This window comes from Gavia stellata, chromosome 23, assembly GCF_030936135.1.
Source record: "Gavia stellata isolate bGavSte3 chromosome 23, bGavSte3.hap2, whole genome shotgun sequence".
Lineage (NCBI taxonomy): Eukaryota > Metazoa > Chordata > Aves > Gaviiformes > Gaviidae > Gavia > Gavia stellata.
The window spans coordinates 8,168,236-8,312,414 of NC_082616.1; positions in this window are offsets into that span (position 1 = coordinate 8,168,236).

Genomic DNA, 144,179 nt, shown 5'->3' on the forward strand with positions numbered 1-144,179 from the left:
ATTGGGAGAACCTAGCAGCTGCTGCTTTGAACCTGTCTGAGACTGCTGCCATGCTCCTGGCTGCAGGAGGAAAGAAAGGCTTCTCTTTAATAACCTATAAGCTAAGATGAGCCAACAAAGTGGGGATGAGCAGACAGCCACTAACCACATCTCTTTATTTAGGCTCATAGTTATGTTTTAATTTAGGACACAGTGCACTTTTGCCAGTTCCAGGGTATTCTCATTCAACCCATTTTGGGGGCTTTTAGAAAACATTTTGTTCCAGCCATTATCAGGAGGTGTCATTACCAGATGTAAATCTTTGGTCAGGCAAACCAGTTTTGGTGCAAACAACTGGTCTGTAATAAAGCACACTTGACCTTCTTTGAATTCTTCAGATCAAACTGCTTAAACATTTTTCATTCTCCTTCCTGCCTTTTGATGGCAAGATATCAGTAACATACTGTTCTGTACAAGTTTACAAAACTCTTGGTGTCCAAATGGATGATTTTTATGGTTGATGTGATGCTGTCAGCAGTGCTGACACTGATTTCAGCAATCCAAGAGTTTACCCAGTGACAAGTCCATGATGCCTGGTGTGCAGTCAGGTCTTACAGGCAACGGTAGATAAAAGCTGACCAAGGGCTGACAGCAGTCCATGGGAAATGGAGTTCCTATCAAGGACAGCTTCCCAAAGGAAACTATGTGTCTCCCTTTATGTTGACCTGGATGCTATGCTCCATTCTAACTCCAGTGTGTGTAGCTGATGATTTCCTATTCCTCCTGTAAGGTGTCCTGTATGTTAAGCCTTGGCAGCCCATGCCATCTTTACGTGGTAAATGGATTTGGCTGGAAGACTATGGCTTACTTCTGTTCAGGTTTCTCGTACTCTAGATTTCCATAATAAATGTCTTACTATAAATTCTTGGCTGACCAAAGAAGTTTGGCTAATCCTAACTTCTGGATGCTTATCAAAACCAAAGCTTGAATTTCATCCACCGTGAATCCTAGTCTATTTTTAATGCTGCTGTTTGGAAGCATGGCTCCATGTGCTCTTAATAAAATAGTGGAAACAACATGTGGCAACTTTGTAAACAAACTTAAAAACTATTATTATTTTTTTTTTTTTTAGAGAGCCAACTTATTTGTAAATAATCTACACCAGATGTTGGCCATGACATAAATTTCCACTATTAATACCTTTTTATATGACCTTGGACAAATCATAAGTCTGTGCCTTGGTTCCCCAGCCAAAAAAAGGTGTGGTAGCTTCTGAGGACATTAATGCTTCAGGAACAAGGGTTATTTAAATAACTAAGAGACAACATTTGTGCTTAGACTGTAGTGATGAGTACTGGAACCTAGAAGCTCTTAAAAGCATATTTCTAACACTTACAAAATTGCCATGATTGTAGGACTTGTAGCAAAGGCAGAGCACAGTCTAATCTCTGTGTTTACATACTTAGTATGTATTTTGGATACTGCTACTTGTAGTTGTGTTGAAGTCACTGGCCTATTAGTTAGGGCAGAGCTGGCCTATTTATGCATACAGGCTGGCTTTTCTAGAAAAAAGCTTGAGATACATCTACTTGGAATATTTCCAAGATGTGATTTTAATTTGAGGGCAAGATTTTCCAGAGATGGAGCCTGAAGTCAAGATGCTGGCTAAGATTTGTGAAGAGACTTGGATTTATTCATCATCAAAAGGTGTTGAGCTGCCAAGCTGGTTAGAGATTACGTGCTGCTTAAGGTACTGGACCTAATTACTTCAGTGGTCAAAGACAACGCCATGGTGTTGCCCTAGCTGTCAGTCAATTAAGTCAGCAGCCATAAGTATTTTCAGCTCAAGGTCAGTGGCAAAACCCTGTTGTTTGCTTAAATGTCATCCCGGGGCTGCTGATGCTCCTGAAAAGTGACTGTGCTGGCTTTACTGCAGTTTCTGCTTTGGGCGTTGGCAGAACCAGCTCAATGATGCGTGCACCAGCAGTACAGACGTGCCCTTGGCTGCTTTCAATCTGAATTTCAGGCTTTTGAGGCAGACACGAAGACAGCTGAATTTTCTGACTTGTGTTCCCATTGAAGCAAATAAACAAAATAGCCTGCATTTTCTAAAGCGTTCGGTCCCCTTCACCAGCTCAAGAACATGGCAGAAGTTCACATTGCTTTCTGGGACAGCAGAGGGGTGTTTTTTCTCCCCACCCAAAAGCTGAATTCTTGTGATAAAGTCACTTGTTCTGGTGTCAAAGTGGGAACTGTTGGGAGTGAAGTTGTTTCAAGGACCTTTGTGTAGTGGTGATACTGAGAGCCAATGGTGGAAAGGAAATCTATATTTCTGCAGTTACAAAATGAATCATACAAGACTAGGTTTTCTTAGATCTCTGCTGTCCCCCCAGCAATGCAGGCAGAGTCGTGTCCCATCTTCTTGCTGGGTTTCAGGTCCTTCCTCCTCGAAATAACAAATAACAAATTTCCAAAATGCTCAGTGCAAGTTCTGCTCCACTCACAAATGGGATCTGTATGGCATAAAGTGAGACACCAGCTTGAATGCATGATTTAAAAAAAGTGTAAGTCCTAAATCAGTGTCTTTTTTTAGTGAAAGTGTCAGTATTTCTGCATACCTCACAGCACTTGTGCTGTTTTTGTTGCTGAGCATTCCCTTCACATAAAGGGCTTCTCTGTATTCTTGTAATAATGAAAATATCAAAACCTTATTCTAGTCTCCTTTCAGTGCTGACTTGGTTTTGATTTCAGATTAATTTGTTCTTATTTGCTTTTCCAACACCATATGCAAAGATGCATGACAACTAAAGGAGAAAAGACCAGATTTACAGATCAGCTGTAATATAAAACTTCCCAGCCCTGAAGTCAGCAGGACCAAATGTATTTGATAGAGCAGCAGCTGAGCAGCTCCCCTTCAACGTCCCTCAAGGAGAGATAAAAGAGCCTCTGGATTGTTAGGCAGAGTTTAAAACCCCCCCATGTTTTCATACATCACCACGCAAAGCAGTGGCATGGATTGCAGCTGCACACCTGCAGCTCTGTTCCAGTTTGACCTTTCTTGTTATCCCTGCCAAAAAATAGATCTTGACAATAAATCCAGAAGAAGCGGGTATGGTTTAGAAAACAATAGCGGTGTCTCATTTCTTCTTTATTATTTCCACATCTGAGGGCGAGTGTGAAAGAGGAAGCAAAGCCCATGTGCAGGTGGAAATGGAATGGGTAAGATTTAGCAGTATGCATGGTGGAGTATGCTGGATGTAACTTCCGTAATTTCTGATGACTTTTTGTGCCTGAACTAAGCATTTGTTTTAATAGGGAGGACATTTTTCCTCATAATATAGTCTGTGGCCATTTTTTCCCCTTTCAAAATTAAGTGCAGTTTACTGAAAAACTTTCAAAACTCTAATTGTTTTCATTCTTACCATGAACTTTCTTTGTTGAAGCATAAAGTGCTGACAATGGCTATTTCTATAAAAGCGTTTCCTGGGGACAAGGAAAGGAATGTTTCCTAAGCACTCCTAGGCTGCCATGCTTTTAAGCCTTTTCTAAAGTTTATTTCCAGGTGGATTTTTCCTCTTTTTGGGACAGGGGGTGGGGACCAGAACACAAACATTGCTGCAAGCTCAGGATAGGTTTTCTAGAACTGATATTCAGGAAGGCTAGCAGCAGCACATTATTTCATTATATTTAGGGATAAGTAAACAGCTCAAGAGGGGCCAGTCTGTCTCCTTTTCCCCTGGGGTCTGGGTCGGGATGCAGGGAGGTAAGTTCGGCTCTGTGCTCCCAGCACTGCAGAGCACACAGAGGTCCAGAGAGCATCGTTCGAGGCAGCTCTGTCTCCAGCAGTGCCACTGGCAGATGGCTCCTGCAACAGGCTTAGCTACCAAAGGATGCGTATTTCCCACCCTTTTGATGGTTGTCTCTGGTTACTGGATCCTCATTGCTGAGCCAATCCAGCCAAGCTGCCTGCATTATTTCTTTATCTTCTTGCAGGACCATGCCATTTTTCTTCCTCTCAGTACTCCATCCCTCAAACATCTTTCAAGGGCTCTTCCATATATGTTTGCTTGCACTTAGCCCTGTTTTTCCTGTGTCCCCTCTCCTCTCAGTATAAAGAAGAAAGAAGGGATCAGTTCTGCCCCTTTTATTTGTAGTGTGCAAAGATACACGTCTAACCTTAGTGCAAGTTTGATCCACAGCCTGCTGGATTCAATGAGTCTTTGGCTCACATTCTGAATCGCTTGAATTCCCCCTCTTCTTTTGTCCTAGCTACCACCTCTCTTTTACCTCTTATGGTTCATTATGTCCTGACCATATCTGCAGTGTCTGCTTCCCAAAACACATTCATTAGCTGTGGTGGAACATATGCAGAAAGTTTCAGGAGCCATGTAAGAAAAACATTAATAAAAAAACCTGCTGATGGAATTCTCTATTAAACATAAATGTAGTCAATCCATGAACAGGGCTAAGTCACAAGATTGATATCTGGGAACATCCAATGGTTGTCACTTGGACAGGTTCCCCCTGGATATAAAATGACAGATGAAAATTACCTCTGTGTTTTGCAAACCTGCACCAGCCCTGGTTTATGGTGAAGCATGCCCAACCTGTAATAACTTTACCTTTTCAGAAACGAGCCCCTTTTGCCCTTGTTGTATTTGTAGTACTTTATCCTTAAGTAAAAGTTGAATTCAGACTACGTCTGTTAGTTAAGTGGTGTGACCTGAACCTTTTATTCCCTTCTTTGTCCTGTATAGCACTGGAGGGGCTGGTTTTGCTCCCATTGAAGTCTGTGAGGCAGTTACTATTTGCAATAGTGGAGCTAAGTTAAGCTTCTTGCTTGTGGATTGAAAGCACTTGGTGATTCTGGTTTTACAACAGAGGCTCGGCTTGTGACTCAGGCTGCCTTCAGGGAAGGGTCATATGGATAAATATGAAATCAGTGAAGATATGCATTAGATACCATCCAGCAATGCAGCGCAGAATTAGTCTTAATTTGAGTCAGCTGGAGAATTACATCTGAGTTCAGGGAGGAGAAGAGTGGGCTGGCTCGTACCATGGACCTACCCCTTCCCTGGGGCTTCACCAAGTGTTCACCAAGTAGTAACATACTTGTGTATTATTATATTAATTTTTTTTATTATAATAATATCATTATTTAAGTTTTCAGTGTAATTTGCAGAATTTACCACACTCCTTATCTCAACATTTTAAGGAAATCCAGCCCTTTATTCTAAAACATAAATGTAGAAAAAACTTCCTGCTTGCCCTCACTTATTTCACCCCCTTCCCTCCTAGTTTGGCCAAACAAAAACATTCAGGTAAAACTTTCCCAAATGAGCTTTGTGACTAGGGGAAAAAATTTAATTACTATGTTCAGGGAAAACAGACATTTTCCTCTAATTAAAAATCCAATTTTCCATGGGGGTGGGGGGAAAGTAAAGTTCAACATCTCTAGTCACAGTAAATGCATGGAGAAAATTGCGCAGATGGCAGCTCTGTGAATGAGCAAGCGGAGACAGCTAGAAAACTCAAACTTCGTAGGCTGCGTATGCACGGACTGCTTTTTAGCATCCCTTGGAGATGTTATTATTTGGCTTTTTCCTCCTTTTATTGTGGAATTTCCCCCCTTTTTCCTTTCCTACCCCTGTTTAGATAATTTAGAAAAAATGCAGCAAAGGCAGGGAGAGGAAGTCCAAATAAAACTTAATTATTTTTGAACCAGCTTCTTATTTTATCTTGGAACTTTCAAAAAAGGCTTCTCGCACCCCCTGTGAAGGAGGTCTATATTGGCCACCTGTAACTGTGCTAATCCAGCGTCTTGCTGCCATAATAGTCTGCCTGATATGTGGTAGACTTCCAGGCGATTTAAAGGTGTGAATTTGGCTCTGAAATTTCAGAATACATATACAGAGTGTGGTGAATGAGGGAAGTGACCACAAGATCTAGCAAATAACCACAGCTTCCCTCCATCCTGCTGTGTGTTGTTCGTGGCTAAGACCTCTATTCGAAGGGAAGAGCAAAGACACAAAGAAGGTTCTGTAGCTTTCACAGTGGTTGTCCTCTTTCAGGGTGGTTTTTTGCTGCTCTGAAGGCATATTTCATGGGACACTTCACAGAATCAATGCAACTCATCAGCAAATGGGTGCTATGTGCACCAGGCCTGTAAGAGGGCAGGCGTTTGTTTTCACTGCATGTCAGGGCCTTTCAGTCCTGCACCAACACTGAACGTCTTGTCCTTCTGCAGATCAAGAGGGGTTTTTGCAAAACCTGAAATTTGTGCAGCAAATCAGAATTTACTCTATGATATAGTTGGTGCTTATCTCTGATTAAAATCCTGATTAAAATCAAATATTTTTGGATTCTGCCAACACGACAGGCCGCAACTGATGCTAAAGTTCAGAGATGAAACTCCAAACTCCATCGATACCAAGGCTTAAATTATCCTCTTTCCTATTTATTTTTTCCTATACGTCTGAATGTGTATAAAAGCCCTGGCAAATGCACCATTTTAGAGTTTGTCAATAATGTTTGTTTAAAATACTTAAACTACCAGCTCCACAGGGTAGGCTTTCCTTTGTAAAATAAACAGCCACCCATTTAATAAACACTAGTGTGTAGAAATTTAAATATTAGAAACTTGCAAAACGAGGCCAGCGCACAGGCTCAGGCAATGCACGGGTGTCTGCGCCTTGTGCTTTGGCAGGAGTTTTCCCTGTATTACGGAGTCAGCCTCGGGCTTTCCGGTATGGTGGATCAGCCCCCAGCAGCCCTGAGAGATCGCCTGGTGAAACGTGAAGATGTTCTAGAAGTAATAGTTTGGGGATACTCGCTTTTTTTGTTTCCCTCTGCCTTCTGAGCCTTTTTATGGGGGCTTGCTTTTGTGTTCTCTGTAGCCCCAATGGCCAGAGATGCATTTTTCTACTTACTGTGATTGGAAAACATTAGAAGGGACAAAAGTTCTGACCAGAGTGTATCCAGCAAGAAGAACAGTGCAAAGAATTGCACTACCGTATGATCAGGCTGCGTGTATCTCAGTGGCCAGTGATGTTACCACAGCTTGCCATCACATGGATGATCCACAAGTGGATTATTTGGTTGGGCTTTGTTACCTAAATTCCAACTAATTTTTTAATAATTATTATTATTATTATCATCTTTTATCTAGCCCCGTATCAGTAGCTGCTTTCCAGGTATATATTCTCAATGACTTAAGCATGTGATAAAGGAGGGCCAAATGTGTTGATATACATACGTATATAGCAAAATGAGTATGTCTTGTCTGTTTTAATTGTTGACTGTTTGTAGACCCTCTCAATATGTTTTATTTTGCTCTATTTCTTTTTTATGATGCCTAATTCAGTGGGAGCATGCTATCACTTAGGACCTCTAGGAACTGCTGTAATACAAATATCAGTAAACAGAAATGTGGAAAAAGAAGAAAACTGACCTACAAATGGGCCCAGGCTGGAATTTTAAGCTTCTGTGGTTCATGTGGTTTGCTGTCATCTAGGGAAGTGACTATGTTCTTCTGTTGCCCCAGCTCCTGAGTCAGATCTGCTTTAGACTTTTGCATGTGACAAATACGATGGTGCCTTTCTTAAAAATACTTTTCTAGTGCTCTAGAAAGAGCTTGCACAGACAGTGACACCAACTAAATCACACTCTCACTGGCAGTGAGAGTGATACGTTATTTTGCTGGTTAAACTTGTTTCTTCTCCAGGAGGATTTACTCCTGTTGTGTTCTTGGCACAGCTGTTTATTACTGACTTCTCCTAGATGTAGATAGTGTTGCCTAACTTTATGTTAAGGAACCCAGACCCCAGTTGATTCTAGGTAGTATATAGTCAAGGGACTATAGTCTTAATCAATGAACACATCAGTGCACACTGACTGATGGTCTGGTCTCAGCCAGGCTGAAATACTTTGTTCTAAATGGGTTATCAAAAATTAAATAACTAGGTAGTAACCGGCTAAGGAATGAAGTCTGGGTATCCCTAATCTTTAGTCCTCTGTTTTTGTGACTCAGCAAGATAGTCTGTCTTAAAAGGAGGATAATGTTGCTCTGTCTACAAAGTGAACTACCAGAGACGGGCATTTCAGACAGTGTTTTTGAATGTATCTGTGCATGGAAAGCCGGCAGGAGAAATTCTGTCCGCATTTACACATATGCAACCAAAGTTTGCAGTTAACTGAGCACAAAATGCTGCCCTGCATACACAAATGTATTAGAAAACATGTGTGTTTTATAAGGATTGTACTACTGGTTTTCAGCATGGTTTTATTTAATGAAAGTTAACATGATATATGGTAATTGTTTGTGCAGTTATGAGTCTTTGTTGACGTAAGCATGCAGTCATGAACCCACTTCTAGCACATGGTTTTAATTTTTCCTTTGTTACTTTCACGATTTGACACTCTTAGCCAAATAAAATATTTTTTGAGAATTGATTAATGAACATTCCCTGATTTATAACAAGGCTGATTTATAGAGCATTAATAAAGAATAACAAAGTTTGCCCTAAGATGACTTAGTCTTTCATTTCTGGTAGCTTACTAATGTGGCAGGTGGTAGAAGATAGCGAAAACTTTGTAATGCAAAAGGCACGGCAAAATTCCAGATTTATTCACAGGAATCCAGGAATGGGAAAACTCTTACTTTGTATGCTAATATTTGTGCAGCCCCAACTTTCAGATGACTGCAGCAGGTCTGAGTAATCTGCTATGGAAATAGTAGTTCTCATTCTTTTAATGCTATTTTCTAGTGGTGTCTAGTAACGTAGGCGACTTACATCTTGCTTGTGGTGAAGTGAACTAAACTTGGTGATCTTGTGAACTGACACCTTTGTAAACTGGCAGCGTTGATGTCTGTACCTGTGCCTTCACTGAGATGGGGAGAATTGGGCAAAATGAGACACGTCATGATCTTCAGAAAATCAATGCATACTGCATCTGGCACAGCAGCATGACAAGTACTAGTCTAATAGCTTTCTGGCATGCTCCCTCTCTAGATATGATGTTTGTGGAATTGTAATTACATTTCATAAAAGAAAAAAGAATTACAAGAGAATGGAAAAGAAATGCTAACTCAGTTGACACAAATAAAGAAAATATCTTATAAGGCTGAATAATAACCATGTATCAATTACATGATAATTCTTACTGTAGCTCTGCTATTTGAGTATCTCATCAATTTGATCCTTTTCTTCCTGCAGCAATCAAAGTTTTTCTTCAATTTTTCTGCCAGATGACTAGCTTCATTTGTTCATGTTGCAGGTTTAGCAGACTGCAATATTGTGAGCTTCTTGCACGTGCCTCTTTCTTAGCGCACTTTCATCCTGATTTGGTAAAAACATCCCAATCTCAGTCCAGCACTATGCCCAGCAGAGATGAAATTACTGTAGATGACTGAGATTTTGGAGATGTTTCTACCTGTCCACTATACTCTGGGCTGTCAATGATAGCTCATGTCACAGGAGCCAGTTGATATCTGCCAGATGACAATGCCTCTGTCCCTACCACTTGGGTTGGATTCAAACCGGTGACCTACAGCTGAAAAGCAGTGCAGGTGGCAGCCAGCTCTTTAGTTATGAAGAGTTTCTGTACTGTGGGGAGTGAGTTTACAGACTCTTATTTAAACTTTCTCACTTTTGCAGTCTCATTTTCTTGCTCTACTCTTCAGGGCAAAATTCTCAAGCAATTTGTGCTCTGTCTCATATCACCAGACTGAAAATACCATTAAAGTTTTCTGCTAGGATGGCACTTCTCTGATTTGCTATTTTGCTGCTTCTCCATTTCAAACCATACAGATGCTTTCATTTATTTATTTACTGTAAAAAAAATCAGGGTTTCAACCCTCAGCAGATGCTCTGGACAAGTTTGAGACCAATAATTTCAGCTGCAAATCAATTCTCTGTATTGGCCCAGTTACAGGGGGAAAAAGTATTTGAGTATAGTATATAAACATTATCTTATACTGGAGTGAGTTATAGAGCTGTGCTACCAACTAGCTTCAGATATCTGCTGGTTGTGATGCCCAACAGCCGTTTCCCCCAGCTCAGGTTCTCCCCCAGCTTTCTCGTGGCCACAGTGAAGATCCAGCCATGAGATGCCCTTCAGGGCGGCAGGTCGTTTCTCCAAGCAAACCCTGGACCTTACACAGCCCATCTGTGGGGACAGGGATTCATTATAATGCTCAGTGCTCAGGTGCCAGCAGAATATCCAATTCCAGGCTGAAGTGTATTCCATGACACCGGTTTCCAAGCATCTCTCTTGAGGAGGGATTATGCCACTAAGGCTGCAGGTGTAGTCTGGCCTCTCTGTAGTGGTGTAACTTTCAGGTGTTAGCCTGGTTCTGTGCCATCAGAAATAGGTTTTCATCTTGGGTTGCTGTGATTTCTGGCGTTTCAATATAAACCTTCCAAGGTGGGAAATCAAATGTCAGGGAGAAATGGAGAGATGAAAGAGAATACATGTTTGGGTCTTTGCTGGAGGGCTTATATCTAAATACAGGTGCAAATCAAAGCCACAAAGCCCCTATGCAGGTTCTGAATGCTCAAAAGGGTTAATAGCAATGCATGGAAGGGCTGATCCTGAAATGGCTTTTCGTTGATATTCATTAGACAGCAGCTATGCTTTTCCAGAGCCCTGATACCTCAGGGAAGTAGCTTAGGTCAGCTGTTAACCAAAGAGCCACAACAGATTCGGCTGAGATGCAGCCCTGTCTGCCAATTTGTGTGCCCAAAACCAAAATTACCAAATGGAAAGATCAGTGTTGCCTCACATAATGCAGCCTAAGCAAGGCAGTAATCCTAAAAAAAAAAAAAGGTAATAAAAAAGTAAAAAACCACTAAACTCATGCTGTACCACAGGCAGCATGTATTTACTCACTCAACAGTCCATGTATTTACTTGCTCAGGGCCTCAGTTTCTCATCTGTGACATTATTAGAGTAAGACCTCTATTGCCTTGTCTGCTTAGATTTTGAGTGCTTCTGAGTGAGCTGTGCCTTGTATGAGACTGTGCAGATGCTGGAAGAGAAGGGCCAGGCTCTTTTTGGGTACACGGTGCTGCAGGTAGTTGTACTTTTAAAACAGATGCAGATGAGACCTGTGGTTGTGTTAACCAGTTTGCTGGTTATGGGCAAGCTCAATGCGAACACCGAACCATGCAGCGCTGTACTTGGCATACACCAGTGTAGCCCAGTGCTGGTGTCGAGAAGTGATTCGTAGTACTGCTTGTTGTAACAAGGATTACAGTTATCAGCATAGCAGAACACCTACTTTTCATCTGGAATTACAAAACTTTGCTATAAGGAGCTATTGTCCCTTTACACATGTTGCATTGCTCTCTCTGGCATTAAATTCTCTGAGCAGCAGAGGAATAATAAACTTCTGTGTATGTATTCTGCATTAGTCCCTATTCAATGTTTAAGATGTAGCCTGGAAATAAGCCAAAAAGAAATGTGAATTTGTGGATCTGGGTGACGGTGTTTTGGGTTTTTTTTCTTTTTATTCCTTTCTTTTTTTTTTAAATAGCTTCCCCAAACAGCTACTTGCTCAAATTTGGGATTCATCTCTCATGTCTGAGTTCGTCTGTTTGGCATAATTGGCATGTGAATGCATGCTTAGAGAGCTGGTAAACAGTGCAGTGCTAAGAGAAGAATAGAGATACAAGGTGCTAACAGATTTCAAGAATAATGCTTGGGAAAACAGGATTCAGCTTGACCTACTTTTCGTTAGCTTTATTCTTTAAAAGCAAAGCGAAACAAAAGACTCAACTATTATTTAATTTTCTGGGGCGCTTAAAGCGCCTGAAACATTCCATCTGAAATGGAAACCAGGAGAAAATGCCTGAAAGCCTGACAGTGTGATACAGAAAGCAAGCATAAGATGATGATCATTAGTCAGAAAAAGTGAAATAATTAAAGAAAAACAATAAATAAAATGAAGAGATACTGTATCATCAATTTTACTAATAGTTGCAGTCCATGTTAAGGAGTATCACACTGAAGTCACTTTCACTTGCTGTTTGATAATGGGAGCAATAATACACTAAATAACATGATTCTGTTATTAACAAATATGATTCCAGACTTAAAATACCATGTGGTTGGCCTCTAGAGAAGTTACCATAGAGCGGTCACTGGAAATATCAGACTTTGCTTACTTTTTGGATGAGAAAATTTTCAAAGGTGGTTGGTATTCCTACCTGAAGACATTGCCCTGAGCACTGTATCTGCTGCCCTCAGCTACTTTAGAAATTAAAATAGTGCATCTGCTAGCCAGTGACAGGCTTACCACTGCACTAAAAGTGCAAAAATTGATTAGGCTGCTCACTGTAGAAAAGTGTCTGAGTTGCTCAATTAATTTGTTGCACTAAGAAAACAATCACGGTAACTTACATACAATGGTATGGGAAAGATTAGAAATGTAATGGGGACTTTGCTGTTGCTATCATTCCTGACTGAATGCAATTGAGATATCAAGGGAGTCAATAACAACAGAAAACCTTAAGCAGGTTGGTTTTAATGCTGTAGGAGTTTACATCTCCTGCAAAGGCAGAGTTGATCCAAGGGATAGTAGAATTGCCAAGAAAGTTCTGAGTCAGCAGGGCTTTGAATGTCTGCGATATCAGACATAGACCCAACCATATGAAAGCACTTAAACAAATATGCAGTTGTTAGCACATGAATAGTTTTTATAAGAAAGATAAATTTCTCATAATGCAACGCTGAGGCCTCGTGAAATCTCAAAAATATGTTTTACTGAAATTGTGTGTCACTTTAGTTTTAGTATTTGGGATACATCTCTTGAGCCTTTCTTACCTGAGTGTGTCCCTAGCAAACCTGCCTGGTATAGGATTGGAAAAGGCATTTCCAGATCTGCCTCAGCCAAGTACTGGCAGCACATGTTCTGGGAATGAAGACAGTAAAGCTGGGGAGCAGAGCATGCTGGACCACAGTCTGTAGTAGCAGCTTCCAGTGAACTGTTTTGAAGCATCTCCAGCCCAGCCCTGGCAATAATGACTGGAAGTGTAAAGCTGTCGTGGAAGCAGGTGTTGATAAGGATGAGCAGCCAGCTGAGAGAAACTCTCTCTCCTGTTTCACGTAGAGGTCAGGATGCACAGAGGAATTTTTAGGGGCTGTGTGCCCAGCACTGCTCCCATCCTGAGAAACGGTGACAGTCTAAGATAAGGAGTGTGTGTGTGTTCCAGAATTACAAACATTAGTAAGAAGGAGGAAGAGCAAGAAAGAGGAGTGACAAGCAAAAACATGGGAAGTGGGATTACTAGGAGAGAAAAAGAAGAAATAAAGAGAAATTAATCATCTGACAAACACGCTCCAGCGGTCTGAAGGGAGACAGCAAGTGCTGTCTTTCTGCTCTGCATGTTCACAGTGCTGCTGTCCAGCTCAGTGCTAGCCTCTGCCTGCCACCATGTTACAGCTATTGCTTATAGTGGCTGTCTATCTGTATGTATGTGTATGTATACATACAAGCGAAGCCGACTTCATTTTTCTCCCTTTTTTCTTCTGAAGTTGGATGCAGATGCGCAGAGCTGGGTGAGAACCAGCTCTCAAGGGTGGACAGTGCTCCCTTGTAGTGGTTGTGGTGCTGTGTACTCAACTGGCAGGGGGCCGGCAGGCACAGGCAAGGCAAGTGCTTGACAGGGATTACTGCAGTTCTGGAGCAGGGACCTCGCATTGCAAAATGCTCTCTGGACATTGTGCTGTTCTCTTGACACTTGCACAAGTGGGGGTTATCCGGCATTCCAGTTTGCTCATGGAGAAACTCAGACAACCTATCTCGTAAGTGAAGGTCCAAGAGACAGTCAGCGCTGTGTTGAACAAAAACCTGTTCTTCAAGCTAATGTTCTAACCACTGCACATCGCTTCCTACTAAAGCACAGATGTGATGCTTAAGTGAGCTGAGCTGTTGTCTTCCAGGTGTCATTTTGAGTATTGCCATCCTTAAGAGAACTAATTTTCTACTCATGGAGAAATGCTTTTCCATGGGTATTGGCATGGAGCAATGAAGACATCCGGTGGCTGGTTCTGTTAATGGCAGGTGAGTGCTTGTTTCTCGCAGGGAGCCTCGCTGAGGTTTTATATAGCCAAAGGTGCTGTGCCAAATCTAGTTGAAGTTTCATGTTGCAGCCACCCACCAAGGCTGGAAGCACACACCTCCCACGTACAGCACTGTGTCCTACCCCAGGGGGGCTGAGTGACCAAGCTGCCTCTCTCTCCCTCATTCCTGTATTCCTGAATCTACTCATATACAAAGGGGGTTGGGGAAGAGATTTCAAGGTTATTATGTTTTTAACCCCCGCTCCCACTTTAAGCAACAGCTCATGAGGATGTCTCCTTGAATGCTGGTAACCAGTGAACCAGATGCTCTGGTCTTTTCCTCTGGGACTTGCAGCTACAAGTGCTAGCAGTGACCTTTGAGGACTCCATAAAAAAAACCCCAAACAGCGCAGTGTTTTCCCATAGACCGTCACTGTGGAAACTACAGTCTTTCTTTGTGCTTCATTCATTTTCAATTTGGCCAGCCCTGCCACTGATATATGGACAAATGAGGAAGCGGCAGAAGAGAAAAGAATACTTGACAGAGGAGACCAGCAAATAAAAACTGTTATGTTATGCTGTCAAGCTCAAGTGTGAATAGTGCTGCACCTGGAGAGCGCTGACAAAGAGGCTGCATTCATGCCCAGTCCCTCGTGTGTGGGAAGCCAGCAGACGTAAAGGAGTTGCCGTGTCAAGAGCGTGATTCAGGAGACCTTCCTTGTTTGGGATTAATCATATAAAAGGGAGGCATGAGTAAAAATATCCTGTTCACAAAAATATCCTGTCGGCTGGATGTATGTATTGATATTAGCTGAGCAGAGCTGCGGAGAGGTCCGAGACATCTGGGAGATGAATCATTCCCATCCAGAACTGGAGCAATTAGCTACATTTAGACCAGCAAAAGGCCTTGAAAGGTGTCTAATTGAGTGGCTTGCAACTGCGCCAGGAAACAATGTGGATTTGACAAGAATCCCACAATTAATTTCTGTATTGACCTAGTGGGACACCATTTGCTAATGTGGAGAGATTATCCTAGATAACTAATTCAATTCTTACAGCATCCACTGCAGACATAAGTGTTTTGTTAACTAGGAGGAAACTAAAGGAGGTAGTTAACGGCAAGCCTTTCTTCCAGCCCGTTGTTAAATCTGTGACCATTTAAACATAAAACAGAGTTTTTGGCAAGGTCAAGGCCACACAATTCTTGGGAGCATAAAGTTCAAAATTCTGCCCTGGCAGCCCCAATGGTTTTGAACCACTGTGTTAAACTACTTTAAACAAGCGCACATTTACTCGAGGACAAATTTAGAAGCTTAATAAAGGAAGACATGTCAAATCCAATTTATAGGTATTAAAAAAATAGAAGCAAATTATGCTCTAGGTAGGTGTGCAAACTTAATCTCCCAAGAAAAACAGCAATAATTTCCTTTATAAATACTAAAAATAAAAGCTTTTGAGCTTACTTTAAATATTTTTTTAACAGTGACAATATTTTTTAAACATCAGTCTTTATTATATGGAATTGCAATACAAGTATTAAAATTCCTGCTTTTAGTTGGACCAAAAATGTGATGGTTAGACCTGAGAACTTGTTGGCAGATTGTGATTGGCAAGATTAAGCCAACATTAATTTGTGAAATCCAGAGCTTCGCAATTTATTCGTAATTATCTCTGTGTGTGTATGTATGTGCAGTGCTCCCCAAGAGGGATAGCTTTTATAAAACAAGTTGAGAAAATAAATAGTGTTCTGGGGAGAACAGTCTAACTCAATAAGTGGGAAGGCAGAAATAGGTTCCTTTTAATGATGGTGACTTTTGCTTTTTACTTGGTGGTCGTGTTAGAGGAACTCTCTAGCTTAACTAATCACGTTGGACCTGTGGCTTTGCTATCAAAACCTTTTTCTGAACAAAAGAAGTTTGTATAAAATTGGCCCTTATGAAGCAAAGAGGCTTATAGCTGCTCCTTCACAGTGGCCAGAGGCAGAGCTGGGCTGCAAAGCAGTGCGAGTTACCTTTGGATAAGTAGATGTAGACAGGCCAAAACTCATTGCCTGAGCCAAATTGTGAGTAGATGAGCTGGAAAGGACTACCCTTGTGATAACTTCCAAGGGAGGAGCCTATTAATACAAGGGATGGCTTGTTTTATTATTTTAGTAAATGCCAAGAAGCCCTAAGGGATCTCTCCCCTCCCACCCCCATCGGCATGAATGTAAACTCTCCTGAACCCCATCAGACTCAGCCCTGAGTCTGGCTCCACTTTTGCCAGCTCAGGAAACTCCGTCTCTTGCTCAAGGTTTGTGGCAGTAGTAATGATTCAAAATAGCTCCATGTTTTACTTCAGGGAGTAGGATTAGGGAGAAAGGTTAGTCTGATGACAGAAGAAGGATTAACAGGTTTATTAATCTACGGGTTATTCTTGAAGCAATTACAGATGAATATGTGGCAGATGCTTCAAGCCTTGCTTCACACCTTGCAATCAGCTCAGAGTCAGTCTCGCTGAGTGCCCAAGCCGCTCTTTGCACTGCAGCACTTGGAGGATGATGAAGGTCTCTGCTCTCTCTGGTGCAGCTGTGTCAGATGTCGCTGCTGCGGGGCAGTTTCAGCCCTGAAGAACTTGCATTCTCAGGAGGCAGCACAGAGAATTGAGGGGGAGGCAAAGGGGCACGCTGGAAAGCAGAGCTCTGCCCAGCGGCAGAGCCCATCCCTGCTCACCCCTGGGTCTGTCTGGGGAACGGTTTTTCAGTTAGGTCTGAATCTTCCCCCGCTTTGCTGCAGAGGGTAATAAGGAAGGAAACATGAACTCCAGAAAAATTTTTTTAAGAGAAAACCCATGTTTGATTTTGACAGGAGTCAAAATCTTCGAGGAAGAAATCAAATTTTGGAGCATCTTGTATGCAGTAGGTCACTAGGAATAGCAATTTGGAGTGTTTTGCAGAAATTTCGGTATGAAGTGGCAAGGCCAGTCCAGACAGCAGGAAAGGCTGGAACACTGCTGCATTACGTCGCGTTTGCCAAGGACTCCTGACTCTAGATAAAATCTACTCTTGACTGAATAAATGCTGAATTTTGGTGACAAGAGCTGCGTAAGTAGATAGGCTATAATTTTTTCCTCCAGAAGTTCTTTTAAAGTAACACAGCTTTCTGACAAAGGAGATGTTTCCGCAAAAAATGTTCATTCCCCCTTCTCCTCCCCCCACCCACCCAAAAATGAAAGCCTTCAACACTCAAGAACAAACAAACAAGAGCAAGTTCTTGGGTCTTGCGTTGCCTTTCATTTATTTGTTTAGCTTTCATTTTAAAATAAATAATTTCATCTACCAAGGTCAAAACAACAGAGCTGCTCTAGAGGGGAATAATCCCTTTTCCTGACCTAAGTGACTCCATTAAAAGGTTATCCAGTGGACCAGAACGCAGCTCATAAGTGACCAGATTGCTTTTATGACATGCCTAATATATAATCTTATAAAAGGAAATCAGGCTGACTCCTGTGATGGTTGGTTGAGCCCCAGGGAAAGGGATGGCAGCTCGTTCCTGCTGAGGAGTGGCTGACAGCGGGAGCATTTTGGGGCCAGGAGCGGTGGTGGTATTTTGGTATCAATAATGTGTTGGGGGATTATGTATGCAATACAATGGTGAAGTTGCTGTTGACTCTAAGTAGTTTCTGTCAGCAGCAACAAGAGGAGAAATTAAGAATGAAGTAGCCTTAGCTGGTTGAGTCCACTGAGGAGCTGAGGCACTTGGCCCTAAAGCCAAATTTCAGCCTTAGCATAAGTGTCCTCCTGTAATACACTACGCTAACGTGATGTCAGAAAAGTGTTTACAATTTATTTCCAGTTATTTATTTTAATTATTAAAGTGGGAGTTCGGAGGTTTTGCTTGCTTGTTTTTTAAGCAAGCAGTTGTAAGCTGAAGTTTAGTGGAGCCAAGTGAGGGCAGCCAATAGAGCAGCTGTTACTGCCATACACAGCAGGGAAGTTTCATTTCATCAGGCTCTGGTAATGTGGTGGAAGAGCGTTGGCAGAAATAGGCAGGATTTCTCTTATACCTAAGCAGGTTCGGAATTACTTGGATACTTCGAGGAGAAAAAAAAAAAAGAACCAGGAACTCATGCGTGCAGTTGGTGAGTTTCTACTTAATACAGTGGCGGATATAACATAAAGGGTCTGGCAGGTTTTACTCCATTAGATTGGAGAAGGATCTTCCCCATGACTGCTGTGGACTCTGGATGTGGTCCCCAGCTCTGTGGTTAGCTGTGCTGAGGACGCAAAATGAGTAAGAGGAAGAGATTGTGCAAGATCTTCTCCATGCTTCTCCCCATGAGGAGAGAAGGGACATCAGCTTGTTTGACTTGGGTAGACGAGTAACCCACTTATTTTGCTGTGAGGACAAAGGCTGAACTTCTCTTGGGCCCAGAAATGACACAACAGTTCTCCTGGAAATCCTGATGAAAGAATTAATTCATAGGCTCCCAGTTCTTCAAGACATCTCTGCTGGGCTGGGCTGCTCTACAAGCTGTGTGTTAATGGATCCAGGAAAACTTTGTTGTCCTTCCTGCTTCCCAGCAGGAGTTATGGGAAAACACTGGAGAATTAGCAGTACGCATCTAGTCACTACTCAAATGTCTTGTCTGTGGGCCAGCCAAGGCAAGCTAACAAGCCCACCCATTTAAGTTAAGAATTCCTCTTCTGTGTGAGGTGGTAACTCAAGTTACAGCATGAGCTAACTTCGCAGTGAAAAAGTCTTTAAAAGGAATTTTCCTAAGGCCTTTCAAATTTTGGAGGAAACATTAGAAATAGGTCACTTCTTCCTTTCACAATGAAATTATGTCTTTCAATAATATTACTAACCGAGCTTGTTTAGATGAAATAGGAAACATAAAACAATCACATTTTGATCATTCATACTAACAGCTGTGGAAATGATTGTAAAGCTGTGGGCTTGGACCATTCTTGTGTGAATAGACTTTGTGATGATTTCTGTTCGTCCTTCATGTACAGGAAGAAATGTCCAGGAGCGTGTTTTGTAATACTCCTGAACTCTTGGTAATGTGAGACCTCCTTAAAGCAATCTATTAAATCTTAGCAGAGAAGGGGGAAGAGACCGCTGCTTTCTGTGTGTGAATTATGAGGTGTGTGGATTAGCGATGGGAATATTAACGAGGCTTTACTGTACTACTTCACACAGTGTATTAGTTACCCTGTCAATCTTACTGCTGCAGGAGGTCACCAAGTTAAATGTGTGAGCAGACTGGGAAATGGGATGGGTGACTCTTCTACTACAAGGGTTGAAATGTCCTTAAACTTTGCTTCTGAATTGCTTGATCCAGGGCATCAATGAATAGCTTTGATTTAAAAGAAAAAAAAAAAAAATCCTCACCCGCCCTGCCCCCAGTCAAGCACCTGAATCAAGGTGCTTCAGTGGAACTGTCATTTTATCTGACAGTTATTGCAAACTTGACAAACAGCTTGGAAAAAAAGCAGTGTTGGTTTTCGAGTCCTATGTGATGCTCTTTACTATCTTCTTAAGGGCAGAGCTCCTGGAAGTTCTCACTGAAGTTAGAAGTGATAGAGCTGAAGGGTGTCACTTTGTGGATTTAGGAGACCAATTCAAGCTGCATGTCTCTGAAGAATCTTCCTGGAGGTCACTTGGTCTGAATGTCTGAGAATACTCCCACAGACTGAGGCAAGCTGGTGAATCCCAAGAGCTGTGCTCCAGAGGCTGAGCTCACGTTATCACCAGGAGCACAGATCTTGCTCAACCCATAGGTACACTTGCCTGACCTATTTTGAGCCAGCTTAATGGGAATCTGTATCAAATAACTAGTAATGATGGCTGTGGGGGCAAACAAAATTATTTTCCTGACAATTGAGTCATCTTTGTTTCATCTTGCCACAGTTATTAATTTGCCTAAATTCCCCGCATCCTTTGTGTGACAGTTGTCCTCCCGCCTCTGCTATTAATTCCCATATGTTTTACCTCTGGACTGGAAGTCCACTTGTATGCAGCTGAATTCTTTCTTTTTTCCTTGCTGCCAGGAAAATGATGTTGTTCTTGTAGTTAATTTATTGTTCCTTTTCACCACATGATATCATCTACTTCCAGATGTCTTTTTGAGTAGATGTCAGTGACTCAGTCCTATCTGAAACTGGCATCTGAGTCTTCCACACACGAAAAGGACCATGCATTGGAAGGTATCATCATCTGTTCATAAGACTCAAGTAATCTTTCATGTGCTTGGCATTTGTTGTCCTACAATTAGACTCCTTTCTTAAAGATAATAACCTAATTATAGGCTTTGCTTCAGCAGTTCGGTGGAATATGTTGGTGAATCATGGGTGAAAGGGGCAGAGGAAAATTCTGCAGCTATACAGGCAAAAGGTTGGGATATGGCAATCAAATACCACTCTTACCTTTTCTCCGTGATTGTAGTGCTGAGCCTGCTCGTTGTGTCCCTGGAAAGAGATTAGTGTAATCTTCCTCAAAGATTAAAAATGCATTTAATGCATTGTTTCCCTTCACTGTTTATATAAATTGCCGTGTCTAATTGCAGAAATATCTATAACATGCATCTTATAAAAAAGAGTTGTGCATATTCTGTCTCTGTGGAGAATGTAAAAAGCAAACACAATTTACCAATGATTTATTTTGTATTTGCTTTGGGATTTTATTGCTACATTGCTGTTCTGATTTGTCATGGGTAAATGCTTTAAGTAATTTCTTTAGCCTTAGTCAAAGGACAGCTATCATAGTAGTACTAATGGTATGCTAGATCCTATAGGCAGCTGTATTTAATGCACAGCCCTAGAATCTTCTTGAAAAAGTGACCCTGCTACTTATATATTTCCAGTTAGCATCAACCATCTGCATTTGGACAGCTCTGTCCCACCCTAAAGACAGACAAGTGTGAGAAAAGAAAGGGAGGAACAGAAATAAAAGGGATTTTCTCAGGGTCACCCAGCAGGGCCGGGAAGAGAACTAACCTATCTGGTTATTTCTCCTGGAGTTACAGATACAACTCCAGATCTGTGGGCTGAGGAAGAGTGCAGTTGTACACATTCATCTGTCAGGCTTTAGGGCTCACAAGTGAAATACTGATGGAAAGCACCCTGCAATGACTGCAAAGTGAGACCTAGGTGGGGCTGGTAGGTGTGACTTCAGGTGCTAAACTTCACTAACAGATTCAGAAAACAGGCATTTCTAGGGCTGCACATCTGCTGGGCACTTCAATTTCTTTTGTGCCTGCATGTTGGATCTCATGCTTCCCCAGGTATGTAGTATTAGCAGTCTGAAGCTCAGAAATGCTTCTTTCTGACTTTTATGCCCAGGTCTGTCTTCAGCCAGCACTAGCTTATCTTTGCTCTGGATTGCTCTGAGGTGCCAAGCGTTCACCTGTGTACCTCTCCCTTCAGGGGCTTCCTCCCCTGGCTACAAAAGTGAGCCAGAGACCTGATTTTTGTCTCCTTTAACTGTCCTGATAGATCTGGGCACTTGTTACTTAGGCAACAACAAATTGCCTAAATTCAGGCCTCAAGTGACAGCTCTTGGCAATCTCTAACCACCCCTGCTTGAAAACATCCAAACTTTTCCAGCTATTGTGCCCAGTACACGCTACAGCCAAGATCACATTTCTGAGAAGGTATATCCTACATGCACTCTGTAATGCAATGTTTATCACTGAAGATAAAACATATTTGGGCTTTGTCTTCTGTTAACACACTCTTAAGCAGGCTAGATCCTCACCTGATATAAATTAAAGTAGCTCTGTGCAAATCGATGGAGAAGTGCCAGTTTATACTGGTTAGGTAATATCTGTGCATTATTAATCAGGGCTTAGATAATGTTTGTAGAAACTTCATTCCTCAGCCAGAAGATAAACAGCTAAATAAGATATAAACCAGTAATGAGTGTAGTAGGCCAGAAATATGTAGTGATGTGGAAATGTCTGAGATCTAATTGTTGGCTGTGATAGTTTCCTAAAGGCCAGGTGGTACCTCCAGGCACAGGAGGTTAGCGCTGGGATTTGGGGTCAGCAACCCTTTGTAGGCAGCATCAGGAGGTTAAATCTTAAGGTTTGTCTATGCCTGGAAGTTAACCAAAACAGCTATTCCAGATACCCGGGAATAGCTATTTTGGTGTGTTTCCAAGTGCAGGCTGCTTTGAAATGCTAATGCTTGAAGCTGTTTAGCTTTTATTTACACTAAGAAATAAAGATAACAGCCCTCTAGAAACCTGAAGGAATGGGGGGATGTTGGAATTAAAAAAAGATGGGGTGGCTTTTATTTTATTACAAACAGTGACTGATCATTGCTGGTTCACACAAAGGGATAAGATGACACTGTGCCAGTGAGTTTTCTGGTTGTGCTCTGGAGGTTAATGACATTGCGTAACGAGGATCTTCTACCAATAGAAGGCTTCTGCAGAAGGGGAGAAAATTCTGTTCTTGTAGCAGGTCGGACAATTAGCGATGAGATTAAATTGCATCCAAAAAGACTCAGGCTAAGTAGCAGGATGAACTTCCTGGCATTAAGAGCAGTACACTGACAGGTTGTCTGCCAGGGAGGCTCTATATTTAAGAGCTGCACATATTTAAGAACAAGACAGAAAATAACTTTTTAGAACAACACAGGAAGCAATGATTCTGCCTCGGGATAGCGGATGGGTGAGAAGATGTGCTAGCACTACTTTCTGGGATCTGTCAGGTGTCTGGGCTATGGATGTCCCCTGCAAACACAACATAGGATGTGTTGCAGTATCCTCGCTCTCTGATTACATCTGTCCTGGTCCACCTGTGCATTTGCAGTAGATGCCAGCTGAAGAGGCTGCCCTGGCCCTCAGGGGCTATGGGGATGGGGAGAGGTCTCTACCAGCGGAAGATGCACTTTTGAGTGCAAGACGAGATGCTCTACAGAGAACTTGTGTGGCCATCAGGACATCTCATGAAGCTGCTGAAATAAAGGCTCTAGGAATAACTGAATTATTCTGCAAAGGCCCCGTAGGAAGGCAGCAGGGTCCCACCTGTTTGTGTGCTGCTGACGAGGGGCCACAGCTGATCCCCGTTGTCCAGCTCTGCATTAGCAGCAGTCTGCACCGGGGCCGACCCGCCAGAGCATTGTGCAGGCCAGTCTGCAGGGACTGAGGGCTATTTATCTTTTGGAAAACTGGAATGCACCGTTTCAAATGGATGGATCTATCATCTGGAGGTATTTCGTGACAGTTTCTTTGAAACTTGAATTTGATTTGGCATAAGAGACTTAAATTTCCAGCAAAATGCTCACTTCAGCCTGAAGGAGGGCTCTGAAGCGCTCGGTCTGTCTTTCCCTTGGCATGGGGGCTTTTATGTTTGTCAAACTGGGTGTATTTACAGCTCTCTGAGTGGAACACACATGGCAAAATGGATACTGCCATTCCTGTAGCTTGGCTGTGAGGGGTGGCCCGGGCTTGAACTACCTGCTTCACCCAGGAAACCTGTCGCAGGGTGCCTGGAGTGGAGGTCAGGCTGGCGAGGGGTTGTTTCATAGTCAGTCCGTGCAGGATGCCCCGTGGCTCTGTCACTGCCTGTGAAGGCTTTTTCACCGTCCTGGGTGGGAAGGAGGAGGGCGGGCAGGCACGAACCCCGCAGCATCCTCACACCCTCTCTGGAAGGGCACGCAGCGGCTCCGTCCTGCCTCGGCTGCGGATACCCAGCCTTTGGGGAGAAGGAGAGCAAGTGTTAAAAGGACTACCAGTTAAGGTAAGTGTTGACTGTAGCAGGTACCATAATGATGAATGGCATGAATGGACAATCACTCCTGCCACAGCAAATAAACCCTGGCACATGGAATCCGGTGTTTTCCAGGGAAATCGGCTTTCACTGCAGGCTGCCAGAGCCAAACGAGCTTCATAAAGCACCTGCAGATCTGAGCGTCAAGCAATTATTCCACTATCTTGCCTAAAAACAAAAAGGGCCCTGCTCTTCGGTCACCTCCGACCTTTTCCAGCTAACATAAACTAATTATATTTGCGGTGGGAGGAGGAAGGGGGGGTAAAACCCGCCACCCCAAACCTTTCTGCGGGTCTTGCGGGGGGCTGGCAGCAGCGCTGCCAGGTTTGCGGGGTGTCTGGCGGCTCCTTCATCAGCTCATAGCGCCGGGGAGCTCCTTCGCTCAAGTGCTTAAAGAGATCCGGGGGGCCGAGCCCCGTCCCGGGAGGAGCGGGGCTGAACCCGGCCGCCCCGGGACAAGAGCGCCTTTGTTCGGCATCACTTAGCAGCAATTACCGCCCGTCAAAACAGTTTTTGTTTTACGACAACGTGTTAATGGGCCCACGGTTGGGTGTGAGAAGTAACCCAAGCCGCATGCACTGAAGCAGGGTTAGAGGTTAATTGAGACTTTCTAACACAGCGCATGAGATTTTTGCAACCTTTTGCAGCGAGGGAAGTGGGGAACAAAAAGGAGATAATGTGATACAATTAGTTGGAAAGCAGGAGGGTCAAAATTCCCAGATGGAAAGGAAAACTGGCCAAGTGAATCAGGCCAGATGGGCCACCTGGACCATAACGAATGCCAAAAATATCTTCAGTTCTTAGTCTGGTGGACGAGGCAGTAGGTGGTATGTCTGTCCTTCACAGTGGATTTTAAAAAAAAAAAAGCAAGGTCAATGTTATAAACAGCAGTAGCCTGTTGCAATTTGTATTCCAGATCTATGATCATTAGTGTGGCTCATATTTTCGTATTTATTTTCTTTATTTCAAAGTCATCTTTTAACCCAGCAGCCCCCTTCAGACATGCTCATGGTAGTGGTCTACTGGTAAACTTTGAGCTGTCAACCATTTGTGTTACTTTCCCCTGGGTAAACCTCCAGAGCGTTATTAACTAAAGCATTAACACTTGAAGACAGGTTTGGCGGCAGGGGTTCCCTGCGGTCAGCGTGAGGGCATTTCGGTGTACCCAAGGTAACCACCTGCTCCTTGCTCACCTCCCTCTGCAGCCAGTGACTGCGTGGCCCCTGCGCCTGGGGCTGATACTGGTTACGGTGCCCAGAGATGTGGCTCTGTGTCTGCCTTCCTTGGGAGATCACTAGGGCTAACGCACTCCTCCCCTTACTCGGTGCTATTTCCCTCCTCCTCCGTACTTTGTCATTTTTCAAGACCTCTGCAGGGTGACACGTGTAAAACAGGAAAAAAAACTTCTTGTATTTTCCTCCAGCTTGCACTGGAAATGCACTGCAAGGTGACTGGAAGTGCCAAGTCATTTTTGGCACCTGTTCAGCACTTATTTGTTTTCCTAGAGCCAGTGTGATTAGTTTTCTTCACTACCTCGAGACCATATAAGCTTCCTCTATTGAAGCTGAATCATCTGCTGCCGGTGCCTGTAACTCCTCTTCTGTGTCACGTCCTAATGTTGGGGAAACCACGCATAACGAGCGTGACATGCGGGAAATTGTGCCACCCGTGTGTCCGTTGCATATAGCTGCCTTTTCCTTGCCTCAGCAGCTTGCACATGCCGGACTTGACAGCCCTCGGTTGCTGCTTTCACCCTCCAGTGGGCTGAATGAGGCTGATGTCTAACGAGGAGCCACTGCCAGCCCTGGGGTACCTGGTACAAGGTCAGCGAAGCCCAGCTGGGCTTCATTAATGAGGACTGGCCTGGTGGAGGAAAAGCATTGGCAGAGGGACAAGGGCACTGTGCAGCCTTCAGAGCCCGAACCACCAGCTCGGCAGCAAGGGAAAAGCAACAAGTTAGTAGGGCAGTGAATTGCCAAGGCTGAGCCCAACTTTGCTGACCCTGCCTTTCTGGTTTTCCATCCCTCCTTCCCCCTTCATACACCTAAAAGCAAATGTGGGGAGAAGAAGGGGTAGGAGGAGAAATGGAGATGTAGAAAAACTCAGGCAAAAGTGAAAGGGGATAACAGAAGTGGAAGAAAACAGACTGCATTTCATATCTGTGGATTACCTAATGTGCTCAGTCTAATTCTGAAATTCAAAGTGGCCTGGTGACTGCACAGAGAGAAAGAGGAAAAATAGAGGAGGCTTGAAATAAAAGCAGAGACCAGCCATTTGGAAGGTGTAAATGAGAGAAGTGACTGAGATTTGGACAAGCCTGGCTGTTCTCTAGCAGGATCTCGCTGTGTAACCAGAACACTGCTAGGTGTTAAAAGTTGCATGCAACAACCAGACAGTTCTAGGAATTGGAATCATCAACAGGAAACATAATAAACCCCCAAGCTTTCATGAAGGACCTCTAGCAGGCAAAGCTTGTAGCTCTATGTTCATTGAGGATCCTTTCCTGTGCTGTAAATATGCCCAAAGTGAGTGCTCTTCAGAAGATGCTGCAGTGAACTCATTGCAAGGGTGTTTATCGTACATAATGAGTTAGAGCCTGTGCTCGCCATAATTACTTTTCTACACAGGTGTGAATCTCAAATGAACACTCTCCCTGACTCTTCCTCTGCTCCAGCCTGCACTAGTAGTGGTTTGTAGGGATGCACCTACCTAGTGGCTGGGGAAGCCAGAACAGAATAAAGTAAAGGGAGCTAAAAAAAGACAGCTTTGAATACATTACAAGACAAACTTGATTGCTACTCAGGACAGCTCTTCTTGTCATTGAGTATCTCTAAAGAGGGAGTGGGAAAAAATGGGAGAGGGATGTGCAGGGAAAGAGCCAGTCACAGCTCCTTGCACACTGCACATGCTGTATACTGTGCACTTGGGAGCACCGGCTGGGATGGTCTGCCTTCACCTGGGTCACGACACAGGGCAGCGGAGATGTACCTTTCCCCTTCAGCTCTGCTCCACTGCTAACAGCAATGTTTTTATCTCAGGTGCTATGTGAGATCTCATGACACTGCTTCAAAAGATACTCAGAGGGTAGAAGTCACCTATGTGATTTTTAATTCTATTAATCCAGTCCTAAGATTGTCAGTGTAGCTCAGAGGAACCAGGGGGAATTTATTTTCCTTTCATTTGAACAACATGGCTTCTGTTTACTGTTCTTGCTGTTGTTGATGATGATTCGTTTGTTGGTTTATTTGTGGGTGGGGTTTTTTCCTTCTCTTTGAAGCATCACAGATTGGCTCCAGCTGAAGGTAGGACGCTGGGTGACTGACATGTGCTGGTGTTCTTGCTGCTCCTAAGCAAACTTCCCAGAATCTGTCTTTGGCATTTCTCACTCTCCTTTGGCAGTACTTAGTACTATTCTTGGTTTTGTGGTAGTTTGTACTGAAAGCCTTAGATTTTTCTCCATTATGCTAGGAGGGTTCTATGTCTTCTGGCATGTGGGACAAACCTTTGGGGGATTCCTCTCGACTCAAGTCCACACTTGGCTGCAGTGTTGGAGGTCTGGAGGAGATTGTCCTCTCCAGTCTTTTGTTCCTTTCACCTGCTAATTTTACAAATCTAGTAAAAAGCAGTCCAGCCCAAAACACTTTTGAGCAAATATTTTGGGGACTTGAATTCTCTGCTGATCCTGGCTATTATCACAGATCACTTCAACTTTCTCTTCTCTAAATCTCTCTTTTCCAAGGTCAACTGCTTTTACATTGTGATTTGTTGTTCTTCACTGCATTAAAGATCTCATCAGTGTTTCAACTACAAGTGTAAAAAAGAACCAGTGCCTCATGCTCTGCCAATCTATCTGAGTAGATAAGAAGATCATGTCTGTATTGAACATCAAATTGAATTAACTTAACATTGTGAAACGCAGCAGCTATATCTTCACGTCGTGTAACAGCTGGAGGTCTGGCTCCTAGTAAAAGCATTGCTTGGTTTAAGCTAGTTCCTCCCATGATTTCTGGCTGGTACAAATTGGCTAAAATATTATGATATAGAAAAAGAAAACGTCTCTGAGACTGTTGTGTTTCAAGCATAGTCTGGCACTATAAATGACGTTAGTTTAAGGTACAGCTACTGCAAGATGTGGTATAGCTTTGACTTTGTTGGCTGGCTGTTGTAGTTGGAAGAAACTGTGTTTAAACATGCTTGTGTGAATAGGTTCCAAGTGCTTTAAAAACAGGCTTGCAACAGCTATGATGTGGATTTCCTGAGCGTCCCATCAGAAAGTATATCCACTCATCACGAAGGTCATGCCTGTTGATTGCAACGGGCGTGCCTCGGGAGAGGACCGTAAATAGCTGGTCTCTGTACGTGTGTGTACAAGATGGGAAATACTCCTACTACTGATTCTCTTGGTTTTGCACTCAGGAAGGGAGCCGTCATAACCTGGTACTGCAAATGGGTAACTCAGCCGCAATTCCTTATCTTTTGGGTACAAGAAATGTGTATGTTAGTTTTCTTTTGAATAGCTCTTTAGGTATTAAAGCCATATGATTTAGTTCATTTGTCATCAGGAAAGGTTAAGAACGTTGCTTGAATGATAAGCCAGTTAAGACAGTAACTTTTGAATTTGGAACAGAGTGGTGAAGTAGGATTAATGGTCAGCTCATTTCTCTGCTATGCACGTTTAATAGTAGTTGAAGATTTCCAACAATAAATACCTGGTTTTAAAGTTTAGGAAAAGCACAATAGGGAATAAAAATAAGGTTACTTAACCAATGAAACACAGTTTAGTCAGAACAAAATACTGCTTTAAAGTACAGGAACTATGGGAATACTTCTATTGTCCTTGAGTTGTCTGCTTCTGGAATGAAGGTTCAACTCAACTTGATGAGAGTTATTGCTACCCAGTGCTTATGCTATCTTTTACCTGAACATCTTTTTGAAACATTGCTTGATTGCCAGTATCAAAAATAAGGTGAAATTTAGAAAAGTTTGATCAGGTCTAACAGGATAAATATAGAAAGGGAAGGAAATCTCCAAACAAAAGAAGAGTGCCATGGACTTTTTTTGTTTGGTGGTTGTTTGTTAGTCTGTTTGGTTTTTTAAATGTTGTTTTTTGTTAATTTGGGGGTTTGATGGCCTTTTTTTCCCCCAAGATGATGATCTGGCCGATTTTAACAGAGCTCTTCCATGCTGATGGTGCTGCAAATGAGGGGAGAGGCAGGCATACCGCTGTAAAAAAAAAAAAAAAAAAAAAAAAGGCAAAAAGGCAAAGCACTTCTGCTATCCAGCACTGTACAGTGGTGCTCCTCCAAGCAGCAAGTGGGGATGTTGCACCTACAGCATTGATCATGCATTCAGCATAGTGATATTCTGTGGAAACTCTTGCTTGAACCCCTGAAAGCTGAGTGTAGAATAAAGAGCAAGGCAAGTACATTTTCTGAGAGCTAGGGGTTTTAAGTTTGCCACCTCAGTGAAGTCACTGACAGCTGCACTGTTAAAATCCCCAGGCAGACCTGACAGCCCCAGCACTTTAGTTTGAGGTGTTTCCAAATACACCATTCCCTGCCTGTTGCCTCAGAGGGAACAGATGGAAAGTGTTACCAGTAAAGCACGTTTTCATAGGCTTTCTGGTTCTCTTTAGTAAAAGCTTTACAAAAGTCTTCAGACAAATTAGTGCCTGAAGGTAGAGGAAGTCTTTAGTAGCCCTGGAGAACTGCTGACTCAGCCTGTTCTCAGAGCTGTATCCAAGGGGACCTGCCTTCTGCCTTCAGCGTTTCCACCGTGGATGGTGATTCCTTCAGAATCAATTACATTACTCTCAAATGTCTTCCTAAGTTTAATGAGTCCAGTTAAATCCTAAGAGTTACTCATGAGCCATAGTTCAACGAATGGCAGGCACAGCCAACAAAAGTCAATATATGACCCAAGGAAAGATCATGTTGGATAAGCCTGATCTCAGCTGGGATGTGCACTCCTGCTTTTTTCTTCCTCTTAATCTCACGCCTTCCTGCCCCGCACATTGCTGAGCCAGGCCATATGTGTGCGTGTGAGGGGCATGTGCGTGTAGGACGGGGACAGGTTTTAGTTTGGCCATGTGTTGGCCTGTTCCCATTCCTGGTTCAGCAGCACATCTTCCCCGGCCACAGCTCTGTGTGACCACACTGCCACAGAAGAGGAGTGAAGGGCTTAACGGGGGGTTAAATGTATACACCTGTCTATATGTGTGACCATATGCACACTATTAGCTGTAAAAGTTCAACAGAATAATGTACATACTTCTAAAATACACAGTCATTTAAAATACAATAATTCAGTCTATTTTGCATTGTTTTGGGCTAGATATTCAATGAGCAGAGTTAGCATAGTGTAGCTAGTCTGATGGATTTGTTCTTAGATGATTTATTTTCACCTGGGCTGTGCTGAACATCATCTTCCTCCATCCCCTGGGAGAGCAGGTCTTCTCTCAAGTTTGGTCATCCCTGTTTGGAGCAACTCCACTGGTGCTCTGGGCTGTGTGTTTGTCATGGCAAACACAAATATGTGGATATATAATAAGGCAATGATGACAGCATCTCTGTTACAACCTGCTCCTTGCTTTGATTCTATCAAAAGCCCAGAGATGCCTAAGGATGATCTCTGTGGGTTTGTTTGGGCTTTGGAACAAAGCAAAGGGTAAAATTTCTGACTCCTATGTGGAGTTACTGTGACACTGACATCACTGCAACAGGAATATTGCAAGGCGATAATGTAATATGATGTGAAAGAAGGTGTGGTAGAGGACAGGGATGCTCAGGATCATGACTGTCTTGGAGAGGCCATACAGGGACTGATTGTTCACCGTCTCATCCAGCACTATAATGGAGTGATATGGCATCTGCAGTGAGTTCATGGAGTCCTTGCCTGGGCCATCTGGGACAGAAATATTTCACCTTGGGGCTAAAAGGCTTTCACATCTCCTGTTTGATTCTGCATACAAATTTTAGCTTGCAGCTGCAATATGCGGCATCCAAAGGATTCAAACCCATGCTTTGCGTGCCCAGAGCATCATTTTAAAACAACAACAATAATTATTTTAAAAAGGGGTTTTGTGGTTGGTTTTTTTTTAGGGTTTTATTTCAAACTGCGAAAATACTTAGTCTTCTATTAGTCACTTGGCAAATTCAGGTTTGAAGAAACAAAGCTGTTTTTAAATCACATGAGAACCAAAAGAAGAAAACGTCTGGAAACTCCTAATTGATTCTTTGTATGTTCTATAAAAGTCAAATATAGCTGAACTAAATTTTTCAAAATATGTTAAAAAATTTGTTTTCAGGCTTGAATTGTCTCTGCCAAATTTCATCTCAGAATGAATTTTCATCCTGATGTTGATTTAGAAAAACATTTAAGCAGATGTACTAATTTAAGCATTTACGTCATGGGGACTATGCATATGCTGAAAATCAAGCATGTTTTTAAGTCTTCTGCTATGATAAGGAGGGAAATGTTTCATGCTGACAAGATTTTTTTTTTTTTTTGAGAACTAAATATCCTGAATTTCCATACTTTCATGTTGGAGGGGTCTGTTTCTCTGAGAAAATAAAATATGATTGAATTAAATCTCTTTGCACAGTGGAATAGTGCTACTAATAATTAGAGAAATAACTGGTCAGGATCTTGTGCTCTCTGATTTATAGCCAAAAGAGTACAGCTAAAGGGAACTGTGCCTGGAGGTATACATCTCAGGCTATGATTTCGTGAGGTACTTAGAATATGCTTAAATTTCTTTGTGTAAATAGTTTGATTCAGTGGATGGCTTCAGAAAGGTTATCCTTGCCTTGAAAGTTTAGCACCTACTTGAGTACCAGGCTGATTTGAAGCCATAGTCTCCAGAGTAAGGAGACAACCCATTTTTTCACATAAACTCACTACAGCCAAATCAGATCAGCACAAAGGTTAGAGGTGGCCGTTTTATGGAAAATAGGGGCCCATGTAAATGGGAAGAATGAAATCTTGGAAGACTGTTCAGTAGCATGTGACTAATCAGGGCAGATTTTAAAGGTAGATGTTTGAAATTAGTCTAATTCAAAGCCCACTGAATTCTCTTTGGCTTAAAAAAGCTTTTGATGGAGCCCGTAGTGAGCACACATCTGAGCTGTGGAGCCTGGGTGCTCATAGTGCAGAATCTGCAACTTCTCATCTCAGAAAATGTGGTCCCACGCTCCAGGCACAGAGCTGGTGCTTCTGGGAACACCTTGGGCCAACCGCTGCGGTACCAGAGTCTTGTGGTACCTTGCCAACAGCCACTACTGTCGTAACTGGATCAGGCTTCGTTTATTTGTCCAGGCTGATGGAACGCTGCATCAAATGAACAGTCTATCTGGTTTTCCTGCTCATCTCTATGACTTCTGTTAAATTTTCTGAAACCATTTACGAATAAAGCAGTACAATATTCTGTGGTTTGCAATAGCTTAAGCTAGGTAGGGTGCTTACCAAAGGGAAAGGAAATAATACATATTTCCCCTTTGCTGATGGATTTTTCTTATGTTGAGGGAAAGAGAACTTGGTGTTGCAAATGCACTGTGTCTGCTTAGGTGATTCTGATATTCCCGTTTCCGTATGGAGGATGGTATCACATGCCATTTTTTCTTTTGTCGTTCTGTAACTTTTCAAAATTTACCAAGATTTGCAAAAGTGAAAGAGGCAACTACAAAACACAAAAGAAATTTTGTAGTTTTAAGTACTGTCAGACTTTCAAAAACCCCAGAGCTGTTTGAAATAGTTAAAGGAAAAATCCCTGAAGAATATAGCTGAAAAAGCAGGGAAGGACAAGAACAGTATTTGCCTTAGCTGAGAAAAGGAAAAGAAGTGGGGAAAATAAAAATGAAGCATACATACTTTCAGAAACTGGGATTTATTTCTGGTTTTAACCTTTAAGGAATAGAAACAGCTTCAACATTTTCTTCCCGTAATTTTTTTTTTGCCTCCCTCGTGCACTTTGAATCTTAGGGAGGCAAGAAGAGAGGGGCTGACTCTGACCTGCACAACAGGGCTGGAGAGTAGAGCCAGTCTTGTAATATTGATACCAGGTAGTGCAAACTTAGTTTACTGACTCTTTTAGTCTGCGTCTATTTATTTCAGCTGGACTGACGGTCTTTAAAACAAGATAGGCTGTATTTCTAAAGGTCTTCTGTGGCTCAGCTGTCTGGCACGGGTTTGATGCAGGAATGGTGGGGCGAGCTCCTCTGTTTTGCAGGATATCAGATTGACCCCTCCTAACCTCAAAACCTTTTTAGCTCTACCAGCCACTGAAAAGTCTCCAGATAATGCTGACTTTGAGCGGTACCATCTGGACTTCATTTGAATCAGAAGTCAGGATGGAAAATCCTCGGTAACTCTCAGAACCAAAGGCCGAGGCTGGAAAAACAGAACCCACCACACTTGCAAGAGGGCAACTATTCCCATGCCTGTGAGCACTGACGTCTCTCCGTCACTGGTGAGAAACCACCCACAGATTCAGAAGTGTTTCTTTTTTTTTTTTTTTTTTTTTCTCTCCAGGGTAACCAGAAAGGCATGTGTGGATTATCTTTATAATAGGCCAGTTGGCAGAAACAGAGTTGTATGTGTTCAGCAAACAATGTATTTTGAAATTAAACATACTGTATTTTTAAAACTCACGCTTGGATTTTTTGCTAAAATCAGCAATAAGAGCACATACTAATTTTCATGGTCAGAAAAGAAGTTTAAACTATTGACTTTCTGTACTCTTCTATTTGGAGGTACAGGTAGCTGGTGTTTATATTTTAGCTTTGTTAGTTAAGATAAAATAAAATAAAAGGGTGCAATTGGAACCTGAACAACAATATTACGGAACTGCATGAATTAATTATTCCAAAGAGGAGACCTTTTCCTGAATACCAGTCACTGTGGGTTTCCTCGGTGGCTAAGAAAGGAAGCTTTAACCAATGTTTGCAGCAAGTCAAGTCCTGTGTGCTCGCTGCTAACGTTGGCAGGTTTCTACGTGCTGTTTATATATGGTTATGTGTAGAGATGGGTGAACCTCAAAAGGTTTTGGAGGTTCAATTCTAATTATTATAAGCACCTGAAAGGCTGAATGCTTATCTGAAGCACAGCAAAACCTCAAAGCCAGCTGGGAGGCTCCCAGGCAGAGCCTCCTGCTTGCCCTCCAGCTCGTACCGATGTGCAGTGCTCTCCAGACCTCCCGGGAGCAGCAGAATGTCTTTTGGGAAGGCTCTGTGGAGCATGGCAGGAGCAGGATGTCTTTGATGTGGGTCTTCGTGGTGTGGCTTGTTGACGGAGACCGCTAAATGAGGTCTCACAGCTGCATAGCTGAGTTAGAGCAGGTGACAGGTCCAAAGGGACAGAAATGGATCTCCTTAACTATTTGTTAAAGGAAGTGTTGCAGCTAAGGGTAGTTATTAGGGAAAGGAAAGGGTTTCCTGGCCCTTCCCCTCCACCCCTAGTGATGGCCTGAATTTGGATTATGCTGGGCTACAGCGTCATATTGTTATGCTGCCGTACCACCGATGGCTCATTTCAGTCTGCCTGTACCTCCGGCTTCGGCCAGGCTGAGGAACAGCACAAGACAAGTTGTAGTCAGTGCATGAAATGAAGGTGTTGAGTAAGCAAGCATGGCTAATCTTTACAAAGGTGTCTTTGGTGAATAATTGGCTATGTTTCTCTTCCTTAGTGTTAGCAGATCATTTTGGAAAGATACTTAATTCTGTGAGCTCTTTTCATGTTACAAACTTGACTACGCCACCCTTGTTGCTGCTTTCAAACAAAGAACAGATATTGCTGTCCTGGTATTTAGAAATGAAGCTGGACTTGTGTTGCCACATGCTTGGGAATTTGGGATGTCTCTAATGTTTTACTTTGATGCTTGCTGTTTGTGATCATTATGACTCATTTTCCAGCAGGAGTCAGAGGTTTTGTCTGAAAATGAGGATCCCATAGTGTACTCTCAGTGGCATCCAGACCCACTTCACAAACATGCAGTCAAAATAGATCATATAGAGAGAACAGGAGCATTAGTCAGAGCCTTGGGATGGGAGCGGAGCTGGGAGTACAGTCCATGTCTGGCACAGGGATGCTGCTGCCGAGTTGGGAAATAAAGTCACATTTCGCAAGACTCTCTTTCTTGTTGACATTCCAAGTATTATAGAAAAATATCAATGTAGTAAGTGTCAGTGCTGGCATCCCTTTGTCCAGCACACAAATAATCTTGGCTGATCCTTGCAGAAAAGGCAGAAAAAGTCCAAGTCAAGTATCTTTATCTTGTTTCCTTTTTATCTCATAGTAGAAAAAAATCTTCAGCATCTTTTGTCTGCATGATGTAGGTTAAAATAACACCACCATAGCCAGGAAGTTTTCTGTTAATGTGTGAGAGTTATTTCAGGAGTATTACATTATTTAAACATAACCAAAATGTGCCTGCTTATTTTTTTCTGAGCCCATTGTTTCTATGCACTGCTCTGCGGAGTAAATACTATCCAAGAATTTAAACATTAGTCCCTTTCCAAGAGAGAGAATTTAGACAACTTTCCTGGTCATTTCATTCACTTTTTCATCTAACGCTTTTCCCACCAACCTTTTCTTAATCTGCAGTAATTTTAGCTGTATCTAACGTTCTGATGTAGTTTTATGGCATCCAGCTAACATTTGATCTCTGTTCTGGCCAAGGCCATTTCTGCTGCACTTCTAGTTGAGTTAGGGAGGTCAAGTCAGAATCTAATCTCAACCACAGCCACAAAATCTGAAGTAACCCCATAGATTCGGTTGTTTTGGGCCAGCTGCATATTGGACTGAGCAGATTCTGATTGGGAGTCTCTGCTGCAGATGAATTTTTGTTGTGGAGTTCCTGAAGAGTCCTATGTACTGTCTGTGGGTCTGTTCGCAGAATTGCATGAAATCTGTCTCAAGTGATTTTTTTTTTTAATAGATTTTTTTTTTCCCCCCCCTACAACAGATGTTCGTTTCTCGCAGCAGGGTTTGTGTGGAGCTTGTTTTCCTACGCTTTAGTACGCTGGGAAGATAAAACACCTGGGGACTATGTTGCGTGTTCTTGGTTGCTTGGTGTATTGAGTGACATCGGACACGTACCAGGGGAGGCAGCTCTTTAAGTAAGATGTTCTGGCATTTGCATGACCCAGTGCGATAGCATGCAGGACGACAGTGGCAGAGGAAGTGAGTCAGCATCCTGGGGAACGATGACCCAGACGGTGGTTCAGCACCATGGGAACAGTGCACTTTAGGATGTCATCTGCAAAAGCACCTCATTAAGTAGACCACCAGAGAATGATGACAGCAGAAGCAGTGTTTTCAATTCCCTAGAGGAAACACAGCTCCCACAGAAAACCTCCTAGCACTCATTTATGGAAAAATAATATCTTGATCAAGATTTTGCTTTAGCACAGGATTTCTGATCAGTTCTCTTGTCTTCCAAGCCTAAAATACCCTCTTGCTCTGGCATCCCAGCGACTCTGTGCCCCTGGAATAAATGCCATCTAGGAAGATTGTGCTTCCTGCTCTGGATTTGCGGCAGCACCGCTGTGAATGAGGATCACAAATCCAAGAGCAGCTGTTGCTCAATGCTGCAGAGCAAGACAAGGCATTGGGTTTGGTCCAGGCCTGATGTAAGCCAGTCTTGCAGGGCTTGCAGTATTGTTGAATTTGGCCTATTCTTCTTGTTCAGGAACGGACTGTGCTGCCTACTTGGCTGTCCCAGTCCTTCATCCTGAGCCAAAGGAGGCTAAGATTATTTGTGGAATCCGAAAGTGAAATCCTGGCCCTTTTCGACTCAATGGGCATTTTGGTGTTGGCTTCAGCAGGGCGGGAATTTCACCCTGAGTATCCCAGATGTCAGGAATACTTTCTGGTTTTGTGATTTTTTTTTTTTTTTTTTTTTTTTTTTTTTTGGTGGAAGATGTTAGATGCTGTTTTCCTTAGCTCTGCTTCTCTGCTCAGGCATAAGGGACCTGCTTGGATTATTTTAATTGGCAAATACATTTTTCCAGCGGCTGTGGCAGAAATAGCTCTGTGCTATTTCTAAGTGCCAGGCTAAGTAGCTCCTGCTAAGTAGCCCCTCTGCAATCCTGCAGTTAACACCAGTTGTTACTGCCAGACCCCTCTCCATGGGTTGTGTAATGTCCAAGTTTTTGGTGGCTGCTGCTGTTCTACTGTTGTTTTTGGTTTTGGGTTTTTTTTAATTCCTGGAGGTATAGCCTTTGTTTTGGGGGTAAAACAGGAACAGTGAAATCCTGGTGCCAACACAGGTGAAGTCAAAGCTTCTGTGGGTTGAGGCAGGATAATAAGAATTTTATCTGAGAAGTCTGAAGGGAGCAAACAGACCATATTACAGTCCTGATGTGTGCTAACACTTGCTGTTGCCTCTGCTGGTGTTGAACCAGGAAGCATCAGGTGTGGGGGGTTTCCAGCAGGGAGCCGCAAAGAGCTCCAGAGCTTTGAAGTGTTTCCATGCTGAAGTCAGGGTAGGAAGGAGGACATAGTCTTTAGGAGTAGGTAAACTAGTTTTAGGTATTATGCTGGGGTTTGGGAGAGCTGGATTAATTCCTGGTTCTCACATGGATTCCTGGTATGTGGGCAATCACCCCAGACCAGAGTTTTTGTAAAGCGTATGTGACTCTGTGGACACCTCAGAGGTGATTTAGAGTCCCAACTCTCATACAAATCTGAAAGATTTAGAAACCTAAGCGCTTCTGGAAACCCTTGAAGAAGTCTTATTTCCTTCTTACAGCATTTAAATACCTTTATGTGCTTAATGTATCTACAGACCTGTCTTCTTATCACTTCATTCCACGCATCTGAATGGGAGATAATCTTATGCTTCTCTCATCCCATGCTTGCCAGGTCCACGCTAGAAAATAAAATGGGCCAAGGACTTTCATCTGGCTTTGAAGGCAAGTGGTCCCTCAGCAGCTCGTGTCTGTGTAATTAACTCTCTTCCCCGTCAAAAAACCCAAACCAGCTCTGGTCCATAATGCTTATTGAAAGTGGCCAATGGCCCATGGTGTTGGCGTTGTCCAGAAGACTGCAAAGCATCATGAGCCAGGACCTGCCCCCAAGGACACTAGCCGTAGATGTGTAGGCAGCGCCTGGAGTGGCCCTCTTGGCTTCCTAACGGTGGCGTACTCTTTGTAAACCCTCTGGGGAAGGGCTGTGTGTACGTGCGGAGGGGTAGGGAGAGCCACTGTCTCAGCAGGAAAAGGGCCATCAGCTTCCACGGTAGAGTTTTACTGATATTCTTAGCATAAGAGAATGTGGGCACAATATGGAAATACTTGGAAGTGAGAATTTTCCAAAATACTCCTGGTTTTCTCTGGAGCACAAATCTCATTGTTCCTAAAATTTCCCAGAATATATGTACTGTAGAAAAAGTGATAGTAGGAATACTGATTTGTTGATGGTGTGGTTTAATTGTAAAGTCCTTTTCCTGACCCGAATATGCAATCCGTTTATCAGCCTTTTGGTACTTCTGGCTGGGCATCAGGGTGGTCTCTTAAAGAGCTTTAAGAGTCCCTGTGCTGCAGTTATTGCATCCTATTCTATAAATGTTCACCTGGAACCATAGAATAACAATAATTATTATTATTATTTTAATTATTAAGTCACGGTACTCATTCCACAAGGTTTTTTGTGCCCAGTTTCCAGATGAATTAAAGGTTTCTTTTCTATTTGGTAACAGTTTGTAGCAATTAATCTTATTTTTTTAAACATCAGCACCTGTTCCATGACAACTTCCTTGCTCCCTTCCCTATTTCTGACACAAGTAATTTATTTATCAAGGTTTTATTGTATTTCATAGCTGAACTTACCTTTGAAAATTTGTTGGAGAGGACCTAAATAAATCAATAGTTCACTCAGCAACACCATTAATGTGGTTAATAAAACAAATTTTATAAATTTGTCACAGACCTTGAAAGTGGTGCCAAAACCTTTTAAATCCAAAGCACAACTTTTCTTCCACACACCCCTCCCGCCATGCTGGTCACGTTTTCTGTTTCTGCAGCAGGGTGGCTACAACATTGAGGCAGATTTTAATTCTTCATAATATGGTAAATATACAAAGCCGTAGGTCTGTTGCCCAGATGGCAACATCCTGTAAAACCTGCCAAGTTCACTTCTTTAAAACAATTTATAGTCTTTAATTGAAGGACTGAAATGAACTAAGTAATTTTTTTTTTTTTTTAAAATGACCTCTTTGCTTGTTTTCAACAAAAAAGAAAGTTAAATTTTAGGTCTTATTCATACACAAATATTGTACTCTTTTTATGCTACAACAACAGACACCCTCCTCCATCCAGGCTCAGTTATTCCCTTTGAAAGTATTTTTGCAGAAATAGCTGTTTCCTGTGAGGGAGGGCAGATCCCTTTGACAAGAGAGTTGTGTCCATGCTGCAGACTATACTAGTATAGTGATGCTGATTAAAAATCAGAGGCCACAACCCTAAATAAACCAGCGGCAGCATTATAAGAAGTGTATGTGCTGTGGAAGGCCCTTGTAGAAAATAATTGATCAGAAAATACCTTTGCAATCAAAACTGACTGAAGATCAGAAATCAGACTCGGGCATGTTGACATTTCTTTTTTGCCTTACTTGTAAGACAAGCATCATCTGTTTGTGCTAAAGTCTCCTTAGCACAGGAAGACTCTGTGGGATTGACACCAGTCTGTAGAAATGCATGTAAAGGCTGCTAGGGACTTCAGCTCGAGTAGGGAGAGGTTTTCACGAGCAGTTAGTATCTTCTGTATCCGACCCAAGCAACCTGGTTTAGAGCAGAGCCCTAACTGGCAATTGAAGATCAGGAAGATTAAATTCTGTATTTCGGGGCAATAATGCAACCTCTGTGTGGCTGCTCTTCCTTGCCATGCAGAAGTGTTGTCCGTTGACAGTCCATACTCTCTCTGTGGCTCATTTTCAGCTTCTCCTCCAGTCAATGATGAAGGCTGTTCTGCAGCTGGCAGGTCCCTTTGCAAAGCCCCGGGTGTGATGAGGAGGCTGAAGCTGTTCCTTGCTCCTCCAGTCTTGGCATCCATGTTGGAAGTGCTTCCATGCATATCTTTGCAGAGCTTTGTGTGCTGTTGCAGAATGTCTTTCCACCAGTTTCGGTGGGAACCGTACTGTGTTCACGGATGGCAGAAGCAGGTCAATAAAGTCTATGGCAAAAGCTCAGGTGCAGACAGTCAAAGCCATTAATAAGAGGCAACTTGAACTGTAGCTACAGAGGGGCCTGGGGCAGTCTGCAGAGCTCCCCTTAAGGCTGTTAGTATCTGAATGGCTCTAGTGTTATCTCTTTCCAGTGCTCCATGCCTGCCCCATTAAGACTTTTATGTCTTTCCACTGAACAGCCAGCTGATCATAACCAACAGGATTTTATTTTAATTTCCCAATAGGGTTTTTGTTTTTCTTGAGAAAATGACTGAGACCAGAAGGATTTTCCAGCTGGAAAATCCGACCTGTCAGTTGGAAATTCTGACTAGATCTAAGTAGACACCTGTATAATACTTTGGAAGTATTATGTGGCTGGAAAGGAGTGTGAGGGTGCAAGAAAAATGGAGGGGGCAGGAGAAGAACTTAAGGAGCCTGTTATGTTCATAGCTGTTCTGCATTTTCCCCTTCCTAAATGAAACTTACCTTTAGAGGCAGGGGAAAAAAAGTCAAAGGAAAGTAATATTGAACACAATAAATTGGGATGTTGAGTGACAACAGAATGTATGCTGGCCCATAGCATGTGCTGATGCTGTGCTGAAACTAGGGGCATCCGTGTGGTGCTGTCACTATGGCAGAGGGAGATTTCAGGAAAAGCCTCTGGGACGTGGTTTTTCCTTTAAGTCAGTGGACTTCCATGTTATAGGGCATTGCCATTAACTGACAGCCAGCATCAGCTCATCTGTTTTGGCTAGTTGGGGAGTGGAAAAGTATGTATGGAGGAAAACTGCAGTTAACTTGCCTCTTCATCTACCTCCCCTTTTCTCACTTTCCTCCAGTGGGTCTTCTTATCTCTCCTGGTACACAGTCGTTCGTGGAGGCCAATGTTTTCATATAAGAAAAACACAGATATGAAAATGTGTGGGTTTTTTCTCCATGATAACATTTTTTTGAATGTAGGTAGCCCATAGTTTTGGTACACTTTTTTTTTTTTAATTGAATATGAAATAGAACTGTATTTTAAAAGTCTGTTGGCATCTCACTAGAAGTACTTCAGATCTAGTTGAGTTCTTCTCTTCAAGTTTGATGAAAAAAATAACAAAAGAATTATGTAAAAATTATCATAGTGGAATCCAAACTATGTAAAACCTGCCCAAATACTCATGTAGGTCCTGAACATTAAACTGACCAAATGTGTTGCCTGCTCTATTAAGGTTCCCAGAGGTCTTTAGGTGAACCTGGGGCTTTCCTTTAGTGGCAGTGCAGGTAAATGATGCAAAATTTGGCTTTGCTAGTTTTACTTCTGTGTGATTGAGGGCTTTTTATTAGTTTCAGTATTTTTTTGAATCTGAAGTGTGAAGAGAATTTGGGGATTCAAAAGCACTGTGGACTGAAACTGAAGGAAATATTTGTACAGCCTGCTGTGCCCCAAACTCCCTAAGCTTTGCGCAGCTGTAGAAAGAAATCCATTTTGAAGTCTATTATGTTCGGGCATGAATATAAAACACAACCTCTCAAGTCCATGCCCCAGGAATAAAGAATTAGGCATTTAGGGAATGCATTCCCAGAAAATATTATTTATACCTTAATTCATCAAGCAAGAGAAACTAAATTAAAAGTTTGGGCTGAGATTTTTTTTTTTCCCCAGTTTGTACTTGGGTAATAATTTTATGATGTTTTAGAAACGCAGCATGAAGGGGCAGAGAGGCAATTTCCCCAAGTCCCTGCACTGGTGCTGGAGGAAGGGTTGTATTTTATCCTGTGCCTGGTACCCCAAGTCTCTGGCTGCAGCTGGGGCCTCTCACTGAAGGTTGTCCTCATCCACACCCAGGACAAAGCTAAAAATAATTGTACCTGGGTAATGGATTATGAAATAATTATAAAACATTTTGCATTACAGCAAAATCAACATGGGTCTAGAGATTAGCTGCGATGCCAAGACCTAAAACAACCGGAATAATCTAGAACGAAAAGCCTACTTTAACTTGTTATTTCCATGGTTTAAAAATACACCTTCTCACCGTTGAGTCTTTTGTGTTGGTGGTCGTGTTGCGTCCTGTTGTTAGCACCTGGAGCCAAGCTGAGAAAATCCAGTTCTTGGCATGTAGAAGCTAATGCTTCGCATCGACGTGTCGTTGCCAAATGACATGGAAAGCGTTCTCTTGCCAGGTCACTAGAAATTAGATTAATTGTAACACAGAAGCCACAGGGAGGGAGAAAAAAGCAGTGTTATGCCTCTGTATATCACTGTACACCTTGATTGTACAACAGCAAAGTTAGCCTGAAACAGAAACACCGGGCAGCATGCACAGAAGTATTTCTACTGTGTTCACAGCTCCTTGGTGGTGGGATTCAGTATGGAAGTGATGAATATGCTGGTACCAGTAACCACAGGGGCCATCGAGCAGGATGGTGAAAAGGGGTATGATTGACATAAGTAGATATGAATCAAATTTCCCACTATTCGTTTATTGTTCACTCACAATGTAGATTGCATCTGAGCTGCACTCACTGAGACTAAACATGCGAAAATAAGCATTGCCATGTCTGACAGCATCACTTTGAATTATGTTTTTCTTTTTCTGAAACAATTTTTGCTTACAGAGCACAGGCCAGAAAGGCTCCAGCTACAGCCTCTTAGAGGAGGTCAAAGATGTAGCCAGGCCAAGGTCTTTGCGAAAGTACAGGGCTGTGTTGTGCCTAGCCCTTGTTGGGGGGCACAGCTGTGGAAATGTCCTTGCACCTTTTGTTTTCCACGGTGCCATGTTGCACAGCTCTGCAGGAGATGGACATCATTTTCCAGCAGGTCTGACGTTCTCTGTGTGGCCTGTCCAAACACCCTGAGTCTCAGCTGCCCTACGCGGGGTAGAGTGCAAGGGCGTTCAGCTTGGCTGCCTAAGCAAACCTTCACCGCTGAGGTACAGAAACCAGGGTATAGAATAGTCATCTTTTTTTCCTCTCTGCTTTCATGTGTGAAAATGTAAAATCTCCTTTTGGGCTATAGCTGCTAGGCAATTCTTACCAGAGGTAGTTAGTGCAGTTGAACAGATGAACTTCTCTGTTGCAGAATATCTTCTCAAGTGGAGGAGAAGCCATGTGTGGATTTTTTACCAACATCAACCATTTCTTATGTGCTAAGAGTGGGCATTTTCAGGTGTGTTCAGCTTTACTGCCCTGAGCTTTGCCACTGATTTTACCAGGAGTAAGTTAGAGTTAGGTTAAGTCTGAGTACTGCCCTGTGGGCTTTTCACCAAGACAGGCCGGAGAGGTAGTGACAGACGTGTACCTTACTGAGCCTGCTGAGCTGGGAGGCAGGAGGCTGTTCTCCACCCTGTCATTCACCTGCTTGAATACACAGGCAAGTCTTGAAGACACAGGGCAGCCCCTGTGACTTGGTTTGCTGACTCTGAAATGTTGCAAAGACTGACTTGGCTGTTGGATAGTGTTTTGAAATAGAATGTGTAATACATAGCACGTGGCATGTTTTCCAATTTTATTGCATGGCGGTATTTCCACCCATGCAACATCAAATTTAAGCATCTGACATAGAAGGAACAGTGAACAATAAATGGTGAATAACCAGTAATTGTTTTATATACACATACCTTATCTGTAGTCACATATGGCATGGAAACAGGTTTTTTGCATGTATTCCCACAAATAAAACATCCTGAGGAGTAATGCCAGCTCACAGCAAACAAAAGAAGGGTATTAAGAGTATTGAGGGAAAGAAGTGCTTGGAACACAAATAAGTGTTCATAAATATATGGGTCCCTTCTGTGTGATGTCTGGCCATACTCTGATATGCCTCCACATTGGGAAGTTAGCTTGAGTAAGAACTTGAACATTTAGATTACACAAGTCTTACCTCAAATAATGAAATAAAAACAGTCTTTAGTCAAATTGAACAAAGAACAATTTTGGAGAAGTCTTCATCCATTGTGGCAGACTAGTGTAATTGTTTTGAGGGCACAAAGGAGCAAAACTTTGGATGAAAGCTCTGGTCCCAAGCCCACAAGAGCAAGTCAGTCACTACCTGTGCTTTCTATGTGGAAGCTAATCGAATAAAGTAGTTCAAATAGAATTTATTTATTAGATGTGCTTACAGTGTGGACTGCTTGAGAACACAGGCTTCATTTTACCTATGTGTATCTTGAAAGGAATCAAACTACTTTCTGTTGACTTTGGCCACAAGCAGTATCTGTGGAGCAATCTCTCTAAGTCATGCCTCCGTGCAGCTGTGGAAAATCCCTCAAGGTTAGCAGCTTTCAGATGCAGAGTTACTTAAATGCTGTAGGATGCCTTTGAAAAAACAAATGGTTGTCCAAAAGCAGTCAGCATATGGGTATAATATTAGAGCAGAGATGGGAAGAGAGGAGGATCCTTCAAAGAGGACCATTATATTCTTCCCTATTTTCTGCAGAAAATATTTCCTGTGCTATAAAAAGACAGAATGACTAGTGTGTAACGTAAACCCATAATAGAACAAATACTTCAAAGACACCTTGGAACTGCTAGTAAATTCATGCTACCCCCTGTCCATGACAGTAGCTGAGAACGTTGTTCAGCAGTTTACATCAGCACATGCTTATCCTTTTTTGACATCAGTCTCTGGTTCAGGAAGCTATTGAAGCACATGCCTGATTCCCAGTATATGAAAAGTCCCATTGATTTCAGCCTGCAGTATAAAACTAGTAACTATCATAATGATTATGATGCATTCCTGAGTCCTAGACGTTCAGTGATTGATCATCTAATGTGCCCAACTGTATTTTATCACATAAGCAGCTTCCTTCTTGCAAAGGAAGCACAATAGCTGATTTGTTGCCTAGAATTATAACTCTAGTTTGTTATTCAAAACTTTTCTTATGTCTAGTTATTTAAATGTCTAGTTATTTAAATGCCTAGTTATTTAAAGGTCTAGCTGATCACCTCTTGCATCCTATTAAAAGCAGTCTACAAAATGCCAGCTGTGTGGATAAAATCACATGCCTTTTCCGCTTCCCGTAGGTTTCCTCTAAGTCTTCAGTGCAAGTACTAACATGGGATTAAATTTGGTCCTTGTTTTCTTATGAGGATAGAAGCACTCCAATGCCTCCTGCATAACAGATGATGCTTCTGTGTTGTTGGAGGATGTGAATAATTAAAGCGTGCATCATGTCTTAACTGTTGCAGTTTTAGAAAAGGGGTATATTTGTGGCTCAATATTTTTTCTTAGCTGCAACACAGAAAATGCATGCACAGTAGACTTTGGCACATAAGTTCAAAACTTCGTAATTAACAGGCTGTCAAAAATTTGGAAGCAAAACACAGGAGGTGGTTAGGAAATCAAAGTATGATGTGTTTTTAATCACAAAACACAAGGAAATTTAAAAAATTTACGAGTAATAAATCTATATTGTTGGTACCAAATGGCTCCCTTTGCAGTCCTTTAATGTAACACCTGCGCTTCCTCTCTGTGAATAACGACCCATTTTTTGACTGCCCGAGGAGCAGTGCAAGAGTAGGTTTGCAGGCTCAGGAGAACAAAGCCAGGTTCCCAGACTGAGCTCTGACTGCACTTTAGGATTCCATTTACAGTCTGTTTGGTTTGTAATTCAAATCGCTCCAGACCAGAGTTAATGTTTAGACCACAGCCACCTGAAATTTGCTTCAGGGCTGAAGCCCAGCCAGACTGCAAATGGAGGAAACACTTGAGGTTTGCTAAATACGGTTAATAGGGGATTAGAGGCTGTGTTTTTTATGGTAGCACAGGGAGGTCTGTAATAGAAAAAATATTAAAATGCAAATATACAACTTCAGCCATGCTGAGCAGGATGCAACTGATTGTGCTCTAGCCATCAGGTAGCTATTCTTCCTTTCATTAAGCCAGGGGGAAATGAGAGGTAGACAATAACAGGGCTCTGATACAATTTTTGATGAGGGATGGTTTATTACAGCCAGCAGATGGGAAACGACCCAGTGGGTGGGTGACTGGACTGTGAGTTATAAGATTTCAGAGATAATACCTGTCTTTCTGCTGCTAATTTGTTATATGTGAAAAGACTTGACCAAGTCTTCATTTTTGTTTTCCATTTGCTTTTTTAACAGCCACGTCCATCTAGCTCCTTGGGGCTCCTTTGCAATATGTGTGTGTGTGTCCAATGCCTCATGAAGTGAGGTGCAGGTGTACCCATCGTATGAATATTTATTGCTGGCCTATAAATCATACAGTCGCAGAAATGGAGAGCTGGAAGGAACCTTGGAGGTCGTTGAGCTAGATGAAACAGGATCAAGGGTAGCTAAGCCATACCTACCAGACGTTTGTCTTAACATTTTCTTTAAAACTCCGGCGAAGGAAATTCCACATTTCTGGGTTGCCTGTTCAAGTGGTATTTATCTAAACTTTGTCTGCATAATTTCAGTGAAGGAGATTCCACACTCCTAGGTTGCCTGTTCCAGTATTTCACCGCTGTAGCTGAAATGTTTTTCTAATATCTGACCTAAGTTGTCTTTGCTAGAGATTATGCTGATTCGTCTTCTTTCCTCTCCCACTGACTATGAACAACAATCAATCATTCCTGTCTTCTTAAAATTCCCTACACATTGGAAGACTCATTGTCACATTGATTCCTCAGTTTCCTCTCCTCCAGACTAAACAACACCCAAGTCTTTACCCTCGCCTCAAATGGCCGTTTCAGAACTGCAGCTGGCCGTTAGAGTGATTTCTGTATTGCCAAAAATGTGTGTAGCCCTTAGCTGTTTCTCCAGAGCCAAGAGGATTTGCCGTTCTGGAACTCTTTGCAGATTTAGTCCTGAGATCAAGAGGTTCAAAGACTGTTGTGAATGTGGAAGAGACCTCACAGTTGATATGGTTAGAAAAGGAACTTCAGAGGACTCTGGGCAATTCCACTGGTTTTAGGGCTTGTATGTGAGTGAGAAAGCATGTGTGTGTGTGTGCAAGCAGTTTTTAATGTGACAAAACTAGATTTTAAAGGATGAGTTTCACTTAAAAAAAAAAAAAAAAAAGTGCTTTCCTGAAAGGAGGAACATGGACAGGGAAAAGTTGGCCACTTGGGTTGGGGAGGGAAGCCAAGGGCTGGCAGGGATCAGAGGGGATACAGGTGGGGTGGAGCTGTGGGGACCACCTTGGAGATGTGCACTTGCTCTGAAAAGCCCTTGTCTGATGCAATTCCCAGCAACCAGAACTGGAGGAGTTTGAAAGCCTTTATTGGCTTTTTTGCTCCCTTCCTCTCTCCTCCTTGCCTTGCCACTCAATTTGTTATTTTCTGGTCCAGTGTGCAATTTCAAAAAACCAGAAACTCCAAAAAGAACCAAAACTTCCAAAATTCAAAACTCCAAGGACATTTGTTTTCACCTTTTTGCTCTTAGGGAAAAGAAGGACTGTAAATCTTAGATATGATTCTCACAGTCCCAGTCTGACTTTCTGTGGTCCCTACTAGAAAAAGGGAAGACGTTTAATTGAAAAAAAAGCTAAACAAAAAAACCCTCAAATTTTAAAGGACTCCCCCAAAATCTAGACCAGACTGGCAAAGATGAAGTGCTGGTTTGGTTTTTTCTCTCTGATGAAAGTCATGCTGCCTGATGAAACTCATCCTGTCTTACCAGGCACCACGTTTTAGCTTTAGGAGAGAGATTTGGTCAGAAAATTTTTACTCAGAAAAGACCATAGAGAGTTTCTGAGCCACTTTCTTTGGAGACCGTGGGCAGGTAGCACATAGCATTGGACGAGACATGGGGCAGGAGCTTGGCTTTGCCAACCTGTCCTGCAGGGACAGACTGTCATCATGATATATCCCTGTTTCTGCCAGAAGCAGAAAGCAGGGGAGGCTTTTCTGCAGCTGACTTGGCATATCTCCTGCTAAGTGCAGCAGCTCTTGTGGCCAACAAATTTTATAGGGCAATGGCTTGGCTAGGATTTTATTCTTTCTTTAGATCCAAGACAGGAAATATGCAAAGCAAGACACATGTATGCATCTTCTTTGTTATCCACAGGGAACGCTCTTGCCTTCTGCCTGGTGCTAGGGATGTTGGCACGAGAGAGAAGATGATATTGCAAAGCCTGTCTTCTCAATCAGTTTTTGAAGAAATCTAGATGATAGGCATGATTTTGTATGCAGTTTTAGCATGATCCCACTCATTCACACTGCCTTCCACAGAGGAGGTAGGCAATGTGCTACTTACGTGTTGCCAGATTAAAACACTGGATCCGTAGGATCTTGTGACTGACTCACTTTGTCCATGAAACCGTGGGAAAAACAAAATCAGTCTAAGGAAGAAGACAAGATTAAGCACCTATCACCCCACTACTCTACCCACTGTTTGAAAATCTTCATTCTCTCTAGAGGAGGATAGCAATAAATCATGGCCAACGCCTTACTCATCCTGGTACTAAACAACAAGCTCCTTCAGTGGTTAAAGCAAACCTGTAAGTGTAGTTATTCTCAAGCTAATGTCAGTCGAGGTGATTCATCCACCTGGAACAGTGTTGTGAACTGGTTTGGTGCAGCACAAGTTTATAGATCTGTCTTCCAGCAAGGTTAACAAGCCAACTTTCAGGACCGCCCTGATACAGTTGTATTATTTAGCTGAACTGATTACTTCTTGTACCCCTTATATTGGGGACCTCTGCCCTGTGCTTTAGTTCACAGTGGAGAACTGGCTGGGATTGTATGTTGTTAGAAACATCCACCTATGGAAGCTTCACCTTTGTGCCTGCCTCTGATATCCCTACCCTTCATAGACCTGTTAGATGGATGATCTTCGTTCTTTCAAAGACTTCTGGATATCTGAACCTAACCTGGCAGATATAACAGAAAAAAGATGTCTCCCCTGGTGTGTGTAAAATACATGGTAGATCCCTGACATCTATTTAAAGAGAAACTCTTACCTGCATTACTGACACTGAAGTTGATTGCTTTGCATCACAGTAAAGGACCGCAGCCTGGAGAATTCCTAAAATCTTGCTTGTGAAGTGACTTAGGATTCAAACAGCTGGTTGTTTTGATGATATTCATGCCCTCCTTCGCTTCTTGCAAACAGGATTTAAATCAAAGAATACAGGCACATGTTAATTATTACTGTTGTTGATGATGGCAGTGAATTTAAAATTCCTCGGGGACCAATACAATTGTGCACTTTGACCTGCGGTGTAAAACAAGCCAAAGAATTTGACCTTACTGTTTTTATATTATTCCCTACCAAGTACATGAACTATCAATGACATTAATCTGTGACTGAGCCATAAGCGCATCTTTTGGAGAGGCATCCAATCTTGATTTCAGATTCCAAGTGATGATAGAATTACAACACCCAGGAGAAGTTACTCTCATTTGTTTAAAAAAAAAAGAAGTATTTCCTACTTTAACAAGATGAACTTCGGCTTCCAGTCAGGAGTTCTGCATGTCCTGTCTGCTAGATTACACATCCCGCTAACAACATTCCTCTTCTCTGATCTAGATTTTATAGAATGTGAAAGAAAATGATGAACATTTTTCTTAGGAAAAATCGTAATGAACTCTAAATGTTTCAGAAAAAGTCACTGTTGGTATTGGAATTTTTTAAAAATTGTCTTTCAAAATACTTTTTTTTTTTTACTAAGCGTGATAAAAAATGCATGGCATTTCAAAGAAAAGGTACATAGCCTCAAATGTTTTCATTTGAGAAAGCTGTACTGAGAAATTACAAAAGAGGAATTGTGTCCATTATCAACACTCTGCAACAAAAAATACCTTTGATGTCTTTTAGCTGTGCTGAAATCCTTCCAGTTTTAAGAACATTCAAACTGCCTGGTTATCCATCACAACTTTAGATTCTGAAGTCCTTGTACAAAAGGAATACCTTTTTAAGCCAATGCTTAAATGTGTACTTTCCTCTACATAAAAAAGATGGGAGATAATTTCTTTGTACAATATGAATACTGGTGATTTGCACAGGTTTAAAAGATGTAGAAAAGCACTAGAACAATGAACAAGTTGCCATTTCCCTTAATAGTGATTTTATTTGGAGCTTTTGTACTAACTTAGAGCATCCTTGTCATACTTCTCTATCTGTAAACAACCTCAAGATTTTTCTTCCTGAAAGCAGCCACTGAAACCTGAAAGGTTTAATATCAGTGTGATGAAGTAAAGCCCAAAATTCATATGGTGAGAAAGCAGGCAGTTGACTAGAAGGTGGGTGTTTGTAAAATACAGATGCAAAACCCAGACATTTTCCTGTTTTGTTCCGCTGTTGGATTTTCAGAAACTACTTTTCTAGCCATTTCCTTGCCCATTATTCTTAATAAAGATTTTACTGGGTTATGGACTATTTTCTTTGGGCCAGGCAAAAGGTGCTAAGATGTTTCCTCTGGAATTTAAAGATTCTTTTTTTCGTGAGGGTAGGTATGTTATTCCACACCGAGTGGGAAGTCTGACGGGGAAAAGCTTACAAATAATTAATTTGAGGAAAGGTAAAATATTGTTTACTTCTTGATTGACTCTGGGGAGAGGGGAGGCAAAAATAAATCAAAACATTCCACTCTGTGAGTTCCAACTTTTATGGATTTCCCATTGGTAATGTTTCACTTACTATGGTTAAGGACTTTGTGTAATGAAGTAGGTTAATATATATAGGAAAGCATTTAGGCTGACAAGGTTTGCTTGATCCTGGACCAGTAAACACAAGGTTTTCTGTTTAAGTCATCTGTGCCAGCCACCCCTTTTAGACTGTCTATTTCACTTCCACTGCAACAGCCTCATTTAAGCTGTACCTGCCAACTTGCGACTAAAAAAAAAAAAGTATATTTTTAATTTGCCCGAGATCACACGCTTTAGCATTAAACCACAGAAAGGAGAAATTTCATGGCTGCTGCTGCTCTTTACTTCTCCCATGTTACTGAAAAGGAGAAAGGGGAAGGGGGAATGGGAAAGAAGCCATGCAGGGTGTGCACGTGTGCAAGAGGGATAGGAGCATGGAGTGGGGCTGTCCTGCTTCCCAAAGCTGGGGCCAAGCCTCCTGCTAGATGTTTCTCTACTACCATCCGCTACACTGTTGATGCATAGTACCTCTTACCTGACTTAAGGTGGTCAGAGCAGAGGAATATTTATCTGATGGACTGTTTTTCTTTCACAAGTGCAGGAATGAAGGAAAAAAAGAGCAGAGATAGCCTCCTGAACTGCCAGTTCTTCCTGGCAGGTGTATAACCCCCTGTCCAGAATCCCTCTAGCATTGGTGTCTGCTGAATTCCTCGTGTTCATGTCCCAAAGCAAACCACTGCAATCATGTTCAGCTGTTGCCTCTGTTGAAGGTCCTCGTAGAGAAGCCAAGGGCTGGGATGAATAAAGTTTTGTAGTTGAGAAATACATTGGGATTTTTGGGCTCTTCTCCTGTCTGTGCCATTAAATCCCTACGTGCATTATATTCATAAAATATATAAGAACAGAAATGTAAATACATTTGTGTAAATAAAAGCACATGTAAATAATATAGGTGTATTATAAAAAGTATAGAGTGGAAAGAGCTCAGGACATCTTCCTCCTGAGCTAACACTGAGGAGTACACACTTCATTTGAGGTTCATCGGGAAAACTGGAGGAAGGCACAAGTCAGTCAGTCCATGTTATGAAATGTCGAGGATGCCATGGCCACGTTTTCTAAAGGGGGAAGGTGACTAATAATGGTGAGGATCCAAATCCAAACACTCTTTGTTGCTGAAGTTGCTAATGTCTTAGCCAGTTGCTAATGCTGATGTTGCCAGCGTCTTAACTCAGCACAATTGGGTACGGAGGGATCTCTTTCCCTGTCAGGTCAGGTTCCCTTTGAGTCCTTCCTTTTATCTCTCCCTCAACTGTATTTTTGTGATGAAAGCATTTTTCTGGGAATTACTAGCAGGCACACTTCCTTGTGATCTTCCAAGGCTTGCTTACCTGTATTATTTTGTAAGCATTATGCAAAGTTTCAAATATGTTAAATTATCTCTAGGTTGTCGATGTAAATCCTTTTGGAGAAGGGTTTCACAACCAACAGGGAAGTGTTTTCCCTTCACCTCTTTCTGCTGGGTCCCTTAATGCAAAATTGCTTATGGGAAAATAGGCCTCAGTATTTCCTTCTAATTTAGCTAGCTTTGTCAATATTCTCTTCCGGATTACTCATATTTGAGGACTGATGGATACAGTGTAGGTCCCTGACATCTCTTCTAGCATGATGAAATATGGTGCATGTCAGCAGACAGACCAGAGGACTGTAAGATTCTCGAGGTAGGCACTGCAGTTTTATTTTGTATTTATTTGGTGGCTAGCACAATGGATATCTGGTCTGTGAAAGGGGCTCCAAGATGTCACTTCTCTATATATCGTGCTTAAAATATAAGAACCTTTGTTTAACCTGAAGCTTTTCAGAGGCAGCACTTTCTTCAAAAACAAAAATACAGATTTTCCCAGAAGCAGTTTACAGAACTTTTTTCTTAAACAGCGCATTCTCCAGTGTTAATTCTACACTGTGGTGCTGTCAGATCACTTTGTATTTTTTCTAGGAGACTTTTAATCTTTTCCCAGTACTGAGAGCCATATAATATTATTTTACGTGCTCTTCTTTGAACCTACAGCACAGAAAATTAAAGTGTAAATATGCATGCGAACCACCCAAAAGTCATAATAAGATTATATGAATGCCTGCAACCACACAGCAGGAACAATGGGGTTGCACAATTCCTCTGCTCCAGCGCTGCTGAATTTTAATGAGGGATAGTCGGTACATGCTGATACTCCTATAGCTACCCTGGAGCCAGAACAGTGATTTAAGATGCCAGCGACAGAGTGTGTAGGTGAGTCTTAGCTGTAGCGTGCCTTGAAGAGTAGAGCATGATATAGCAGGCTGAAAAAATGGCAGGGAAATAAACTGATGAAATTAGAGTGAGAAATGGGACTGGAAGCAGAAAGGATTGCTTAAAATTGCCAATCACCTGTGCTGCTTTCATCAGCTGTTGGGCTCCTGTTGGGGAGAATATGGCACTGTACACTGATAGGAATAATAGGAATAACGCAAATAAAGAACATATGCTGTCACGAATCAAAAATCTCATGCTGCAGGGTTTAAAGCAATCTCTTAAATATCAGGGATTAAGAGGGGAATTTAGTGGTGTTACCCCTCTCCCATGCCAGGGTTTGTTTTCACCTTCTCTCTAATACCACTGCTAACCTAGGTACACCTGGGAGCCGCTTGGGAAAGCATTCACAAGAGGTGTACCTCTCAAAATATGTACGTTTCAGATATGAAGATATCCCTCTTGTTTGTAGCTAATCTAAGAATAAGCACTGCTTAGGGCACATTGCTTTTCAAGCGGGCTGGCTGTGTTCCTGTGGCACGCCATGGGGTCTGCATCTCCTCTGGGTCCCTCTAGGCTCTGACACGCATTTGTAAGAATGCGCATGTGTTCCTCAGTGCAAAACATTCAAAATAATGTGGAAGGTGTGTTGGGGCCTGTGGGGGTGTAGCATGGTACCAAGGAGAAGTACAATACAGTCTGGGATGTGGGAGGACGGTGTCCCGGGACATGGAGGACAGCGGGTCAGACCTGCCCTGCTTGTGCCTTAGAGAGAGATCCTGAGCGTGAACTATCATGAGAGCCACAGGAGAGATTCATCTTCTGGGGAACCTGTTGATTTATTACAAATGAGGGTTTCGGCCATTGAGTAATATAGATAATTATGTGTTGTAATTTTTGTTATTATTGGAAACTTTCTTACTGCGACTCTGTGTTTGGGCTTACAGTCTGTGTTGTAGTGCAGATGAAGGAAATCTTTTCACCAGTAGCCAAATATTTTCTTCTTCCATCTTAGAAAGCCCCTTGTGAGCAGATCTGAGGCAGAGATATGGCCACAGTACAGGCTCCTGTAAAAGTCTTTCAATTACAGGATAGTTTCTCACAGAATTATTGTTACTATACATATTTTCCTTGGAATAATAGCCCAGTTTTACATGGGAATTTTATTTTGGTGATACCAGGTTATGACATCTCACTGAAGCCGTGTACTCTTCCTTGATTGCATCCTTTCCAGAAGACAAAAGCTTTAACTTTTTGAGGCAAGGTGGTTGGGTTTTTTTAATATCAGGTCCTGTGTACTGCAGCTCATCAGGTCTCATCACGTTGTTCTCATAATATCGTGACAGAATATGTTTTTTGTAGCCCGCGATATGGATAGTCATACTCACCTGTCCTTTCCCATTTGTTTTAACTGAAACAACAAAAATATGTAGGAATCACCCTTGTCAGTTGTCTGAAGCCAAGTAAAGCACAGGAAATTGGAGTGAAAGCTCCTGCCCTAAACCTCTACCCAGCAGTTAGAGAAGGTCATATATCCACAGCCTGGTCTGCCTTGTACTGTAGTGTTTAATAGTCTTGACCAGGAATTGCTGTGCTGTTAAAAAGGTGTGGAAAAGATATTTCTCATCCCAAAGGTGCTGCTCATTATAGGATTTATAGAACGTGTTACGTTTTGAAGAGATGTCCTCTCTTGATACTGATACCAGCCCAATCTGTACACTGTGTGAACATTTTTCAAAGATGAAGCAATTGAGTAAACTTCTCTTGGGTTTCTCATGAATTAGATGGGACAAACAACTCCTCAATTAATTTAGCCCAAGTTTGCCGTTTCTTTTTTTTTTCCACTAACTAAGAAAATGTCAGCCCTTTTCTAGATACCAAAGACAGATTTAAACCTATAGCATGGTTGACTTGAAGTTTTAAAACTACTTGATTCTTTCTTAAAGACTATTAGATTATATTATGACGTTGTGTGAGGGTGATTTCTTTTAATTGATCTTGAATGGGAAAACATTTTTTTGACTTGGTTTTTTGTGCACAGGAGCAACAAAACAAAAGCTCTGCTAATCACAGTCAGTACGTGCATCTGGCTTTTCTTGGGGTTAGAAGCTGCCTTTCTGAAATGCATCTTACTATTGAGAAAGGAAGGAAAAATTCTGGTATAAGTACAGCCACACCTCTAAATTGATTATTCTTGTAGGATTTGCTCATCCTATTTTGGCTATGTTATAAAACACAATGGGAGCAATTCCAGCACAAGCACATCACTCCAGCGTCAAGCAGCCCATGATGTCACGAGGAATTCCTTGTCGTAAGGGACGTCCCCCGAGGAGAGCATTTGCTCTGCTGGAAACCAGCCATCCACCCACACGCCCCGTCTCCACCCAGCTACTCCATCCAAATAACCAAACCAAAGGGAGTGCTTTGACTAATCGGAGTGAGTAGGAGTGATGCCATGACAATACAATAGTGCGTCTGCTGTAGACTGTTCTTGATTTGCATTTGATTGTTTGCAGTCCTACCCATCTGTAGCCAAAGGCAAGAAGTGATAACCTGTCATGTTATATAAAAACACGTTTGGAAAAAAGTGGAGTAATGCAAGATAAATAGCGTATGCTCTCTGGGTCTGTTCTTCCCAAGCAGTCCTGAACTTATTCCACAAGTTGCTGGTGTCTCTTCTTACTGGAGGGTTTCGTTCCAGATAGTTTCCATCTGAAAAAAAAAAGAAAGAAAAAAAAGGCAACTTGAGCAAATAAAAGCACAGCTTTTTGCAATTTGAAAAAAAATACTAAACAACGTGGAGCATTAACACAGAGTCAAGCCCTTAGCAAATGACCAGGAAAACAAAAGGGTAAGTGCCATCAGTCACTCAGCAGTTGGACAGAAATACTTCTGCTCAGTTGAGGCACTAATGCTACCTTAGCTCCTATGTCACATGGACCATCTCTGTCTTCTCCTGTGTTTCTGTGGTGGTATGGCACTGAAAGTTTGAGCTGGAAACAGTGGAGAAACATGTTGTATGACTCAAAAAGTTCCCCTCTTTTGTTCAGCACATCCTTTGTTCTTCTATAGGTGATTGTCAATCATTTAAGTTACACCATATAATTAACCTACAGATAAAGCTTATAGTGAAATCTTGTTGGCTCTGTTTAAGCACCTTGAAATTACCACCAAGAATCACGCCACACTCTCTTAGGTGAGGTGAATAGTAAGAGGGTCAGTCAAAGTGGAAAGCATGGGAAGTCTTGACTTCAGTCATGGGAATGGGAGTCAAGCCTCGCTTAAAGGTAAATAGTTGTAGATCCAACTTACTACTGAGCTGTCCATCTGTTTTGGACTGAGCCCACTTTACCAACAAGCCTAAAAATGTGAATTCTTTTCCTCTCTATTCAGAGAGGATGGTGTAGTGTGACAGCCTGAGGACCTCATTCTCCATGAAGATATCCTGCGTGGGCCTTGTCACATTTGTCCCACTGGGTTGAGAGATTTTCTCTAGTGAATCTTTTGCAGCGTGAGTTCCTTTACTCGTCCTTCCCACACTCCACGAGATGCCTCATTACCGCTGTCCCAGCAGAGCAGTGATGAAAGTGGAGACACGCAAACCTGCACTGCTGATGGTCCTGTTTCTTCATATGTAGTTGTATCCTCCCCAGGTTATTTCATGATGGCTGGCTGTACTGTAAAGCTGCCTGGTAAGCCTTCATCTCTTTGGTGTCAGACCTGTAAAATACTAATTAATTTTGATAGGAAGGCATGGCTACATAAATTGATGCTGGCAGATGCGAATGAGCTCAATCCATTGTTTGAACTTGTTCCAGTCTTATTTGTACATGGTATCACCCTGTTAATGCCGCCTGCAATCTAAGCAAATCCCTGCTGAGAGACAAGACATTTTAGTTTAAGCACGGCACTGCATGGACATGACTTGCCGGCTCCCAGATTAGACCTAGCTTGCATCTAGCCAATGCAGAGTGCAAAGCTGAAGAGTTGTAATTATAGACAAAATGGGGGCCTGCATGCTCATACACATGTGCATGACATGTTGAGGTTTAGGATCCCCTGAACTGGGCTCTGGTGCCAGCTCATGGAAGCCTGGGAGACATCAGCTCATTCCTCTTTGTTTTGAAGTAGCAGGTTTCTAATCCTTAGGTCTGAGAAGAGGGTAAAAATGCAAGATACCTTTAACTGCTATGGTGATACCCAGGCAATTCTCACCTGATTTGGTGAACTGTGCGGTTGTGACGGCATAACTCTCTGTGTGGCCATTCTAGCTCTAAAATTCACATAGGGACGCTTGCTTTAGCTTACCCTCCTCCAAAGGGGCTGAGCTAAATCAAAACCCAATCCTTCCGATGCAGTAAGAATTTCATTAGATCTCCATCAAGATAGTTGTAAGTCTAAATTTACACCTCAAGTTGTTCTAATACAACTGAGTTCTGCAGATGCCTCGTGTGTGTTTAGATAGTTTGAAAGCATAGCCATAGGTGTGGGATTGTCCTCTGCATGAGAAATGGGTGTTGGCTTCAAAATCCACTGTTCTTGGGGCTGTGCCAAGTCAATCCTAATGGAGTACCAGGTGTATGGGTGTGTGTATGAGCAAATGTATGTGCGTGCGTGTGTAGAGACTTAAAGCTGAAAATAGGGATGGGCAAAGAATGCAAATAACCGTTGAAAAAGAATTTTGCTTTTACTTTGTTCAGAGTGAAACCTCACAAATTGGTTAATTTCCACCAAGTAATTCTCTGAGAATAGAAACGTGATCAATCAGGAGGTATTTTGCTTTTTCCTTTTAAAAATTGTGACCATTTTTTAGTCTAGAAATGTAATGCAAAGCTATTTTCAAATTCATAGGTATCCCCACCGTCCTTCCTTATACACCTCAATGAAATGTATGTGACAGCAAAACTGTATTTTCTGGTGCGCCTCCTACTCTTTGATTGCAACTGTTTTCTGGAGGGAGAAAAGGGTCCCCTGACCCTTCATCCCATGAGGGGAAAGGGAGAACAAGAGGCCAGCTTCGGTCCCAGGAAGGGCGATGGGGCTGCACGTGTCCTACCTGCACCAGCTAAGGCAGAGCAGTGAATAACACACTGGATGGCACTTTGCTTCTCCTACCTGTGGAAGAGGCCTCTTCCCAACAGAGGGAGGCAAAAGATAGACAGCGGGGAGCTATTGCTTCAGAGGGAAAGAAGATGTGTGTGGGTGTATAATGAGGGGGCTTTACAAATAATTCCTAGGTGATTATTCATTTTAAAGGGACGTTCGGTTGCCCTAGAGATATCCCGTGGAGTACTTAATTTCTACAGAAGTTTGGAGAATACAGGGTTTTGATTCCAGTGCTTTTTTGTTTCCTGCCCAATGGCAAAAATCATTTTCATAATCTGCCCTGGGGATTGCACTGTGTGTAATACACTGGTTGTGTGCACAGCCCATTTTGAAATACAACTTTTTGTTTTGAAACTGAAATTGTTCCAAGTAATAATACCTTCCCTTCAGATTTTCATTTTTCAGAAGTGACCCACCCACTATTGAATAATAAGGTTTGATAACCATAGTTTCTCAGATAACATGCAATGAGCTGCCAATATTGCTTTGGGACTAAATCAGGAAACCACTGGCTGGTGTTATGAAGGAGTTAGTTATCCAAATGGGATCATCTACCCTTGAAATCTTTTCAATAGGAATGTGGGTTAGAGATCACCTTTTTTGAAGATGTCCTGGATTCATAACAAAATGAGCATACAGATTTAAAGAACAGAACAAAACTCATCCATTTCCAGGTCAAGAAAAGCTGTGTTTCAGTCCAGAGTAAATTAAAATCACACACTTATGTGAAATCTGCAATAAAGAAGGTTTATAGTGGAAACATTGACTGACCTTTAACAATAGCAGTGAGGCCAGCTCTGCTGTAACAACAATTGGAAATAACAGGCAGTAGCATTACAAGGCTATATAGAGTAGGGCAAGGTCTTTTCCTTAACCTAGCCTGAACATTCAAAGAGAAAATCCCAGAGCAGTTGACTGCATCTCATCTTTTTTCCATTAATTGGCCACAGCATAGTACTCTGAAGTTGACAGAAATAACTGCTGTGATATTAGACCAAGTCTAAGCATTGCCAAAAGACTTTTTATTTCAAACCTCTCTGAATCACAGTATAATTTCCTATATCGCTTACCTAAGAGACCAGGAAGTTGGCCATTCATCTGCTTAGTGAAAGACTCCTAGCTTTATACAACATAAAACTCTGTTTCTCCTATCCGTGGGAAAATGAAGTCAGGGCACTTCCAACTAGGATGAGGATATGGGATGGTAGGTTGAGTTTAGAAAGATTACAGTGATCCAGTTTTCAAATTCAGGGCCCTGGCTGCCACTGCGAGCATCTCCTAGAGACTGCACAGCTGGAAACAAAAAGATCCAGCTCCTGGATCTTCTTACTCCACACCACTTCTCCCCTTGCAGGTAGGCTCTTCCTTTCTTTTCTCAGCAACATGTGGATGGTGTGAGGACCCAGAGACAAGCTATGGGGAAAACAGTGTGGTGACATGTATCTCCCACATGGTAGGATAATTTGAACCTTATACAGGGGCCACAGTTCAGATCTTTGTTGTATTCCTGGCTCTGGAGTTTGTGATGCTGCAGGAGATATATTAACAGTCCCGCTCCTGTACAAGACACAAGCTCTTGAAAACGAGGTTGTCTCCTGCTCAGTGGCTGCTGCTCCCTCGCAAAATGGATCTCAGAGCTGCAGCTGACAGACAATTAGTAATAACACTGATGTTCCCTGATTATAACGGAACTTCAGCTTTTTGGGATGATCTAGATTAGTATTCCTTGCGGTAATTTAAAGGCAATACATATGTTTCCATAGTAGAGCTTGCTCATTTTCTGGGAATCTGTTAGGCTGTTCCACTCATCCAGATGTTTAATATTGTTGGTGACCTGCAGCTAAGCCTCTCAGACAATTCTAGTAGGACTCGTTCATCCTGTTCTCCCAAGAATATGAAACACTATGTAGTAGGTGCCATTCCAAGGGCCAAACTCAGAGGTTGAATGTAAGTGAGTCTAAGCAAGTTGAAATTCAGAGGCCATCTAGATTACTGCAATCTACTGCTTTACTTGAAGAGTTTTCAATTATATGTTCAACACGTATACTCCCTGAAGTCCTAGACTTATTGAGTTAGACGCTTTTGGATTCACTCGGCCAAATTAAAAGATGTTGTATCCATTATATTAATTTGTTGCATTCGTTTCCACTTCCCACAGATATTTCTGTACCAAAAGCTTCAAAGAATGAGAGGTAGTATCCTCTTCCCTAAAATAATTTATACTTTTTGGTTTTATGCAACAATTTAAATTCCCTTAGATGCTGGGATAGTGCTTAGCTATAAAGGAGTTCAAGTTAAACGTTATCTGAAAGTGATAATGCTAGTGCAATGTGAAGCTTACTATTGTATTGATGTAGTCTATTCCTTATTACTTTAGCAAGGAATCCTTGAAGTAAGAGATGCCTTGATCAAATAGATTAAATGCTACATCTCAGCCACCTGTCCTCAAACACTGTCTCCTTCCATCAAGAAAAAGTTAAACCCCTGCAACTAAACTGAGCGTAGGAGTCAAATATTACGAGGGTCTTGTAAAAGGCAAAAATTAGAGAAGTCTGGACTGCATGTATTGCAAAATACTTGAATGTTACATCCAACACTTGGTTCTTAAGTGTTCTTTTGAGAGAAAATTAATTGAGAATCTATTGGTTTGAAATTTATGTTAAATAAGAAAAACAACTGCTTAAATTTTCAAAATTGCATCCTGATTTTGCATGTCTTCATTGCTGCTTAGCCATTCTGATGGATGTTACATGTGATGCTCAGTAGCAGCTGGCCCCTATGACTCAGGACTCTTTAGTTTGGATTCACAGGGCACCACAACAATTATGACTAGGAATGCTGTATTTTTAAGAAGTAGAATGCTGTGTTTAATAACATATGTTACTTCAAATATTTCTCTCTAAAGTGGATATTCTTCTGTTGTGCATAGAAATTGAGAAGCACATCAAATTTTATGTGAGAATTAACCCTTGATAGAATGGTAATGTTTCTAATCTCATTTAATAATGTTAAATATCTGTACATCTTAAGACTTATTATTAAGATAGCTTCTTTTTCCTACTTATGCACATTACATTTACCTTACTTTGTATACCTCATTTTTTACATCAAGAATGTCAGCTCACCTTGAGAAAGAAATCAGGAACATCAATGGATAAATATAGTGTGATACAGACTATAATGCATGAGACTTTATGTCAAAAAAATAATTATTGCAGGAAACTGGATTATGTTCTTAATACAGTTTTAGAAATTACTACTCAATCACCGTATTAGTAACACTGAACACCAGTAATGAAGTTTTAAGTTTTTTGAAAAACTGTGTGCATGTACTTGTTCAGCTGTAGATGTAATTTTTAGACTGAGCAATGAGTTTAAATCAAATCAGAATAAAATAAACTGAGAATTGACTATTAAACTTCATACACTGATATTCTATCTTCAGTATTCATTGCAATATTTTCCAGGTCTTTTTTCTAACAATCTAGACGTAGTATCAACTTTTTTTCTTGTGGGTGCTTGAGTTATCTTTAAATAGGACACCATTTCCAAAGGACCAATGCATTATATAGGTTTAATATACTACCATAGGACACACAGTAGGTAGTAGTATGGTAGAGAAAAACAGTCTTGGTTGTATATTGGGATTATATACACACACACACACACACATATATGCAAACATATATGTAAAAAAGAATATTCTCTGAGTAAAGTCTTCCAAAATCACAAAATAAATGCCATGTTTTTCAGATCAACACCTGTTGCACAAGCATCTACAATTTATCCCGTAGGCTTTCACTAGTAAGACATAAGAGTAGATGGAAATGATTTGCCTGATTCCAGTCTTTCTAGCTACCTTGCTTGAAGGCAACCCAGAAATTAGAGTTATTCTGGACATGTCAACTTCTTGCCAGAGTCAAGAAGGTGAATAGGTATAGGAATTTGAAATAATAGCAAGACAATTTTAATTCTTCTGACCATTCAGTTCTGTTCCAAGTTTAGGGCACAGATTTAAAATATTCAATTGCCTGAACTCTTATGCCCCAGTCTCTGGAAGGCAGCTGTTCTCTGCATTGTAGTCTAAAAAAATAATAATAAAAAGAATTGAACTGGCAGTAGTTTACTCATTCAGATCTTTTGCTATCCTAGTCACTTTGGTAGTATGACTGTAGCACCTGTCATTCAGGTGCTATATGGGTGCTGAGTCTTTTTACATACAAGAAAAGTAATAGCTGGAAGGAATTCACACAGCTCTAAACATATTTGATGTTGAAATCTCTCAGCTCTGTCCAACTGGGTTAAATACAGAAGAGAAATCTGAAATGGGATCCAGTGTTCCCCCTTAAAAGGTGCAAAATAAAACTTCTGGTCCAAGAGAATGTATACAAAGATAATATAGTCTTTCTGTGCTTTGCTGCACTTCTAATCCTGGATTGTGCATAAAAGTCATCAGTGGCCCAGATCTCTGTATCTGCCTATGCAGCTGGAAAAGTGGGTGAATTAGCTTGAATAAAATCAGGGGTAATCCAAACCAAAATCAAAACTGATCTGAGATTAAAGAAGAGTGGGCAATTCATTGTTAGTGGTTTTGAGCACTTCTTAACTTTTTAACCTGGACATGATTCCACTATTTCTTCAAAAAGCAAGAAGTGCATGAAAACCTCTTCCTCTGCGATTTCTAACCTAATTTTGTTGACAAAACCTATGTATGCATTCTGACTTGGAAATGACAAAATGTGTATTTTTCAGTCAAAATGTTTCAACACTTCAGACTAAGAAAAATGTTCTGAACTTGTGATTCTGTGGGCGAAAAGGTCTGGCCATTTAATCTCAATTTGAAATGAAAATCATAATTTCTGTAGGTGGACATCTTGATTTTTATTTTTTCTTACCAGTTCTATTTGATGCTTTATTGCACTACTGGCTCTCAGATGTGCGCTCTCAAATTTCTGCCAGCCTTTCAGCTTAGGGATCTGCTTAGTGTTGTGCAAATGCAGGTTAGACATGTCGTGTCGGGTAACTACTCAGTTGTGTGAATAGTCGCATAAATAATAGGCAGCTGAAAGGCTGGATTCAGGCTGACTGAGCATCTAACCAGTAACTGAGGTTTAAAAGATGCCAAAGAGTCTTAAAAACTTTCATCTGTTTAAGCTGAATCAGATCTAATTTATACATGTTTATAAAAGCTTTAACTCCAGTTATATTTATTCAGTTATTCTAGATTTACATTACCATAAATGAGACAAGGATTTGGCCTATAATTTTTTTTCCTTCTTTAAACAGAAACTGTTCTCTCTCCCTTCTGGATGGGACAGGTCACATTCTGACTTGATTAAACTGGTTGTGTTTGGATTGAGGGGAAGTCGACGTTTCCACTGGGTACTTGGGGTATTTTTAGCAGTCCAACCAACAGAAGCAACCCTTTTGAGCAGTAGGCTGAAGTCTGGGATAATTAGACAGTGCTGAGGGTCCTTCCTTCGGGATCGCTCTGGCTAGCTGAACGTCAGCATGGGTGATCAGGGTAACGGCCACAGAGATGTGTTAATTAGGGCCTGCAGATCTAATCTTTCTGGAAGGACATCCTTTTCTTTGTAAAAACCCTTTCTGTACATGACCTGGGTTTCGCATCTTGAATTCATCATTTGTGGCTGACTTCAAAGTGGAGGAGACGGCACTGTGCATTTAATAATACGATCTACAGGGCACAGGCTGGACGGGGAATACTGAGATGGCAGGAGAGGAAAGGCCTTTGCTACGGTGCACTCGCAACAGGGACGATTTTCGGCAAGCGAACACTGCTCTAAACATTTCGGAAGGAATGGGTGACGTGCCAGCAGCGTTTGTGAGTGATATACAAGGTGCACACTCAGCTTTTGGCTTTGATTAATGTGTGCAAGAGATAGAGGTAATCGATTGCTGTCATGTTAATGTTAATTAACGAGCAGCAGTGCCTAGCTCCCAGTGTCCGATAGTGGAGACCTGTTAATTCACTTACTCCCAAGGTTTGCTTTAGCAGATGGAAAAGGATTATTTTACCATATTTTCAATGGCAATTCAAGTCTATTTTTATCTCTCTTTTGGCTTGCATGAAAGGAGACTGCCACCTGTTTTTTGCAGGTTGTTTTCAGCACTGCAAGCCAGATTAAAAATTGGCCTAGTCAGTGCTTTATGGAAAACGAATTTGTTGCTCTAGAACAGAATAGTGAAAGTACCCAGGGCCAGTGCTGGCGCCTGGTCCTCTGTAGTTGTGTGAACTCTGGCTCCGGCGAGCTCTTCTGGGTCATCAGGATCCCCACCGCTGATAGCATTGTCTGCTCCGTAGGCTGCTCCTGCCTCCTGGTTTTGACATGAAGTGCAAGAGCATGGAGGGGTTGGGTTACTGTTTGCATGGCTCTATTCAGTACTGACTTAAATGTCTGGGAGCATAGGGATGTTTTAGCAGAAGGTCTAGAGAGTCTTAATGACTTTTGGAAACATGAAACTTTTTAGGAGGACAGCCTTTAACAGGGAGTTACTTTCGATCTTACTGGGGTTCAGCAGTGTCTGGTTTTAGAGTTTACCATTCTCCACCCTTTATTTTACCGTGGACTGTATCTTTCTGATATGAATAGCCCTTAGTTTTCCTTGCCTACCATGGCCCTGACCTGGACATCTCTGAAACATCATCACCAAGGCAGTCCAGTGGAAGGCCGTGTTTTGACTCAGTTTGTGTAAGTCAGAGAGGCCCAAGTTCATATCCCCTTCCACAGCCTCAGGTAGGTGCCTTCTCCAGCTGCTTGTAAAGCTCCTCAATATGCCACTTGAGAAATGTAAGAGCAACTAGCCTTCAAGGACACTTGTGGTGGTCTTACCTGAATCAGGAGCTCTTATAGTCAGATGAGAAGTTCACAGCCTCTCTAAGATGTATTTAAATCCTTTTCCCTCTTTCAACTTTCTTTCTCACTGGTTTGGTAGGTGTTACATATGACTCTATTTACAAGCACCTGACTCAGAGCTGCTTTTATTCATCACCAGGAACTCCACCAGAAGAGCTACATCAGAGCTCGGCAGTGATGTTATTTATTCTGGCTTCTCTCATGGTGACTTTCTGGGTGGGTTTTTTTGTTTGTTTTTGATTTTTTACTGTTCAATTGTTAGGCTCTTTTCTCAAGTTGTACTTCTGGATCTACTGGAGAAGTATGAACTCTCATACATTATGGGGTTTAGGCCCTCTTGAACTAATTAACTTATAACTTCATCTCCAATTTTGCTAAATTTGGTACTTATTTCACTGTAAACACCCATTTGTTCCACTGGGTAGCACAGGTCTCTGAACATCTGGGAATCATCATGTGTCATGAATGACATGATGTATCCTCACTGTTAGCCCAGCACAATGCTAGATCTGATGGATGGAAGAAATGTGTCAGGGTGAAGATTAATATACACTTTGGTTTGTGACTTGTGACTCACAGGGTAAACTTTGTTCTCTCTTTGATGGTATGAATCCAAGATCTGCTTTTATCCTCTCCCATTTTGGTCCTGGTTTATAACACTGAAGCTTGCAGTAATGAGACTAGAGCTTTTGCTAGCTGGATCAGAACCCTTCACTTCTGTCTGGACCAACATGTCTAAATAAATCCTCTCTTTGTATGCCACAGCTGTGCACAAGGCTCTCTTCTGGAGATGGTTTGCTACCCTTAGGCTAGGTAACTGATGAGAATTTGGTAATATTTGCTCCTTGCTGTGCCTTTGGAAGTGCACATGGTACGTGATCCTCTTTGAGTGCCCTCTGGCTGGAGGACTAAAGAACAACCTCTTCTAACAAAACAGGACAAAACAAAGGCATGAACATTTGATTTTCCCATTGATGTTTCATACTGATATCTCTTTAAAATACCCGTTTGTTCATCATCCCTGCACACCCATGCTTCAGCAACGTCGTGAAAAGGCCCCTTGGGAAGTACCAGGATGGTATCTTAAAGAGAGGGTTGTAACTTAGCTTCCTAACACGTCTATAGAAACAGGTGATGTTGTAAGAAGTGTATTTTTACAAACATAATTGATACTGTAGGAAACAAAATATACAATTTCTGGGTGCAGAAGCACTTCTTCAGGCACACTAGATCTAGGCAGGGTTTTTTGCTGCAGTCACTGGTTCCTTGTCAATTGTACTGTTAAGCAGATTCATGGCAGCTCCTTCAAGAGCTATTGATATATACTGCCTTGGGAGAAGAACAACCTGGAATACGAATCAAAGCCACTCATGGGAGCAGTGGCCACTCATGCATGCACATGTGGTCTGTCCTCTGCCCAGGACACCACAGGTCCAAGTAGAAAAGGGATGTTTTTTGTTTTTGGTTTTGGTTTTTTTCTGGTTAGTGAAAAGACATTTAGCTCCAAGTACATCTCATGGAGAAGGCAGTCAGGGAGAGCCTACAGGCAGGGCTAGAGCTCAAAGAAAGACTGGAGTTTCAGCAGTTTGTCCCCAGGCTGGCTTGAGCAAGGGCTCCAGTCTGGCCAGTGGCAGCACAAGCAGCAATAAGGAAAGTTAATGCTGGGTCCCTTTTACATTTCACACAGAACAGAAGTTAGGGACTGAGACACAATATAAGGGCTGTGCAAAGCTGAAAGCTGCAGAGTGCAGAAACAGGTGCAGAAACATTCATAAATTTCTAGATAGAAGCTCTGGGAATGTGAAAAGGTCACTGTCTTCAGTTATACTCTTGGTGGATTTTTTTCTTTTTTTCTTCCCCCCCCCCCCCCTTTAATATCTTTTACTTGGAGTCCTGGACTTTTCTGATTTGATTTAACTTTTTAAAGCAGATTTCCCTTTCTAGGAACTGCATTAACTCTACTTTGAGCCTGCTGTATCTCTATTCATTATTGCATATTTGGTGAGCACTGAGCAGGAAAAAAAAATGAGAATTTATTAGAGGCTGTTCAGAGTTGGAACTGTTGTGATGGTCATTAGAAGGGAAATGTGGCATTTTGTCTGTGAAGTTTGTCAGAATGAGGCCAGAGACAAGTGAGCAATAATGAGGCTCTTGAAACTGGTCTGCAGGTGCGTAGTGGTAAAATAATAGGCAGGTGCAGAGAGCTGGTCTTTAATCAGAGTCTTGGCAGGGATCTTGTTCAGGGTCTGCCCTGTTTGGCTTCTGTGCAAAGGAGAAAATTCAGTGGCATAGGACTCAAATGCAAACTGCAACTTATGCTTGTGCACTACAGAAGATTCAGAGTTTTTTCTATGTTCTTTTCAATGCACTACCATCTTAGAAAGCTGAAGGCTTGTTGCTTGTAGCAGGAGTAAGTGAGTGCGGCTCCTTGTCCTTCTGAGGATAGCTGGCTCTAATCTAGAGGTGAATGCATATGGTAACATTTTCCATAAATACTGCAACTTAAAAAAACACCATGTTTTCAGAGAAATTTGCTTTAGCAACAGTTGTTATTTATTTTGGGTTCCTTACCAGTAAGTATTTGATCAGGTGAAGTAACCTTTGTGCCTCATTCAAGGACTATGCAAGGTCCTAGACAGTCTTGGAAATGAGTGGAAAAAAGGTAATTTTAACATCACAAAATTGCAGTGTTTTGTTTAACAAGTGTGTACCAAATTAGGACAAAGAGTAAAAGTATTGATCTCTTCTGTGTTCTGGGAAAAGGGACAGGGAAATAAGTATGCAGCAAGAAAAGATCGTGTCATATCATGGGAGATACAGGGGAACAAAGCGTACAACTGATCCAGAACTGCATTTTCTACAAAGCACCTTTGTGGCTGAGGATGCACCTCTGATTCCTGAGCCGAAGGAAGCAGCACTTCTTCCTGACCTCCCTAGCAGAGCTGTCCCACCACTTCCAATCTTTCCCCTGAAAAATGTTAACCCTCTCTCTTTCCCCTCTCAACTGCCTCCTTTCACCCTAGATAAAATTCCAGTTCCAAACAAGGAAAAGTTTTGTTTGAAACCAGGGCAATGAGGAAATGAAGATTAGCTCAAACCATAAGCTCTTGTGCCAAAAGTTCAGAACATACTGAAAAAAACCTATACAGCCAAAACTAACCGTCCCAGCTCTATGGCTGAATTTCAGTGACCACAGCCCAGACATACTGGCTGTGGTGAACTTTCAGAAAATAACTACTTCTAGCTACTACTAATCGCAAAAATTTAATTAGTGACTGCTGATTTTAGGACAACGGCAGGTCACCTGTTGACAATTTGCAAAGAGAAGAATGATGAATTGCCCTATTCATTTATTCAGCCCAATCTCCATAGCATGTCACAGTCTGCTGCCTTCAAGCACCAAACCTGGAGCCTCTGATGCAGCAGCAACTTATCTTTGTTGACCTGAAGGTTCAGAAGCAGGACATACGAAGGATGACATGCAAAAATTTGTCATGTATATACCACTGTCACAAAGCTCCTCTTTAAATGCTCTTCATTTTTATCAGTTTTTTCCATGAGTCCACAAGTTTTTGTTAGTGAAGCTCCGTAGTTCAACTGTTCACAGCTCCCTAGATCTTGACTCCACTACACTGCTTGGTGACCTGACAACACTAGGGCTTTTAAACCAGACATTTTCCCTTCCTCGCTCACTTGTGGGCATCTTCTAAAGATGGATGTCATGATGGTTTGTGTGTCCTAGTATATTCAGTCATCCAAGGGGTGATAGATTTTCTTGCCGTGGGCAATGACTAGGGTTGAACCCCCCTAGCTTGCTGGGAAGCAGCACCCAGGACCCAAGACTTTCACAGTGGCTAAGAGACTGCCTTAACTGGCAACCTGTCAGGTACTCGGGTGTGAACTTTCTCTCTGCTACGTTTAGCTTTGAGGAGGGCATGCTGCAAGCTGGGGCAAAACTAATGTGGCTATCTGATCGACAGAGCAGATCTACAGCTCTACACCCATCCATATGGGCACAAAACTCACCGCATGCCTCGCACGGGGGATTCTTGGAGCTGCTGTGAATCGGTCTAAGCGGCAGGTAGTTCAGACCCCCTACATCTTTAAGCCCAAAGGGCACTGCAGGAATCTTCTGTGTGGTCTAGCCTCTACGACATTATTAGTAGGGGTTATACTTGTCCTGCTGGCTTGTTTGCAGTAAGAGCTGTGTGGTCTTCGAAGTGCTCTTTGAAGTTAAAGCGGAGTCACGAGGACACAATTAAGATGAGCTCGGAAAGGCTGATTTCAGGTGAAGCTAGAACATTCGGGAGTATAACTGGTCTCAGTGCTTGCTGCACGTATCATGCACAAAAGACAGAAAACACATGATAAATTACAGCCATGCCTGAAAAGTAGTGTGTGAAAATATTTTAATTGAGATTAAATTTCTGTTAGCAAGCACCTCTCCGAGGCAGAGAAGTAAAAGCTTGGAGCACCTACACCTGAACTATACCAGGCTAGTGTGTGCTTGCTGTGCTTTTGGGGGAAGCAAAGGAGTGTGAATATCCAGCAAAGCTGGAATCTAAAATCTTTTACTAGTTTTAATTTCTTCATGTTCAGCTGGTTAGGGTGTAATATACATTTTGAGATCCCTACCCTGCTCCAGAATTTCTGGCCTCTCCTGGGAAAGTCATTCATCTTTCCCCCATCTCAGTATTTTGTATTAGATGAGGATGTTAGTGCCACAGTGGACCAAAAACTCTGAGGTGCTCACACTAAGGTTATGGGAGCTACAGAAATGTTAAATACTTTGGTTTGTATTATTTTTCTGTTGCTAAAGTGAATGTAATCACCAGTCACACCAGTCCCCAATTTAAGCATATAGTAAATGATAACCACTCTTCAAAAGAACACTTCTGGTAGGGCCAACTTGTGATGGGCTCTCAATTATCTCTACTGCTCTACCCTGATACTCTATCATGGCTCATAGACCCCATTGGATCAAAGTAGTTCTTTGGCAAACTTAAGGGAAGGGAAATTGGGTTGTCTGAAGAAAGGTAAAACGTGTGTGTGCAGCAGCGGGAGAAGCAGAAGCTATTTGCTAATAGGGTTTGATCATAGCAGAAGAAAGGAAGCCACTTTATTCCAAGAATAGTATTGTAAAGATGCTGGTCCTGCAGTTTCACGCAGAGAAACATTTGAGGGGATTAAGATAAAATGGGATTATTCGGCCTACTTTCTACAGACAAGCAAAAGGAAAGAGAAAAGTTAGTGGTGGCTCTTGAACTTTGCCAGTGCACAACTTAGGAACAAACAAGGGAAAAAACACTTCTGTAGCTATCCCATGCGGATTTAGGAGAGCTGGTCAAAAATATACAACTTGGACTCCGTGAAGTTTCTGATCAGTGTTTATGAGGATAAATTAAAGAGTCTACAGAAAATGGCCTTTCCTATGAAAGTGAACATACAACATTCTCCTCCATTGCTACTCTTCTCTAGTCTGTCTGATAACCCTTTCTCTAAAGGCTGCCTTTCCTACCATGCTGTACAGAGCGTATGAATGTGGAAAGTCTTTTTTTTCTTCCTAAGTGCAAAGTGAAAGCTTCTATTATAGATTGCTTTTTAAGGTAACTTCAAGAAATGACAGCAAGTATTAATAAACCCTGCTTAATTGATATTAGCATAAATGCAAGCCAAGTAATATTATCAGTATCAATGCTGGAACAGTTCCATCACGTGCTCTTCACATCTCTGTTTATCTCTTTCAGGTGATCTCAAAGGAGAATGCTCAGGGGGAATTCAGGGACCAGAGATTTAATGGTTGCAGTTTTACAGTCTTTATCAGACCATCAAGGCTGTAATCGAAAGATGGGAGTTATCACCTCCAAGAGTTCTGTCATCTCAATCAACCTTTGAGGGAAAATCATCGTAAGAGAGCCTCTGGTAAGTCTATGAATTAATCCAGATTTGGAGAATGTTGTATAATTTGTGTTATATTAACACCTGCAAGCTCTAGTCATGGATCAGGAATTTTCTGTGATAAATAGTCTAAGAAAGCAAAACAAAAATAAAGTCCTTTTCCCAAAAACAAACCAACCAACCCAAAAGGGTGGTGTGTTATCTAGCCCATTTCTCATAGGTGTTTGTTGCATAGCATGATTACGGTAAGCTCATATGATGTGTAGAGTCAACCTCATCTTTGCAGGGAGCTAGAAATCCCAGGATTTTCCTGTGAAGGAGAGGACTTGGAGAATGTACAATGTCTGCATGTATCTAGGTGGTTTGATTAAGAGGGAAGCAGTCATTGGGACTAGAGATGATTGGTCATTAGGAATGTCTGTCTTTAACCTCCTTTCCTGACATGTACTAAGCGCTGTTACGTGATGAATACACATTGTGGACCCTAGTACAATCTGTAGATTTAATTCATTTCCATGTATTTATCTAATTTAGTGGGAATAGGTTGAAAAGATATTGGAAAGAGGAGCAGCACAGCTGGGTGTCTGTGGCCTTTGCAACCGTGGCCATTAATGCTGTACTGAGCACTTCTGGAAATCCAGCCTTTCCTCAGCTGCAGAGTTCAGAGCTGAGTTGCCACGACTCTATCCCTGACTGTCTAAAATAGAACATGAGCTAGTTCAAGTTGTGGCCAGCAACAGCAGGGAGAGAAAAGGCAGTTCAAAGGATCAGTCCTGCTCAAGCGTTATCTGTGATTGTGTACTACATCCCCTGTATTAGCCATCCGAAACAGATGTCTGCTCCTACCGGAACTGTCCACGTTGATAGAGAGGTTGCTGTGGGAGCATGCTTACTGTGCGCTCGGCTGGGTATTGCACATCTGGTCAAGGTCTTGAGCTTTCTTTCTCTTTTGCCTGATTTGGGACTTTAGAAGCATAAACTCAGTATTAAGCCAAAGGCTGTCTTTGTTCCATGAGGCTGCCCCAGCTGGAACCTGTTGCTGGTTGACACAGTCAGATCTTATACTGAGACTATTATATTCTTTGGCATATTACACTGCGTTTACATCTTTTAATTCACCCCAGTAAACAGATGGGTTGTTTTAAGAACCATGTGTAAGAGCTTTCATCAAAACCATTACAGGACACCAGATGGGGATGCCGAATAGACAGCAACAGGGCTGCTTGCTACCATGTTGGACTTCTTGCGACATGTTCAGAAGTGCACAGCTCTACTTGCCACTCAACATGTCTGCTTTCCTGCATCGTGGCGAGCCAAACATTTCTGGGTTTGAGATAGATTTCTATGTGTCGGTTGCCAGTTTTTGCCAAGCAGGGTGAAATGCATCTGGGTGTCTTCATCTGAGTTTTCCAGATGATTTCCGAATTACGCTTGCTATGGCAAATATGATTTCGGAAAGGGTGTTTTACGACAAAGAAATGTCAAATGAAATGAAAATGAAAGTTTTTTCCCAAAAGGTTCACTCTTAAGTTTTGCTTTTAAGTAAACAAAAAAGAAAGGAATGGGCTGAGGATTTTCAGTGCCAGAGTAACTTAAGATTCATCAAAGAAACGGTGTCACTGAGGTGTTCTCAAGTATACTAGAATCTGAAGTTCACTAGTGTCTAGAGAGTATGCCGATGGTCTTAAAAAAGAGAGTGGTATATTGCAACAAGGAAGTAGATTAGTGGATCTAGTAAATCTTGACCTGTTGGGTTTGATGTTTAACTGAAACAGATTTAAAAAAATCTCTGATCTGTAGGTTCCTCCTGCCACAACAGGTCCTGAAAGAGTGCCAACACCTTTGTGACAGTGTGACAGTAGTTGGATTTTTAAAAAAATAATGAATCTGATATCTGCCGGAGTGAATGCAATAATTAATTAATAGTATTTGTTATAATACCTGTGCTGAATAACAGAATTCATAAAAAATTGAGGCTCAGGGCCACAGGGGCTATATCTGAATTCAGATCACTTTTCACAAATAGAGATTTAGGGGACATTTAGAAATATCAAAACAGTTCATTTCTGTCAGATGTCAGTCTTTCCTTTAGGTTAAAACACAGTATTTTGCTTCAATATTATCAAAAGATCATATGTATCTTTTGTTTTGAAATTATTTTTACCTGAAAAATGACATCAACTTTAAGAGGTTTTCAGAAGGGTTAAGTAACCTGGAAGGAAACTAAATAAAACAATCGAGGCTCTGAACATGACTTTATTTTACATTTTTTCTGAGTGGAAAGAATACTATGTTTTGGTTCAGCAGCAAACCCCAGAAATCTGTTCTAGCCCAAGGATAGCATGACTATAGTTTCTATATCTACAAATATTTGCTTCAGATTTTTTTATAACTTCATAATAAAGTGCTGTATTGTATCTTATTTTAAATTATCCATCTAATTGATGGATAATACAACCACTTGTTTATGTTGAATTTTGCAGATTCTGTAAATTAAACCTTTTATATCTGAGAAGAGAAAAATTAAGAATTTATATTTAACATCCCTATCACAAATAAAATTTGAGTAGTTCAGTGTTCAGTGGAACTGCAGTTCTGTAATTTTTTTAGCTGAAATTCTGCTCTTAGGATAGGGATGAAATACTGAGATTCTTAAAATCAAAATATCCTAGTTTTGTTTGTTGATATGACTGAAAAGCGATTCATTTTCAATCCTGTGAACATTAAACTGTATTTAGCCTTATGTATTTAGGGGCATGCCATGCCTTAAGGCAGCTCGAGAGTCTGATTAACTAATTCTTTCCTATAAGTGTGGTTCACTGGCTGGTCTTTCTCTTATGTACCTGCACCCAACTGATTCATGTGACACCTAGCATCAGAGTTAACCATCCCTGTGTAGCCTCACGGGAGGCAAAGTGCTCTGTGGATTCCAGTCTGGTAGGAAGAGAAACATTTAATACCTGTTCATTATAGGTCGGCAATTTAATAAATCAATGGACTTTTAGGTTTTAGCTTTAAATGAAAATCTGTAGTGCATTTCAGAAGCTTACAATACGGAACTGTGTGACTTTTCCTAAAGATAAAACCTCAGCTCTAGCAGTCACCTGTTTTCCCCGTCAGACTGTTTTAACTGTTTTTATAACTCTAGATGCTCTCTCCTTGCTACATTATCTGAAATTCCTGTCTTCAGACTAGTCCTGGCAGTGTGAGCCCAGAGAGTCCCAGCTGCTCTGTCCCCAGGAGCACGTCAGTGGAGACCTGCAACCACGGGAGCAGGCGCGTAAACACGAAGGCTAGCACGCAAACCTTACCTCCCGGTGAACTTGGCCATTTGCTAATTTATCCCTGTTCTAAGTTTTCTCTTGTGTTTGCCTTTTTCTATGATTTCTTCCTGTAAAGCCTGTGTGGGCTGGCTTCTAGTCCCTGTTCAGCGCAATCGTCTAATACAGCAGTTTCACCTTCAGCTTTGAGCATAAATCAGCAGAAAAGTCCCACAGGTTCCTTGCATTCTGTCAGGGGAAGGAAGGAGGAATAGTGCAGATATTGAGCTAATGCTATCAAGCTGCCTACAGCAAGAGAAGAGATTGATAAGAGAAAGCATTGTATTTATGGTTTCTGGCATATAGCATAGCACAAGTCCTATTTGAATTCTTCAGAAATTAGTATCAGATGACTTAGGAACTTCTGGTGTATTTGAATCTTAAGTGGTTACAGATATTTTGCTCAGACTTCCCTTCAGTTGTTATATGTGCTACTTCTTCCTATTTGTTTGAAGGCAGGTTGGGAGAGTCTACAAATTCTCAGGAGAGTGGAAAAAAATCCTGCTCTTACTGAGGCTGAATGGCAACGGGGAGGCAGATCTACCTGAGATCTGAGGTAGCCTCCCTTCCATGCATGCGTGTGCGTCTGCGTAAGCTCGTGCAGAGAGATTTAATTTGCCTGTGTGACTGTTCAGTCTGATGTTGCCTTTACTTTCCAAATATGTGAGCCTGACCTTGCTGCCACCATGATGTGTACATGGTAGACAACTGGTCAGGAAAAGGGTCAACTTCAAATTAACACAGTTATTGTCTTTGGAAATGGCTTATTGTATGAAGCACCTGAATGGATACTTTAGAAAGAGTAAAGAAAATTAAATACGTGAAATGAAAATTACTTTTAGAAAATTCAAGACATTGTTGTCATCAGAGCACCATGAAAAGCGTGGTGCAAAGGGTGCCCCAAGATGACTGTCAATGGGTGAGTCAGTGCCTAGGCACAGAGTGCAGGACAGTGGGTGCCAGTGCATTTCCCATGAGGACAGGAAAAGTGTTTTTCTTCTTAGACCTGACCACGTACTGCCATGAATGTGACTTGGTGGTTGGGCACACTCACTCCACCAAAAGAAGAACACCTCAGAGAGTGTTTCCTGCCTTCTATTTTTTTGTTCGAATTGCTTGCGTGTGGACTGGGAGCTAAGCCTGCACCCTGATGGGCAGATGCCCGCTCAGCCGGGTGTTCTGGACACGAAACCTGTTCCCCTTCTGCTCTGCTCCCACCCAGCAGCAGCTGAGGGCTGCTGCAGCAGAGGTCTGCTCAACCTGCCTTCCCAGGGGCTTGCAGAGCAGTCCAACGCACCCTGCCAGCCCCCTGCACTGCCAAAGCAGCTCTTGTAAAGCACGAGGATGCGTAGCAGCCCTGGTCGGCCAGACCTGCTACAGGTTGGCACGCTAACTTGGCTGTCTGCTGGGCGTCCAGCCACTGCCCTGCCTGTGCTATGGAATAGCCTGCGTTTTTCTTTTCCAAGCACCTACGTGTGTGTGCAGGAGCAGCCTGGCTCAGACCAATGTTTCGCCGGGCTTCCTGGCAAACCTCCACCACGCTCCAGATGCAGTTGGCGCAGCAGCTCATCCTGCAGCCTGCCAGCAAGCGGGCAGACCAAATGGCCGGGAGCGCTCCGAGAGCCAGGGAGAAAGTGAGCTGCGATCATGCACAGCTGTGCAAGTACTGCAGCAGGGACCACCTGACTCCAGCCTTCCCCGCCACCCACTCCGTGGCCTCACCGGGCTCCCACAGTTTCCAATCCCAGCTTTGGCAGAGGATGCTCCTCTGCCTGTTTGTTGCGGTTATGGGTTGGGTCATCTGTAGAAGGAGCAGAGCTTTTCAAACTCCCTGAGGTCTCTTGAGTCCTAAGGGAATAATAACTCATTGGGATGGTTGAAGCTTGACAGGGACCTGGAGGTTTATTGCTGTAATTCCCTGGCAGTATCTTTCACCCTTGGGGCAGGACAAGTAGGAGTTTCTTCCACAACAGGAGTCAGAAATCTTCTCCTACAGGAAACACCCAGGCCAAGAGGCCTCTATCCAAGCTTGTTCTTTTGGAGCAACACACTTCTCATTATTTTTTTAAGGGAATCTCTAAGCTAAGTAAGAAAGAGAAGAGTTAAATGGATTTCTCACTTGCAGGCTCTCATGGCTGTATCATCAGCATTGCCACTAATCAAAAGATGAGATGCAAATGCAAATAAAAGTAAACAAGTGAATAGATCTTTGTGTTTAGAAATAACGACGGTTGGGGAAATCCCCCTCTATTCTTAATCATCAAGCCTAAAAGATTTTGAGGCCAATTCTCCTTGACATTGAGTCAGTGTTATCTTGACACAAAGGCAGAGAGAATAGAAAGTTGCTTTGTGAGAGTATTTTATATCCATTCTGGGCTGTTATGACTGATGATGGGTAACTACAGAATCAGGGTGTCTTACTCTATTTTATGGAAATGCTTATCTCATTCTCTTAAAAATTAACGGTTATCATACATAATTTTACCATATTACTCAACTCCTTTCACTATAAGTGCAGGTTTTATGTTATGGTAAAAATAGCTATAAATATATTGTATTATCCCTAAATATTGCATCTTAGAGTTTCAGAGAAAGCTCTAATGTCCTGATGGAAACCAACTCTGTCCTCAGCAAGGCTTCTGTTAGATGCACAGTATCTTTTTCATTATTATCTCACTCAAGGATATTTTCTCATGCGACTAAGAAAACGTTTTGTGTGAAATAGTGTGTAGGGAAAGAGGAAGCCTTTTCTCAGGTGCTAAAGTGCAGGCTTTACGCAGGTGCAGGCAAGTACACAGTGTACTGAAGATTGTCAGAACTGTAGCATGAAGTTCTGCATATCGTAACAAATACTATAGTTCAGATTACCAGTTCAGACTTAATTTTGGAATATTCTGATATCTGGTTGCTTACTTTTGTGCATTCAGGTATTCTTTTGAAGTTGTCTGTTGAGTCAATATATGCTACAGGTAATGCTATCAAGGGACTTAAGTCATGCAGGGACCTGCACCAGAAGCCACTTTAGGACTAAATCCTATTGTTGTTCTTGGTGACTTAAACTGTGACAAGCCATATCCTTAATGCTCTGGTGTGTAATCCCTGTTGGAAGTTGTGGGGCACAGTGCCTAGATCATGCTCAGTTGATACCTTAAAAAGTTCCTAAATACCTTATGGACATCTGAAGAAATCTCTGTTCAACACATTCCTTCAGTTTCTCTTAATAAGAATATTAATATAACCCATGTTAGAGTTCAGTGAAAGTTATTTGGCTTGCTCATCAGCATGTGTGCATAAACGTGTATGTAATTTGCAGCAGAAGCATAGATTGTTTGCAATAGACGTTAAAATACATGTAACTAGTAGCTTTTTTGCATTTACAAACTGTCATGCAAAAAATATGTGGGGTTATTTATATATATATAGTGTGTGTGTGTGCGTGTGTATGTGCATTTTTACTAGGAAATTATCCCTCAATGTTTCTATGCGTTCAGCGGGTTGAATGAAACACCCATGGAAGCTTGCCAGCTATGCTGACGCAAGCTCCAGGCTCATCCTATAAACATTTACGCTTCTGAGTAACTTCAGTCATGTACAAACACTGGGACGAAAGAGACCTCATGGGTCACTGATTCCAGTCCTGTGGTATGACAGGCAAGGCTCATAACTCTTCTCATAAAATGGCCAAGCTTTATTGTAAAGCTTTCTGAGTTTTCACCGGCCACCCTTCCTGCTGGAAAGCTATTCCATTACCTTGCTCAGTTGATGGTTAAAAACTCTTCCCTCGTTTTCAGCCTCAGGTTGGTCATGGACAGTTTCTACCAATTTGTTCTTATGTCAATATTGTAAGTACCTCTTCTTCCTCCCTGATGTTTACCCAATGAGCCAAATCACACAGCTGAAGTTATTTATGTGCATTTGCAGCTTTGGGTCCTTGAGGGTGGATGTCCACATGTATTTTACGTACGCACAGATAAACAAGAATGACTTTACAAGCCAACCCTGTCAGAGTGATTAAAACAAAGCAGGATCCTGAAGTAAATGAGTCTCAGGTCGATAAGGACTGTCTTTGAAACAAGCGTCCTTCAGTGTGCAGCTATTTCTGAACAAACACAGCCGGTTAGCTTTGGTGTTCTGTGATTTATATCAGGACAAGTCTCTTGCTCGCATAAAACTTAAGGTGCCACAGTCCGGTATAGATCTGTTCATCATGAAAGATGATAGCTGAGTCTGTCTCTTATTTTTCTAGCAATAAATTTTATGTAAGCTGGCAGAGCTGTTCATTTCCACTTCGGGTCTGAACTGAAGGGATGGTTTGCACTTTGGTATTATTCACTCCGGTGCTGCACCAAACATGCCACGTTGGTATTTATCCTCGGCTAATTAACCTTTCAAAGATGTTTTTTCTTTCTTTTATGGCTCTGCAATTTCTGTATCTTCTAGAACTGAGACAGGTAGGATTTGGAAAGTTAGCTTAAGGTCAAATTTGTTTACTCGGAGTGAGGCAGAATGGGCTACGGGAGAAATGGACCCCCTTTCCCCTCCTTCCCCTGCCCGGTCACTCACCGGCAGCACCCCAGACAGGCAGGCTGCTGCGACTTGTGGCACTCTCTGAACAAGGAGGGGAGGAAGGCAGACACTGTATTTCATACAAATTGGCTGCCCAACTTCTCTATCCCTTCTCTGAGAGTTACAGTAACGTGAGAACATGCGGGACGAGAGCTGATGAAGCAGGGAGTGACATGGGAGGGAGAAAGGTGTCTGAAGTGTGACAGGCAGGGGAGTAAAAGCTGCCATGGGAGATCATATACATGTTGAAATCACATCAGCTAACAGACTTAGCAAGGAAACCAAAGACTGAATGGGACACATCTTTTTGAGGATGCTCTTCATAAAGCAGGCTTGACTTGCCATCTTCTAGCATGTGCTTAACACCTGGATATGCTAGGTCTTATTCTAAAAAAACTGATGCACTAGCACATTTAGTTGGCATTAAATAACTCAATATTAAAAAAGAAGGAATTCCTAACAAACCAAATAATTTTAAATTACTGGAAACTGAGCTGAAAAAAACATGGACAGAAAGCTGTTTTGCAGTAAGAGGATTGAGGAAAGAAAATTCCTAATAGCTTGCTGTACTTTCTGCTGATTGCCCAGATTCAATCGTGAGAAGAACTCAGAAGCAGAAAGTTGCTGGTAGTACAGAAGTACTGAAGGTGGCATTTTGGACAGCACTGCAGTACACTTGGAATAACCCCATAATAAACGAAATAAGATTTTTGTAAGAACGCTGGCATTGCAAACCTGCTCTCTGTAGCTCTAGTAGAAAGTTGTTGGCAGCCTCATCCTGCAGTGCCAGGTGACTTGTGCAGCAACTTCTAACAGCAGTTAAGCAATGAAATCAGGTGCCCTTCCCCGAGGCTACAGATGAATCACCGAATTACAGGGAGGGAACTGAGATTGGGAGTAGAGTAGATACACACTAGTGAAGAAGCAGATGGGAGAAGCTGAGGTGGACAGTCATCATTGAGCCCGAGAATGTGTCTCAATATTTTTAAGTAAAATGTAACTGGCAGTAACTGGAGGATAAAGATCAGGATCCCACATCATAAATTGTTTGGGCAGCTGTCAGTTGAGAGTAGCTTAGCGGATGGATATCAGTGGAGTTGCACTGATGTAACATTTTGTGTGGTCAGAAGGAGGCCCCAGAACTATTCCCTCCTGGTTACCTGGTCTCTACATGGAGATTCCTTTGTCAGTCACCCATAGCTTCCCAATATTCATAGTTTAAGTCACCTGAATAAAATTCAATTATGTCACTACAAGTTTTGGTAGAATTCACAAGGGTTTATTATAACCTATTCTTACACACAGATAGATAACATAGAAAACATCCACTGTATTTTTCCTCCACATGCTTACACAGTCTGGGTTTTCCCGGCAGATCATGCAGAGGTTTTCAAGTGAAATGTGACCTGTTTCACCTTCACAGCATAAGATTTACAGAATGGGATATTTTAAACCTTTTTGCAGTCATACTGCATTGTTGAATGGCTGGTTGTGACACACTTCATAAATCCAGCCCCACTGACACTCTGACAATGATCCTTGATGTGATAAAACAACCAATACAACCTCCGGCAATGAAGTAGGAGGACGGAGGCTGGAGCTGAACATGGGCCTGAATTTTCTAGTTGGATGCCTACAGTAACGCCTCCAAGCGCGTCTTTGCACACCTTCGTTTAGTTGAGGCTTCAGAGAGTGAAGTGTCTGTATTCCCTGTTTGGGGAAAGTGCATGAGAATTGTTTCACTTTAAATTAAAATGCAGCCACCGATGGCAATAGAAGCATTGAACAGAAGAATAAAATATGGGATGATTGCCTAGACTGGGATTTTCTCAGAAAAATAGCAAACAATTTTATTTTGTCCAACCTTGCACCGATGTGCCTTCCCACCACGAGCAGGTGATTTGTTACGTGTTTCTGCTGATAGAGTACAAATCCAGAGCCTGGTGCTGTAAATGTTTTACCCAGGCATTCGGTCAGGTTTGATGTACTCGGGAAGGACAGCGTCTGCTGGACAGTCTGCCTCCTGCCTACAATCTGCCAGGCAGTTACATGGGCATTTCACTAAGCCTCCTGTCCTTGCTGGGTTGGTAAGATCTGGTTACATCAAAGGTGGAGATCCTCTGGTGCATCAGTATTTGTAATGAATAGATGTACAATCTTTGAAGTGTAAATCATTGTAGAAACATACTGATGTGCTTTTTTATGCCTACTGTAGTTGTTATTTAGGTGAACTTCATACTTAAGGCCTTCTAGTTTGTCGTGGAAAAAATAATGATTGCTTTTTGCTTTCGGTAGCACTTGCAAATTTGTCCATCATATCTGATACCATTTCTTACTGAAATGAGAAATCCCTATAAGGCATGGATGATAAACGTTTTTAAAAATTAAATGGCTAACACTTATGCCCTTGAGTCCATGTTCTGCATTTAGGCTCTAACTCTGAGTCAGCTTCCCATTGATTTGAATGTTGAATTGGATACCAAAATATGCACCCAAAACCTTAATATTAAGCACTCAACGCTTCTTGAAAGCTCAGCAAAATTGCAGGCTTTCTATAAAAATAAGTTATGGTATCAGTTAGAAAAAAAGTGTTTGAGAGAAAATGATGAAGTCTTCTTAATACCCTTACAACTAGGCCTGCAAAGTAGCATGCCTTTTAGCTAAACATTGTCAAACAGATCTTCCTTAACCAAGGTTTTGCTCTTTGATATGAGTTAAAAGTTTGTCCAGTGGTTTCAAAAGTGACTGTCTTTATCTTTGTGTTCTTTGTACCAGTTTCACATCCCAGCCCTATGTTCTCCTTTAAACATCTTCAGACATTAGGCCCCAATTCAGGAGATGCTCACTCAAGTTAAGCACTAAGAGGCAAGGACTAGAATCCAAACTGCTGATCTGATGGGTAGATATATGGAAAACTATTAATGGGGTGGTGGTACCTTTAAAAATAAGGGGAACAGTATTCTTTTTAATCAAAATTTACAGAATAGGTCTTTAGGTTAAAAGAAAAAATACTGTAGCCTACAGATCCTGGCAATATATTACTCTCTTGTCTCTGCAAAAGATACTTATTATAAATAAATAACCTGCTTTGCAATGCTGTGACTTCATTCGAATCTTATTCTTTAGCATAGCTAAAAATCAAATGCCTTATACAGCAGTTACAGAGTCGCCTCTTTTTTTTATTTAACAGTATTTTGATCTGTAGGTATTACGTAGGTATATTATATGTATGAGCTGAAATGTTTGTAAGAGCCTACATGCTCTGATTCAAACCAGCTAGCACCAGTTCAGTACTCCTCAGAGCAGAAAGGCTCTTGCAGCTATTGTAACAGCCGTCCCTCTGCAGATTGCCCATCCAAAACAAGATTCTGTACTTTCCTTTTTCATTGATAAGATATTTTTGAGAAAGGTTTCACATCCAAAGTGTCTTTGCAACTCATTCTTGGAAAGTTCTAAAATAAATATATTTCTTTATATCTTTAGCTCTAAATTAATCCAGCTTTGGGTTTTTTTCTAAATACTTACCATGATCTAATACTGAAACAACTGAGCCATTGGCAAGTGATCCAAATCTGCACATCAGTGGCAATTCTGAATGGGGTCTGCATTATTCATGCTATAATTAAATGAATAAGAAAAACCTTTGCTGATGAGTATCCCTCACCGAGAACAGGGATTTCATAACTGGGCACTCTGTGGCTTTAAGGTAGGTCAGAGTAACTTCACAGTGGACAAAGCTACAGATCATCATAGGAAATGTAATTAGTGGCAAGGCTAGTTCATTTAATTAACTCCAGTTCACCAAGCCCCATCAAAAGAAAATGTAAATCTCATTTCCTTTGCTAAAATACAACAGGAAGTAATTTTTGAATATTTTCTAAAATATGTCTAAGAGTTAGAGTGTGATGCTATGTGGATCGAGCTAAGCAAAAGGGATACAGCTGGCTTTCTGTACCTTACAGTGGACTGAAAACTGAGTTGCTACCATGGAGAGGTCACTCTGGTGCTCTGAAAGTGGGTTGGGATTTAACATCAGCTACCCAGATGTATCTGTAATATTCAATATATCATCCATAATTTTATGCAACAAAATGAACATATTGAAGTAGACATCATGTGAAATTAGAGCTATTGGGAGACTTTTCCAAAGAACAATAGGAGTTTTGCTTTTATTTCAACAGGACTGAAATATATCCCATTTCTTATAAGAAAGAGCAGCAAATAATATTTATTATCCTTTTGATATGGAGCCATTACTGGAAGCCATTATCATCACATTTCAGGTTACTTAATCAGCTATGTGAACTGATAACCCACATAAATAATTGCCTCACTGCTGCCAATAGTGCTCTTGGCACACTATGAAAATAACATTATTCCTTACGAATTAAACCACAATAAGATTTTAAATGACAGATTAAAGGCTTTCTTTAGGTAGCTTGAATACTTCCAAACTGAGCAAACAAGAAGAGACCTACCATTTTGCAGGTATGTGATATAGGTGAACTACGGTTGAGCTCCCTGATGGCACAGAAATGAGGTGCATGTGTCCAAACATGCCAAGCAAATGCAGATGATGAAAAAGAAAGATTAACTGCTGAAGAGCCACCTGCTCTTCAGAGCATTCCAGCTATCAGGCACACCCCAGCCGATACTGTAATGCTCGGCAGTGTATCCACAGGACTTCAGGCAGGGGCTCCATTATCTGTTTGGCACTTCTCCGTTCCTGCACGGAGCAGCTTACATCTATGGCGTTGTGCAAGATGTTCGTGTTTCACTAGTATCCCTCACTTTTGTAGTTGTTTCTTTTAGTCTGAGCCTTCTCCCCTCATCTCCTTGTTGTTGGAAACGTCCAAAATAGCCATAGCTCAAGCAAAATGATTGGTCCCATTATTTTTTGATATTGCGTTTTCTAGTTATCCTTGGCTGGATATGTGCTCGTAGCCTGCCTTTCACTGCTAGAGGTGAGAGAAAACGTCTGTCCTGAAAGAAGTTCTGATACATCAGTATTTCTTCCATCCTAAATTATGACAAGAAATCAGGAGACGCCAGCCTTCCTGGTACTACCAAAACCTGTGCATGGGCAGGAGCTGTAAGACACTTAAGGTATATATACACAAGGTAGCCAAGGGAAGGCTTGGGGACAAGGTCTTGCCAGGAGAGGCAGCTGCTCTATTTTTGAACAGCCTGGTCTGAGTGTTGCTGAGGGGTGGCCCAGCAATATCACCTGGAGAAGCTCAGCTTCACACGTTTGCTCTCGTAGCAGAAGGCTCAGGTTTCCCATAGGTGGGAGCACGGGCATGAAGCTGCCTTGAAACCCTGCCTGCACCACTTGGGTCCCAAAAGCCACGAGGGTGAGGAGTTCCTGAAAATTTCAAATTGGAGGTGGCATAGTATTTTTGACCACATTTTTCACTAAAACAAAATCAAAAGATGGAACTTGTGACTAGATTTAAGTCCTTTTTATATTATACCATACTCTCATATCAGATCTCACTATCTTTTGTGAGTTGTAGTCCAGGTGTTTCAACCCTCCTTCCTAGCCTGTATTTATGTGGCTTTTCTGATATATTGTGTGGGAAAGAGAAGAGACACTTGGTAGTTTGGGGCATGAGATCTGGCCAGGGATCTCAGACCCGCAGAAGGGAATGAGCAGAGAGACACCTGATTCTGTTTTGCAGCACTGGGTGGGAGGTTCTACAGAAAATCATTTCTCTCTGAAAACTTTCTGGCCTGACCTACCTGTTAAAACCTGTGTTGCTGTATTCCATTCAGCTCTTACGGTGTGTACAAGCGCTACCTATGCTGGCAAGTGAGATGTCAGCTCTATAGGGCAGGTACCTGAGCCTCAGCAGGCAGTGGCCCCAGTCATCTTAAGGAATTACCTCTAGATGTCACTCATGAACCCTTCTCTTATTTGAGGGATTTAAATAAGTAGTTAGGACACCTCTGACAAAGAAACCCTTCGATCACTCCGCTTGGTTACAGAAATATTTGTATTCTGCGCTCCTTTTCTGCACTGCTAGTGTCAGATAAAGGCTGAAGGCAGAGAAGGCACTTCTTCAGCAGTGCAGAGATGCCTTAGCTCACACAGAAAATGAATTTAAAGTATTGATTAAAATAGAGGAAAAACTTAACCGTAGTCAAAATAAATAAAGACTTCTGTGGTCTTTGATGCTGATTGAACACGTTGGGAGTGCTCAGTTATGAAGTCGATAGTCTGTTGATTTATTTAGATAACTATGTCTTGTTAGTACTTGCTTAGCAATGGGTTCAGGTGCTTGGTATAACATTTTCTAGCCCACGATTAAAATCACTTAAGTGGCTATTTCCACACTTGGTAAGGCTCAATAGAGCAGATCCTCTCCAAAAAGTAAGTAATTGTTTAGACGTTTTCAAGGGATTCTCATTTTTTTCTTAAAGCCTGAAAATTCTTTGCTTGCTTTTTTTTAGTAATTAAAAAAATCCATTCAAACAGATCTATGCTATACCTTCAGGTGGAAAAGTGCTCATATGGAAAAGCCATTTCTATATAAAAGAAAGAAAAATTTCAATGAGAAAATTTTGGGCATCTTTAGCAGTAAGTATGGTTTCTGAAGTTTTGACGACCTTACCTATAGTAAGTTGAATTTTACCCTGCAAATAGTTGAGCTGAAACCAGAGAGTCTCCTAATGGAGTACAATGCTATTAGTGTGTGTAAGAGTATATGAATTCTCGTGCGAGCTGCGGCTGATAACTGTTCCAATTGATCTCATGTTTGGAAAAAGTTTGGCCTTGCATTGTTCCAGTTCAAATGTTAATTGAGTGATGTGGTTTCCCACAAAACCGTCATTAAAGCTTTTGGGGGTTCACTTAGTCCCGAACTACTTAAAGGACTTTTTCTTCAATGTTATCATATCATTAATATCCACCTTCCATTGAAATCAAAATTAATATGTCTGATGTCTGCATTGCAGCCAGGACTTCCAGAGGGCTGGCAGTCAGAATGGACAAGATGCTAAAAAGATTCCTATCACATAGTAAACAAAGCTTTTAAAAATAAATAGGGGTTAATGAGTGTCTGGCAGCATAAAGCAAACACATTTGCAGATCATATAACATTAAAGACAATTCAAGTTTATCGCATAATTAACCTCTTCATGCATGTAAGTGGGTATGTATACATTTATATATATATAAAAAAAAAGTGTTGATTGTTGCCCCTTTTATTTCCATTTTGCTTTGAAAGACAAGGTGCTGCATGAAGAGCTCAACAGCGTAATATTTTGGTTTAAATCTACTTTTGTTACTGGAAGTGCAAGGGACAATAAAGCACTTTCAAATGGACTTGAGTTGCTTACGGCCAACAGGTTTTACAAGTGCAATTTGAAAGTAATGGAAGCTGCACTTTGATGTCATCGAAATTTCAAAGTTATTTAGGTTTTATCTGTAAGGCAGAAAAAAATATTACATTGGGTTGAGAGCATCTATATAAATCTTCAAAATATTTCTAAAGAGTTAATCTTACCATGTTTATATGTATGTGCCAATGTAACCAGACTTTTCTAACAATACTCGTGGAGAAGAACAGCAGCATCTCTCAAGTGCTAAAAAGTGGCACAGTGTGTCTGTGCCACAGGAAAAAATTGAGACCTGTTTAGGGATTGAGACAAGCCTCTTCTCTACCTGTGTCGATGCCCCCCGAACAGTTTGTTGTTGTGCTGATGTGGTAACTATGAGGTTATCCATAATAATTTTAAGACACTTAAGTTCAATTTGACCTTTGTTCTTGTTTGATTATTATACACACAGGTAGGCATTTGCTGTTATGTTGATATTCCCAAATGAGTTTGTAGGCACCTCTGTGGCAATGGCAGGATGTTGCTTATGGCCAAACAAGGATTTTTGGAGATATAACAGTCTGGCAGAAGGCTTCTTTGGAATTTGAAGACACTCGCTCATGGCAGCCCAACAGCAGCTATCTGCTTTCCTAGGGTCCACAGGGAGATTGTAAGAGTTTTTGTTGCTGCTGGGGAGAAGGATAGAGTGGTACGAGCTTCATATAGCTGCACCTGCAAGAGAAGAAGCTCTTGTGGCTGTTTTCTCAAGCACAGAGACAGAGGGAGAAATATCACTTACAGTGGGCAGATCCATAGGGGTTTTTTGCTGCAACTTCACCTCTTCCATGTCTGTTTTTTTCCTGCTGTTGTATCGCAAACGTTGGCTCTGGTCCCTAAAGATGCATGGCTGCTTTGCTCACGGTGGTCTGGGTTAGGCACCCAGAATACCTCTGGGTCTTAGTCATTAAGTGATCACAAATCAGCTATGGCAGCATAAAAAACAGGGGAGTCCTTCACCTATGTGCCTGAAGACATGCAACTGTTAGAGAGACATTCAGCATGTCAATACACAAGTACCCGTCTTGTAAATGATACTGCTATCTCTCTACTTCAAAAAAACATAGGTGCAAAGCGAAATTAGGCAGGGATTAAAAGTCAGATTGTTAAAATATCACACATTAGTTAAAATAACAGGAAAGTAGAGGAAGTGGAAGATCTTGGAGGTACAGACCTGGTCTGGCAATCAGAAAAAAAATCAGTTTGTATCTACGCTGTAGGATGCCAGGGTGATGTGAAAGAATTTATCTTCTCCATCTGGAAGAGTGGCCCCGCTGCTGAAATGGTTCCTGCTTCTAGAAATTGGTTGCTCTGTCTGGGTTTGGCGCAAGGAGGTGGAGGCTTGAGCATTCACAGGGCAATTGTGAGGTCTTGGGGATGCAGTGAGGAAAGTTAGTTCATTTTACTTTCAAAAATCTGGAAGTTTAAATATACAAACAAACCCCATGCTGGAAAAATATTTCATTTGCAAAGTTTATTGCTGCAGACTTAAGATGTTTCTGAACTCCACAGGATTCATCCTCTCTACTATGACTGAAAAATGGCCAAAGGGTGTGTGAAGAATGTGCTAAGGAGGATGAAACTAACCAAATTAAAACCCAAAAACCCTGACAACAAAACTATCTGCTCATTCCTGTACCACAGAAATTATTAGAAACTATTTCCAGGCTCCTGGCATGATTTCTTTTTGCAAGAAAAAGCTGGAAATAGTACAAATCAGGTTCATTATCTTATCATAATTATGCAGTTACTCAAATGATGAAAACCGTTTCTGAAATGATCTGTTGATGCAGCAATCTTCAAGGCTTTTGCTGCTGTGCAGGGATGCCGGCTTGTTTTTAGCACAGCAGGCTGAAGATGGCAATCAGACACCCCAGGAAAAACCTACTTAAAGAAAAATGATTGTGCAATTAGAGATTATATCATAATGAATGTGCACAGAGGGGACAAAATTAACCTTTGTGCCATTGCATGGACTTGAGCCACTTGACTGTCTGAAGTGTAGCAGCAGCAGGTCACTGGGGAGATAAGCAGCAGTGAGCAGCAAAGCGCTTGGCATGGGAGGGGGATCTGCAGGTCTCTGCTGAGCCGAGAACAGTGGGATGCAAGGTCTCAAGCCGCTGGGAACGTGCGGGAGGGGACACTTTCGCTTATTCTTTTAAGATTGATACTTCTGTGCTCCTCCCTCCTTTTTAGCCTGTTTCACCCTTGCCTGTCCCACCACTGGTGCCCCTTCCCAGTCTTCTCCGTTCCCAGCCTTCCCTTATTATGCTGACATTTAACAGCACTTGGCTGTTATCACTAATGCGATGGAGAAATGCTTCACTGGTACATAGCCAGGTCATACAGGGGTGGAAAGGGGGAAGGGAGGTGAATTTTGTATTCCTGTGTGACCAAGAACTGTGGTTACTTGTATGCAAGTTCTCAGCGGGGACACGGAGGTTCCAGCGGTGGAGGAGATGCTGGACATGCTCTTGCTGGGGTGCTGGCAGTGGTGGCATGTGGAACCCAAGTTGGTTGTGCTCCCGTAGAAAGCGTTGACGGTAAGCACGGCCAACAGCAGGAAGCGCCTGGCCGCACGCCCCAGGCGTGTGCTGGGGATGGCACTTTAACCCATGTTCCTCCAGCCCTCCCCGCCTGCCAGCCACACCACATCCCCTCTCCGCCCTGTGATCTTGCGAATGAGGGGGTGGGTGTGTGAGACGCAGGGCACGGGCCTTCTGCTCGGCATGTGTGACTACACCCAGCGCTCCAGCTTTCGGGAATACACACTAGCAGCATGCGCTGTGCAATGCCACTTCAAAGCAGGCTCTGGCAGCGAGGCAGGGAATTGTCTGGTGGGATTAAACCACATTGGAACCATTTTGGAAAGGGTTCGAGTCTTTGATTCTTTCGTATACAAATCTGACATCAAAGCGAAGTCCTGGTGTCTGTCAGATATGTCCTTCATCTCTAGATAGAGATAAAACAGCCTCCTGTCAGTCAGATAACACGATAATTAGACAGTGTGATAATGCATTTATCCTGGTGCTTACAATCCTTGATCATATATTGCAATTATGTATACAGGCCACAGCAGCCAGTGTCTTTAATTATAACCTTGATGGCAAAATGATAGGAAGAAGGAATCTTCCTAAGGGTAGAAAAATGAGTCTTTTAATTCATTTTTATAGATCCTCACTGAATATAATAGCAGGGATTAATATGAAAGTCTTTGCTGGAGTGTTTGTGTGAACTGACAAACGTGTGCTTATAAAGAAGCAGCGGTGTGTGGATATTACATTAATATAGGCCAGATATTAGAGCAATATGAAATAGGTACCAACCTAGATAATAACAGCAGATAGCACAGCATTTAATTTTTATGTTAATCTGCTGCCCAGAAAATTCATTTGTAAGTGCATATAATAATATTATTATTGAGATTTATTAAGGGTAGGTTTTTAAAGATAAATAGGAGACTTAAACAAAGATTTCTCATTCATTTAATCAGTAACTCCTAGGTTGCTTTGCAAATCTCAGCTAGAGAAAAACAAGTAGATGATATTATCCCTGCTGCAATAAAGTGCCTCTGTACCTGAGTGGATGAGGTTCCTGATCAGGAACCTGATGGCTTACACCTAGTCTAAGAGTGTGTTTTTTCTTGCATATCATTTAACTGCAATTATATTTTTTGAGTTATTCATGCATTATGAAGCCCTTGATTGAAATAAATGAAGCATGGGAAGGCAGTGGATGTTGGAAAGCAGGAATTGGTTGTAAAATGTGTCAGTCTTAGAGTTCATAATTCTGTGCTTGAGGTTTATCAAATTTCCACTGCTCAGTGTTTGGTGACATGAAAAACGCACTGACTGGTGCATGTCTGGCTGCTGGTCCAGCCCGGATTCTCCTCAAAGTCCATTTCTGCTCTCATACAGAAAAGTGATCATGTAACCACATCCTGTATGTAGGGTCCTGGTGACCACGTCTGGGAAAGCACCAGGACTGGAGGTGCCACAGCCTGGACATCTGCTTGGCTCTTAGGAATGAGGGACAGAAACACAGAGGAAAGGGAGAAATGTAAAGTGAGGATTTTCTGGAGGGACCAGTGGAAGAGCCGCTCCTGGTTCTTTTGGATACTGAGAAGCTGAGAAAGTCTCTGCTGTTAGGAAGTGCTGAAAGGTTACACAGTGAAGATCAGGCCACTTAAAATAAGATACTCCAAAACTGAAAGACCTGGGAAAAATGGTCCCTTTGGGAAAACTTAAGTGTAGATATAATCAGCTGGTTACAGAAGGCAACTAAACCACATCTAGATGTGTTAAAACATGGACTTACCTATGTCAGGGCAGGAACTGTGTCTGAAGCTATAGGCCCTTCATGAGCATCTTCACTCTTGTAACTCTCCCGGGGCAACTGGTGTGTCCAGCCGCTCTCTAAAATTACCTGAAAGGAGGTTGCAGAGAGGTGGGTGTTGGTCTCTTCTCCCAGGTGACTAGTGACAGGACAAGAGGAAATGGCCTCAAGTTGCGCCAGGGGAGGTTCAGGCTGGATATTAGGAAAAAGTTCTTTACTGAGAGAGTGGTGAAGCATTGGAAGAGGCTGCCCAGGGAGGTGGTGGAGTCACCATTACTAGAGGTGTTCAAGGAACGTGTGGACATGGCATTGTGGGACACGGTTTAGTGGGCATGGTGGTGTTGGGTTGACGGTTGGACTTGATGATCTTACAGGTCTTTTCCAACCTCAGTGATTCTGTGATAAACGCAGTGCGAGGACAGTGTTAAGTAAGCAGGGCGAGACTAAACCTGCTTGGCTGTGACTGTGCATTTGCTTAGTAATGACCAGCACCATGACTTCTATTGGCGTTGTTTGTTTCTTGTTCTTCAGAACAGACCTATATGTTTATCAGACTAAAATGGCCCCTCAACCCCGCCATCAGGGGTTGGGGGTCCTTCTCTGCATCTCTTATTCTTGTAGGGCCTCTCCTCTCCCTCCTTACGCCACCGCAGGGCTTTCCTCTGTAGTTTCCCCTTAGGTCCTTCCCAGCAATAGTGTCCTCCAGCTTATCCTCTGTGCCTGCTTAGTGCCTAAATTATGTAATTCCTCATCGTCAGCAAACCAAGACACATGGTACATTTGGGAAATCAGGCTTGCTGTGCAGCTGAGCCTCTACTGCCCATGTTCTGAATCCAGACTACTGGCAGGTGACTGCTTAAGTAATTTGCTATGGCTCCTTGAATGAGCAGCAGATCTGAGGAGCTCGGGTTGCTGGGCATGCACAGTCGGAAAAGACAAAGGAAATACAGTGTGTATTTGCGAAACAACTGTGCCAACATGGTTAATAAGGCTTGTGCATAGGAAAACCCCTTTCAGATTGAAGGGCCAGGATTTGAACCCTAGGGACATTTAGATGACACCATTGATGGTCTTGTGGTTCTTCGGCAGCAATCCTTTCTTGCTCCCATCTTTCCACCCTTACAGCACCAGCCAACGTGTTTGCAGAACCTCAGAGGAGATAGATTCCCATGGCAAATCCCCATGGAAATTGCCCCTCCAAAATTAGGGGATTAGTCTCTGTACTGGAGAGCCACATACATGCATGGGAAGAAGCTGTAAGGCTTTTCTTACTGTCTTACTCCTTTGGTGTGTTGTGTGAAGCATTTTCTCCTAGAGTTTAATCTTACTGTTATAATGCACTATCTGAAAGATACGGGTCACATTATTTATTCACATAAAATTTCCATTTTTAATAGAGAATAATTACTTATGTAAAAAAGAAAAGAAAAGCTTTTCAACCTCAGTGGTTCCTTTCTAGAAGTTTCTATCACAAAACCCAAACCATGTCTTCCTGCTACTGGGAATCTAGATTAAAATTTAAAATTCAGCTGAAGTGGACCACTTTTCAGCGGTCAAAAAGCCAAATGAAAACAGAAAAATCAGAAAATCTTTGGGGCAAGGGACGTTTATTTTGGGGGAGAGAACGTGAAGCAGACATTACAAATTTCTCTTCTATGAAAAATAGTGATGGGAATTGCTTAACCAGCTACATGTTTTGGTACATTATTATTGACTCCTTATTGCAATATTCAAGTGTCAAGTGGATTCAGCCAACTAATGTAACTTTGTATGCCATACCTAAGTGTGTGTATATGTAAATACATATATGTGTAAATATATATATGTAAATATACATACATATACATAAAAGCAACTGGTAAATGCAGTATTTCATGTTATAAATCATTCTTTCAACCCTTCATTCCAATAACACCCAATGCTGCAGATCTTTTAGAATATTCTTACTTGGCTGTGGGTGTTGCCTTGTGGTCATGGCCCTGTGGGGATGGATTAGCCTTCAAATCCATGGGCTGAGGAGCTGCAGGGAGAAGAACGCAGTCTTCAGCTCTTGCAGTGAGGCAAGGGGATATTTATCAGTAGCTTCCATGAGGTTAGGAATTGCCTCATGAATATTTACATGTGAAAAGAGATAAACTGTGCAAATGTATGCAGGACACCAATTTACCTCTCTGGCATCTCTCTTGGTTTGAGATAAACAGGAAGCTCCCAGAGAGGTGAGCACTGTTCCCGGTGGAGGACAAAAGAGTGAGAAAACTAGCACGTGAGCATGCTGGAAGGAGGCTGGAGTAGGTGTTAAGCAGGGGACGCATTTCCATTGCTCCTGGAAGAACGGGAAGAGGAAGAGGTAGCAGCCATTGCGAAGGCAACAGCAAATGTAGTCATAGCATGTAGCATGAAGCAGCTGCAGGGGGTACAGGGCATAGCTACAAAATGCTGCTCTCTATATAATATAAAAATAGTGATGATACTAACAGAGTAAAGTTAGGGAAATGTTGAATCATGGGGCTGTAATTCCAGCAAGGGCTTCTGGGTGACTTAACAGACCGTAAGAGTCCCCAGACAGTGGAGTTGTGGTTCTGTAGTTCACAGTTGCCGGTGTGAGTTTTTAATATATAACTCTGCTTTTTTGCTTGTTGATCACTTAGTAAAGATGACCTACCATTATACAATTGACTACAAGCTGCACAGCACCACCTAAGAAAAGGTTCCTCTATTTTACTTGCACCTAAAACCAGCAAGACATACCTTGCATCTTGTGGGCCTGTGCAGGACTATAAGCTTCATTCCAAGAGCACTACACTGTGGCTCCATGCCTACCCTCATTAGGAATAATTAGCTCAAGCGCTGGTGCAGCTGTACAGCTTTTTATGTTGCAGCTACACTGCATACCTTCTTTACCTCTGTTTTTGCACTGATGCTCCGTGGTCTCCCCTTGTGCAATGTGGATTCTTCCATGCACAGCTGGGTGGTTTGCCCACCAAAGCCTTTTCGCATTTCTTTGCATTCCTGGGAGGAGAGTGCACAACTCTCAGGCTTTTCAGTCACAGCTTCCCTGTCCTCTGCCTGGGGCTGGAGAGGCTGGAAGGGGCCAATTCCACATCAGAGCCATCTGGTGAATCCTGATAAACCATCAGACTATTTACCTTTATTGTTCCTCCAAGCTGGATTGCATGTGTTCTTGGAAGTCACCATATTTATATTTCACTGGAGATGAGAGGGATTAAATAAATAGCGGTGGTGGATTTTTAGCCCTGGTAAGAGGATCTGTAGGGCTAGAAGCTTTCCTCCATCTGAGATCACATGGCTTTCTCAATTAGGCGTACGTCTTGAGTAATAACCATAAATCATTTGAAAACAGGATCTGTCCCTCGGTACGCTACTGCTTTCAGTTACTTTTTGCAGAGTTCAGTCTATCTTTTACATCAACCAAACAAGCCACAGTTGTCCTGAAAAGCTCCAGGTTTTGCTCAGCACCGTGTGAGCATGTTCCACCAGCCCTGGGGGCCCCTGAAAGTGGAAACGCTTTGGTTCCAGCGGCTGTTTTCCCAGAAATACTTTAGGTATTTCCTCTTCTCTAAGCAGCCTTAGACTCCAGATCCTTTCCTTTTTTAACTGCAGTATTATAGAGCTTCTCTACTCTCCTTGCCTTTCTCCTTCCCACTTGTTGCTACAGGCTCTCCAAAGCCTGCTGTGTTTAAGGAGGCTCTTTCTGTTTAGATCCCCTCTTCAGCAGCCTTTCTGCCATTGCTTTTTAAAACATGTTTACTGAAGTTGATCCAAGACTAAAGAGAAGGACATGAAGAAGAACAAAGTCCGTCCCCACCAGCAAAAACATCATAGGTTAGGTTTCCAAGTCCTGAGATGCGTACACTTGGATTTCGTTGTGTGCAGAGCTTGAACAAGTTGTGAATCATCAGGGAAAGCTCTGCAGGTGCCATGCAGCCCCAGGAACGTGCAAGGGAACATCACGTGGCTTCACCACTTGACAGCAGATGCTTCCAGAGGGGCATTCAGAGAGGCCAGGAGAAGGAAGTGGGTCAGCTCCTCATTGCGTATCGGGGCCTTAGCTGGAAGTGAGGGCAACTAGCAGGGAGTCGCTCTGTGAAACGAGAGTTGGTAATGTCCGTCAGCTTCCATGGGGATGTTCAGCACTTTCAGCAGATCCTCAGGGGCAGCATTTCAGAATGGGAAAGGACTCCTGTTCAGAACTCTCCAACCTCTCAGACATTTTTTTAAACTTTTTTTTGTTTTAAAAAGCTTAGGTGACTAAAAAAATCCAGATCTATTTCAAGAAGCAACACTAATTAAAAATAGGCCATATTTAGATTTCGGTTTTGATGTGATCCTTACCGGTGCAGATGTTTCACATTTCACAGGGGAAGAACTTTGGTACAGGCTATTTTGTTAGGCATGCTACAGAAATATGAAAGAAAGGTTTGTCTAGGTGAGAAAAAGTGTTTTTTGAAGTCAGCTAGCTTGCATCTCTTGAACATCATTTGGCAGACTTCTAAACAAATAGGAAACCGTCTGTTTGAACTTCACATTAACGGGTCACGTTGCTTCGTGATGCTCTTTAATGTAGCACAAGTCAGAGAATCAGGGCTTACAGCAACACCAACATGACAAATTGGGGCCTTCAGCATTTCTACAATCGCCTTTTCCATTATTTCTGGTTATTAAAACAAAATTTGTATCTGGAGCCCAAGCAAACATGACAGCATCACTTAATCACCTTTCCAATCATTCCCTTTAAAAAATTATTCCTTTCATTTTGTCCTCCAGCCAGGAGAATTGAGTTACAAAACAGCTTAACGCTAATTCTTCTTACTTTGACGAGGGCTAATTAAATTCATACCTCTTTGAGTAAGCTGTTAAAAGCCACAGTTAATCAATGTTTTGGCCGATACGTCCTCATTAAGAAATGTTTTATTTTTTTACCGAGAAATAAACCACGCTCCTTAAAACCAAGCACATAAAGTGAGCAGACACCGATTTGCTTTTGTGATCTGCACCAGGGCCAGGGTACTTACACAGCACATAGTTCACCTGGAGTTGTGTGAAGTGGTTTATTCTGCTGAAAACGTACTTTGCCTACAACTTTTCTAAGAGGAGGATTATTGCCCATGGGGCATTGTATTAGCGGGGCTGAGACATCCTGATTCCAAACAGTCATTAAGCAAATCGGAGGTAATTTATACTGTGGTGAAGAAACTAATGCAAAGCCTGCCAGCTGTCTGGCCCTTCCAGTATGCCTTCAGACAAAACTTTGAAGGTCGGTTCGGGAGCAGTTTCTTTTACATTGCGTTGCTGTGACTAGGGACGACAGTCAAGTTCGGAGGCAGGCCTCGATCCAGCAGAAGTTTAAACATCTGCATAGTTTTGAGTGTGTGAGCAATCCCATAGGAGTCAATGCGGCTACTTTAAATACTTAGAATTAGGCATGTGCTTAAGAGCTTTGCTGGATGGGAGCCACGGTAAGAACCAGCCCCAACTGTGACCTAAAATTAAAACTGGAACACTTTAAAGATTAATTAAGACCTTGTCTACATGGGAAAAATTGTTCATCATGGCATGAGAAACTTTATTCTCATGGTGTTTGTGGCCCAACTGGATTCAGACCATTTACAGTGGAGTCGGTTCTTATGAGATTTCCCAACCGCATTCAGGAGGTGTGGAGAGTTTGGGAACACACTCAGTGTTTGGAAGTGAATCTTTCATTCGCCAGCACACATGAAATTTGTATGCCTTCGTAGTCATCTTTATAATAATATCATCCTTTCAACTCTTGGGAAAATGGCAGAACCATTCAAGTAGCCAGAAAGCAAACAAACAGGCACATTACACACCTCCCTTCTTCACCACAACTATTGAAAACCCTAAATACCGCAAGCCAGAACTACTCTCCTTTTAAATCTTAAGGATTTGAGGACTTGGAAATCTGTGGATCTCATTCTCTTTCCCAGAAGACACCTGCTTTGGCACTCCAGAGGGGCTGTAGAGTAGGCATGAATTACACCTGCCTCAATTTGTTGCCCCTTTTGACTGCCAGAAGAGAAGGAAGGGGAACTGGAGTGTATGACCAAGGCATTATGGATTAATAAACACCATGTCCCAGCAAAGGAGAAAATCACTTCATGCCTGTGCCATAGCTGCAAATCCATTCAGCAAGGGAACGGTGGGGAGACAGAGACACCTGTACCTGTGAGGAATCATGAAGTATGACGAAAAGGTTGTTCTTTTGGTCTTGGATATGAAGGACCTCAACAATTCTGAATGGGAACAGAGAGTTTTGTACGTGCTGTTTTCAGCCCTCCTGCTGGTTTCTTCCATGAGAGGACTAGGCCTGGTTTTGAGTGTCTTTACCGTAAAAACTGAAGTCAGCTGCTTTGTTGTGGCACAGCCATGGAGCCTTCTACCTTCCCCAGGGTGAAGGAGCACTGTGTCAGTGCTTTTTGGGGAGCGATATGCATGTATCACTTTAACATTCTAAGAAAGGCAGAAAGTTTTTAGCGACTCAGTGTCCCTTCTGATTAGGCTACATTGAAGCTTTGTTTCTTGGAGTCAGGGCTCTTTCACCTGTACCACAGCAGAGCTGGACCCATCTGCTGTGGTGGCCGATGGCCACCCTTCACCTTTAGAGACCAAACATTTGCTCGCAGACAGGGCGAGTCATCCTTCAGCTGAAGAAAATGATCAACCTGAATTAGCAATTCAGCTCTGCTCTGGTCTGAGACAGCATACGATAGAAAAGTGGTCTCTGGATAGCTGAAACTATATGAGTCTGTATTTCCAATATTTTTATATTGGTTTCTTTACAGTGGTTTGGCTATTAGCTGGTATGAAAAAGCCAGCTAGTGGGTAAATAGAGAGAAATAATGATACTTGGTGCTCATGTGCTGCCTTGCATTTGTAAAGCGCTTTGCAGACCTAAGGAGTAATTCGTCTCTGCTGGCTTCCATGTGTGCGTAAATCTCGAATCACTTTGTACAACTCATGTACAATTTTCTCCACTAAATAAATGGGTCTCAATTGTGCCATTTAGGCAGTGCTTCCTAGAGGGGGTTGGAGGTGGCAAATGGAGCAGTTTGCTGTGAGGTTATAGAAGGACTGGGTTTGTCTTTCTGCTCTGTATCCTGATAGACAGAGGGTCACACTCCCAGCTTTTACTGCAGACCTCACGGGACCTTTTTCTGTCCCTAAATTTCCTACAGTAAAGGCTGGCTGAGAGTTACGTGAGCTGTTAAATGCCCTTGTAAGGAGGCAGAAGGCTTCTTACGGCTTCCTATTCACTGTGCGCCCACAGCTCTGCTACCTGCTCCGATTTCGGATCAAGCCATTACACCACCTCCTACATTTTCTGTCTCACCGCTAGCTAAGACACCTGAAATCACTCAAAAAAAAAGGATGGCAAGATTTTCTTGGCTTTCATCCCCTACCCCTCCTATAGTTTGCTTGTATAAAAGCTAGGGAGAACCTGAACCCAGGGAGACTGAATTTATGGGAATTCAAAAAACAGCCAGCCTGGTTTGATTTCTTTGTTTTCTGTCTTAACAAATGTGTTCCTTAATGCAATCAGGGACTCTTAGCGCAGTTATGAGGATCGCTGGACCATATTCCCGGCATAAGGCAACAGAGATATTCCAATAGACAGCCAGCTAGTGATTTTTTTCTCTTGTATTTCTAGCCCATGATTGATGGGCTAAAGCTGTATACAAAATACAGCAGGTTGGAAAATGAGGTATTTGTTGTAATTGCCATTGCTGTTGGGCTTTTCCTGTGGAAAATGACAATGTTTCATTAAAAAGTGCAAAGTAAAAATTGGTGAAAAACCCACAAAACTCAAGTACTCTCAGCTTGAAAGCTAGATTGAATTGTCCATTTGGGCTGAAATATTGGAGATTTTAGTTTTTTTGACGAAATAAAAAATATGGGGACAGATTGATGAAAGTAGTCATGTTTTGCAGATGTTTTCATCTGGTTAAAAAGAAGTGGTTTTAATCTAAACGTGGCTCAACTTTTCAGCTGCCTCTAACACTAAAAGCCCAGGTTGTCGTGCAGGACCGCTGTTTTCTACATGCTCTGATTGATTAATCAGTTGTTAAATGGACATTCAGGTGACTGATGGATATTCGAGAACAGAGTTACCAGCACATGTAGTAAAGTCCCATCACACATGGGGCTAAAAGTAATGGAAATCAACATCAAAAGGAGAAAACTGAGTTAGGCAGATTTGTTTATATAAATGGTTACACCCAGCATTTTGAAAAATAAATATCCTGCTCAGACCCAAAAATGAATTAAAAGTTAATTGCAAACAAACAAACAAACAAACTAGCATAAATAACTTCACAGGTATTGAGGATTAAAATCTAAGACTGTCAGAAAAGGAAAGGCGGATAAACTGGCTTGGGTGAAATAAAAAACCATGTGAACCTCTGTCTAAAATTCAAATTCAGTCAAACTCAAATCTTTTAAGGTTCAAAAAGATCTTTTTACTTTAATTATCACATGTGTCTCCATTCCCTGGCTCAAGGTATGACTAAAAGCCATGAGAAGGCTAGTCATGAAAATTTTCAACTCTTTGTTTGCTGTTAATGCAACACTGGTGTCTTTCATCAACTGCTTATTTTCGCATCCCTGGCACTGGCCAGGCAAGTTTCCCTAAAGAGAAACATCTTCTTAGTGGTGCAGACGCCCAATGCTACCTCTGCAGTGGGATTCAGCCCCCGGCCATCTCAACAGAGACCAACTCTAGGTACAGAGCGACTGTGACTGTCAGCCTTTGGCAATGCTGAAACAGGAATTTTTTTGTCACATGGCATATGTAAGTGGCACCCAGGTGACATGCTGCAGAGTCTCACTGACTGTTCAGGTTAGCTGTGTATTTATTTTAGCAGGTGTTGATTCACTGCAAACCATAGTCCAGATGTAGATGCTGCAGGGTCCACCATAAATGGGTGGGAATATTTTGCAAACCACGAAAGACTTAGGGATCTCTGGCACTGACCTACTTAGCAGAAAAAGTCAGCATTAAAATGGAATAAAATGGCTGTACCTTGACCAGAAATAAGCGATACGTTTAACTACCTATGTCCGAATCTGCCTTTTTAATGGGGATTACGTGTTCTCAGTGAGTGGCACTCGCTAGAGCACAAACGGGTCTTCATTTGTGAGGGGAGACAGGTATCCATTGAATGGAAGAAACAGTTGCAGGAGGGTGTAATATGGCCTTACCTTGTTTTCACTTTGCTGTTCTTCCATAGGGACAAGCAAAACACAATGCAGCAGAGAGCATATTGGCTAGAAATACTTCATCAAGTTATTTAGCCTTCTTGTTTCAGAATTGTTTTTGACTAGACTTTCTTTTTGCCATTTTTTGGCGTTACCTTGAAATTATTGGATCATTTTAAATGAGAGGGGAAAAAAGTGGTTTACTCCATGTATCCCTTTTTTTTTCTTTTGACTTTCTGGTGTTGGTGGTATATTTTGAGTTGTTTGGGTCGCTGGGTGTTGCTTCTATTTCTTGGTTGAATCACTGCAACTGGTAAGTGTCAGAATGAAAGAAATCAAAGGGATTTAAAATATCAACACAAACTTTCAGGAAGGATTTGCCTGACTCTTCAAGTGAAAAACATGGCACTCTGGTCATGAAAAATGAGAAATAAATTCACAGGTATGAGTCATCTTGGAAAGAAAAATTGTAAATTGAGCCTTGAGTATTGCTGAGGCAAACCTGTGAGTGTGGGGTCCCTGTGGCTGTTGCTCGGTATCCATTAAGGAGATTCAGTTAGATTTTCAGTAGATATCAAAACCACTAAGCAAATTTACATCAGATGAGGATCTGCCCCCATATATGCTGGAAGGAGGAGTGTGGATAAACTTAAGTGGAGGTGCAGGAGATTAGGGACAGGGTAGCATGAAGCAGATTATTTGCTTTCTACAAAAAAAAAAAAAAAGGAAAACAAAAAGGACCAGGTAGAAGTGATAACATTGGCAAGTCTGAAACCATATCACACAAACATTAATTCAAGATTTACCGTAGATTTTGTGTGTTACGATAAAGTTATGTTTTCCAACCATGTATTTGTACTTACAGGTGAGTTTCCAAGACCAACATTTTTAGAGGTGCAAGGACATATGCAGTGAAGCCTGGGTAGCTTTAAAAACATCTCTGCTTATCAAAAGGTTTTGGGCATGGGGGCTCTGACACAAGCTTTTCAATATTTCATAATTCTGGAAAAAATTGAACCCTTCACCTTTGCATAAAAAGCTCCATTCAGTTTACATTCCTGTTTGGTTACCTTACTGGTTCACTTTTTTCCTTGACCTATTTGCACATCACTGGAACACTCTCCTATAGCTAATGCTACACATCAGTTTTGCAAAAATGACTGCATTTGAGGCACTCAGTAAATCTTCCAAGCAGCTCAAAGGTCAAATTGTAAGAAATATCTGAAATAGCTCTCCAGAAAAATGAGCAGACAAGAACTCAGAACGTGAGAGCCATAACATTTATTTCTGGCAGCCCACGCTGTTTTGTTACTTTTTGCAAGGTGTGTCAAAATAGACCATATAAGTATCTTTGAAATGAAGATGTAAATTACCATCCCTCTGCTTTTCCCCCTGCCCTCCAGTTGTTTTTTGCTTTGTTCTTCTTTTTCTTCTTCTTCTTTTTGTTTTTAATTCCCTCCCTCCCCCCCTTCTCCTTTAACTCTCCCTGCCAAGGAGAAGGCTGCTAAAATTGCCAATCCATACTCTGTGTGCAGCTTTTCCTACTGCGCTCCCCTTGCTTTTGCACAGAACCCTGGTCCAAAGCCCATCACAACTCCGGGGGATTCTTTCCATGCGCTTCCATGGGCTTGAGATCAAGTCGAGTAAGGAGAATTTTTTCCAGTGTGCATCTTTCAGTTTTCTGCCCCACCTGTTTCCCACCAGACCCCGTCATGGGTATTAATGTAATTCATGTCTAATTATGGGTATTTACACCTCGACCTCAAAGCCATCCGCTTCCACCTGCACCCTGGCTGCCATGGGCTCGGGGAGCAGGCGAGCAGCGAGCCGGCTGGCGGCAGGAGTGACACGGGAGCAGCTGTGTTTGTTTGATCTCCTCGCTGCCAGGTCTCCGCTTGGGGCTGGAAGAGCGGACGGAAGCTACTAATAGAGGCAGAACTAGAGAAACATACAGAGCAGCTCCAGTGTTACCAAGTACACGTCCACCGTTTGAAAGAAAAGAGTGAGAACAAGAGGGAGAGAGCATGAGGAAAAAGCCCGAGGAGGCTCTGGTAACTACAGCGTAAATACAAACAGACCTCGTGTTGCTATGTGTTCCCTTTGGTTTCCAAAATGTTGAGAGAGCTTGGCTGTAGGCTTTCGCTTCCTCCGGAGACAGGGGAATGGCACCACCGGAGGGCTAAGGTGTTTCTGCAAAGACCGAGGCTTTCTGTGTGAGGAAGGGAACACCATGGGGGCCTCCCACGGTTTTGGTTAGGATGGTTTGAGACAGCAAACAAGTGCAAAACAAATATTAACAGATTATGTGGGGGATGTTTAGTGGGTCTGGAGTCAAGAGATTCATTTTCAGGTGTGAGACACGGTGGCTTTGGGGATCGCTTTGAGCAACCCGAAAGGGCTAGGAGATGAAGTATGGAAATAGTTAGGTTTTTTCACAGGGAAGCAGCAGCTGGGCTTCACGTACAGTCAGAGAGAGGTGTATGGACTCAGTACTAAATACTGGGTGCCACTGCAGAGCGTACCAAGCAATGCTGGCTGTGACTTTCCACCTCTTTCAGTACCTGTAGGCACCTGGGGCTGCTCAAACCCGGCTGTTGTGAAAGTCAGAGACAATGGATAAATAAATTCCTGGGAATTTGGGGACCATATTTTCAAACCTAGCTTCCTTAAACTGGTTTCTTAATCATTGCATTTATAAACTTAATTTTAGAAGTCTTCTATTTTGGGATGAGACTTTTGAGAGTGCTCTGCTGTCCAGGCATTTGGGCTGAGCATGGAGGGACAAAAGAGCATGGGAGTGATCATACTGGACCACACCGAAGGTCCAACGGGAGCTGACTGTGGATGCTCAGAGAACCAACAAAAAAATATTGTTTGGTTTAGGTAGTCTTGAAGTTGACTATATCACTTTTAAGTCAAGTTGGGGAAAACCTTTGGTTACATACATGTAAACCCAGTGTTGTCACTGGAATATTGTCCATTGATTTACACTACAATCCAAGTCGTAACAAAATCCAGAAGTGAGTTCTTCCAATGAAATTTTTTATCTGTCAGTCACCAAATGTCACCAAAATGTAGCAGGAGTTGCCCTTAGAGTGTTGCTGCTGTCACAGATGCGTATTCCTCACAAAGTATCTCAGCTACCAGTTCACATTTAAATATTCCTAGCAAGCTGAGAAAAAAGCTGGTAATTTAAAAAGCAAAAGAAAGTTATGAAATACATTGTTGGTCACACAAAATTTTGGTGTGTCTTTCCATTAAAGTGAACATTTTTGATGATTTAGAAACATGGACTTTTTTTTCCTTTTGTTTCCAATTTTCATAACCCTCAAAAATATCAAGAGAAATGCAGAGGGAAAACGAATATTTCCCTACATTTTTGCATGGAGAAATGTATCTAATCAAAGCATGACCGTTGTAGTTCAGTATCTCGGCAGGATCTCAACAGAAGTGTTGTTACCCCCCATATTTTACAGAAAGGGGAGGGAAGTGCAAAGCACTCAAAGCCTTGCAAATCAGGAGCTTGTGGGAAAACCCTTCTGTGCCCAACTGCCTGTCCATGCTGGCAGAATGATGCACCTCCATTCCTGAAATGAGAGGCACTTTTGGGACCTCTCTTTTGGTGAAGGACAAGAGGGAGGCAAGTGTCTCCCAGGCTTTATCCAGCAGGGAATGATGGACTCATGATCTAGAGGGCACATCCAAAGAATCTTGTCACTCATTCTAGAGCGGGATGGGACGAAGGCTCGGAAAAACTCAGTTTATCCTTTCCACTTATAAATCTCTGATCAGATTATATGATGGTCCTAGTCCTACCTAGCTTGGTGGGGGAAAAGGTATGATGAGCCAGAAGGAGCTGAAATCCAGCTGCAACCATTGCAGCAAATACCTCTTTTCTTCATCACTCTTTCTGTAGCATGGTTTCTACAGCCATGTGTTTCTACAGTGCTTTAGTGGTGTCCTTTTCTCTCTGTGACTGAGAGGAGGGAAGGGAATAACAACAAAACTCAACTGAGCAAGGGGTTTCTTGCAGGGATACAGGTGCTGTTAGCATGACCTGAGATAGACTCCGGCAAGCTGCTAGCCCGAAAACCAGATCCAAGTAAAAATGCTGGGAAATACAAATGTACGGCCTGTTTTTTGGCAACCTCACACCACACCAGCTAGCACCTCTGCAGCCGACACTATCGATACAGAGCTGGAGACACATCCACACAGGTCAGCAAGGTCGGAAATAAGCAACCCTTTACTGTGAATGGTTTTTAATAGGAGAGCAAAATTCGAGTAGCAAGTTGTCGAGGGATTTCAAGGGATCACAGCTAACTTTCCAGAAGCAAAATTTAACTTGCGGCTCTTTTCTTCTTCTATTTTTTTAATAGTGTTTTCTCATTGATTGATTATGATCTTTCCAAAAGGGGAAAAAAGGGGCCCTGCAGCATGCTTGGTCTGAAGGGCTCGAATTAGGAGTTATCAAGAATCTCCCTGTAGCCAACCAGCTAATTTCAGTGGCAGAACAAGAGAGCTTCTGTTAACATGCTGTGCTGAACTCCCGCTGCTCTTTCCATGGCAGGTGTGGGCCCAATACCTGTTTATCAAGAGCCTTACTTATATAAAAGTAAAAAGTTCAGGAAACTAAAAAATCTGAGTCACTGTCTGCTAAACTCCCAAATAAAATAGTTTTATTTTCCAACCAACTCAGTTTTCCTTATTTAAGCCCAAGGAAAAGAAAGAAAGAAAAAAAACTTGCTGTGAACCCTGACCTTTGGAGGTGTATTCCCCCCTGGGTGATTCATCTGTTTACCTTAGGACAATTAAATGTGAGTCAGTTTAAATAAACTTTAAAACCAAAGGAAAAATATGCTAAAAACAGACCTGACCCCACCCCTTCTCCTACTAGGGACTAACCAAGACGTATGAAAAAATGCAACACAGATCACATTTTCAGGAAAATCCTAAGGAATCCAGAGTAAGGCGGCAAGTCACACCGGCTCCTGTCCCCAGCCAGGAGCTGGAAGGTGGAGCTGCTCCAGGATGGACCATGCAAAGGCTGTCCCCACGCTGCCACCAGCAGCAACTGGCCACCGCTAATAAGCTAATGCAGGGGCCATCAGAGTCGTTAACCCCAATGCAATATAGTTTAATGCTTCACCTTTAGGCTACCAGTGGCTTCAAGGAATTTTGGTTCAGTAATGTCCTGACAGCTTGAAATATTTGGCCCTGATAGCAGCGCTGCTAGCTGGGGAAATACAGCAAGCACCCAGAGGTTTGCAGCAGATAAAAATGGAGATAAAATCACCAGAGAATTATTAACTGAGGCCGATGGGGAAGAGCAAGAACAAACCCCCCTTAAATAAAGCAGTGCTAAATGCTAAATGTCAGGGTTTATGCCTGCAAGAAATGTGGCAGCTGCAGGGTGTAGCTCTTAAGAGGCCATTAATGGAAAGAATCAAAGCTGCTCTCAAACGCTTCAAGCAGGATTGCCAATGCTGTTAACAGGCATGTGTCAGCTCTGAGACTGCCCTAAAAGTGGTGGGATTAAACAAAAATAACCCTGTATTTGGGGAAGTTTTTCACTGACTTTTGGGTTCCAAGTTGTTAAACTACCTTGAAATCACACTAAGACTAGGGAAAAAACAGTGAGTGCGAGAAAAAGCAGCAATATTCTGGAGGACCTCATCCTATGGGTCTTGAAGGAAAACACCAACCACTCTGCAATTCATAGTACACCTTAAGAACTGGGGACATTGCTAAGAAGAAATGTGGCCTACCCTTCTCTCAACACAAACAGGCAAAGCCTCCAGCAATTCCTCGCTGTTGCTCTGAGGGCGGGCATCCCACGGTGCCTCTGCATGGAGAGGGACACATCGCTCCTCCGCTCCAAGGCATCCAGAGGTGGCAGCAGGGAAATGCCACGCAGGCGGGATGCAGGCGGGAAAGAGAGAGATCCAGAGAACATTCACCTTGGTCAAAACCGCTCTTCTTTTGGAAAGAGATCAGGCTGTTTTCTGCCAGGAGAGTTTAAAACAATCCAAGGGTTTATTCCCATATTATTGACAAAGTGGTCTTTAATGACATGTCAGTTGACTTAGGGATTGTATCTGCTGGGCGGTTCAGTCCTGACATTGCTTCTGACATCGTGATGAACGTTGTGCTTTCTGTTGAACTTGGGGCGTAGGGACTCTTCAGGCTGTGGCCACCAGAAGCTGCTAGCGGAAACTTTTGCCATGTGCATGAAGCGGAGAAGCAATGAGGACCCACCAGTGCTGGCCAAGGCTCTTCCAAAATGCTTATTCCTCACCTCCCCACCATCACTTCATGCTAGAGAGGAGCTGTGGGAAAGTAAGTTGAGAGGGAGGTGCTGGTAAAGAAACTACATGAAAAACAGGGATGGCTCCTCTTTTCATCAGCAGTCAGGGATGTGACTGTCAGTGTCTGTGGCGGCTCCTTCCCCTGCCCGGGTGTGAGCGGCCGTTCACCATCTGTTTTGGCACCTGTGTACAAAGAGCACAACAGTAGCCAACATTTAGAAATCGGCACCCAACATTAAGGGTCTTCATCCACTGCTTAGAGCATTTCATTTCAAGGAGGGCAACCAGACGTTCCTCACAGTGAACAGGTATGCTCCCGGGGACCTGGGAACAAGGAAATTCTGGGAATATAAATTTCACTGGGAGGAGGCTGTGCAAAGGCAAGTCTCATTCCCAACCAAGGCGCTGTAGGTCTAGCTGTGTGACCACAGGTTTGTGAGTGCCAGGGCTCAGCGCAAAGCTGCCAGGCTGTATTCTGAGCCTTTCCTGGGAGCTGCTGTTGGTTTCCTTTTAAACAGGGCAGTGTACATCACACAACACAAGCCGTGGGACCCTGAGAGGTAGAAATGCAGCCCTCCTGCCTGGTTCTTCACAGGCAGAGAATATTTTTGGGGTTATAGAGAAAGCAGGGCTGTCTCGTGTGGAGTTGTGGAAGTGGGAACAAACCTTTCAAATTAATTTGGTGCCATTGAAATAGAACTGCCTGCACATTGTTGAAAAGAAAAAATCTTTTTTGTGCAGACTGCCCGCTGCAGAAGGCTTGTATGTCACTTAACTGAGCATCCAGAGCCCTGGTAGGGAGGGCGCTGGGTTGGCTTGCTGCTAATGGGCACGTATGTATGCAGCTGTGCTAGCTGGTCCAGAACTAAATGCTCTGTCACAATGTTGTACCAAAAAAGATGTTCTGCTAACAAAGTTACTGTCATCGGAACAAACAGAAATGACGTAGTAGTCTAAACTGTAGGTAAGATCAAGTAATTCATTATTTAATGCCTTTAAGAACAGGGAGCAAAATCACCTGCATGTCCGTTAAAATTGCTTACATATAGAGTACTGCTCACGAGCTGCACACAAGCCAACGGCAGTCTGCACAGACTGATGGGCTTTGGGAGCCAGATCTGTCTTTTTGTTTTGCTGTTTGTCCAGTTACTTAGGAAAGCGGGACCCTAATTTGCACCTCGGCTTGCTAAATGTTCCAATGACCCAACACACAAAGACCGTGGGGGTATTTTCAAACCACGACAAATCTAAGAAAATGGCAATCTGCTGGTGGAAGATTTATGCATAGAGAAAGGAGTAGGTTTGCAAGTAGGATTCTGGTGCTCTCTTGCAGGGATCTTGCCACACTAACACACGTTGTTCAGGCTCAGGAGTGGGTGTAAATGCACTATAACATTTATGCTCCCGCCCTCTCATCCCAGAATATGAAGATGTGGGTTGTGATGGCATTTCACATGTCACAGTCACAATAACCTCATTGACTCTCTAGAAGGCCACATATTCCTGCTTGTCAGTAGATGGCACTATTTCTATTGCCTGTCCATAAATACGGCCACGGCTCTTTTCTAGAGCTCCCTGCAAGGCTGAGGATGAGAGGGGAAATGAGGCTCTCCCAGGGAACAGCATTTCAGGGACCTGTGGCCAGGGCTGCTGGGGTTAGGAAGGTGGAGGGACCAAGTGCAAATGGAAATCCCCTTTCCCGGAGAGCAGCGCTCTCGTTTCAGTTCGTTCCTGTAGCTGGCAGCCTGTGGGCTGTGTGGATGAGGTGCCACTTTTGGGACAGCACCCATACTCCTGGGGTCTGTCATCCTCTCTCTTCTCCTGGAGTCTGATCTTGCCTCCAGTGCAGTCAAATGAGAGCATTATGGTTTCCATCTGGAGCAAAGCGGGACCTCGGGAGCTTAAGCAGAGGAACGATGGCTCCCTGTAGTCAAGCCAAAGGTGCCAACCCTGCTCTGTGCCCATCCAGCCACACCGTGCTGGGCTGCTGTGATTTCACCTGAAGGAAAGACCACTAGATACCAGGAGGCTTCGAGGTCCCCAAAAAGGTCTCTGCTCAGCATCTGCCTGTGGTAGGATCTCCTTGCACTTGTGCTTAGGCCTCCTTCCTCACCATGCTGGCCCAAGGATGTGAACTGAGCCAGACTTGTGGGCCCACACACACCCATCCTGCAGATGTCAAAGTGATCCCATGAGGCTTATGTTTGGATAGTGTCAAAGTGCCAGGTATCATCAGCGAGGCTATAAAATAAGATACTTGGTCTATCCCTCTGTGCGAATGAGCTCAAATTCATCCCTCGGCATTTTCTCCTCGGAGCTCCTTTATGCTATTCTAAAACTATATAATTTGCTGTCAACAGCTCCTCGATTTGTTTAGGCTCCACAGCAGCATTACGTTTGAAAATTATTTCAGGCTATTTGGTCACCGTCACTTACGCAACGTGGATCCCAGCTCCTCACCTACAGGACTTTGAATTATGCAGGCTGTATGGCTTGCTGCTTCTGAGCACATAGCCCAATTTGCGTAGGGGGAAGGCGTGAGTGTGCGCAAGTGGATAAAATAGAGCCCTGCATTTTGGATTGCTTCCGTGCCCTGTGAATTTATGATGCACAACTAGCAGAGTGACTCCCAGATGGGTCTATGGACTGCATTGTAACATGTTCCCTTAGCATTCAGATTTACTGCTCCGCATTAAAATAGTCAGCCTCTTAATTGGAGATAGCATCCTGGGATTAAAGCCCAAAACAATTATTGGACTGTTATAAAACTCCTTTAAATAGCCCTGCCCAGCCATTTCTTCGTTAGGTAATGACTAGCTAGAATGTTCCTGCCTTCGTTTTCAGACCTCATAGTTAATGACCTCAAAACAGGTGAGACTGCAGCTTCATGAGATACGGGAGTTTTAACGTAATCGCTTTGCACTCAGCAGCCATTAGGTCAACAGAGCTTTACTAGCACGCTGTGTGTTTACACAGCTTCCAACAGTTCAAAAAGCCAAAGGAGGATCACAAGTCTATCTTCAAGCCAAAGGGGAAAAAGATTGACACAGGGTTGTAATCATCAGTGTCTGAAAAAAGCCTTCTCATCTGTTTTTAAGCATGTTCAAACAAGACGTGACTCTTTGTACAACAGGGGCGCAGGGAAGGTGGGCAAATGCCATTCTTGTGGTTTAATTAAGGACCTCAATGAGGCTCTAACAAATGCAATGCGAGCTGTGCCTAGTGGGTCTCACACGTGTGTCAGGAGGGAGGGAGGGAAGGAGGGGGGATACCGAGGAGGGTGGAAAGGGTGTGGGATGTGAAGGACGGTGTGTGGCAGCTGTTCACAGCAAATACTATTCTAGCTCATGGCTATGTGTTCCAGCCCTGTTGGAAAATTACATCTAAATAACAGATCACGAAAGAGCAACCCTGACAAGGCCTGTAATTTAGTCCCAAGAGGAAATTCTTCATTCATCAACTGTACAAGAGACTAAATTAGTTCTCTGCTGGACGAGGCTTTGCTGGCAGTTTGCTCTGCGGGTCAGCCCTACCTTCAGAGCAGGTCCCGCTGGGGAGCCACTCCTGCCAGGGACAAACCCGCTCCCAGCCCATCAAGAGGGACACCACCACTCACCAACCCCAGGGCAAAAGCTTTGTTCTCACATGTGTTTTGGGGGAGCAACTGGCCCTGTCTGAGGTTGTTGGACAAGAGGGTTGCAGCGAGGGTGACAGTGGCTTGCCCAAGGTGGAGCATCACCTGAAGGCAGCTCTTCCCACCCAGAGCTCCTTGCGGTGGACTCTGTTGCTCAGTTTAGAAGGACGAGGAAGGATGCTCTCCTGCTATAGCAGGTCTGTCACTGGAAAGCTCCTACGCATCTCACTGCATGTGCTGGTGTAAGATGTCCCTGCTTTCTCGTGCTGTCTGGATAGGGAGCGGGCACCCAAAGGACTTCCTGGCCAGAATAGCTGGTGCAACACAGACCTCTATAATCTGTGGAGCTCCATTCCTGTATGTATGGATAGGCATACAGATATGGGTATATGGGTGCGTTTCTTTTTCTTATTGCAATAGCAAGTTTTTAAAAATGACGACTCAGTAGGTATCCCATTAACACTTCCCTTGCACATGAAAGCAAGGTTTGTTAAGTTTAGTTTCTTCCTGTACAGCAGTTGCTATTTTTTCAGATGCAGGTAGCAACTCTCCCTTTTCCAGAGGCCTGGTGTGTAGGTGTGGGAGAATAAATCAAAGACATCCAGATCTGTAAGAGGTGTACTGGCCAGTTAAAAGTACATCAAGTGTACTTTTTTTCTCTTTGTGCTTTGAATCTGGTTCTGCCACTTTTCACTCACGTTAAGAAGTATCGTTCTCCGAGAGACATCCTATTTGTATTTGGAACTCATGAAAGCACCATGGAAAGTCAGGATGTCTCCAGAATCAGTCCCAAATTGTAACCATGTTAGAAAAGGACAAGAGTACATGAGTGCAAGAGGACTAGCTGTATCTGCTCAGATACCTCTGAAATGCTGTCCCTGTACCTTAATTTCCCTGTGTTTAGAGACATTCTGCTACTCTAATGCAAGTCACAGGCTAGTTTGCATGTTCAAAAGTTTATTCTCAATAATACTTTCTTCATCATCATCTATAATGTCCAGTACTTCCACCCAGTATCTTCTTTAACCTATTGATCAGTTCCAGGTGTTTTCAGGATAGTACCAAAAAGCCTTATAGATAATTATGGATTATTTCTGCCAGCCTATGTTTTGTTTATGTCTGGAAATATGGGGACTTCTATCTGCTTAGAAACAAGTTGGTCATCTGCATGCCCTTATTCTTATAGCTATTGAATCCTGTTTTGATGGTCTCTTGGTATCTGGTCAGAGTGATTTTCTGTAGCAATGCATCTTCCAGGTTAGTTATACATGAAGGCACTGCCTTTTTTTTTGTTTTCTTTTTTTCTTTCTTTTTAGTTTCACTGAATGTTTTTTTTTCCTTGTGTTAAGGGATGCAAAATATGTATGAGGTGCTCCCCACCCCCTTCCACTCGTTAGAGGAATACTCCTGCCACATCCCCACTTATTTGCTGTACTTACAAATGAAACACCCTTACATTTTTCAGACTCTCTGCAGAAACTTCTCGTTTGCTTGTCATTTCATTTTTCCTTCCTGAACCCCTCACCCTCTTCGGAATCTATTACTTGCTGTTCTTCAGAGATAGGGGTATTTTAGCAAATACAGTGAACAGTTTCCCCTTTGATCGGAGAGGTAAATCAATATTTAAGGCCTTGTAGGATTTTTTCCTTTAGGAGGAGAAACAGATGACAGAAGCCAGATATGCACCTTGACACAACCTGTTTATTTGCAAAGAATGCTCATGACTGCTTGAGCCCCAAACACAACAGGAGCAAACAGTGGAAAGTCCTGTTGCTCGCAACTTCTGAGTCTGTTCTGCCAATCATTTCTGAGCCGCAGGGAGCTCTGCTGCTCTGCAGCCCCTCATCTGTTGGGTTTGCTCCTTTCTCTGCCACACACTCCCTTCCAGATCTTGCCAAGCAGTGCTCGCGCCCATTCAATTGCCGTCGGGGTAACCACCTCTGCCCAAAGACTTGTCTTCAGATCAGACCTTGTCAGGGATGGTGGCTCCTATTATTTCCAGCTACCTCCCTGAATAAATGACTTTCTTCTTTCACACACAAAAAAAGAGACACCCGACACCCGCTGGCTTTGTGCAAAGCTGTTATTTGCTATAGACCAATGACCCAGTTGAAGGCAGCCATTAACTCCTCTCACATTAAAGAAACCCCATTACTAGAATATGTTCAGTCTGGTTTTCCGTCACATCCTTCATACTTCTTAGTACTTTATTTACTTATTTGGCTCACTGTACCAGGTATGGAGATTTTTCTTTCAGCTGTTTAAGCTTAGTTCTCCCTGGCCACAGGCAATGACAGGTGATGTATATGCCAAATGCAAGTATGAGTAATTTTCCATTGTACTTTGTAGTAAGCATTACCTACATTTGTCATCAGTGAATTTTGTCTTCTCATTCACCTGCTTGTCCCAGGCTGTTCTCAGTTTCCCTGTACTCCTCACCAGTGTTGATGATACTAAAACACTGGTTCCCATCTGCAAATGTTGCTATCTCAGGGTTGACCCATTTTCTGGAGAAGGTATGACTGTGTGAAACTACACTAGCTTTGCCTGGAAGTCCATTTCTGGGCAAAAGTCATTTATAGGACTGTCCTCTCTAGGACTGAGGCTAAGCCCAGGGCTCTTCTGATGTGTAATGAGCTGTGTAATGGGACCTTTTCCATGCTCAGATAGCAGAGGAAAGCTGTTTTGTCAGTGTAGTGCAAGAGAACAGCAGCAAAGTCTCGGGAGGCAGGAGGTGTCCAGCTCAGCTCCGCAGCCCAGTGGCTCTGCGGGACTTTGCAAAGCCCCGCCGCAGTTTCTCAGCCCGTTCCCACCTCTCCCCTGTCTCGTGGGATTGTCCTGAGGGTTAACCATCAGAGAGACATCATCTTTCTTTTGTACTAAAAGAAAGACTCTTCATTATGTCTACATGAAAGAGCCCTAAATGGAACAAAAGTGACCTATATGGAGCTGTACAGTAGCATTGCAGCACTGAGGATAAGTTACAGTGTCTGTTCAATGCCTGACAGGTATTATAATGCTTGCTAAATGCAAAGCATCATTATTATTACCAACAGAAATGGCAACAAACCTTCCTGTGTCCTCAAAGTTACATTGTTTTTGTATTGTCTCATACCTGGCAAATCTAACTGTGGTACCTTATGTTGCTTTCTTTTTTTCCGAAAGTATTGGTTGGACTATGAAAAATGTAGTGGTTTCAGCTGAAGGTCAGGCAGCCCACAAAGCACTGAGAGAGTGCTTCTCAAATTCAGTTCTTCACCGCATTTATTGCACTGAACTCACTTTCACTTTTGCATTGGCCATTCAGGAGAAAACGAATATCGCGTTTCATAAAACAGCAATCAAGGGCACAATTTTCACTTCCCTCTTAGAGTTACTCGATAGAGTAATAGGGTGCAACAGCATCTTCATGGGGTATTGAAGTAAAACGGTAATGGCATGCTTTACTTTTTAATCGAGAGGGAGGAACTGAGTCCTGGGATGCTGAGACTCGTGCTGAAGGTCACATACCTTCTTGTCATGGGGCTGAGACCAGATCTCCTAAGTACTGACCTCTGCTCCCGCTGTAAGAGCACTCTTCCTTTCAAGACAGGAGCTGGTGAAAGCTGATCTTACACGTCCAGGTGAAATTGTTACCTAGCAGCTCCTTGGAAATACAAGTTATTGCTTTTGCTGGGAACAACTGAGGGTAATACCTGGATTTCATGCTATTCTTTTGGTTTTAAAGTAAAAAAAAAACAGAGAAACTGTTTAAGCTGCTGACTCATAACCATACCCGTTACATGGCTAGCAGCTTTCATCTCAGATTGCTTTACAGTGTGGACCAGCGGTTGTCCTCAAACTGAGGCCTGAAAAGTAAGCACCGCTTGCTCATGGATAGAGCAACACCAATAACACCAGCAACCCCAGCACTTTCAGAGTGTGTCTCGTCGGTCTGTGTGTTGCCAGTGGCCGCAGGAGCAGCAGCCGGGCGTCTGCCATCCAAAGCCCGGAGCTGAGCTCTGCACCGTTGCCTCAGTGACTATCTCTGCGCTTTCACATTGTTTCGTCGTATGGCTTCATCTCAGGTTTTCCTCATTTGTGCAAAGAGTGACAGCCTCCTGGAGTGTAATTTACTTTATAAAGGCTGAAAAGTGCTCAGCTGGTGTCAGCTCTGGGCGCTGGCCAAGAGGGAGTTCATGAACTGGTGAGCTCGTAACTGGCCCCAAAGCCTTTAAAAATGCTGTGCAAATACACGGTCTGTGAGCTCCTAGCAGTGCAACCACATTTCACCATTAGGCGACTGAAATTTCTTTTCCCTTCTTCCTCTTCTCTTCATCCCAGGACACTGCTATGCTTTTAATTGAGTGCTTAAAAAAGGGGGCAGGTCAAATCTCTGAGGTGTCATTTCTGGCTCCAAGTTAAAAGGCCATCGGCTGGGACGTGCACAACACTTCAGGGACTTGCAGAGATCTATTTGTATTTGGTTATTGATGTCTGGAGGACTGGACTGTCTCATAAGGAGTTCTCCAAAGGCTTGCAGAAGAAGGGATGCTACTGAGGAGCTTATAGTCCATGCATACCAGGTGGACTGCAGCACAGCCGTGTTGCTTAAAATGTGGTGGAATGGGCAAAAGTGAAAGTCTGTGACAGTGGGAACTTGGAGAAAGATTTTCTGTCCTTGCATGTGATGATGTGACCAGAGCCTTTTCTTCTAAAACTCTCAACATATGCAATAGTTGCAAAAGATAAAAGGGTATCTGTTGCCTTCCAGCTTAGACTGAAAGTTTCTCTGGGCAGCACGTACAGCATCTAAATCCATGAGAGCTCACTTCAGCTTCTGGGTGGTAAAACAGCACATACGTGATTTCCTGAAGGGGATCTGAATGGCTTATGGAGAATCGGGTGGGGAGGGACTAGAGGAACTCCAGTGTTTTACTCAACTGGGATTCCCATGCTCTCCTCCCTCCCCCTTTTGCCACACCACTGCAAATGTATGTAGTAAAAATAATAGTGATGACCGAGGTCATGTCTAGAATAGAAACGCTTTACAACGTGTGCTATAATGGTAAAACGCTCCTCGCCTGAACGCAGCTATACAAGGAAAGCTGTACTTTGTAGCCGCACACAGCGAAACCACCCTGCCACACACCCTCAAGCACAACAGGCTGCAGACCGGCTAACGTGCCACAGCCATAGCTGTCGTTTGCGTAGGGGACGGGGCCGCCCAGCCCAGCCAGGGTGCTGCCCTCCCTGCCCAGAGCAGGGTGCTGCTGGGATTCGGGAGTACAGCTGTGGCAGAGACAGCCAAGCCAGGTTGCTCACGTCCTGGTCAATTGAATGATCACTGTGGCAAACAAATTCCCTGAGCAGCTTGAAAAAAATCTCAAGTAACTCATTCATTTTTTCAGGAGTTGCTATGACACGAATGCTGCCTTTAACTGTTGGGAAGAAAGGAGGTAACCATATCTGCTTCCATATGAAAGGCATAGACACTGTGGACTTATAATTGCATGCACTCATGTTTGGCATCATTATCTTCTCTCATTTAATCTTTTTTTCCATGAGAGCTTGCCTCACAGAGCCTTTCCACTGCCAAATCCGTAGCATTTGCATTAGAGCACTTTAACAAGACAGAAGTATGTGTCAGTATCTGCAGTCTGGATTGCAGTGACAGCTCCGAATGGATTGTGCTCTCCTATCTCCTTTTGTGATGCTGTATGGAAAAGGGTTATATATATATAATACATGGCATGAATCAGCCGCGGCTCTTGCTCAGCCAGCTCTCTGTTTCCTTCGCACCTGAGGACTAGATCCCTGGGCCAGGGTGTCTGTCTCTGCAGTCACTCCGTGACTTAGAGCATCTGGGGTATTTAGGCTCCCATCTCGCTTTGATTTCAGGGGAGGAGGAGCCTCGTTGTTTTGGAAGGACTTGCACTGTGTCTTTCTCGTGAGCACGCTTTGGAAAGTTTATGTTCCACATGAGCATGTGGAGATGCTGATATTTGTCAGAGTGCAGAGATAAGTCAGCTTTATTGCTGATTATCTCACATTCACATTTTAGAGGATGGATTACAGCCGTAAGATAGGGCAATATTACTGCTGGTTGTTAAAACAAGAAGGGAAAGGACTGTTGCTCTTTTGGGGAACAAGATAAGTTTCTTCTAGTGATGACAATGATTCAAGCAGACTTCCCTATGCACGCTCTACTCATATGCTTTTCCATGACCATAAAGCAAAAAAGCTTTTTACGTACAAAGAGGCAAAGGGCAAGGTAAAAGTTTTGCCAGCTGTCATTTTTCACTTGATTCCCCTATTTCCAACATTATTGTGTAAAGCCTGGCTAGATAAGCCTGTAATAAACATGCCTGCATTTGCATATATGTCTACATATATGCACAATTCGTATATTGATCCCCAGAGGCTTTGCTAAAATATTGAAGGTTTACCACCAGATTGCTTGTTTTTGAAAGAAGGAACTGGTGTACAAACTGGACTCTGCTCTTCATCCCAAAGCCATCACTCATTGTGTAAGCAGGTAAGAGGATAAGAGGAGATGGTGCCTGGATGCCAGTGCTATATGGCCTCATAGTCTGGGAATCAGGAAAGCCACCAAGTGTAATTTTTCTCCCTAATCAGGCTAAAAATCAATGTTGAGATAACAGAAATTTCCAGTGTCTGGCGAGTATTTAAAGCCTCTTAGAAAACAAATTTGGGTCTCATGTCTGTCCTTGCAACCCAATCCCTCTAGCAGGGTAAATGAAATGAATTTGAGAACAAAATTTGGTCTCACTTCAAATGAGTCCTTTGACCTACCTTAGTGGCAAAGCCCATGACAATGAAGGTGAAGATTTGGGTATTTTTCAAATTTGGGTACCTTCCAATTATTATTCTTTTCGTCATTGTCATTAATGAGCTTATTAGTGCAACTTGGGGGAGGAAACCTGACTGTACAGTTTGAGATTGCATCCATTTCTTTGCAGTGCCTACAGAGAATCGGCTGCGTGGCTCAGCCAGGGATGCGGCTGGCCAGGAGCCGCCCCTGGCAGCAGCCAAGAGAAACCGTTTTTGGGGAGGAAAGTGTGCAACAGGCACATAAAAGTTAACCCATCCCCAAAGCAGTAAAATATAGATTTTATGCCCTGAAGATTCACAGGATTTATGCACTCAAAAGCTTTTATTTACTTTAAAAATATTTACTATTTGTAGCTATTTTATTTCTATAATATTACCCTTTGTATCTATTGTGTGTATTATTTTCCTATAGATAGAGTTTATTTTTTTTTTATTTTCGCTGCATTCATGATGGCAATGTAATCTTGTGGAGAAGAGGGGCACTAACTAGATTTGTGTTCTGTGGAAGAGTATTCCTTTCAAGTTGAAAGCCCATTGTTCATGCTATACAAAAAAGGATAAATAGGGGTTCCAGGTTACTTGCCCTGTACTGCTCCTTATTTTATGAGCTTATATTGTTGCCTCTTATTCATATTGTCTCCACCTAGGAAGTTACAGGTATTTGACATTGCTAGTATATGAAGAGCTACGCAGCCCTCTTACAGTAGATGCAGGATGCATTCCAGGACCTCTTTTTTGCTCCATCTGGAATAGGTTATCCCAATATAATGCAATTAAATATTTTTAGGAGTTAAGCTTTAAAGTGTGACTCAGTTTTAAGAGAAATGATATCAAATCTCTTTAGGTTTTCTTGATGTTATCTTCATAAGCTATAGAATTAGGAAGCCTCCTTTTAACCAACAGAAATAGGAATATCTATTCCTGCTACCAGAACTGCAGGACAATGCTATCATTTAGGATGCAAAAGAGAGATATACATGAATCTCAGACCAAGCTGGTGAAAATATAAATGGTATAAATGAATTTGAGTTAATTGGGGTTTAGAAATTTGTTATTTTTAGTAAAACTTTTGTTTGCGCTTGGGCTCACAGGTAGTGTTTCATTAGTTTTAATTGTAATAATAAACAACATATGTACGCTTATGTCTATGCATGGGTTGCACACATACACGTGCCTCAGAAGTGTGCAGTTTGAAGGTTTTTTAAAGACTTTCTACATAGAGAAACCAGCAGAATAAATCTGAAAGATGCATGAAAGCAGCAATCATTAATAAGCACTATCGCCAATGAACATGCTTCTTCATGAGCTCTGCAGTGTCCGCAGCTTAGAGGAGCTACTAATGAACCTTATCTTTGCAAGAGATAATGGTTAGGACCAAACAGGGGAGGTGGAGGGGAATTTGACCACCCACAGAACAAATACCATTATCAAAGTGCAACTTATGCCCCAAAGCGAACTTACTTGCTGGAGTGACATTTCTTCTTGGCATTTCATCTGCTTTGCTAGGTGAGGATCGGGGGGGAGGAGGGGAAGGGAGAGGGAGAGAGGGCGAGAAAAATAGTCTGGCTGACATTTCAAGCAAGTAAATAACCTCTGTGGGAAGCCAGCTCGCGTGGTGTTTCCACTCGTAACGTGTAATTCACATGCCACTTAATGCAGGTCGCGCGGAGTGGGGTGCGGAGGAAGGCGAGCAGGGCACCATCCCCATCCCTGGCATGGGCTGGGAAGGCTCTCGGCAGAGCCGGAAATCAGGGATCAGCCTTGTCAGGTTGTATCTCATCAATAGCAAGGAATTGCAAGAACAGGGATTTCATTCCCACTGAAGATGCCATTGATTCCTGCGCCCCTTGGAACATGTGATGAGCTCAATTGAGTGAAAAAGGCAACACATCCTTGTGCTGCAAAAGGCTGGGATTCAATCACCCATGACTACTTGCATAATCAGAGAAGTCAGTGTTGAGAACTGCTAGCTGCTTCGGGGGGGAAAAAATGAACACTTCAATCTCTCTTGGAGGTCCTGTAGGATTATGAGAGCATTTGGTTTCCCTGTGCACGTTCAAAAGGAACGTCTGCTTGTTTGTACCAGCCTAGGAATCCGCCTCTATCTTACAGTATCTCTTGAGAGGATACGTGCTCTTACGAAGCAAAATATTTAAGTTGTGATCAGCTACCCGTAACAGTGCAAAAGATGGAGATAAAACAAGGTATGGTTCCTCAAGGCACTGAAAAGAACATCCCGCTTCTGTCTCAGAAACGGATATCTAGACATAGCACTGTCATCTTCTCCATGAGACCCAGGCAGCTCCCAGGTCCATTGGACTTGGGATTTTGCTGCCCTCACTCCCATGGAATGGCAAAAAAATGACGACAGCAAACACACGCCAGTAGAAAACACAGTATCATTTTTCTGTGCTAACAGACAAGAAGCAAAATGAGGCTTAAGCTCTCAAAACACCATCAAAACAAATGTGAAATTAGGGTTATGCACAAGATTACTTGGAGGTATGTTTTGTCTTAAACATATGAGTATTAATTGCTGTATGAGCAGCAATTAGGCTCAGCACAGGTGAATCTGAGGATATTCTGCAGGAAATGTGCCCGGTGGCGCTACAGTACTGTTGCCGCTCACATTATTTCTGCTACAATAGTGCCCTGTCAACTGCAGCTTCACAGAAGAGTGGTGGCAATGCAGCACTGAAGAAAGGAAAACAATAATATATTGTTCCAAAAAAGAAAGTGGACCAGGAATAGCCAGTTTATGTGCTCGGTACCACATCTGGCTTCTGCCTCTGGTTGCTCCGTGCTGCTTGTGGACAGGTAGGCGTTTGCCCGCTCCCTTATTACAGATTTCAATAATATGTGAATATCAAATTGAACTGAAATTTCTAGTGCATCTCATTACCTTTGGACTCTAAAACTCTGCCATCATTCAGTTGCTTATAATGTTACGCTAATGTTAAAGTAAAGAGCTGCAGCAGTATTTTAGTGGGGTGTAATTCTGTTCTTTACCTTTGTGAGTTTATCTGGACCGCAGTGGTGTGCTGCCATGGCAGTCAGCTCATGGATTTGGACCTCAGTGATCAATATTACTTCAAAACAAAATGTAGTCCGTATCCCGGAGGTCTTCCACTGGGCCATGCCATGCCCAGTGGTCTGTGAAATGTTGTGACACGTGGTACAGTGTCGTAGGAAGTCACTCACCAGTGGGGCTCACTGAAGTACTCGTTGTGGAGGTTACTGCAAACTGAGTCCCCTTCATGGAGTCATGCAGTTGTCGTGAATCATTCTTTACTTGAGTAAATGTTCGTGATATTCAAAGGTCAGGAATTATCTTCTCAATCTTGTTTAAAGTCCTCTTCTGTGACAGTTTTAGAGGTGCTCGAAATAACTTTTCGTAGAAAATAGTTTTAAAAACTGGTAGCTTTCAATGTTTGCTTTCTCTTTCTATAAAGCAAAAATGTGCTTATAAAATACTTTCAAGCTTTGCTAAACATTCTGGTTTCCATTCATTCTTTCACAAATTATGTTTGTTGTCCACAGTAATGGTCAAATTGTTTTCCACTGGGAATATATTGACCCACATGGCTTTGAGAGAACTAAAGATTACTCTTCATCTCAGTGCAAAAATCTTACTTTTATCAAATAAAACAACCACCATTAGTGTTATGTCACAGCTATTACTCAGAAATAGCCTGTAAATAAGCGTACCAATTAACGTATAAAATGTTTTTAATGAGGATAAGAATAATCATCAAGAAATCTGCTGAAGTAAGTAATGCCAACAAAGACTGTATCCTGCTGCTAATTTTTTTGAAAATGTGATTGAACAAGTTATCACTTGGGAGAAATAAACTTCATTTGTTACGTCTGTTAGATATTTTACAGCCTCCCCTATCCCAGTAGCTGCAAGTATGTTATAGTTCAAGAAAAAATATACTTTCACTGGACAGAATTCAAATTAATCTTGACTGCAAGGAAATTGGGCTTGTTGCATTTCTGCAATTCTTCAGCCTTGAAAGGCAGCAATGAGAATATAATGAAACTCTCTTCATCTCTCTAATTAAACATCTTGTGACCAAACAAGAGAGGGGTAGGAGTGGAAATACCCAACCCAGTTAGGTAATTGCTGATAATCACAAACCTGCTCTCGGTGCTTGAAAAACTGCAGGCTGAGGGCTTAATACCTGCGCGGCCGCCTGGGGCTGCCCGGGACCAGTTATCTCATCCGCATTCTGCAGCCTTGCGCGAGGGTGAAGGGGAACCACCACCCTGCGTGCAGAAACACGGCCCTGCAGGGAGATAACGAGGCATCCGCCTGACGCAGAAAAGCCTTTGTACGAGAGCTGTGGGAGCGACGGAAGGCTGGGACATGTTTGTGTTGCCCACTCCGCTGTTGACCACCCATGGGGCTGCGGAGGGGCTCTGAGGGCTGCACTGCATATTAGGGACGGGGGGCTCAGCGGTAACAGTCTCTACTTTTTAGGTTCAGAGGTACGTTTTGTGAACGGGCTGAAAAGCTATGGTTACAAATGAACACATCTGCAGGAATTTGAGTGGCTGGGGATCTCTGACACACCTTAGTGGTTTCCCAAGAAAGGTGAATGCATTTGCGTGTGTGTTTGTGGCCTGTGATGTTGCAATGTGCCACCTGGCTCTCCGGAATGGCAGGGAAGCGGAGAGGATTATAGAACTGTTTGTGCCTCGCAGCCAGCAGAGCCGCTGCACCAGGTACCAGATAAAGAGTGAAACAGGAGTGTCCCCTATATATCATCAGAGCGAAGAAGCAAATAAGTGGGACTACCTTAAGGAACTCATCAGGAGAGTGCCTTGCTGAAGAAACGACTGAGGACATTTGACCAATCAAAGTAATTTGTAGTTTTACCCAAACCGTTAAGATATTCAGACTGGGGACAGTAGGCTCACCTAAGGTGACAGTAACTCAGTAGGAGTTATTTACAGACATTCTGTAAGTAACCCAGAAAATTACTCTAGATTTATATCTTCCTTTTCACAAGCATCTTCCCATTTTCCATACCTCTGTAGCAGTCACATTAGGAGGACACCCAGCTGTCCAGGATACTTCTGCAGTGCCCTTAAACATCTTTGTGAATCCTGAAGCAGAGCTGCTAAACTACCCAGGGCTGAGTGCCAAAAATATTCTAGTTTTGCACATTTAATTAAGAAACTGGGAGAAGGTGCCATTGGCGGGTCCTTCAGGCCCTGCCAATGCCATTCCCTGTTAAATATCCTTTAGTTGAGCACAGAAGCAATAGTACTTGGTGTTAGAGAGGATGAGAAAGTATGAAAAGTAATAGTGAGTGGGTTTTTTTGTTTTCCAGCATAGATCATTTTCATTGCACAATTGGCGCTGAATATTCTGTACGTCTCCGACACATTTCATTGACTCCTTTATCTGCAGAATTCCTTTAAAGTTTAACAATGCAGAACTAATTTTGATGACTCAGTAGCACGAAAATTGTTATTTTAAGTGCTGAAAAGGTATTTTCCCTGTCGATTTTCTAGCACTGAGGCAACATTCTGAATGTTTTGACTGCTACTTTGTCTGACAATGTAAACAGTCAGGAATAATTTAATGATTAACTCGTTATCCTTGATGCATGCCCTGATGTCTCATCTTGTTATTAACAGTTTGCCTGTGTTTTGAAATATATATAATATGAAGCAGAGCTAATTTTGCTCTGGAATGCCCTTTAATGCCATTCCACAATTTTTTCCACCCACCGGCTGAGCTTGGTCAGCGAGGATGCTCTCTATTAACATCCCAGCAACTCACTCCAGCACTTTCAGCTGTATAAAATTAAACCCGCTAATAAGAAACTGTTCATCAAAGAACTTGAATAGGTGCATAAGTCCGCCCTTATTCAGCCTACTATTTAAGCATATGCTTAACTTAGTAGACATTTGCAAATTTTGCTTAAAGCAGCCGGACTCTATTTTGCTGGTTGGGTCTTTGAAAAACTTCCTGGCACCATATCCTGTTTCTGTCATCTTTAATAGTTACCTGTCTATCATTGCCACTTCCACACACATTCCTCCTCAAAAAGCCTTTTGCAGGAGATGGCAGCCTGATATAAGATCTTGGAAAAATCATGTTTGTCTTTGAGCATGAGTGCCTTCTTGTTTTCCGTGCAAACTGGAATGTCAAAAAATAACAGAACGCTTTCACCATCAGGGAGAATTTTTAATGCATTTTCACCCAAACTTTCAGTGTGATAATATCATTATGTGCTGGTTGTGGGTTTTTTCACATCACATTTATGAGATGATGTGTGTGCTGCCTGTGAAGCACTGAGCCCATTTTAAATAATATTAATTCACCACATTAGCATCCAAACAGCTAACTGGATAGGCAGTGTTAACAGAGCCTACACTGTGAGTGACCCCAAAGAGCAGGAAAATCCTAAGAATCTCTTTTCCTGGTCCTTGGAAAAACATTTAAAAAATGCATCCTCTGCTAGTATTGTATGAATTGATGCACCTGAAAGCAATCAGCATGTGAAAAATGGAAACTCTGGCATTAAAACAAGCAGTAAAATAATCATAAAAGCCATAATAGGCAAAGCCCTAACATACATATCCGTTTCCAGCAGATGGTGGCGTTAGCAATTCCTGCGTGCGCTGCGTTATCCTCCAGCGCAGAATTGCCCTGGTCCTGATGTCAGCTTTTTCACTTTACGCGAATTCAAATTGGTGAAACAAATAATAGTAGCACGGTTATTAGCACATTTCCTCCAGAAGCCGCTAATAAAAAAATGTTTCCCCTGACGTTTCCATTCTACACCAACCAACTTCACAACTGTTACAGTAAGTCAGGCAAGCAAAAAGAAAAAGAAATGACCCAGCTTGATTTAATTTCTCCTATGTGGCAACTGCCAGGCAATAACTAAAAAAAAAATTAAGAAGGTAGAAAGATAAACACTGCTGAACAGTTAAGAACATGCAGCATCTTCTCTCCAAACACACTGTGATATCAGTATCAGTTGTCAAAGCAGCGCCTGCTCTTATTTTGTGACATTTTAGTCCTTTCCTTATACTATGAGGATTTCCTCTCTACTTTGGATTCCTAATAATTCAGGTTGGTAAGAATGTGTCCCTTGTGCATCTGCTAATTACCTTAACAGAGAAGACGAGGAGCTGGAGTTCCTTCCTGTGTGCAGAGAGTAGCACTGCACCTTGGGGGTGGGATGTGGGTCTGACAGAGGGAAATCAGTCTGTCTAGGGAGGGTGCAGAATTCATTACTTTTATTTTCTCTTGTCTGCATTACAGAAAACTCAAAGTAAAAGAGAAAACTACACAGGCCATAAGCACCAGCCCCTCCATCCACAGGTATCATTATCTGTAGTTGAAATAAATGCATGAGTATGAATATGCGTATATTTACGTTTGCAAAGTTTGCCCAAACACCCTCGATTGGGAAGTAGGAGTCTCGTATTCCTAAAGCACTTTTCCATGGCAGATATCAACATCTGCTGCAGAAACGTGGAATCAACAAAAACTATCTTGATTTAAGATGAAACGTGAAGTCTTGGCTACCTTTTGGCAAGAAACCATCAGAGACCTAGTATCTTTTGACGGGCTTTAAAGGCACTTCAGCTTTGCGGGAACTTTAAAGGAATGTAAACTGTGCAGGAACTGTGGAAAACCACATTTGGTGCGTCTTCTTCAGACAGGCGCTGTCTTCTCCAGCATCAGGCTTGCGCCCATCGGTACACGTAGTATCTCTGATGGCTCTCCTCATCCTTCTTGCCTGGCTCAGAAAGTCCCCTGCTCTGCCTGGGAGAGGAAGCTGGGGCGACGGCTGGGCACAAAGCCCCTCTCTCGGCCCGAAGGGCTGGGCACAGGAGCAGAGGTGCAAAATATGAGCCGGTGCCAGATTAACTCCGACTGAACTGCTCCCCTCTCCGCAGGTGGGAAGACGGTCTGTCACAGACAAAGCCTGATGAAAATGCATCTGGGGTAGCTGAGTGTTTGTATTGCATTAGCTTCTGGCACGACCTCTACTGTATTTATTCTTCCGCCCACCTACCTTCCACAGAATAGGGATGTATGCAGTCACCGATCTTATCACTGCCACGCTTTGATCCAGCTGGGATGTTAGGGCCTTCGGGAATTCCCCATGTTTGATAATTCCTGATAGTTACTTTTAAGAAAATACCAGCTGAAGGATGGGGAGGGATTCTTCAAATTCCAGAAAGTGAGTGAATGGTGGAATTTATCAGGCGTCCGAGCCAGATTTCCTTGGAAAGAACACATTTATTTTGAAATGTCACATTTTCATTGTATTCAGCAAGCAGTATCACTTAAGGCCAAAGAAACCCACTCGAACAGGACATTACTAGCATTTTTAATAAGCACAGGAGCCGGCCCTGATAAAAACATTATGACACATATCTAAACTGCGAATAGCTAAGGACCTGGTTTATCCCAAGTGGTAATTCATTACCCCTTTATGTTTAGCTTTCGAAATACCACCTCGAGAGAAACTTGACCCCAAGGAAATCTATTTCAGGAATGTGTGTGGCCCCCATCCCAGCAGGCTGTGACTGTCTTACCACCTTTATTGTATTTTTCTCACAACCCCCCTGCGCAGTAGGGCCCAGCCGTTACCCCTACTTTACAAAGAGCAAATTGAAAAATGCTCGTGTGTCTTGCTCCCATTAATATCTAAATTGTGGTGGTAAAGCGACTTTCCCAAGGTTGAGGAGGAAGTTTGTGGCAGAGCAGCTCATGAGAGCGGGTACCCGGTGCGCTCCGCGCCTGCCCAAAGCCAGGGGTAATTTTCTGCTCGCAGGGTGCGGCTTCCCACCCCCCGGTAGTAGCCGGGTTACGGGGCTGTCAGAAGGTGTGTGTGTTTGTTTGTTTTTCCATGGGTAGCATCAGGAGAAAATATCCATCATCTCCCGAGACCAGAGGCATTCCTGAGTGAAAGTGTGGGCGGCTGCAATGTCACGCCGCGGCTCTGGGGAGGTGTTTGCTGTGGGTTGCGCCGAGGCTGTGTCCAGCTGGGCCCATGGCAGGTTTGGGCTTGCAGATGTGGAGGATCTCGCTGTGGCTTTGTCTGGCTTTTTGGGGGGAAAAAAAAGGAAAAAAAAATCAGCTCTACCGCCGCTTGTAGCTGGTGTGTTGATTTTGTTGGATAGACACTTAAGCCCCAGATGAACTAATTCAGAAGATTTAAGACCCGAGAGGATCGTTAGGAAATCTGTTCTGACCTCCCACGAAACACAGGGCTCTCTGCCCTGTAATTCCTGGGTGAAGTCTCTGGTGGCAGGGGTGGCTTTGGGTTTGTGTCCCCACACCTGCCTTCGTGCTCCTGGCTGCTTTGCAGACTTTCCTATATCCTGGAATGTGGGAACTGGGCATGAGGGTAGGAAAACTTGATTTATTCTGATAAAGGCAATGTGCTATGGGGAAATAAGAGAATTGGAAGAGTTGATTAATTACCACATACAAGGAAAAAAAAGAAAAAAAGAAAAACATACTGTGAATTTTAAAGGGCTCTTTTTCATGTCTGTCTTAGTTACTGTAGGGCAGCATGTTCAGGAGCATTTAGTGCTGGTCTAAAGGCTTCCCTGAGAGTCAGTGCTTTTTTTTAGGAGAGAACTACATTCAGGCTGTTGAAAATATTTATTCCTTCATACACGGCAAACAAAATAGGGGTTAAAAGACCCACCAGAGAGAAAGAAGAGCAAGTGGTGGTAAAGCGGGATGGAAGGATAGGTTGGCATGAGTCGTTTGGTGGTCACAGCCATACCAGACAACAGTAATAACTGGAATACTTGCCTTTGGTACTTTGGTTATATTCACCATCAGCTCCTGCCTCACCTAGGAAATATGTCTGAGAAACTCCTTCTTCCCACCAGGGAGCAAACACCCATAGTCCCGTTCATTAGCGAAAAGAAAACAGAACTGTTTCACTTTGTGTACATATATTCCCACGCAATTTAAGCATTACCTGTTTATAATTGCTTGAGAAATGTTTTACAAGCATCTGCACCAGGTGAAACATCTTTATTGTGGGAGACTTTTGTGAGGAGTCTTCATACACTGCTGATCACAAGCCCTGCTTTAAAGCCCACTGGAGTTGATGGGAGGGCTGCGTCTTTCCCGTGACTCCAACAGCCTTTTGATCATGGCCACTACATGAAAATGTTGTACGACACTCTGAAGTCTGCTCCTCCGAGGTGTGTTTTCTGTCTACGCTGGCCAGATGCTCCCAGCTCCCCATCGTGTGTGGTGAATGCTCCGCAAGACGCCCAAGAGCAGCCACATCCAGTGAGCAATGTGTGAGGTGGGCACAAGAGGTTGAACCTACGTACTCTGCAAATGCTGCAGTCATGGTGTAGCCCCTTCCAAATGTGTGTAAGGCATTTGAAAGTCCTGCAGCTCTTCAGATGGTCACAAGACATGGGGCATGTTGGATTTGCACCTCTGCCCTTCTGCGTAGGGCTGCAGTGGTGCTGTGGGTGGGTTACCTCCTCTCCCTTTTTCCTCGGAGGCACTGCGTCTGAGGCAGGGTAGCCCAGGAGCCCGCAGGTCCATGCACGTCTGAGCAAGTTGGCAGTACCAGCCGCCCTGCCAGGAGCTGGTGGCTCAGGTGCCCAGGTTTTCTGGGCTTTGTGTCCTTGCTCAAGCCTCTTGCCTGCTCCCAACCACCGACAGATACCGGATCAGATGCTGGTATAGCAGGCAGGGGATTTTTTCACTGGCATATTTCACTGTGGAGCCGTGGTCCTGCTGCAGCTGGAATCATGGGGATGGAGGAGTAGCTCATCTCCAGAATCACAGCCTGGGTGCAGGAGAGCGCATGAGCCATTGCATGATTTTCCAATGTCTTGGAGACAAGTGAAGCTTTGAGGATATTCCCTAAAAAACTAAGGCACTGTCCAAAGCTGGATGTGCCATTCACCTGGTGTAAATCACTGAGGATTTGCTGGTAAGGATAGCATCCATATCAAACGCACCAGCATTTTTTTTGCAAATACCGCAAAACTCCTTTCCCCAACTAGAATTACTCACGCTAAGAAAATGCGTGATGTCCTAAGGACTGACTAATTTGGCATCCAGAGCTTCTAGCCCAGTATCTCTCCTGCCAGGACTTTCATATTATCAGTTCCATTCATTCCTACCAAAGGCTGATGGGGTGCGATAAAGCAGATGGCCAAAGTCCCAGACAAAGGCCAGGCAGAACAATTAATGACAAGCCGACAGCCCCACAAAGGGCATGGGCCCGGGATAATGCTGGCTCTGGAGAGCTGCTGACAATAACATAAAGCTGCTCCCCTCACAATGGGGAGATAAGATACAGTACTGTAATAGGAAAGCAATCATCGCAAAATGCCATCAATTATATAAAAGCTGCAACAGCGGGGGACTGATTAAATATGGCTCTGTTGATGCCTCAACATACCTTTGCTGCGCTTTTTGCGTGGCTTCTCACGACAAGTCTGGTTGGGCACTGCAGCGGCTGGGGTTCCCTTACCCCAGTTCTTTCATCGGTTTTTGGCTCATGAAATTACACCAAATAATATGCTTATTCAGGTTTTTATATCTGTGCACCTATTTTATTACCTTTTATAATGCATACAGGGTCGGATCAGCTTGCAGCAGAACAAAGCTAATTACACCTTTCATTACCTAAATATAGCATAATGACAGAGTGTCATTCAAGTGTGGCATTGAGCTGAGAAACCTCATGGCAGGCCAGGACAATGACAGAGGTTATTCAGCTCAACCTGAATTGCTGCTGGTGCAGCGAGAGTGAGGCAGGGTTAATAGACAGGTCACTACAGAAATTACAGTATCGTATTGAAATGGTGAACTGCTAACACTGCTCTCATCAGCAACTGTATCTTCCAGAGTTAGTAACCTCCTGAGCTAGTGTTCATCTCTTGTGTTCCTCTTGTTATATATATATATATGTGTATATATGTAAAGTGTGTGCTGTTAATTGTAAGACCTGAGAACGAAATGACCCGTTTATTTGCTCTGTAAGAAGGGCAGTAGTGCTACATTGCAGACCAAACTGTTCACGTTTTGGATGGTCTATGAGCATCATGTCTGGTCAGTGAGGCAGGATGGTTGGTAGCCATTTCTAGCATGGTTGGTAGCCATTTCTAGCATCAGCTCCCAGCCTATTATGGTGTTCTTGAAACTTAATTAAAGGCTCATACCCCTGACGTTTACCATTGCAGGAAATTCTCAGTCATGAGCTGGTCAGTAGACAAAGGCTGGAGGGGCTGAGCACACAAGTGAAAGCGGTGGTGTGGTCCCCATCCCCAGCCAGGCTTCCTTGCTCCCCACAGCCAACTAGTAGCCACTGCCTCTGCAATGAGATTCCAGATCAGCTGCTCTTGAAGTCCCTACTGCCAGCTGAATTTTGTCCCTGGTGACATGACAGAGTTTTCCTCCGACTTTGATCGAAAGCCATCTCCTTTACATCTCCACTACCCCTTAATGTCTCGCGCAAAGAGAGAAGGTGATTTCCTTTTAGCTTATTTCTTTACATGTCTTTTAGTAAGAGGCTTCCCTAGTTTTTAATAAAGTGATGGTGAGAGCAAAGGCCGGTAAAAGCAGTGTTCATAAAAATTATCATCAGAAACTATTTCATTTCTGCCAAAGCAAGCAAATCACAGAACGTTTCTACTTTCCTTGGAGTGTTTCTGTTTTTCATCAAAACCAGAAAATGAGACATTTTAATTTGCAAATTTGTTCAGGAGTTGAAGAATATTCATTCCAGTTTTCTTAGGTTCTTGCTGAGTGTTTGTGTTGCGGTTAATTTTTTTTTTTCCTTATCTTTTTGGCTGAAGAAGAAATATTTCTATCGCAAGTCATCCTTCCCCTCCCTAGTTTCTCCCTGAAAGGTGAAAGGCATTGCCGGGCTGTAATTCCACTGTAGCAGTACTGCCTACATGAAAAATTGTTAGGGCCACAAACCTACAACAGGAGACAAATGAGGTTGTCTTTCGCCTTGGATGAATTTCCAGCTACCATGAAGAGAGACATGATCTGCAGTACTTTGAGAGCTCAGGCTGATTCTGGTTTCATTTCTGAGTGCAGTAAGAATGAAGTAGATTCTCTTTTGTTGTACTGATAGTTTTTTGTCAGATTTGTTCTTTTGTGGTTTTCTTTACATCGGTTGTATCATTAGTGTTGAAGTCATCAGTTCCCTGTTCCTGTATTTCTAATTTACTAACACTTCTCTTCACTTTACTAGGAGTTTTACAGTGTGTGTGGGGGGGTACTTGAGTCAAAGGAGAGTTTGAAATGCTAAAATAGATGCTCTGCTTCCACCTCCTTCCTTCGCAAGGATGCTGGTGAGGTGCTTGAGGAGTCCCAAATACAGACTGAACTCTTTTGAAATGTCATAATTTCTTTGATGCTCGAGGGTCCAGAATGTCCTTCAAAAAGCTGGAAGATAAAGTTTTCAGTGGCCACAGGACTAAGCAATATGTGACAATTGTTCGTATTGATGTTATGCGCATGTTTAGTGTCTGTCAGAATAGTCCTATGACCACTGCTTACATTGAGATTTTGCTTCTCGTGCAAGCTACATCTTCTTAGTTCTCCTTAACAGCTGTTTATTCTTCCTCCTGTCTGGGTTCCTCCGTATTACTCAAACTGCCCCTTTGCTTAGGGCTGGACACAAAGCAGCACTGAGGTCACTGCAAAGATCCTTGACTCTGTGGCGGTAGCACCAGGATCATAATGGAAAGTAAATGAAATATATTTTGCAGAAAACTGAAATCCAAGGTTCGGAGGAGCTGAGTGCTTCAAACAAGGTGGCAGGGAAAGTGTCTGATGGGATAAAAACTGAAGTCATTTTTCTAGAGCTGTGGATTAGCACCCCAGCAGATGCTCACATCTGCAGGAGATGCCAGGGCCGTATCTCTGACCTGATCCAGCTCAAAGTGTTGCACAAATCTGTCTGCTGCCAGCAAAGTCCACATCTGGATACAGCTCCTCCCTGTCCACAGCACTGCGGCCTCCACCCTCCCCGAGCTGTTTGTTAGGCCCTGGGGAGGATCCAGCTTTAGAAAGTAGGGGTTTATCTCCTTTGTTGACTGCTTTATAAAAACCAGTGTTGTATCTCATTCATTCACCTCTGTGCTTCCTGAGTGCAGCAAAGAAAAGCCTTATACACATACTTACATGTGAACTTGGAAATAGTTTCAGAGACCTCCTTAAATTTTTAATTACCAGGCTAGATACTTGGACATTTTTTTTCTGGTATAACAAGCTAAAAGGGTCCTGCTGCACCTCCGTGAAGCTCAGAGGGGTCAAGCCCCACGTCCCTGTGAGCAGAGCTGGTACCCTCCGGCCAGGTCCCCCGGCTGGGGTGCTGCTCTGCTCGTCTCCCCTCCAGCACCCGGCGAAAGCAGCACGGGGAATCCCACCGGCTCTCGCCCTCACGTGCTCCTGGGGCCACTTATTCCCCCGTCTCTGTTTCAAACCGTGACTGACTTTGCAGTCGCTCTTGTGAAAGTCTGGCTGGATCAGGGGACGCTGGTGGGTTTGGCAGGTTTTCACACTCACTCTCTGAGCTTTAAATCAGCAAGGGAAATCCCAGCGGTTCTGAAAACACACATACGCTCTTTTTTCCCCCTTCCTTTCCTTTTTTTTTTTCTTTCCTTGGTCTGCGAAAACTTCCCAGCCTCCTTTTTTCATTTCCCTTTCTGCTTTCGCCTTTATCTCTCCCCACTGTTGTAGTTACATCCTCTGATGATAGCAGGAATGACCCCATGGGGTGACCCTGAAAGATTATTACATTAGCTGTAAATTTTGAACCTGGGCCAGCCAATACAGTAGGGATTGCAACTCCCATCCTTTAAGTGCAGGAGGATTAACGCTCGGGATCATGAGTACGTTAAACCACTCTACAGACACCAGCGACCATTCCTTTCTCTGCATATCTTTGTATTTCTGCCTTTAAGACCAGTTGGGGAATAGAGCTTTGCTATTTATGTTGAGGTGGTGAAGGGGAAGAAAAAGACAGCATTCATGACAGTCAGGGCAGAACTGCATTAAATAAAGCCTCCATCTTTCATTCTTAAGCTCAGCTCTGGGTCCTTGATGAAGACAGATTTTTCAATTAGACAGGCAATGTTTGTTCTAATATTTTATATACGAACCGCTCAGCTGACATCTTACCCAGATTTATGAAGGAAATCGAATACAAATGGGAGTTTTAATATAAATTTATTATTCAAATTTATCACATATTTCCGCAAATAAAAATTATGGTTGCCTCAAAGAACACATTTTAAAAAAAAAGAAAGAAGTTGATAAAGTTTCTTTCCACCCAGTGAATAACAATATTGTAAGTTAAGAAAGATCTGTCATAATATAAATTATAACACACATGGAATACATTTCCCATTGAAGACAATATTTCTTTCTTATACAAATGTTGCACTCCTTCATTGAACTGAAAGGAAGTTCAGGAAGGTTGGCAAAACAAAGTAGCCCATTTTTAACACTATACAGAACAAAGTGTATTCTGCTGCCAATTACCCTTAACTGAAAATGACTGCAGCTTCTGGGAGACACAGCCAAGGGTCATCGGTGGTATAACTGCTCCCTGAAGAAAAAGAAATGTCAAGCGACATTCACACTTCAGCTATTTAAAGAAAAGGATGAAGAGAATTTAGGGGAATAAAAGGCCCTGCAACACCCATTTTTAGCCACGGGGAAATTACTGCAATTAATGCTAGGCCATTTATAGCACACGTTTCCATACCTTTTTCCTTTGCAGATGGCATACCTATTCTAGGAAGAGAGTAATACCGCAGGAGTTTTCATCTCCCGTCAGACTGAGAAGGAAATACAGGAAAACTTTTTTTTCTTTAACAAAATGAAAGGTTAAAATGAAAGATTTATATATTTTGGTTTCTATAAACCAAAATGGTTTAGCTTCCTTATTCAGTTGTGGCATTGCCATGGTTTAGCTGCATTTCCAGCCTCCTATATTTCATTTAAGATTTTCCTGTTTTCCAGCTTTTTTTGAATGGAAAACAGTATGACACGTGAAAGGCAATCAAAACACGTCAAAATACTTCCAATGCTCTGCATTTTCCAGTGGGGAAAAAAAAATAAGAGGGGGGAGAGCATGAAAGATCCTAGTAATGATGTAAAAAACATTTGTGTGTTCAGTGTTTCAAAAACTGAAAGAAAATGCAAAATCTGAAAGAATGGGTTTTGGCAGTCAACAAGTTTCATTGCATTTCTATTTTTCATTGAATTCTGTTCTAATACAAACACACATATATATGTTTTTACAAGTTGTTGCGTCTGATGTACAGGTATTTCCATGAGAAATTTCAGCCAGCTCCACCCCTACTGTGAAACAACATTTGGTGCCCCAATAAACCAAACACCAAGCAGACACGTAGGAAGAGAAAAGGTCATATATTAATGGGCATTTCCTTGTATAAAAATCAACGGTAGAGACTGGTGGGATGTCCAATGCGTCCGAGTGGCTAACCCTGCTTGATTTCAATAGGATATGGCATCCCTGCAGGAGGGAGAGAATTTGTCTCACCTAAATTTATCCACCTACAGAGGCTGATCCTCTGAGCCGCATGTCACCATGGTGCTCCTGGTGCAGAGACATGGGCATCGTTTCAGCTCACCCTAAAATCGGTCAAATGAATCAGCCCCTGAAAAGCCTTCTCTTGTTGGCCATGAAGGCAGGTTGGAAGGTGAACCTAGGTCCAGAGGTCTGTATTGGGTGAGGTGGCTCCACCTGATTTTCCTATCTATAATTAGCTGTATCAGCAGGCACTTAAATGAATTACCAGGCCCAAAGTTTCTCTCCCAAGGAGTACAGATTTTAGGTCAAGGCGAGCGTTTTCTTTTTGCTGTTTCAGATGCACGCCCTTCAGTACCACTGCAGGGGAAAAACCCACGCCAGGTCCCTGAGCCGCGTGTTTGGGTATTCCCCGCTCAGTGCTGCTAAGCCTGGCTGTGCAGAGGGAGATTTTCAGAAGACATCTAGGATCCTTCACAGGACTGAGTCTTTGAGCTTTTTATGCCAGTTCATGTCAGGATTTAAATCTCTTGGTTCAGTTGGAGGAAACACTGAAAGCTCTGTGACAATCTGGGTACTAACTCCTACCGAGAGCAATGAAAGCATTGTTTGAGAAGCTTTTGAAAATCATATTTACCTTCAATTTACAATTGTAGTTGGTCAAACACCTTTAAAAACACCATCTGAAAATCTGGGCAGCACAGTGCTGAGCTGTGCTTAAATACCTGTAAACCCCAGAGCACATGCTTAACTTTGAAGCACAAGACTATTCCTGGTGGGGTTTAGTGGCTTTAAATTAATTTCTACTGACTGTGCTACATTTTATCATGGATTTTTTTGTACAGGGACCACTTCTGATGTCAGTAGCACCCGTAAATCAGAGGAGGCTATTGCTAAATCAATACGCTGAGGTGTGACATGCAATGTGCGGCTGCAAAGCCAGACCTTCTGCCCTGAGATAACAACGTAGGAACAGCAGTGAGAGGATTAGAGATTTCAGAGCTGGTGGCTTTCACTCTGAGATGTGCTGTAAGGCAAAGCAGGGAAATAGAAAAAGAAAAAAAAAACAGGAAAGTTGACATATATAGTGCAGAGTCTTTTGGATTAGTCTTTTCGATGTCCAGTTGTTTCTGCTTATGCCGTTGCATAGCCTTGAGGTTAAAGGCTTGGCTGAGAGAGTCGAGGGCCTCTGTTCAGCTCAGATGGGGGATTCAGAGAGCTCCCTATGAACCAAGGAGGACAATACCCAGGGAAAGAGAAGGGGAAGGGAAGGTGGGAGTTTCTTTCTCCTCTTGCACCCACTACCCCCTGACAGAGATGGAGCAGCAGCGCAGCACTGAGCACAGCTTTGCAGTGCCAGGGGATGAAGGAAAAGGGTTTTGTAACGCAGAACCCAGGACACTCAGCTGGCAGGTAGGATTCCTGGTTTCTCATCCCAACTCCCAAGATTATTTCACTTGGGTTTTGTTTTGTTTTGTTTTATCCCAAGATTGTTTATTGTAAAATACATAAACAGTCCTGGGAGAGCTCCCCACACACAGCTGAGAGCTCTGACCACGGGATGGTTGTGCAAAAGGCAGGGCATTCCCACCCGTGTCTGTCCGCACTTGGGAAAAAACAAGCCATAAACATTGACCCTCCCGAGAGGGCTCTGGGTCTGAAGTGGATGGAGGCACCTCCCCAGCTGCTCTGACTCAGGCGCCTTCGGCACGCCGGTGGGGTGGCAGTTCACACACAGCTCTGTGCTCAGCACTTTCTGTTGACTAACGCCACAAACTTGCTGAGGCTGGAAGGTCCTACGGAGATCGTTGTGTCCACCCCCCTGCTCTGAGCAGGGACAGTTAGAGCCGGTTTCCCAGGGCCATGTCCAGTCAGGGTTTGAACACCTGCATGGATGGAGACTGCACAACCTCTCTGGGCAACCTTGCTCCAGTGTCTGGTCACCCTCTGTGTTCCTCCCAGGTCACCTGTCCCTGCTTGCACCTCTTGTACGCTTCCTTTTTATGGCTCAGTTTTGTCAGGAGCTCCATGTTCATCCATGCAGGCTCCTGCTGCCTTTTCTTGCTTTTCTGATTGTTGGGATGGACCATTCTTGAGTTTGGAGAAGGCTGTCCCTGAAAATCAACCAGCTTTCCCGACCCCTTTTCTTTCTGGGGCCAGACCTGTTGTCCTGCTCCTCCCGCTCCCAACAGCAGCCACTTGTGTAGCCTCCAGCAGCAGATCTTGCCTTGAAGGGTTACCTTACCTTCAAGGGTTACCACACCTTCAAGGGTTACCACGAAACCATCACTGCTGAGAGAACAGGCCAATTACCTCTTTTGACTAACTTCAATCCCCCAAAAATCAGGGTTGATGTAGTTAGTGTTTTTTAATCTCAGGAAGGATCTAATTTACTTCTGAAATACAGGAAAATTAGGAATCCATCTGTCTTCGGGCCAAGCAGCCTTGAGCTTGCTTTGCTGGGCTGGCGTCTTTCTGCTTCGGTGGCAACCCTTTGTCATCCAAACAAACTTAATGTTTTCATGTCTTACATTTGCCAGGCAAGACCGGTGGCTGAGGTCGGCTGCAGGATCTTCCCTGCACCCATCTCACTGCAGGGCAGGAGTTGTTTGCTGGGCTGTTTTGACAGCCAGAAAAAGCCCCAGCTTTCGGAGACCTATATTTCACTAGTGCTGGATGAGTGGTCTTCAAAGCTGTGTGACATTATGTGTTTTGCCAGGCTGCTCATCTGCATGATTTCTTCAATGTTCATAAAATTCATTACCATCGTAGCTCTGGCTAATTAGCCCATAAATGTTCCAGCATAGTCAATAAATTACCCTGGCCTTAAAGTGCTTATCTGGTTGGTATAATAAGTATGTCTATACACTTTTTTTTCTAGTATAATAGTCAGAGTATTATTTAGACGACTGGGACTGAACTATGCCTGAACTGTGAAAGAAGCACTACACTATAAATAAAGAGTATTTTACTGTCCAAAGACTTTAAACCTAGTTCAGAGCATATTAGCATCTGCCTAAACCATCTAATTTTGCTTACTCTTTGCTCCAAACAAGTAGAGGGTGGACAGACAAAGTGTATCCAGAAATACTAATATATAGTGATCTGCTGTACAGATAGACAGTGTTAATGGTTTGGAGGATATTTTATATTTTGAGAGGTCAGTGGGTGGACAATCACATGTTACAAGATTTCTGGAGCTAAGTAGGAGCTGCTGAATTTTGTTGTGGACCTATACCATGTATGTTTTAACATACACATATTTTGCCACGTCATCTGGGTTGATCTGTAACTAATTTGAGAGGAAAAGGATTTTTATTTCTGAAAATATGAAGGAAAAAATCATCAATGTTTTTAAAGCAGATTGTTCTGAAGTTGACACTTGTTAAATGGTTAAAAATATCAACTCTGGTCAAATCTGGAACACAATGGCATTTTTTCTTTGAAAATAAGCACTTCCAGCCAATTCTGTTATTTTAATGTTTTAGTACTTTAATGGGAGGTCATTTTAAGTGGTTTTCATTTCTTTATTTGTGTGAAAACAGCATTTCAAAGGGAGTTTCTCTGAGACATCCAAGGCACGCTGCAAAGCCCAAATCCAGATGCGTGCCCAGGAAAGCACACAGCGAGGGAGGCAGGTCTCCGGCGGTGCCCTGGCTCGTTTGCTGCTCTCATTAGAAACATCTGCACTCACTATGCAAAGAGCCACCCATGCACCCACCCACACACCACAGGTGCAGGGCACTCACCTCCACGCTAAACAGTGCTTCAGAAAAAGCCATAGCAACCAGCTCTATTGCTGTGCCTTTAGGACAAATGTCTGGGGTTTAACCCAGCAGAACAAATGCCGCTAACTAGATTTGGTGTTTATTCAGCAGCTGATCTCAGAGTAGTTGAGAAATCACCAGCAAAGGCATGTGCACAGCTAACTTCTACAGGTGGCACAGTTTAAGGCAATTTATTAGCCCATGACCAGGGGTCACCCTGGGAGTTAGTGCCCCTGATAAGACCACCTGCAGGAGCTGCAGCCATTTCTTTTCTTTGTTTCTGCAAGGGACTGAAGACCTGTCCTGCCACCAAAGCCAGACTGTGGAGTAGACACTGATGCTCAAGGTATTGTGCTGCAGTGGGGATGCTGCGAGCTCTCGCGTGAGGTGCAGTGTTGATGCCTAGTCTAAGGTCCTATGGAGGATGAAGGGGAGGAGACACAACCTTGGCATGTGCAATCCTGTAACATTTCTGCCTCAGGATAGGTGGCACTTTAGTGACAAATTATTAGTATGAAGGGATTTTTGTCTGACTGTTGATGTCTCCACCAAGAGCTTTAGTTCAGCAGCTGCAAGAAGCTCGGGGGAGGTTTGGTGCATGTGGAGCCTGCATTGGAGCATGGCTCATGGTGATTGACTGTTGGCCTTCAAGTAGTATTATGTAACTGGGAGGCTCATGTAGACAAACAAAGTGTTCCTCATCGTGTTCTGGGGATGTAACAGAATTGTACGCTACAGGTGTATTAAAATACTTGCCCAGTTCTATGCCTTAAACATAGGAATATTGTCCCATGTTGCCTGTCTGAGGAATATGCTCCACTGTGCATGCACAAATAGTGCAGGGAGATGGATTTTATGTGGACACAGGTCTGAGCTCTGAGTTATTTCCCTACCCAGCAAAAGCTTGTTTTCTATGGTGAAGACAATGGAACGAGACTTAGAGTGCTGGGCTTTGCTCTTATTTCCACCAGCAATTCCTTCTTTGACCTCAGACAAGCTGTTCTCTACTCTGTGTTTTATTTCTCCATTAATAAGATGGCAACAGTGATGCTTTCCCCCACTGCTCATCTGCTTTAGGTGGTGAGGTCTTAAGGTTACTTGTTACCTGGTGTTTGCTTTGCAGCATCGTGCTGAGCACTCACTCGCTCAGACAAGGCTGGGGGATTTAGGTGTCTGTGTAGTAGATACCAATAACAAGAAGTCTCTCTGCCACCTGCTGGGAATTACTGCTGTCCTTTTAATTTCATTTTGAAAGGCTGAGAAAATGTAATTTGTAGGAATATTCATGTGGGGTTTTGTTTTGCTCTTAGAAAAAATAACCAGTTTTGAAAACAGCTCAACCATTGCTTTCTCAAGTGCTTCCTCTCTTTCCCTCCCTCTTTCTTCCCTCCCTCCTCCTGACAAATTCACCCTAAGCCAAATGAGATTGGAACACGTAAGACTGAAGGGGAATATCTTTCACAGAGGAAAAGCAGTAGTATCATGGGAAGTTTTTTTGGTTTGGTTTTTTTCATTAAACTGGTACTCCAGAAGGTGCATATTTTGTTGTGCGCATTTGTAGTTTTGCGGCTTACGAGCACCACCTCTGCACCCAGGATGACTTGCAGTTGCACAAAGCTTGTGTTGTGACATGTCTAGGCCAAAAGCTATGGGGGAAACTGCATCCAGCTCTGCCGCCTGCGTTTCCTGCGTTGTTACTGCTCGGCTGGTGCCTTTATCATTGTGTTAGGACAAGATTGATGCGTGTAGTTTGAGACTTGTGTTGGGTTTTTGTTGGTATTTTTTGGTGGGTTTTTTGTTGTTGTTTTGATGCAAGAAGCTAAGGAAAAAGATTGACAAACACACAGAGCTCTACTAACACACAGCACTGAGAAGAATCCATCTCTGGCTTGCTCAGACTGGGGTAGAGGAAACTGTGAGGTGCTTCTTGCCATTGCTTTTCTGGGGTCTAAGAGTGCTAAGCCGTTACCAGTGCAATTCAACAACCTTCCTTTTCTCAAATGTTAACTAATTTTAGTTCTGAGGAGCACAAGATTCTTCCTGAACAGTGAAATTATTTTGGCACACTGGAATGTGTTTTCTGGTCATATATATTAGCATTCCAGCGTCTCCTGCCTTGCAAGATGAACTCTGATTCTGCATGTTCTTGCCTGCGCGCGTGTGTGTTGGACTATGGTGATTATATATTAAGCTGGTCTTAGGAGTTGTTGATTATAAACATGCAGAACTTTTTTGACTTCAGGCCTCAACACTACAAAAGAAGTCAGGTTTGGAGAAAATCATTTGAGCAATGTAAATTCACCAAGGCAGATTTTACAGGTGGGGCTTTTAATTATTTGTAAACAAAACCAGGCGATGTATCTCTGTTCAAGTATGCATCAAGTAGCAAAGATTCATCTGTGGTTGTGCAGTTGGTGATATTTAAATAGCTGTGATTTTTGGTAACTAGAAAGGATTTATTTTCTCGAAGCAAACCAAGTCTGGATTCTTCAATGAGAGACCAGGTCAGGGCTCATTCAAGGTTTGCTGTTGTTTTGTCTAAGAAGCTGGTAGGTGTTAGTTTATCATATACAGGAATGGAGAAGGCTTACTGGGGCTATATTTAATATTCTCTGTTTCTGTGATGTGAACAATGAGATTTATGGTTTGCAATATACATGCTGGATTATGTCTATTCTCTGGCCATACTATTCATGTTAGAGCTGCACTAAACATTAACCTTTTCATTTCAAATACTTGGACATGGTCATAATGACAAAAGTATTTATTCTGTTTATGACATGGTCAGCTTCTGAACTGGCTTGACTGGGAGAAAATTACACTTTGCAAACCCCAGAGGAATTGAGTTCTAGGTTAATTTTTCTCCTGCATCTTGTGAACCAAATCAAACTCTGTGTATTTTCCATCTGTGCTGCTTTCCAGCAGAGCCATTAGTAACTTTTCCCAAAGAACAACTGTCACCTAAAACTGGTCCTGAGTAGCTGTTTCCTAACATAGCCATATTCACTGCTGAGGACATGACTTATAAAATCTTATTTCATAGAAAGTATTTTAGTTTTAAGAGTGGCAAAACAATACATTAAAACTATATGCTCTGATTGCCACACAACTGTCGCTCTTATTCCCTTCAGCAGGAGATGGATAGAGCCTGGGTGTTTTTCTCAGAGGATTATGAACTGGCGATTATGAACTGACTTTAGCACTTTCCCAATCTTTGGAGTCATTCAAAGACAGTACCATGGGATTGTTCTGTTACAGTGTGGATAGATTAATTGCCTTGGTTTCATTTCCTTTTGTTATTCCCTTCAATATCTCTTTGTTCTGAGCATCTCTTCTATCTATTCTTTTCAGATGCCATTGTGTTGTCAAAAGAGACTTTTCACAGGACAATGAGTCACCAAGCCCTTGCAGTGATTAAGTATATTTGTTTTCAAAAGCCTTCAGCAGTGCCCCCCTGGCCCTCACCAAGCAGAGTAATCCAGTCCCTACTAACACAGGAGTTGATCTAAATTATCAGATTTCTCTCTTTCCGCTCAGTCTGGGTGACATGTTTATAGAGAGTCCTTCAACCTGCTCACCTTCCTGGGCTCAGCGGCGTGTTGCGAGCCTGCCAGGGAACATACCACAGCTCTGGAGGGGTCACCAATCCCTGACAAGTGGCTCCAAACAGACCTGGGAGGCTGGAACAGGATCCGGTACTGGGTTGCTGCCCTGACATCCAAAAATGTAATGGGTGAAATCCCAGACCTGCCTGAAGTCAATGGGAATTTTGCCACCGACCTCAGAGCCAGGATTTCACCCAATATATTTCCGAGCCTCCCGCCGCACGAGTGCGCGAGGTCAGACTCTCATCGCGGTCACACCGCGCCACGGTCTGGAAGCCATTTACTGAGCCTAGTGGAATTGCTCCTTGTTCTCGGTAATGAAATTCAGCGGGAAACCTTGCCTGTGTTTTCATGGGTAGGAACCAGCTCTTGGCCGATGAGCGCGGCTCCCACTGCACGCACGGAGGGTGGATTTGGAGGCTGTGGAGGTGTTTACTTCTTCCAGAATGCTCACCCCAGTGGGGATTTTTTGGGGGTCATGTTTCTAACAACTTCTTTTGGAACCTGCTGTATGCAGAGAATAAGAATTTGGCCTTTACGACAAACCTTAACTCTTGCAGGGTATGTGCATGTGTTGCGGCCGTAGTTGGTTTTTTTTTTTAATGTAGATAGGCTTGATCCAAAAAACTTGGATTCTAGAATTTGGATGCAGCTGTAAGTGAAGGATCTGGCTTGGGAAGGGTGTTGATCCTGCCTGCTCCATCAGCAACCATTAGCTGACTCTTTCCTTGCCTCTTGGAGACGTTCACGATGACCCATATGTAGGGTTGTTGTCCAGGTCTCCCTGTTGATTTCTTTCACAATATTGAAAATTCAATCTAAAAAATTGTTACTTTGACCAAGAAACTAGAATCAAACTAAACCAACAAAAACAGGAAAGTTCACTCTGAATTTCTGGGATGAGAGCCAGTTCTCAGCCACATGTTGTAACTGTATTATTTATGTCCTTATTTATTGACTACATTGGCACCTAGAGTTCCCCATCTCTGCCTGAGGCCTGTTGCAGTACGCGTGAGAAGCATAATAAGAGCGAGTCCCTTACCGTGAAGACCATACAAGACACAACAAACACATGAAAAAAATCCTACTATAAATCCCATTTTACGGAGCGGGAACTGAGGCTTCTCTTTTGCAAGGTTGCACACAGAGATGAGAGAGCAGAGGAGACCCAGGGTGTCCTCCTACATCCCAGCTAGGGGCACTACAGACAGTTACAGCTGCAATAATACTCTCCCTCCTCTCTTCTCTTTTAATGAAAAAAAATCTCTTTTCAGTTTTTCCCTTGTATCCTGCTCTCCATTGTCAGAAGCAGTGCCACCTCTGGCACCGCAGCTGAGAGGATTAAGGGAAGGACAGCATCCCATTCCGCGTTTCCCTTGCTTCAGTGGTTGAGGGAAACTGTTAGTATTATATAAAAATAGTCTCTGGAGTTCAAGCTAGTTTATTTTAGTCAGACTTCAAATACATTGAAGAAAAAGAGATGGACACCAACTATTGTGGATTGCAGTTTGGAATAGTATTTCCTATCGCTTGGGTACCTGTCATTTCTTCCCTTCCCCTGAGGCTTTCAATCTTTTCAGCTCAAACTAGTAAGGTACGAACTTGGGTTTCCCATAATAGCGAAACACAATACCAAATTGGGAAGCTTCTTGAAAGGCTTGTAAGGGAAGTGCACAAACATCTGGTTGACATTTAATCTAGAAATGTCAGGCCTCAGCATTTCCAACCCAGGCTGACAGTTCCTTGGGTTGAACACCAAAACATACTTATTGAGAAAATATAGGGAAGAGGTAGATCAGAGACCAAATATTAAATTGGAAAAAGGTTTTTTTTAAAAAAAAAGTGAGCCTAAGCTCGATCTCTAGAAATGCTTGTGCATTCTTGATTGTAATCAGCATACCATTAAAGGAAGGCACTTTGCTGTGAAGAAAGCTGGGCTTAGGCTTTTTGCTAAGGTGGGGATGACCTCCAGTAATCCTTTTATCATTTGAATAAGTCAAACCTTACAGCAGCTGGCCAGACCAGACCCGAGGGCTGAGCAGGCAGCAGAAGGTCCCCAAATCCTATCCGCTACACTCAGATGCGAGGCATTGTGGCATGCTCCTATCCCACGAGGTACTGTGTTTGTGCCCTGAAGTACACTTGATTTTTCAGTTTAGCAAAGGATTTATTGAGAGAGATGCAGAGCCTGCATTCCACTGGCTCTCAGGATTGTCTAAACCCAACCTGACAGTACTTTCCATCTCCCTAAATCCCAAGGCCTGGTGCTTCTGATCGGCTGGCTCTGTGCTTCTGGAGGCATATGGCCAGTATGGGACACTTTGCTCAGCTTTTTTGGTGGAGCTGAAGACATTTAGTTGCCCAAGTCCTGGAAAAACCCAATCTTAAATGCATGTTTAAATCCCAGTTAAATCGATGAAAATTAAATATATGCCTAGAAAATGCACTGCTCACTTGCTTTTGAGACCTGGCATGGGTTTAGAATGTCAGGCTTCAGGTTGGATTGAAAAGTTCAGCAAGACTTTCTCTACCTTAGAAAAGGTCAGAAGTTTTCTTTTCTCAAAAAATAAAATAAAAATCAACCCTCTCCTAGGAAAATGCTGGTTTTAGCAGAGGTGAATTTTTTAAAAAAGGACAATTTTTTTACATTATCTACTCTTTTGAGTGCATTCTTTTAGTTTCCATTTTCTTTATACCCCTCAGTGTCTTTAATTCCTTCCAATCTCTTCATCTTAAGGAAAAAATGAGCAGATGTTCACATGTTATTCCAGATAGGGTTCCACCATCTGCCTGTGACATAATGAGGTTTGTATTACTTTACTGTCCGACCTCACATTCTCTTGGCTCTGTTTGCTCTTGCTGCCACAGAGCAGAGATGCCGCTCGTGCTGCAGGCGGGGAAGCCTCACTCCATGTCCTGCTCTGATCTTGATTCTTCACTACGTAAGTCAGTCCCCCCGACATGCTGTATCTAGCACCAGCCAGCAACGGATCATCTCTCCCACTGCCCATTCACCTTCTTTTGGAAGGTCTCTCTACTTAATGGTGTGTCCTGGTCCCAAGTGAACTAAATAATTGCGTGTGTAGTTTTCTTCTGCCCACATCAATGATGCATATTGCAAACAACATTGCAGGGCATAGTGTTGTGTTACTTATACTTCAGCTATGGTAAAAACAGCAGACAGGCTGCGTTTTAGAAGTAAAGATATAGAATCTGATCTGGTTTTTATTGGCATCAGTGATCAAGTTCCCACTTCAGCAAAACTCGTGACTCGCACATGGCTCGCAGCATTCAGCATTTACACTGCTGAATGCACTGGGTTAAAACAAAGGTCATTAGAAAGTGTACCCAAGAGGCCAAGACCTGTTTAAATACACATTAAGGGATGTAATGTTTGCGGGAAGTGTAGTTAAACTGAGCAAATCTGATAGGAGACCATGTCACCATAGCTTTAAAGGATGCCTCTGAGCCTTTGTTTATTGTTGAGCTGATCAATAAATGGGCTTGGGTTTGCTCTAGCAGAAATGACAGGGCGGAGAGAGGGATGGAGGGGGAATAAAAACAGTTCGTTTCAGGAAACGGCTTCATGTAAGCTCAGCTTGTAAGAATCACAAATTGAAAAGTTCACATGACTGGAAGGCAAAATCTTCTGGCCACGCGCCAACTAGGGAAATGAACAGTATTTGCTGGAGGAGCTTAACCCCGTTTGGGGACGGGAGGAGTGGCTGTTGGGGAGATAAGCGTGTACTCTCTGCACCCCTCTGAGCGTGTTTCTACCTTTCTGAACCCACGTTGCTGCCTCTCCTCCTCCCATGGAGGCTGGATCTGTGCATGATGATCCCTAAGTGTGCTGTTTCGCACTGTTATTTGGGGCCACATAGAGGCTCCTCACAGAACATCTTGTTTGGTTGCTTGAGCGTGTCCCTTTCCAGATGGTACAGAAAACCCTGGGCCGTGCAGTGCTGGGAGCTGTGGGACGGGCCTTGCTCTCAGCTGGTGCCATCA